This window comes from Macrosteles quadrilineatus, unplaced genomic scaffold, assembly GCF_028750875.1.
Source record: "Macrosteles quadrilineatus isolate MER2022 unplaced genomic scaffold, UCM_ALF_1.0 Scaffold_2__2_contigs__length_208266976, whole genome shotgun sequence".
NCBI classification, from domain to species: Eukaryota; Metazoa; Arthropoda; class Insecta; order Hemiptera; family Cicadellidae; genus Macrosteles; species Macrosteles quadrilineatus.
In genome coordinates this window covers 126715811-126859989 of record NW_026542595.1, presented here as the reverse complement: position 1 = coordinate 126859989, position 144179 = coordinate 126715811, and the positions used below count along the sequence as shown (strand labels likewise).

General features: G+C 36.2%; 6 protein-coding genes across 7 annotated transcripts in view; 3 read left to right on the top strand and 3 right to left on the bottom strand.

Annotated features, from left to right (window-relative positions):
* LOC128987051 (paternally-expressed gene 3 protein-like) overlaps window positions 1-13912 on the top strand; it is a 24339-nt gene extending 10427 nt beyond the window's left edge. The window contains exons 2-3 of the mRNA XM_054407719.1: window positions 9409-11037; window positions 12007-13912. Of these exons, the coding sequence (XP_054263694.1) occupies window positions 9409-11037; window positions 12007-12240 (1863 nt within the window). The 3' untranslated portion in view covers window positions 12241-13912. The remainder of the gene's footprint in view (window positions 1-9408; window positions 11038-12006) is intronic.
* Window positions 13913-26188: 12276 nt separating this feature from the next.
* Window positions 26189-50680, bottom strand: LOC128987298 (hormone-sensitive lipase). Its single transcript, XM_054408069.1, has 13 exons — window positions 50017-50680; window positions 48872-49058; window positions 43404-43521; window positions 42761-42868; window positions 42064-42254; window positions 41053-41229; window positions 40200-40302; window positions 39534-39722; window positions 38768-38941; window positions 36068-36239; window positions 34350-34497; window positions 30372-30497; window positions 26189-27709 (listed from the first exon to the last, which is right to left on the bottom strand). The coding sequence occupies exons 1-13, from the start codon at window positions 50376-50378 to the stop codon at window positions 27626-27628; spliced, it is 2139 nt and encodes a 712-aa protein (XP_054264044.1). The 5' UTR covers window positions 50379-50680; the 3' UTR covers window positions 26189-27625.
* Window positions 50681-76853: 26173 nt separating this feature from the next.
* Window positions 76854-105914, bottom strand: LOC128986832 (eukaryotic translation initiation factor 5). 2 transcript variants are annotated; one of them, XM_054407386.1, is made up of 11 exons: window positions 105815-105914; window positions 105540-105676; window positions 87153-87270; window positions 85352-85645; window positions 83980-84264; window positions 83453-83610; window positions 81945-82028; window positions 81581-81790; window positions 80791-80928; window positions 79929-80114; window positions 76854-77689 (listed from the first exon to the last, which is right to left on the bottom strand). In XM_054407386.1, exons 4-11 carry the CDS (start codon window positions 85506-85508, stop codon window positions 77570-77572), a joined length of 1338 nt encoding a protein of 445 aa, XP_054263361.1. In that variant the 5' UTR covers window positions 85509-85645; window positions 87153-87270; window positions 105540-105676; window positions 105815-105914; the 3' UTR covers window positions 76854-77569. The 2 variants fall into 2 exon arrangements, with proteins under 2 accessions (XP_054263361.1, XP_054263362.1); XM_054407387.1 differs by lacking the exons at window positions 105540-105676; window positions 105815-105914 and adding an exon at window positions 89560-89668.
* Window positions 105915-108992: 3078 nt separating this feature from the next.
* Window positions 108993-109601, top strand: LOC128984869 (ribosome-recycling factor-like). Its single transcript, XM_054404240.1, has one exon. It carries the CDS (start codon window positions 109020-109022, stop codon window positions 109599-109601), a length of 582 nt encoding a protein of 193 aa, XP_054260215.1. The 5' UTR covers window positions 108993-109019.
* A 2644-nt stretch (window positions 109602-112245) lies between these two features.
* Window positions 112246-120063, bottom strand: LOC128987553 (terminal uridylyltransferase Tailor-like). Its single transcript, XM_054408457.1, has 8 exons — window positions 119976-120063; window positions 119478-119519; window positions 119025-119157; window positions 118655-118725; window positions 117387-117650; window positions 116539-116749; window positions 113527-113747; window positions 112246-112782 (listed from the first exon to the last, which is right to left on the bottom strand). The coding sequence occupies exons 1-8, from the start codon at window positions 119986-119988 to the stop codon at window positions 112364-112366; spliced, it is 1374 nt and encodes a 457-aa protein (XP_054264432.1). The 5' UTR covers window positions 119989-120063; the 3' UTR covers window positions 112246-112363.
* A 2223-nt stretch (window positions 120064-122286) lies between these two features.
* On the top strand, window positions 122287-140946 carry LOC128986797 (adhesive plaque matrix protein-like). Its single transcript, XM_054407319.1, has 6 exons — window positions 122287-122361; window positions 137243-137395; window positions 137743-137985; window positions 138484-138611; window positions 139199-140054; window positions 140825-140946. Exons 1-5 carry the CDS (start codon window positions 122292-122294, stop codon window positions 140048-140050), a joined length of 1446 nt encoding a protein of 481 aa, XP_054263294.1. The 5' UTR covers window positions 122287-122291; the 3' UTR covers window positions 140051-140054; window positions 140825-140946.
* Window positions 140947-144179: the final 3233 nt, after the last annotated feature.

Below are 144179 nucleotides of genomic sequence, written 5' to 3'. Positions count from 1 at the left end.
GAAATTTAAAAGGTGTTGACCGAAAGATGGTTTTTGTCAGTTTACAGTACGTATAATTAGTTATTTTAAAATTTACTTGTTGACCTTGACCTGGTCTGCTTTAACATAAGTCAGAGTATATTTTCTAAACCTGTTATAATCAGTTCATAAACGAAAACATAACCCTATGCGACCCTGAATATAAAATATAAATATAGTACAGTTATTATAAAAAAGATTAACCGTTGAAAAACCTTTTTTGTATGTTTTCTGGATTTTAGGTTCTAGGTCAAATTCCCAAACACATATTTATAATTTTAAATGAGACAAGTGATATCTTACAGTTGCAACATTATCGGTCCATGATACATACTTGTCTAATATCAAATACGATTTCAAACATTTTAATGTATATTGGTTCAGATAATAAACGTGAACAAAGAAATACAACTTTAAACATCCCTTCACATAAAAAAAGTGTCAATTTCCAATAGAATGCACACTACAAAGAGTCCCCGCGAAATTCCTTCAACAAGTGGCTGTGACTTTGATTCGCGTAGTTCAAGGAAGCTATGTGAAAGCATCTCTCGTGGCGGAGGAGTCTGAGTACCTCAGTCTGTGTTCTTGGCCGTGACCGTGGACTTGGTCAATGGCGCATCCTGTCTGCCTTCACAGCCGGATTACGTCAAAGATTACGAGACTCACGTGACGACCTGAGTCACGTTCTGGTCGAAGGCTTTTGGTCTTGGCCGTCGTAGTCAGTGGAGCATGCTGTCTTCGTCGCTAGGATCTCGTCCATTCAGTATAGCGACTTGATATCCGTATCATATTATCGTTCAGTGTATTGGTCCTAACCAAAAAGCATCCTTGACTTAATGAAGATTCATATAGCATTTTCGGTTTCGTTCGTTCCGCTCAAAAGAGGAAAATTAAATTTAGGTAAGCGATGTCTTCTTTGACAGTTTTTAAGGCAAAATAGAGTTCCATATCTCACAAATGTAATTAATAAACCTCATGTTATTCTCCAACATCAGAGATTTAGTGCCTCGGTCAAAATCAACAAATTTGTCCTAGCTATTAGCGCATAGTTCAAATATTTCCCAATTGTGTTTTCCCTTGTTCAACCCCTTAGCGTATGGCCTGTGGGAACCGGAGTTTTGCCAACGGGTGTCAGGTAGATGGGGGGGATGCCTTCGGCCACCTCTTGGTGCGGAGATTTGCCAACGGTGGAAGTGGGAGAAAGAGTGTGACGTCCGGAAGGAGAGCGATTGTCAGGGTTGTCTACGCTTGGCAGTTATGCGCTTGTCGCAGTGGGTTAGGTTAGGTTAGGTTAGGTTAAAAATTCAATACATTTCCTTTCACAGTCAGAGGTGCATAACTGCATTACATACTTTGAACACAGTCAGCATCCTGCCTGGTTTGTCCACCCCTAGCGGAAGCCACCCTCACGGTCACGTGTAATCTCTCTCCCCCTCCCCCTCTCGCGCAACCCACAACCGTTGGCAAAACTCCGCAGTATGTGGAATTCATGGATGGGGACCCTTTCTACCTGATACCCGTTGGCAAAACTCCTACACTCATGGCCATGGCCTGTATGATGTAGCCTGTCTCCTGACCATCGGTTTACCATGGACTGGCCCATGTCTTAAACCAGTGTCCAGTGTATGCGGAGAGTCATGAGACAGGTCCCGGCATCCAGAGTATAGCCCTAGCCTATATTAGAATCAATAACCATCTCAGCCTTGTCCAGCTGGTTTTTATGTTCTTATCCCTTAAAATGACCTGAACCACTAGTGTGCGAGTGACCTCAGAATCAACAGTTGTGATGTAACCTAACTTCAACTCGTGTATATTCCAAGCCCAGTTTTATAGTCTAGTTATTGTGTCAGTGACTACGAAGTAGGTCAGATAGGTAACCATTCTTTTGCTATATTTTATTAGTGTTTTGCATCACCATTGTCTATCGTGAGGGATTATCTCAATTACGATGTTTATCTTGCTCTCATCTCAGGAAAAATCTTAAACCTGCAAAGTGTTCTTTACTTCCACTACTGTGTTAGCCGGCTTCCCCTCCTTATGAACAATAAATTTTGTCATTACTAGCCAAAAAGATAAAAAATCGAAGACTCGTATTCCGTGAAGTGCATCGGTGCATCACTAGTTTAAAGACCACTACAGCCCCGGCTTCTGTAGTACAACCAACAGCTTTTAGTCAATGTTTAACTGTATGACCATTATTACCTATGGAAATGGGGACATCCCCTTATATTACAACAAAAATATAGCTGTAAAAAAAATAGTGTAGCTTAGTTTCTGACTGCGGTCAGCTGTTTCACTATCCAGGATCATTTATTAAAAGTCCATTGATCAAGGACAGTTTTGACAAAATTAAAAAGCTACTCACTTTTACTAGCGATGACTATTATTGGATTAGCGACTGGTACGGGTGGCGTCGTCCTGTAACCCAGCTACTAGGAGGTCACGAATTGTGGATATTTATAGGCATGCACTGTGGATGCGATACTCCCTGGAGTGGATTAACGTCCGCACGAGTGAGTACTACGACTATCCGCAGTACATCCTGATAATTAGACCAATTCGTATATAAGGCAAAAATGTGATTCGGATTCCACTATAAACTGTAAGTCACCTTAGTTTCCATTAGCTGTATGGGCTAATTAACAGCTGTGTCTAAGAAATATGTCGGCCTTAACTAACAAGACTACAAGATCGCGCCACTCATACACCCATCTCCATTCGTACTTTGGCTTAAAAGGTCACCATCGAAAAGTATAAAAGTAAGTTGGTTAACCTTATAGCTACCAAAGTACGTTCAGCTGTGTGTTCATACGGTTCTCAAACCCTCTACCATATTTTAGTGTCTGGACGGACACAAACTCGTAAACCAACAGATGTTTGGTCCGGTCTCTTAGCCTAGTGACACTCTAGACACCTGGGTCACCACATTTTCACAATCTACTAGCGACACTTCGGATCGGGTAATTAGACACCAGCTTGCCCGAGGCGACGACTGCTCTACATATTAACCGGATGATATAACAAGTTGCGCAACCTGCTAAGGTTTTGCAGATTGTGGGGAATGTTGGGCACTTTCGTAACTGTCTGTTAAAGAAACCACTGCGGGGAACTGGGCCCAGCTGTCCTTGATAGATTTTAATGCTTCTTACCCAAATAAACAGCTGATCTTAGCAAGGGAAGCTGCTAAGATGCTTGATGTCTTATCAGATTATTGATGTTTGATGTTACACAGATGCTTAGCAAAGGGCTGTAGTATGTTTGGTTCTAAAGTTGTCACTAGTTTTTTGTAATGGGTTTGCTGAATCAGTAATCACATTAGACCAATAGGATTCTTATTCACTATGGAACTCAGTTGCGTTTAATCAGTTGCGTCAATTACTGTGGCATTGCGTTGGGACTGATACACGTGGGGTAATATTAACCTGGAACTCTGTTTATTTTTGGATCAAGTGATCACGGGGTTGAATTTACTCATTGATAGATTGCGCTGATTTAAAATACTAATTACTGTCAAACATGAGAGATTAATCAAATCAAACTGATTAGACGACTTTTCAAATATCTCAGTAACATAAATATATTAGAAAATAGAATTTTAAACACTAAAGCCCTCTGTGTCCAACTCAATCAACTTTGTCTTTAACGAATAAAATATTGTGACAGTTATTATATAGGTGTAGGTATATAGGTGGGATCACAGCGTAGGGGGGGGGGGCACACACTAGGAGGATTTACCCTACAATTGTTAAAGCATTGTGTGAGGTTGGGTACTTCCATCCTACAAATGTCACTGTACAGTTAACACATGGAAAGCCATTGGCATGCAACATGCCCAAAAAAAGAAATATATGGATTTATTTGAATATTTAACATTAGAGTCTCGAATGTTAACTTCTAAAAGGGGCAAAAGTGAAAGCTAATATTTTTTAACCACCCAAACCTTATAGATATTTCTTCTCTTTCCTTTACAAACTTGACGACTCTAAAACATGATCGCCATTTTTGGTTGTTGGGATAGTCAAAAACCCTATAAATGAAAAAAAATATGTTGGACTATTTGGATGAAAATATATGCGAGTTTAACGGTTACTCTATCATAACAATTGATTCAAATCTTGATTATTATTTTGATATATATTTTTACATATAGAGATATATGGTGTAACTTGAAAATCCAAAAATGGTCCTGCAAGAAAACGATCAAATTGGCAATCAACTTGTTTTAATCAGTCGTTTTAATCAATCCAATCTTAAACCAAAAACCCGAATTAAGACTTGTCAACTAAGACGTTAATAGCTTATCCAAAAATGATAAGGCTATATTAAACATGAACTACTGTAAAATAAATACGAGGAACTAGTACATGACCATTATGATCATTTGGAAAACCTAATATAAAATTAATACTTTCAGTAAATTTTACGATAGCACACATCCATAAACAAGCATTCGGCGTACTAATATATTCTCTATAAGAATAACTTGGAGGATTTACATACTGCAAACAAATACAAGTATTTTACTAACCAATGCAGAATAGTAACTAATAAAACAGGCTTTGGGAAATAAATTGAATTATGTAGAAATATGTTTTCCAAATGCCAGAAACTTCATGCGACAGAAACCAGTCAATACACAAAACTCTCTAAACAGATCAGATATCAATGATTTAAACAGGTAATGAAATTACAACTTTAGCGGCTAAAATCTTCTTATTGGCCGTTTCTCAGTATTTATAACATTATTAATCATAAACTTCAAATACTAAACAAACAAGCTTAAACTAAATACACAAACGATAAATAGTTAAATGTTATCGTTTAAACAACAAAACTTGAAATAGCAAACACACAGAATCAACTAAATAACCGTCTGTGATTCGTCGCAGATAAACCTTCAAAATAGAGCAAGACAGAGAAACAACAATGCAACAAACAGCTGATTGCCATCTGATTCTGTGTTTACTTGCGTAATATTTCTTACTAATGTTTTAATTAATGACTTGTTGTAAGTGTAGCAAATTAGGTTAGACAATCAGCTATTTTTTCTTATCTTTTGAGGTTGAGAGTATTGATGCAGTTTTTAGATACACATATACTACTACCATTTTAACACCAGTGTTTTACAGAATCGAAAAAAGTGTTAGAATGCTTTAACATTTTAAAATTTCCTTAATCTGTCACGGGATGATATTTATATTTTCATTGAATAACATTAAAATACCCAAAACTATCGTGTTCTTAACCTATATGGATAAAATTGCTTTATATGACTATATGACCACTAAACAAATTTGCTTACGGATTATTCTACTTGTCATGTACAAACAACTATAGTCTGAAAACAATATTCAACCAATCTTAAATAACAAATCAGTATGAATATTTGGTATGAGAATTATTCTTAGACGAATAAATAAGTTTGGTAATTTAATAAAGAGGTATTTGCTGTAAAATTATGCTGGCCATAGTATAAAGGTGTTACATTTTAACGTATTAGTATGGCATTAAAACAAGATTATTTACCTTTTCCAATTATTGCACCATCCTTCATATTGCCTTTAGTTTCCACCACAAATACTTTACTTGACACAAGTCATTGTAACACTTATCACGATCACTACACGATATAAACACTAAAAACAACACGAAAGTTTCATGTACTTACACGAAAATACGCCGCACTGTTCAACTACACTGAATAGACAATAATGAACGAAACCAATACAAGTACAGTCATGCGAGTAGATCTACTGATCAGCTGTTTATCTTCGTAATAATAAGAACGCTTTAGGTTGACAACGGAAGCCAGCATATACAAATGTACTGTAACAAATGATTATAGTGTTATATTAATAACATCCTGGAAAGACTTATTACAAAAATAAACTTCCATAGCACTATATAGCCTGATTGAGGAGTTATTGATAATTACCTTATTATTTTTACTGTTTTAGCGAATTTCCCTATAGGGAAGTAGCTATTACCGTAGGTCTCATGGTAAGACTTAGGCCCGGGACCGATTTACTTTTTCATTTTGATGTCCCCAGAGGCCAAAAACACCACTCGTTCAAATTTTTATATATGTATATATATATATATAATGTTTATATATATATATATGTTTTTATAATGTTTTAATATATATATATATATATATATATATATATATATATATATATATATATATATATATGTGTGTGTGTGTCCGTGAACACGATAACTTGAGTAATTTTTATCCGATTTTGATGAAATTTGGTTTGAAGGTGTAAGGCGGGATAAACTTGAATGAGTTCGCGATCCAGCATGATCGGACCATGGGAACAGGGTTTTATGGGGTAAAAATTGGTTTTTCTCACTTTTGACCCTCAAAACACAAAATTTCCCAATTTTTCTCTAACCCTTCATAAAGAGCTTAAAAAAACAAACAATTCAGTATATCAAAGTGTTTTTGTACGGTTATTGGTTACGGAGGAAACTAAATTTAAAATTCCCATGTTATTCTTATGGAGAATATTGTAAAATGTTGTAGTTTGCTTGTTTATGGATATCTTTTGATCAAACTTGGCAAATATATTCATTTTATACTAAGCAATAATTATTTTACTTAAAACACACACTTTATTAGTTTCCTTGTAGCAGCAAACCTAGGTACTCGTTAAACCTAATGTTATTTAAATAGATCAATTGAAAATCAATTCAGCCAAATGGAAATTCGCTTAGGCGTCAGGTTTGCTGCGGCGGGGGTATTTTCTTGTAGTGTTGTAGGCTTTGATCAGCATCGTATCCCAAATGTTTTAGGATCAATTTCTTAAGTACTATTTTAGTTACTTTCCCCATATTTACAACCTATGCAATTTATCCTAATTCGTTGTAGACATTATTACCTCAGTTGAGAAAATGGCACAAAACTTGAAATAAAACAATTCCTATTTGTTAAGTTATTAAAGTTTCACCTTATTTTCAAATGGTTTAGTCTAAATCCAATTGAAACTGTACATTTTACGTCGGAAGGGAAATTGAAAAAAAACAATCGAACGTATCAAATGGATTTATTTATCGAATTTATAAGATGGCTGGTAAGCTATTAATTCGGTTTTGTCTCTGCAATTTAAATTTTCAGACGCCACGAAACAATATTCATGGCAAGATTTATAATGTATTGCTTTTTGAAGAATATACATTTTAGAAGTACTCTATTTTGACATAGTGAATTTACTTATTAGTTTACCAAAACATTATCTAATATATAGCTGCGAAGATTTCACTGCTATTGTACTAATCAATAGAAATAATAAATCTTAACAAACGTCACTTTGGCATCATAATTTAAAACCAATTAATCGAAGTTGTCTCACTGTAAATTACAGATAGTCGTTCATTGTACGGTGCATTACTAGAGTAAATAAACGGTATCAGCATTCTGACACATACTTTCTCCCATAAGTTTGTCAACAACCTTTATCATGTGTAAGCGGTGAGAGTAAATATACGGAAATGGGATTTGTACAATTTTCTTCAGAATTTAAAGGACTATAACATACTAAATTGTTATCAAAATCGTTCGGGCCAATTTTGGGGAAATCTGATTTTCCGTTATTTTATGGGGTTTTTATGGGAAAATAACATAATTTACAATAACTTTTGAATCGTAATTTTTACAGAAATGGGATTTGTACCATTTTGTTCAGAATATAAAGGACTATAACATACTAAATTTTTATCAAAATCGTTCGGGCCATTTTTGGGAAAATCCTATTTTTCCGTTATTTTATGGGGTTTTATGGGAAAATCCCCATCAAAATAAAAATTTCTAAAAAGTGAAAAAAAAAACTATCAAAATTGTAAGGACCATAACATACTATGTTAAATCAAAACCGGATCTTTGTCTAAAACCCTATTTTTCGTTATTTTATGGGTTTTTATGGGAAAATAACATAATTTACCATAACTTTTGAACCGTAATTTTTACAGAAATGGGATTTGTACCATTTTGTTCAGAATTTAAAGGGCTACAACATACTAAATTTTTATCAAAATCGTTCGGGCCATTTTTGAGAAAATCCGATTTTTCCTGTTTTTATGGGTTTTTATGGGAAAATCCCCATTAAAAATCAAAATTTCAAAAAAATGAAAAAAACGCCTGGAGATACCATGGATTAGAACCTACATACCAAATTTCATCGAAATCGGACCACAGGTGTAGTCTCTAGCTCTGTACACATCCAGACACACAGACACACACACACACACACACACACACACACACACACAGACATCACTTCGAAAACCACTTTTTTGGGTCCAGGGGGACCCAAAACGAATATATCCACTCAAAACTCAAACTCGAAAATTTTGACGAAAACAATACTTTCTCCATATACTATGGTATAGGGGGAGAAAGTAAAAATGGAAACTTGTTCTGCGCATGCGTGTTGGTGCGTGTGTGAGAGAACCTGCAGACAAATGACTCAATTACCTCGTGCTACGGCTAATTACCTCGAGATTCATTACCTCCAGACGGTTGAGGTGGGAGCGGTTGGCGGGAGATCGAGATAACTGGAGGGAAAACTGTATATGTGTTTGGGTCAGGAAAACAGAGAAATTTTAAGATCGCTAACATTTACATAAATAGTGTATTTCACTCAGGTGATAAGTGACTCGTTTCGGGGCGAGATAGTGGTTTACCGGTAAATCCAAGCATGGACAACAAATAAGTTATTTTTGCATATTTTCGAAATGCATATAAAAGTCAGTTGTTAGAAAAATATTGTTCGTAACACTAGAACACGTGAATAAGCACTTATGTTGAGCTAGAACGAGAAATTAGTGTGTTGGGACAGGGAAAACTTTGTTTAGGACAGACAAAGTATTGTTTGGGGCAAAAAAGTAATATTTAAGGCAGAAAAGTAATGATTAGGACATGCAAAATCAAAAGTATTGATGAGTTGGAAATCGACGATTTTCAAACAGCTAAGCTGTACCATAAATAACTACTTTTGTACAGAGTGACGAAACAAATTATTTGGTTGTCCTCACGGATAATGGACCATAAACATAAACAAATAACGTCACTGGCCCAAAAGTAATAATGCGGGTGGTAATATTTAAAATGAACTATAAAAAATTATCGTACCTGAATTTTGCGGTAATAAATATCGAATTTGGGCCAAAGAGTGACCTAATTATGTCTATGATCCACACCACTTCTGTTCTAATGTCCTATGTTGACTTCTCAATATAGATTCACAATACATTTATGGTTCTTAGGGTTCCCAGGGCTACAGTAGGGTACCACTGATCTTACTGTACCCTGATGTTGTGAAGTTTGATATTTTAAAGTGTTGTTTTTTTAGATTGTTCATGTTTAAAGTGTTGTTGTTGTTGCAGGTGCTGTCGGTGACTGTTCTGCTGCTGCTAGGCTCCGTGAGAGCCTACTACGACCCTGACTACCCCCAGTACAACAGGCCGCAGTCAGCGCCCTCACCTCACCCACAACATGCACCTGCACCTGCTCCTGCCCTGCCTCCCTGCGTCCACGGCTACGCAGCCGCCGCCGCCGCCGCCTACTCAGCAGGTCCGGCCTACCACAGTCTCTCAGTGTCCCCGGGGTACGAGAGCTACTCAGCAACTCCCGGTGTCAAATACTCATCAGTGACTCCAGGTTACTCCAGTGTGGCCGTCGCTCCTCCTACCCTGGGAGTCGCCTACTCCACTCCTCAGTACTCCGCCCCCAAAGTAGCGTCATACTCTGTTAGTCCCGCACACTCCTCGTATTCTGCGTCTGCTGGCTACAAGTATGAAGCTGCCGCTCCTGCTGTGTCTGCTTACGCTGTTAAGCCCTCTACCAAGTACGTTGCCGCCGCTGCTGTACCGACAGTGAAGTTCCCCACACCCACCTACGCTCCTGCTCCAGCATACGCACCAGCTCCGGCTTACGCTCCGGCTCCGACATACAGTGCTCCCGCTAAGGCTTCTTACTCTGCAGGAAGCTCTTACTCAGCTGGAAGCTCCTACTCCGCTGGAGGTTACTCGTCCGGTGGCTACTCTTACCCTGCTCCTGCAGCGTCTTACTCCGCCGGTCCTTCTGTGAAGTACACCGCCTCTGCTCCTTCTTACTCATCTTACTCCGCTGGACCTGCTGTCAAATACTCTTCATCAGCTCCGTCATACTCTAGCTACTCCTCTGGATCTCAATCCGCCTACGTGGCGAAGCCCGCCGTCGCTTCTTACTCCGCTGGACCTGCTGTCAAATACTCCGCAGCAGCTCCCGCTTACTCTTCCTACTCCGCTGGACCCGCTGTCAAATACTCCGCAGCAGCTCCCTCTTACTCCTCCTACTCCGCTGGACCTGCTGTCAAATACTCCGCAGCAGCTCCCTCTTACTCTTCCTACTCCGCTGGACCTTCTGTCAAATACTCCGCAGCAGCCCCCGCTTACTCTTCCTACTCTGCTGGACCCGCTGTCAAATACTCCGCGGCTGCCCCAGCTTATGCTTCATACTCAGCCGGACCAGCAGTGAAGTACTCATCTGCTGCTCCTTCCTACTCGAGTTACTCCGCTGGACCCGCCGTCGCTAGCTACTCTTCTGGCGCTTCCTCGTCGTACAGCTCTGGAGCCTCTCACTCAGCTTACTCTGCTGGAGGCTCTTACTCTGGCTACAGTGCAGCTCCCGCTGTGGCTACCTACAGCGCAGGTCCCGCTGTTGCTTCCTACAGCGCAGGTCCCGCTGTTGCTTCCTACAGCTCAGGTCCCGCGGTTTCTTCTTACAGCGCCGGCCCAGCTGTCGCTTCTTACAGCGCAGGTCCCGCTGTAGCTTCATACAGCGCCGCCCCCGCTAAGGCTGCTTACTCTTCAGGAGCTTCTTACTCCAGCTCGTCCTACGCCGCTCCAGCCCCCGCTCCGGCCAGGTACGCGCCTGCCGCACCCGCCTACCCTGCCCCAGCTTACACCCCCGCTGTTAAGGCCGGTCCTGCCTACGCTGCCAAGCCCATCGCCGACAAGCATCACGAATACTATGTGAGTATCATTAAGAAATTGTCTTTAGAACTAGACATGAAACACAATTAGTTATCATTGTAGGAAAAAAGTTGGGACGATCTCGCCTAATGATATAGTGCAGGACTTCAATCCCCGAGATCCCGGTTCAAAACCCACCAATCACCAATGGATTTGATCTAAGTTAAATTCCACAGCCCTCTACGTCTGAAAAATGTGTAAAACGATTCTGGGCTATATCCCACATGAAAGCTTTAGTTCAGATCTGACCAGGTTTGAACCAGATCAAGGCAAGCCTTCGTCCTAAGATGCGGGAGAAAAGGAACTAAAACCCATAAGATGATGGATAAAAACTTTCTTTTATGTTTTAGCAGAATTGAATAATCTTTTGTCATAACTTCAGATGCTAACGATGGTTCAAAGATGATTAAAATCAGTTGAGTTGTATTTTACGGACAATCAACGGTCTCCAACAGGTTGGGAAACGGTAGCCGGTGATTAGTGAAGATACCAAGTAAGATATCCAAGAAATCCGACCTGGTCCTAACATTAGCATAACATCTCGATGCTTGTAGCGCGGCGTGTTAGCTGTCCGACTCGATCACATAAACTTTTAGAAATATTTTCTTCAATAACATTTTCATTCTACAGCATCAAATTTGCAATAGTGTTACGAAACCAAGCTGTGGAAATCATTTCAGTTTTTTTTCATGAATTTGAAAATTTTGAATGTGTTACTGGAAACGGAGTAAAATATTTAGGAGACCAGCTAGATAATAAATTATAGACCAATCAAATTCATCACAACAATTCCAATTCTAGTTTTTGGCAATAAACGCTTAAATTTCCAACTCTAGATAGTAAAGAAAAGACTAAAGGGGGCCACCATTGCTGTTGATTGCTCTTGATTTAGCTCTATCTTAACACCATCTAAACTATTTAAAAATTTAATATTCTCATGTACGTTACTCTAATACCACCTGTTTCTAGGATGACCACCCAAGATACGCTTTCGAGTACGGCGTAGATGACCCCCACACCGGTGACAAGAAGCACCAGTACGAAGAGAGAGACGGTGAAGTAGTCAAGGGACAGTACTCTCTGGTGGAGCCGGACGGCAGTGTGCGAGTTGTTGACTACACAGCTGATTGGGACAATGGCTTCCACGCCGTCGTCACCAAAACAACCGACACCAAGAGTCTGCAGCCTGTGCTCAAGTCTTAGACATCTCAGTCTTTACTTGATGCCGGGTAGGAGTCGCCGTGCGCCTTCAGTCAAACTAAGCGTTCAAGTTCAAGTCTCCGTTCACCTAGTGGGAATTCGCAGTGAATTCTTTTCCTAAGCCAATTTTTTATGTTACCATTTTTTGAAACTAAGTTGAACCATCCGTTTATCTTGTGCGAATACGTAACTAATTCGTTTCCCAAGTTAATGTTTGATGTTACCATTTTTTTAGGTGGATCACCTGAGATCTTTTAGGATCATTAAGTAGCCAATTTGTTTCCAAAGTCAACTTTTGTTATTTTTTTCATGGAATATAAATGAGTTACACGGGTTAACCCTTTTTTGTAAGGTGTATTATTTTATATTGTTTTATCTTCGCCTTCAGTAAGACCTATCGTTTAAGTCTCCGTACATCTTTTGGGAAAACGCTCTACACAACTCAATGTTTTCTTATAGTCAATTTTGAAACCAATTTTCTAACGTGGAATACTATATACGGGTTAAAGCATTTGCACGATGTACAAAATATTATTTAATCTTTGTTTGCATCTCCAATTTTATTATTTACTCTTTGTTTTCTATCTCCCATTGTTTTCTGTAATTTTGTGTATCCTATTTTCATTGTATAAAACCTTGGTCCTTACTTCCTCTTCGTTTCATCTTGCTATATTCTCTTCCCTTCAACCAATTTTACTTCTCAATACTATGTAATTCTTCTCATTTTCCTTTCCGCGTATCATTTCTAATTTCCCAACTGCAAACCTTGGAATTTATGACCCGTTACCAAATTTGAACCTGTACGATTTGGAAATGTAAATTGTCGGATTTATTCACAAACAAGAGCAAGTGACCGCATAGCCCCGGTCTCGTTATCTAACTGACCAAGAAGGAGAAGGAACGGGTTCGCACTCACTTCCTGCCCCATAAACAAATGCCACCCTCTGACCACTTCATAAATTCCGCTGTATCAAATGTCCACTCTCCTATTACCTCTCGCTATTACCTCGTTTATCTCGAGTCGTTAAAAGGTCAATGTAGAACATTCTGTTAAATTACCTCTTGAATATTAATTATAAAGTAAAATTGAAGGTCGGATTGGTGAAATTATACCTTATGAAGTTAAAGCACCTCTCTTAAAATGATTCTCTTTGTAGCTTTATTTTTGCAAAACATTACCCAACTCTCGGGTTTGACGATTTTCGCGTACTGCAATTCCCACGAATGTGTCAATTATTTAATCCATTATCATTCTCATTCATTCATGTTTTCACCCCTTTGAGCCCTGACGACTCTAACCTGGCATCGACAATTCTTGTACAGAACACAATGTTTCTCTTGTGTTTTTCTATCTCTCCTTGTAAAAACTTTTTTAACAAGTGTAAATACTCGGAAGGATCGCGTCCCGCTACCTTTTAGTTTTAGGGTTTAGTTTTCCATTTAGAGGTGTCATCTAATTACTATTTCCATACTTGAATCTTACCAAGTGCCATTACGATCGCAATTTACCATTCGAAATCAAGTTACCAAGTGTTACCGTAGATTAAGGCACTTTTCTATAGAACTAGTACAAGTTTGTATATAATGTAACCAAATGTGATATACATTTACCTTTTCATTTGGGAGTTTGTACAACGTCATTTAGTATTTTTATAATAAAATGTAATTATTATTATCCTGTATATTGTTTTACCCGACCTTCTTTTGTTGCACTTGGTTATTTATTTGTGCACATATGTTTATCATAAATAATCATGAATATATTAACAGACTAGTTATACTAGCAGTTTGCATTGAAAAAATATAAAAAATCTCCTAAGATTCTTTTAGGCTACACTATATTTCAACATATCTTAGATATGAGTTCCAAGGTCTAGCCATGCCTTAAGGACTCGGTCCATATTTTATCTGCCTCTTATAGAAGAGAGCCTTATCATTATTGTAATTGGTAATTTTTACCAATGGCAAGGAATATTTGCATTATCATACACCCAAAAAGGGTTTCTTATATGATATAGAATTTTCGTCATCAAATTCTAAATGATCCACCTTTTAACTCAATCTTCACTCTGATCATGGAGCTTATAAATAACTCTGGTCGAAAAACTGATTTTGGTGGACAGCTAAAGGCATTTCACTCCATACATACTTGGCTCATATTGCAGCATTATGGCCTTGCCTCAATGTAATGATTACAACGAAAGTCGTACTTTTAATATCCAGTAGCGTAGAAGAAGAATTTAGATACTCCAGCGATTTAAGACTGGGTTGACACATTAACCGATTGTAGCTGTCACTAATGTATGAGGATGAAAGTTTCGATCTGAGTTTTTCGTGTACATCTTTCATGGCACTGCCAGACTTTGCACGACAGGACGTGGTACGACACGACACAATGTCGTACGACACGAGCGATCCAGAATAACCAACCACCCGGGATCTGATTACCAGAACCATATTTCAAAAATGAAAAATTGGCAGCCGCTCGCCCATTGGCCATCATTGTATAAGAGATTATTGGCCGGTATAGTTGCGTAACGCTAATCACCATAGGAAAGCGTACAGGTTGTATAACTGGAGTGGTCCCAATTAGTCGTGGCTTGCACAACACACTGACCACTGACCACTTTGGTAATTAAATTTGTAATTTCAGGCCCGGAATTTTAATGGCTTTATGCGACAGGTGACCCGGTTTTGGTCTGCAAGTTTGGCAAACGAGATTGAAGTGGATTTTCGTGTTTAAATCTAGTGCATTAACTCGGGTAGTCTGTTTTTCTGCAGTTATAGTCTGCATGATGGAACTTGTCTCCCGGTAACTAGGACTGGCTCGGGTCTTATAATTTTTGGCATGTACCCAGGTAGCTACAGGTTGAATTATACAGAGTATAGTTAGTTTCCTATGATGCTGGGTACTTGCGTTGTCACAGTGACCTAGTTAGGTCAGTAGGTGTCCTAACTGTCACGGTGTCAGTTGTCACGGTGTGTTTCGGTGTCAGTAGGTCACCGGTTCGATCCTTAGAAAATCTGGTTTTTATGGTCCAAACTGGACCCAGTTGACCATACGGACTTTATCATGATCATTGAACTTGTCATAATCATTGGACTTATTAATCAGCTTATCTTAGTCAGAAACAAAGCTACACTAGTCACATCACTACATTCTACACTAAGGATGTATTCATATCCAGGTTTATGCGCTCCCAAGCATTAATTTCTTAATTGATAGTTATGGGGAAAATACTGTAGTACTCCTCCGATTTAATTACGGTGGATAGTGATGTTTGACAAATGCATTCGATCAATAAATTTAATTATTGTGACACAAGTATCAGCTCAGGAGCTCAAGAGATTTGAATGTTAAATATGTTAAGTATTGTAAAGAAATGAGGTTAATGGGCTTTTAGCTAAGAAATTTAGTATCAAAGTCAACTAATAAACTTGACAGGATTGCATTGATGCCTGAATACAGAAAAAATAAACAGGACAGTCATATAAAAGATAAGATGAAGGTGGCTTCGAGACGTTTTCCCCTATAGTGATGAAGGTATTGCTGTGTGGAATTGTAAGACTTAAACCCGGGGACCGATTTACTTTTTTACGTTTTCATTAAAAAAATACATACATTATTTAAATTAAATAACTACTGTTTCGCCAAACCTGTTCCGAAAGTTTAAATGTGGAGGTAGCTATCGGTCTATTACCCTAACATTATAATACCTAGTAAATTAAACGTGCTAAAAAAATCTGCTGCATAAAAGCATTCAATTAATTTGTCTAAATATAAAAACAAAATATCACCCACCGCAAACGACTCTCACTCCCATTATTGTTCCAAATTACTGATATCATTGATCACTTAAAGCTGGTTTTGTCATAGTCGAAACCAGAAACAGCAACCCCCTAAAGAAAACAAAAAACGGTGCTAAAATATATAACGTACTAGCACGGTACATTAAACTGTTATGAATACTATAACTTTTAAGGCTCCAATACGAACCTACCATCAATACACTTCTTATCGATAGTTTTCAGTACAAATTCTACACAAACATTTGAAGACTTGACTCAGTCTGCTGCACCATATGGTGTTTGTTTTCCCGCCAGAAGTAGGTGAAAGTCCCGCGTGAACTGGGACATCCGAGCCGACAATGCCAAGTTTATGGGGCTTGTTAGATTACGTCACATCTTTGTAGTAACACGCTGGTGAAGTGGATGACAATGTTACTCTTTTGTTCTAAAGACTTGGTTTTGAAGTTCTTCTTAAAACTTCCAATGTTCTTCCTTCTTGCCTGCAAAATAGTCTTTCATGGACGACAACAAAGACTACAGGTCTGTATGGTTTGACTTCAGGTCAGATGTATGATATGACTCGGACAGGTGCGGTGGTTCCAGTAGTAAAGATGGTCTAGTCTCGAACTTGCGTCTTTTTGGTCAGTTTAAGATCGGTGCCTCTCGAGCTACTGTCTGTGTTCGTTCCAAATGATAGGTTTTTAATTTTCAACACAGGTTTTTCTGGTATTGATTTTGCATAGTGCCTTTGAATGGTTCCAATGGATCTACTCAACTTACGAGGATTACCAGATGTTTTGCCACATCTTATGCACTTGGTCTCTAACAGTCTGCAACTATGTGTATCAACGGATCATTTGAAGGTTAGTTACACCTTATGTTAACCTTTGACATTAATTGCGCCAAAGTTCCATAGTTGCGCCAAGCCCAGGCCAGGTAGGGGTGAGTTGCCAGCAGAAGAAATAACATTGTTTACATGTCGTCCTAACCTATCCTAACCTAACTTAACCAAACCTAACCTAACTTAACTAACCTACTCAATTATACAGTCAAATGGAGCCGCCACTTGCGACCCAGTTAATAAACTTATCGGGTGGCTCCCTGAAATAGTTGGCGCAATTCAGGAACACCCTGAGGGCAAGTGACTCAGGTTAGCTGGCGCAATTAATGCCCGCCCCACTTGAAGGAGCAAGGGAGGTTTTTGTTTAAACAATTTAAACAAATATATTTCAAACATTAGGTGACTGTTGGTAAAATGGTCGCAATCTAAAAACTTATTTAAAAACTAGTACAGTAACAACAATTAATTGAGGAATGGGCATGGAAATTAATGGCTCAATGAACTTACAGTATAATTTATACACAGTGCTATTACGATTGAGTCATCAAAGAGTTCCGCAAGCTGACGAGTGACGAGAGGGTCAGAGTTGAAGAAGGGCAATGCGGGGGCAGAGGTCAAGGTCAAGGCCACTGGAGGTTACGCTCTGATAGCGGTGCGCCGGCGCTGTGGAACCATGCCTTCTCACGACGTAGTGCAGTCTGCAGTCACTGTCACTGCAGCAAGAGATATGCCATACTAGGTTAATCCGAGGAACAGTTCCAATATAGACTGTTCCAGAACGAAACCTGTTCCAAGTGACATTACTTTACACACATCTTTACCAGAACTAAGTCCTGCATCTTTACAGCAGCCACTCTATAACTGGCGGTGTCATCATGAGTGCCACGATAGTCATGGCCCCACCAACTCTTGTTGCACTATTTAAAGTTGTTACAATTAACATTTCAAGTACCTCATTATCGTACATATTAAGTAGTAACATTTCAAAAAAGTAACATCTCAGAATCAACGTCATAATGAATTTCAAAAACTCTGTCTATTTAAAGTGGATGCTATTACTCGTACTTTAAAATTACAACAAAAACCATTAAAGATATTTTTTATGAAAATACTTGCCGAAATTCCGGATGCGTAAAGTAATACATCTTCGATGATTTTTTTAAAATCACGGACAATGGTAACCCCTACAGCACTCATCAGGACTATACCTGACGGTTTTGACAGTTTATGACCCCCATAACAAAACATAGGACGACACTCGCTCCGCTTCCCCTTCCAATGTACCTGCAAAATAATCCATCACCGTATTTCATCGCCCAATTAACCATCCAGGTGTAGGGTCAGGCATTATCGGAGATGAATCATTAGTTAAGTAGGACAGTCGGGGTCAAAATGTCCAGAAAATGTGTTTAATGAGGCTGCAAACAGAAGCCTAATGGGGATTACTGTCCTTGGCCCAGGAACTGGCCTTGGATACTGTTCACTGTTACTGGACAATCTGTTACTCCTCCTATTAGACCAGTAGTTGCTTGTGTTGGTCATTGTAGTTATCGCTGAAGATAATGTCAGTGTGGAGCGGTAATGGTCTAGTGGTACAACGCAGGACTTTGGTTCCCAAGTTCTCTGGTTTAAATCCTGCCAATCACTAATAATTTTAACTAAATTCTGGGCTAGAGTTATAAAAAAATGACAGTGTGGAAATTATCAGCTCTAAACTACTGTACCTTTTTGCAGTACTGTAGTATGTTTTCTGTGACAACATAGAGCAATAAGGAATCATAGTTAGAGTCTAGAACCATTAGCCATAAATTTAATCCCTTTTTCTGTTACAAAGGGATAAATTTAGACATTTAGCTCCAGCATTATGATTTATATTTTACCAACTTAAACTAGACAAAAGGTCATTCCTCCTCAGTTTAACAAAATACATTTACAAACAGCTGATTTATACTAACATAGCAATAGCTTAACTTTCCTAACTAAACAATTTAAGTTAACAGCTGTTCTTGCGTTGCTCTTATGGAATGCTTTACTTTAAAATGGAAGTTTCCGCAACTGATTAAACAAGTACATCTTCTATATACAGGGTGACAAAAAAGTCTGGAAACGGTTTAATTTCTTTTTAACTAAATTTGTTAGAAAATTCAAACCTTTCACATCAACTTACATGTATGAAACCTACTTTTTTCAATCATTGCCATTATTTGACCTCCCCCAGGGGACGGCCCACGAGGAGTAGGTACATAATCTTTAATGTAAGCATAGGTTGATATGCACATCATTTTAAAGGTCTGGTCAAGTGGAGTTCATTGCCGGAAACCACGTCAAAAAAGGTTCATCCGTTACAAAATGGCGGCAGTTCAAAGTTCTTGCGGAATATACCTGCAGAGGCCTTAGTATTGGTAAATACTCCTAGTCAACATTAGCAGGGAAATCTGAAACCGGGTTAAATTTGTTTTGAAGATTGAATACTATTAGTCTATGAGCTAGTTGACTTTAAAATACAGTTTAAGCTCTCAAGCTAATGTTTATTACGAGTATTTGCCCATACTAAGGCCTGTGCAGGTATATTTCACAAGAACTTTGGACAGCTGCCATTTTGTAACGGATGAACCTTTTTTGACGCGGTTTCCGGTAATGAACTCCACTTGACCAGACCTTTAAAATGATGTGCATATCAACCTATGCTTACATTAAAGATTATGTACCTACTCCTCGTGGGTCGTCCCCTGGTAGAGGTAAAAAAATGACAATGCTTCGAAAAAGTAGTTTTCATACATGTAAGTTGATGTGAAAGGTTTGAATTTTCTAACGGATTTAGTTAAAAAGATATTAAACCGTTTCCAGACTTTTTTGTCACCCTGTATATAATACGCTAAGCCGATTTTTGTAAACAGAACTCCTCCCTCATTTTTGGACCGATTTTGATGATTAAAGTGTCAAATGAATGGCCCTGATCTGTAGTTTTGCAAAGTCTTTTTCGTTTTTTGAAATCTTTATTAGTTTGGGCAGGATCCTCCACCAAAGTTGGATTTTCTCCCATAAGATTAACATGGAAGAATCCAAATATTTAATTGGAAACTTTGTCTCCATGAATTTGAGAGAACGACTGGACGTAGAAACTTGGTAGAGGTGTCCAAAGAAAGGTCTTGGTCCCTAGATGAGTTACCAAAAGAAAAACTAAGTGAATCCCGTTAGGGCTCTGCCCCAGAAGCCCTTAAAGATCCCGCCACAGATTTGTTTACTTTTTGTTCATGTGGATAATACTTTTAAATGAAACAGCTGTTAATTTAAAATTGTATTTTAAACAACACACATTTGTTGTGAGTTACTGAATTGTCCAAAAGAAGTATTTGCAATGTTATTTTCTGATTTTAAAATTGATTTTCTTCTGTATCATGTCATATTTTGCAATATAACGTTCCATTATGAAATCAGTGGAAAATCCTTTTATCACAGTAACTGTTATTTAACAATTATTTCTTATTGAACTATCTTATATCTATTGTACGGGTTGGTGTCTGTCTTTTTCACCACTTTTGGCTATATTTTATCATACTATGAGATTATTGCCATACATGTTTTAAATCATTGGAAAAATCTTCGATTGTGTAATAAAATGCAAAATAATACAAGTGCAGAAGTGTCTTATAAGCTTCAACATCCCCCCAACCGATTTCCCAAAACTATGCTTGATGGTTATTTATTGGCACAGAAGTACGATATGAACTGACGTGACATGACGAAGGAAAAATCAAACTTGCACTGCAACGGATGGACCTCCCTTTTAAAGTTAGAACGTGTCTTTTCAATAAACAGATATTTTTCTCAAATAAAATCATAGATTAATCTTTATTAGACAGATGAAATCGCGGAAGTTTTAACTACAAAAGATCCACCAATATGATTTTAATACTATCTAAAGGTTCTTCTAAAAGAAGATGTACCAGTTAACATACTAATAATAACTCCGATGATGTACAGTATGGGAAATATTTTATTCATTGAATGATCAACCATATTTGGCAACTAACGCAATTAATATCATTATTGTTTTTACACTTATTACTCTTTAAACTATGCTAAATGCTCAAAATATGTATAATTTCACTCAATTTGTCGCAGTTATATCAGTTGCAAGCCTTGAAAGTAACCGTCGATTTCGACGGGTTTCACCTAGTTTTTCTAAAATGCATTATGTAACATTTTGCAACTATGGATGACTGGCCAAGGAGGTTTATGCAAATTTTTGTAGAATAGGTTTTTGTGTTAGTTAAATTCATGATCTACCAAATATGTAAAATTTCAGTACATAATTAGGTAGTAACTGTGTTCTTTTACAAACAGATTAACAAAGGACAGCATTTCTATTCAAAAATATTATTACATATAGATTAATTTGAATTCACATAAATAAGAATAATTACTATAACAATGTTGAGTGTTAACCTATTCAAGCCTGTAATTATTAGTAATTGATGATCCAATTGTAAAGGTAAGTTCCAGAGTATTGTATTCTAATGGTATTCTAAGTGTGACAATTGTAGTTAATGTATTTTAACGACTTCAAGAGAACACATTTAATAGCAAATTTGTCATATAGGGAATAAGCTATTACCATAGGTCTCATTGTAGGTTACCTAGACCCGGGATCGATTTACTTTTCCGTTTTGATGTGTAAAAAAGATAGTTAAAATTCGTGTAGAATACCACAAATTTATTCTGTCACAGAATGCACTAGTCTTCACAATTTTATTTTCTACTTATTTTTTGTTTTCAAGGTACCTAGTTGTTGTACATTAAATATGCTGTAGCTTACAAAGCCATCCTATCAGTTTAGAAAGTCACTTATGCAACAGAAAATTAGTCATTTACATCAGTAGGTACAAACTGTCAGTGATTACCTCAACTATAGTCCATTTTTATTTAAATCTGATGACAGCATGAACATGAAATGAAATGTTTAGTTCTATTAATAGTCAAATAGCTCTCACTTTTTTATGGTAAACTAGTTGTAAAATATCACCTTACTTAGTTTTTGGGCATTTCATCATTTTATCTTATTTTTGTTACCCACGGCAGTTGACTTCATAAGTATTAATAAAACTATTGATTGGTTAAGTTAAGCTGAAATAAACAGAATACATACAGTATACAAAAAAATATTCACACCTGATTTTAATAAGGTAATAAATTGAAAGGATAACAAACAAATAAGTACATCTGAGATATTTTTAACATTAAATTATGGAAAGTTCGCTTTAGAAAGTATTTACGACCTTAATTTATGAAATAATGGATAGTTTTGCGCAAGGTTTCTCGTCATGACGAACATTTTAAGTATATGGTTTATGGGGGTGTGACTTGTAGTTTTCTCAAAAGTTCATGGGTACTTTGGGATTTATATTTAAATGAAAACCATAAACGGCTGTTTTAAAAGATAGTACATTGAAATAAAAACACAACTAGCATGTTTTTTTTTTAAACGACATAAATGTGGTACCATATTGTTACTGTTCCATATCCCAAGAAAAATTTCCCTCAAAGAATTTTTGAAGTCCAAAAGAATTTCAAAAGACATAGAACTAGGACCAAAAGCAAAACACTTTTAAACAACATTGTCACCATCTAGAAATCAAAACATCTAAGCATATGAGCATTACCATTGCAATATAAACATGTAAATAGTTCTACAAGTCTATTGCAATCTAATCTCCATACTCATAGTCAAGCCGTGTTGTCCTACAACCTGTATATGTGTGCACAAGCATTGTACATTTTATACGCCAATAATGTAAATCCGACACAGGCAAATAGGCAGAATTTAAGACTATTCTAACCTCTCGAACATTCAAACCATTGTGTTTACCTAAGTTACGGCTGCATACATTTGTGTGAAGTGTCTTGTTAAAGAAACAGGTCAATAGTTTGTGTAACAGGTTTCGTTCAGTTATCTTTGTCCTTTCACTCGATTGTGTATTTTGACAGGGGTGCCCACAAGGGGGGGCCGTGACGCAGACTGCGTCATTGAAATTCTTGGGGGGGGCTCAAAAAATTCAAATGGGGGGGGGGGCTAAAGTTAATTGCAACAGTGTTCAACGTGACGACAATCCAAAATACATTACGAAATCGCCAGATAGAAAGTGGATAATTAATGACAATAGTTATATTTTTGAATTAAATTAGTTCAAATAGGATTTTAGAATAGTTTAGGATTCGTGTATAAAGTTATGATTAGCAACACGTGAGATCTAAGAGAGGGAGCGCACGGGATGGCTCAACTGCTGTGATAGATAACAGATAACGCGTGGTACAGACACATCCAGCTACACCGCGACTTAAGCACAGCAGAACGCTTTGTTGACATAAAGCTCGTTAAAATACAATCAAGTAGCAAGTAGCATAGGCTACAATACTTTACACTATTGTGTATACTCGATTACTTGAGTTAATAGGGAGAGGGGGGGGAATGAAAAATACGGTTAATCCAATCTATATATATAATCCAATGTATGTTTGTCCTTTATGGACTCCGAAACCGCTCGACAGATTGTAATGAAACTTTCAGGCATTATTAAGCATTATTCAAGGATGGTTTGTGTGAAGTTTGGTGCAGATCCGTCAAAAGGACTCTGCCCCAGTGGCTCTGGAGTTTTCCATGTTAACCTTATGAGTACTCATATTTAAATGGAATTAAAGAATCTTAACAGCTGGTTCAACTAAGCAATTTGATTCTGTGATGTTCAATAGCATTAAAAAGTTAATAGGTTTACCAACAGGGTGCAGCACTATTTTTTTTTATTTGTGACGACAGCTAATTTGCAACCAAAAGGTGAGTGAGCGTAGCGAACGAACTTCAACCAGGACATGATTGAGCCATGCGAACGAGCTCATCTTGAAAATGAACGAGCATTGACATAAAACCACATTAGGACAGGACGACGTCTGTCGGGCCAGCTAGTATAGTATAAAAACAGATGAAAAACTCTTTAACACGCTGTAAACAGCCATTAAGTCACGATTTACATTTTTATAAACGAAATTCAATATTGCACAATCATTATTATTGTAAATTTCAAATCATTTATCTTGGTTCAGTTGTACAAACGGCAACGATTAAAATTCTAGCTAACTCAAACTCAACTAATCACGAGCCAAACATTACATTGCTATAAATAACGTAAATATTAAAGGAACCTTTAGAAAGTGTTATAAGGTACTGCTCATGATAGACTGATAGGCTACCGATAGGTGCTGTATCACAGCATAGGAATTGATAGATAAGTAATGAAAAAGTGTAAAATTATATTTAGAGATAATTAAAACACTCTTAAAAAAGAATGTAACGAGAACAATCTTGTTATTCTCTTTCTTTGTTCTTCTGTTCATTAATAGGTTTCTCTTCAATTCATACACAAATTCAACAAGTCGAAGTCGCCATATTTAGGCCTACTCATTGACCAATCACAGCCTTACTAAAGTTACCATGGTTATCACTCAATCACAGTGTACTAAGCATTATATCGTCATCATTCCCCAGCTGTTGTATCTGAAATCTGTTGTAACATAGCGCACAGCAGACAGAAGTGTATAACGGAGCAGACGATTGTTGGCGCAAGCGTTGTTTCAATTTCATTTTCATCAAAGGAGCTATGATGTTTCTAAAGGGAGGGAGAGGGGATCGTTATATCGAGAAAGACGCTGACAATTCGTTATGGATATTCTGGCAATAAAAAATTGCTTAAATTGAGGTGACTTATAAAACTCTAATTTTATTTATATAGAAAGATAAGTTTTCCAGTCCTGTACAACACTGATTCACGGTCTTTTCCCTGTAATCAAAATTCAAGTACAACTTGATACACGCAGAATCTCCGGTTCCCGACCTGGATGATGGCTAGTTATTTAATTTAATTTACAGTTACATATTAGTACTCGTGATAAATCAAACCCGTTATGTAAGCCAAAGCCACGCGGTTATTAATCTCACTTGGTTTTGGATTTGCTTACAAACGTGATCGGAAATGGTTAGGGTTAGGGCCTACACAGTATTCTTAAAGAACATTTATGTAAACATATCAGTGACAGCTAGGAAAAGGAATCTTTATCAAAACAGCTGTTCGTAATTTCATATATGACGTGTTTTCTTAACAGATTATTAGTATTTCATAAATTAATGATGTATGTAGTAAACATGGAGAAAATAAACTAGAAAAAATCACACAAAATTGTATTTTTGATCGTCCGTTATTTTATTTCCAAAATAGTGAGGCCATATTTTAATGGCTATAAGGACTCTCTCGCCAATCCTGTGGATACAATTAAACCATTAGAATCATATGCGGTACTCTAGTTTTCTTCAGAGTAGACCATGAGTAGGCTGCATAAAATGCCTTCTGGGCCGTGACAGACGGACATAAATGGAGATAAGACATGTTTCAACTTCTTCAATGTATAAAACATAAATAACCCAAAATATGTATAATTCTGAGCAATGTACAGACAAAACTATAACTTTATTGATATAGATTAACTGGGTTTGAATTTTAAATATCTAAAAAAATTTTAAAACTTCTTTTATACAAATAGTGCTGGGCGGGGGAATAATGTTTCTCATTTGTTGTGTACATCATTTATAGGGGGGGGGGCTGTTGCTCAATTGGGGGGGGGGGTGCGTCACGAGTCTAGGGGGGGATGGGCACCCCTGATTTTGAGAACAGGTTTTAGATACCACACCTCTGCCAATACCACCCACACGGTTGAAACAGAAATTTAATTAGTATTGTGTGACATATCTTTTGAATTAATCTATAGGTTCATGAGGAACGCAATCTTTTGAAATAACCGATTTACATTTGTTAACTGTAGACCTAATAAAAGGTGTTATGATGGTAAATTTGTACAAAAATATATTTTGTTTTGATAAACGCTCTCCTAAGGGCATGGACATTGGTTAAAGAGTTGTATTTCATCACACTTAAAATATTGAATTTGTATCAGCTGTTAAATTTTTTTCAATCCATCTTGTTCCATCACTATCATGGTAGGTAATATTTCTAGGAAGAATGATTTGCACACTGATTTTCAAGTGTTCTTGTTCCTTGTGAGGGTTTCAATTTATGCAGACAACTGGTGTGGGTTCGAAAAGCTTCTAATCAAACTCTATATCTGTTTCTAAAGCTTACGAGTTTCTTATCCTACGCACTTCAGGTGCACCCACGGATTGATTTCCTTTTTAATATTATGACCACATAGACAAACTATCCAACTTAACATTCAATTAATTTTAGTCCATAATATATCGGTATAAAAATTTAACACTTGTTTAATGATTCAACATGCTTTATTTATTTAAACAAATTTACATTGTAATAACTGATTTCACTACGGTTAACTATGCATATTTTGATTATCATCTTGAAAATTAAATACTTCATCTTTAACATAGGAATACGTTTACTAGCAAAAGATGTATTAAAAACTAGCAAAATACTTCGCACCCTTCTACTATCACTACTCAAAATAAAATCACATCAAGTTTACAAATCACAATAATCGTAGATCTTTTTCTTGAAAGACAAATTATCATAGGATATTAGCATGAGTGGAAAATCATTATTGTTCACCTTTCAAATAACGTAAATAACTCTTAACATAATACCTGCCAAGACTTGGATAACTATCTTATACAATGAAATTGGCCACATGTTATTTATCCAGTTTAATTCCAGATAAATATTATTATTACTATTTTTGATTCAGAAGTAAATTAAGAAGTTATTAAATCTACATTCTTGAGTACCACAAAAAATTGGGTAGTTTATTATTAGTTATGATATTTGTATATTTTACAATCATTATGGTTTGTTTCTATATGGTTGTAGTTTTGGATATCCCAAATTATGTTAAGTACAAAATAATTTAATTACAGTGAGAACTAATATCTAGCTCTACTAAACAAAACAAAATGTATTTGCTGCTTCAAAAAAAAAAAAGGTTTGAGAATATAATATAATTATTAAAGGCACTGTTTTTCATGTTAAATTACGAAGAGAAGTAGATGCTTAATGTCAAAATATAAAAATCTACCTAAAAATTCTGTAAAAAATTAAGCTGATTAAAAAAAAAGTTTTATTTTATATTTTGATTCAACAAGTTTATTAATCCTATTTTTAATTAAACAAAACAAACTCTTATCTTTTTTTCTATCAAAAAGAAGAAACACTTTCAAATCTTATTTAAAAAATACAACAGTAAAACTAAATTAAAACACGCGTGTTTGATTTTTGTAATAAAGGAACATTTCAACACTTGTGAAACAAATTGTTAAACTTGTCAATATTATTTTAAAATTGTATCCGTAGAAAATCTATCACTTAACTAAACCTTACTCTAATACTGACACAAGAGTTAAATACTTAGTAATGATAATGAACTACAAATATTTTTGTAATGTTTTGACTTCAGTAAGGAACTGTTACATGCCAAAAGCGATTTACTAACAATACTATTCAAGCTTTGATTTTATTGATAAGTTAATACATAAATGTGTGATATTTATAAAATTGAAAGCCGTACGAGGATTATACACAATTATGGCAATCAAGTATACTCATAATAAAGTCTAACATTAGTAAATTCTTGAATAAATTACTCAAACTAACTTGCTGGTAACTATATGCTGATATAGAAAAATACAATTGAACATCATACAAAACAGTACAAAACAATAAGGTAAACCAATTTCCGATGTTGGTTTTACGTGTTGGGTTTTGGTAGGTCGAGTAGCTCTGTTAGTCTTTGGATACATTTCTTTGATGCTTCATATGCTTCTTTGCTCAGCTGAACACAGAACAATATAATCAAACCCACACAGTTAGTAAACACATTAAAATAGTTCTTAACTGTTATAATCTATCGATACACTTAATGCAATAAGAGTTTTCTCTGTAACAGCCTGTTTCTGCTCATCCTACTCAACCGATTTTTACACAAATTTTAAAGCTTGAAATGTTGCGTAGTGATGAATGATACTTAAACAGCTTATTTATTTAAGGGCACCCCCCTTGCCTTTGATTTCTTTCTAGAGGATCCAGAGCTGCTGACCAACTTCCTCAATACCGATTTTCAATGTGAATTGTAATTTAACAGCTGATTACCTTCAGATGAATTTTTCACCACAGTTTTTTTACAACATTTATTTCTGGTTCAATGTAACAGGACATTATTCACAGAAATTTGAACAAAAATGTGAACAAAATAACTATAGTAACATTGCCGCTCAGACCTGAGGCACCCTGTAACATCATAAATTTAGATACGGTTAAACATGTTCAATTATCTTCAAGCTTCATTCAGCAGGTCTTCGGAAAGCCTTCGATGTAGCCTCCTGTTCTTAGTTGCTTCACCAAGATTAAATGCCAGTGCTCCACGAACATCATTTAGAGTATTCTTAAATTTGAATGTGGATGGTGAAGGTTCAGATAGACTCTACTCCAAGCTCTTCATGTATGTTTGTTTTTAATGAACCAGGGAGCATTTACCGCTATTCTTAGAATTTAGTTTTGGATCCATTGAATTTTGAATAGCTTATTTTTTGATATAGCCAATCCCCAGATAAGAGATGCATATGTTATCAAAGGCCGAATTATTGATTTGTAGATTAAAACTGCACAAGCCGGTTTTAGAGTTCGACTTTCTATTGATTAAAGGGAAAAGCTTTGCAAGGCTTTACAATTACAATTTTATCACCACAGTGAAATTTTAAACAAAAGACATATATGAAAATTAATTTCAAATGGACTACTTTAGTTCATGGCCTCTAATTGTGTGTGGCCTCTAATTGAAGTTGTGGGCTCTAATTGAGGTACATTGATCTTTTTATGGTATATCTACAAAAACACACTTTAAATATTGTAAATTAGGCGTTTTATAGTCTAATAAATGTTCTTAAAAAAATCATTCATATTATTTTCATTTTAACATCAAGATGTTTTTTAATATTACATTTTGTTTTAACCACAAGCAATAGGCAATCGTACAAGGTGTTCTTTGAAAGCTAAAGGGTGATTACAGTTTTGTTCATTATACCTTGGAGAGGAGTTCGGAACCCTATTAGAATGCTCATCCGGGAATCCTCATTAGTCATTAATTTAAGGCAGCTACGCACACTTAGGTGCGTATTCTAAAGCTGAAATTTAATGCAAGGTGAGTGTAGAATGGGGGGAGATGATCTGTGTAGCTTTGTTATTGACTAAAATCAGCTGTTTCATTAGCCATTACCATTTATTTAACACGTTCGCTACTGCAATAGTACGAAATTTTCCATTCACATGGACCAGCGACGCACATATGCGACGGCCGGTTTCCACCCATAGACTGCCGTCTATTATGCAACAAACACATTGCATTAGACAACATTTTTTGGATTTACAATTCTCTAAGAGATGTGGTCCAAGACAATTAAAGCACAACTGATTTGATTGTTAATTATTTACAATTATTTACAAACACTATTGTAGCGTATTACAATGTAAATGATCACTGTTTTACAGGTTTTCGCCTGTGGTCTGTGTGTACTGTTATCCAAGTGACAGCCCGTCTATGTGTAAGATTCTAAGGTATACCTCGGTCTGTGGCAATGACCGCGGCGTCGCATATATGCGACGCTCAGTAGCGAACGTGTTAAAGCTTAATAATCAATCAGGGAGAGCTGGGTCCAGTTTCGAACCATCAAAAAGCTACTGACTTGTCTCAGGATCGAACCTACAACCTTTTGAGTGCTACCAGTATTATTTCTCTTTTTTATCACTTAATATGTCTATGTGTGTGTTCTATTTATTATTGTCAATGTTGATCTTACAGGGGCAGGCTGAAGCCATAAGCACTTCATCCAAAATTGTCGAATTATAAGTTGTTTTCCTGATACACCTTAAAAATGGAAGCATCTGATATTACTAACCTGATGACCTGATGACCCTGATGTGAGATGAAACTAGTTGTCCTACTGCTATGTTCTAGATTGTACGAATGCAAAAGTATTTACACAAATCTATTCTAAGTGAAAGGTTGATTACTTCAGTTGTGTTCAATATATCTGCTGTTGTAGCCCAAGATAAGAAATTAAATAAAGTAACATTGAGGAGAACTTGACTATCACAATACAATATTGTAGATGAAGAGTTCAAACTGGGAAAAGACACACGATACTACACTATATACACACTAGATACACTATAAACAAAATATTAAAATTTTTCTCTGTCACTGACAGCATTTTCAAAGGAAGGTATGATTTTTCTCTTCAAATCATACCTTTCTTAGCAGATAATGCTGTCAGCGATGGTGAAACATGATGTTTTGTTTTTAGTAGTTTTGTGTTTCTTGTGCCAATCTGGATTCTTTACCAAACAGCTAATCCTGCTATCCTCAAACAAAATCTTAAAAACATTGTGCTCAATGTCACATCTTCAAAACTGTTAAGAAATTGAAAGTTGTTACTAACCATGACAAAGTTGAGAAAACCATGAGGTAGACCATCGATGATTTCTAGAGTGACTGGATTACCGAGTCTTTTGAGTTTCTTGGCAAACTCTACACAATCATCCAGGCATGGGTCCATTTGTAGAGTCTGAAAATAAACATCAATCACAACATAGTATTCGTCAGTAATCAATTTTGTTTATATATTAAACACTTACTTACTTCACTTACTAAAGCTAGGGTTTCCAAGAACACACCAGCGTGATCTGTCCGGCGTGATACCCGTTGGCACCAATTTTTGACGCATGTCCTATCAAGCTCGGCGTGAGAGTGGTTTGCAAGAAAGCGGACATTCGCAGTTATTTCTCTTGGGAAATGAACTATATAGTTGTCAGTTTTTAACCAACATGGACGTTGTAACTGTTGCTATGTTGCTGGAAGAAGAGGAGGAGGAAGAGTCCATGTTATTGGAAGGGTTTGTTCATCATGGAACCATACCCGATGTATGAAAAAAGGAAAGATGAGGGCTGCTTCCATATTGTCCATATTGTTCTTGTAGTTCTTCCTACTCATGTCATATAGCACCGGAAAACTGCAAACTAAATCAATAAGTTTCTCATATTTTACCAATGAAAATACTTTCGACTCCATACTGACAATTAACACTCTCTAGGCACAAATTTAAACACGCCCTAGGCACAATTTAAAAAAGAATAGTTCAAAATAACTTGTCCGCTCGACGTGCACGCCAGAAATTACTTGGGTCATTTCCAGCGTGCCACGCTCTGGACTCACGCCGGACAGATGGCTGGAAAACTCATGTCCGGTGTGATCGCTCACGCTTGGAAACAGCACCCACATAAAAACATGGCTTCAATTTAAACTTGAATACGTAATCACGCTTACCCACTCATGCTGTCCGCCCGGCGTGATCTTGGAAACCCTAGCTTAAGACGGACGTTTTTACACTTACTCACTTCACTTACTAAGACGGACGTTTTTACACTTACTCACTTCACTTACTAAGACGGACGTTTTTACACTTACTCACTTCACTTACCAAGACGGACGTTTTTCGTATAGTTTGTAACATTTAGTGGAGAAAGGGATGCCCAAATTGTGCAGGCGCACAAGAACCAACCCCCTTGATTTTGTTATTTTGTACAGTCATGACAATTAACAGACTAATTTTAATACCAATAACGTCTTTTGCGACTCTAAATGTGTTTAGCTTTTCCCTCATTCCTAACTACCCGCCATTCTAATTGAATGACATCGTCTTTACTTATATTAAGCTTAATAAAAGTCAGGAGTAAACAATGGAGGGGGATGATCTGTGTAGCTTTATTACTGACTAATATTAGATGTTTCTTTAGCCAGGATCATTTATTGAAAGCCCAATGATAAAAAACAACTATAGTTTGGCCACTTAGAAAGCGACCTCCTGTAGCATTGGTTAGCATTAGCGTGCAGGTCGTTTTCTAAGCGGCTGAACTATAGTCAAGAAACAAGCCTGTGCACAGTTTCCGTATGATTTAGTTGAGGTTTAATCATGTTTTAATGTTATTCACATTTTTGTTTCAATAGAATTTGGTTACTAAGGGGGACCTAAATTTAAACTATTAATATGAAATTGGTATCCATGGACACAACTCATTTTCCTACCAGCCGCCAACAACTTCAGATCAAACCAATTTTTTTCTCTTGAGATTCTTCAGATTTTGTAAGTTTTTTTTTGTTTTTTAGCAATGTTGTTTGAATTGGGTATGTTAGTCTTAGGTACGATATTGAGGGAAGTATACAGAGTGCCAATTCCGCCAATTCCACCTCGGCGAAGGGATGTTCCGACACCCCTGCCTCTGGTACTTCAACCAATAGCGTTCCGACGGCTGCCTACCCAATCTGCAACATTTGCCAGAGGCGGCTTCTGGTAGAGGTAAGGAACGTGCTGCAGGAAAAGGAAAACTTACAATCAAAACAAGACATGCAGCATGCAGCACAAAAATGGAAGTACTGAAACTGGAATAAGAAAAATACTGAAACTTTAATACTGAAAATACTGAAAATGGAAATACCAAGAAACTAACAGAATGGAGGTTACTTTTGGAATTTCCCAAATAGAGACAAAAACAGAAGCTCAAACAAAAAATACGCAACCAAACATGCGTGTGTACTATGATGAATGTGACAATGTTTTACCCATATGAACACAAGACATTGAGGAAGAAGGTGTAAATCTGTACTCTGAACATGAAAAAATCAGGAAAATACTGAAACTGGAATACGGAAAATACTGAAACTGGAATAATGGAGGTTACTTTTGGAATTTCCCAAATAGATACAAAAACAAAAGCTCAAACAAAAAATACGCTACCAAACATGTGTGTGTACTATGATGAATGTGACAATGTTTTACCCATATGAACACAAGACATTGAGGAAGAAGGTGTAAATCTGTACTCTGAACATGAAAAAATCAGGAATTGTACAAGAGAATTTACTTGAATGGGACCACTAGGCACGATCACTGTTAAGCTTGCTACTGAAATAAACGTTTTTGGATTTTGAAGAGTTGATTGTGAAATTGTTTAATTTATAATAGTATTTCAGTATTAGTGACTGGCTAGGTTCTTGGCCATTTGATAACAAGTAGTCATTGTCTCTCTACCATTCTTAACAAGCTGCGTTTTTCTAGTGATTAAATTACAAGGATGGTTTAGCAGGGATGTAATGAATCGTGCAAACCTGACCCCTGTAATAATTAAAATCTTGACGAATCACTTTATTCTCTCAACTGTTGTAGGCGTTCATTTGCCTACTGATGTGGAACAGTTTTACATAACAAGGGTAACGGACCAATGAGGTTCAAGGATTGAGAGAAGAAGTAAAATTGTGATGCTTCAAACTTCAACTTATCAGCTTTTTACCAATTTATTTTTTTTACGATTGGTGCAATTAGTGGTACTATGAGTTGTTGCATCAGTCTGAGGTAATGAGAGGTTATAAACGAAAACATAACCTCTCTTAGAAGTTTTGAGTAGTGACTGATTATTAGTAGCCTAATTTTAAACCAGTTGTAGGTAAAGTAGTGTTAGTGTAGTACGCAACTCGCGTAAATAGTGTTAACGACACTTTTAGAACTTTTTAAGGCACTCGCCAAGGCTCGTACCTTGAATTTTCTACTTGTGTCGTTAACATTTTATCCACGCGATCGTTGCGTAAACTACCATAATTTGTTAATTTTATTCATGTTTTTGATAAGCCTTTTGTCATTGGAATTGTGAATAATCTCCAGGTAATTTTACGACTTTATTCTGCATTTTTAACCTTTCTTCAGACCAAAACCTTTTATCTAAACTATTTTTATCTTGAATCATCACTTGGTTCAATTTAGTGAATGAATGTTAATGTAAGTGAGATTTTCCATATTTCACCCATAGCTAGAATAAAAATACTTTTCTTGCTAAAGGTTTGTTTTTCTAGCTGCTGATTTTGGCCGCCAAAAACACCAGTAGGATAGCCTAGTAGATTTTGTGCAAGTATTTAAAACATTGAATTTTCCTTGTCGATTTTGGCAGCTACGAAAACTTGCCTTTAAGTTTAATTTTGAATATAACAAATTTATTTCCCATGATACAATCGAATTTTATTTCCTTGCATATTTTCTTGTGTATTAAATTACCTGTACAACTTTCTTGCAACATTGATTGCATTTCGAATTTCTTAAAATTGTGATTGTGACCTGAATCAACCTCATTCCCAATCACTGACTCTTTCATAACTAGCCACAGTCTGGGTAGCCAAGTCATTTAGCCTTCAAATCTAAATGTTGCTGGTTCAATTCCAAGCAATTCCCAGTTGCCATTTGTCATTTGGGCTATCAACTAATGACACAAAAAGATCAACAAGACCTGGGTTGGACCGTTTCCCTCACAAAAAATTTTTTTAATGCACGGCGTAAATACATACAAATAAATAAACAGATTGAATTAGCACTCACCACTAAATGTGTGGGTGGGAACTGGCTCAACACGACATCACTAGCCCAGTACGGTGAGAGGTACGGATCTTTGGGGACATCAAACTTGAGCATGTCCATAGGACACGGCAGCAACATCGTCTCTAACAGAGGGTCGTTGTCTATGTTGCTGAAACATCCACAGTTAGAATCAGAATGTTATAGCCAAAATTAAAATTGCAGGGCAAACGTCACTAAGACTAAACGTAACTTATCTTCCTGGATAGGCATCCGCTTCCACGGTACCTAACTTTAGAATTCTGGTGACAACCACTTACTTACTTACGGGGCGTCACAAATATCAGTCGATTTTTTGCCTCGTAGATTAGCCGCCTGCAATATTCTCTATCCTCTGCCATCCAGATTTCTCCTCTGCATTGGATCACATCCTTTTTTAATCTGTCATACCATCATAATTTAGGCCTACCCAACGGACGTCTTCCTGTAGGTACGGCCTCACACCTCCTTCAGTCTTGTGCCATCCTGTCTCTGAAGTACATGTAAATATGGTGATGACCACTGGGGTGTCAAAATCAACAAATCACTAACCGGCGTTTTCAGCTTTGACGTAAAGTGCCTCCTATATTCCTGGGACGTACAACCCGCACCCTTCCAGATATAACCTAACCTCACTCTGTAAGCTCCATTTGATTTGTCATCTGTGCAAGTCAAGTCGCCCTGAAGATGGCACTCTACATCAGGCCAAATGTCAGTTGATGAGAGTGATAAGTCGATTTTGAAGACCATGATTCTATAAACGTTAACTAAAATAAAACCCAATTAAAAGACTTTCCTTCCTAAGACTAAGTGCTATTTGAATTATTAATAACTATTTGATTATTAATTTGATTATTAATAACTAGTACCCTGTAAAATTTGTGGCCAGTTTTTAAAATCATAATTGGGTGTAGTTGAATTGGGCGACTGACAGAGTGCTAATATAAATTACTGATTTTTTACAAATACACTAACTTTTTAACCAAGTAAATTGATTTGACTTTTGTAAGATTAAGATAGCATGTTTAATGTCACATCAACTGTTTCAGTGACAAACCCTGAGAGAAAGTATGATTTTAGACTGTAGCATAGTCTGTAACGGCTAATTCAACTAAGTTCTTTTTTATAATAAATTGGCAACAGCTGAACCACATATTTTGAGGTGGATTATTGCGGACATTTACCATCATGATGAGTAAAAAAACAAAAAACAAGTTTTCACAATGTTTAGGAATCTGGAATCTGACCCCGTCCTTAGGTGTGAAAGTCCCTAAAACATAACAAGATTAGTAAACAAACCCAGGTAAAGCTGGATAGTACTTACTTGTAATACTTGTCGTCTTCGTCGTTGACCAATGAAAATTGGATAGACTGCGTCAGGAGTTTCTATATTCTCTATCATATAGAATGGCCAAACAGATAGCCAGAAACAATACAATAGGTAAAAAATATGGTCAGGAACTGAGAACAGCATCAGATTACAGGTCTTAAAAATTGTGAAAACTTTTTTCTTACAAATTGTGAAAGAAAATTTCAGGAATAATCCCACAAACACCGTAAACCCATAATTATCAAAAAGCAAAAAGGAACTTCCAACGAAAAATTAATCCATATAGGGTGAAGTTAATTGGTTAAGCCTCATCAACCTATTACAGCTCTTTCACTAAACACCCTGTATTATATACAGTCCTCGTTGAAGATACCTTTCATTAAGATCCATGCTAGGGGACCGAGAGCGAGACGCTAATGAAGACAAAGTTCCTGTGATGGCTGTAGCTATGTTCCCGGCAGTCCTGGATATCCTCTTGGACAATCCTGGACTGACTGTATCCTGAACATCCAATACCTCATCATGTATCCTGCTGCCTTCTTGTTCTGTAAGCACACAACATAGCTTACAGGGTGTCCCCGAACTCTACCAACCTTTCAAGGTAAGATTCCGGGACTAAAGACAAAATAAAATATGTTGAAAATATCCAAAACTCAACAGTTACCTGTATAGGCGACATTTTGCTCTAACAAAACTATTTATTTATTTGATAATAGCTAGCCTATTTGTAGTAAATTTAATATTTATACATAGAAAAGTTACTGAAAGACCTATTTTAAGAAGAAACTGTATTTTTTCAGTATAGTTAGTTCAAAAATTGCGGCTGTATAACAGTTTAAACTTAAAATAAAAACTACATGGATAGACCTAAACAAAATTATAGTAGTTTTTCTTATTTAGATAATTTTTTTGCAATTCTAACACCAATTATCATAAAAAAATTAATTGAGATATAGACTATACTAAATTTAAATTTGCATAATCAACAATTTTGGCTAATTGGATTTGTACCAAAATTTGGGGTATTTATACAATAGGCAAGTCGATTAAAGCTTAAGGGTGCGCTCAACCTCAGCTCGGGCTTCAGTAGCTATGTTGCACCATTGGACAGCACCGCAAGAAGCGCTTGCAGAGATTTCCAAGATTCCTGTTTTCGAATTAAACAATAATGATAGCTACGCATTCTAATTGGCTTATAGTAGTGCAAATAAAGACCAATCTATAGTTCTTTTTTTTTCAAATGTTCAAATAACTTGTTTTTAATAAGTTAGGGCTAGTTAAAAAGATCTTATTTCTTGTCCTACAACTCAAGTTCATAAGGTGTGAATTAAAAATAATTGAAATAATGAAACAACAAACTGTAGAAAATTTCATCCTCTTTAATATAAAACCTTAACTTTGATTCTACCTTCAATTGATATCGTCACTATACTGTACGTGATTCAATTCCTTTGATATCACGGACAATTAATATCAAACATTAGAAATGACAAAATAAATTTTAACAAAAACTAGGTATCTTCTTTATTGTATTCAACAAAAAAACATACTAAACTATTTTCTGTTTACAAAACAATTGAAAAACATATGACTGTTTATATATTAATTATTAAACAGTCTTTTGGCAAACTTATATGAAATATATTGAGGGGTTTTCTTTATCAATGATTAATCATCGTACGTCAATCATCCCCCCCAAAACCCTCAATATATATTTCAAATCTTCCTCTTTCTAGACCTTAAGTTATACCCAGGTGAAGCATCGTTATGGTCTTCTGCTTCTTGCTCTTCGAACTCTCTTCGGCTTGTCGATTCATGAGTATTTTTAACTCCGACATTAAAACTTTAACATTAACCTTAATTGGTGGATCAGACCTCAAGAGGTACACTCCCTTCCCTAGCTTGTGTTCCACCTCAAAGTATTCACACGACGTAACATTGAACGCAGGTAGTATCTCGGTGTCCGTTGCGGTTGACGTGACCACAGGAGAATCGGTCCGATGCAGGATCCCATCCTCGTCTCCTGAGATGGCTGATGAGTCCTCGACCATCACTGTCCGTCGCAAGATCTCTTCTGCACCTCCTGTGATGACCGTTGAGTCCTCGACCCTGTCTGTTGGCCGCAGGATCTCTTGTCTATCTCCCGAGATGGCTAATGAGTCCTCGACTATCACTGTCCGTCGCAAGATCTCTTCTGCACCTCCTGTGATGACCGTTGAGTGTCCTCGACCCTCTCTGTTGGCCGCAGGATCTCTTGTCTATCTCCCGAGATGGCTGATGAAAGTCCTGTCACGGTCGCCAATTGATATCGTCACTATACTGTACGTGATTCAATTCCTTTGATATCACGGACGATTAATATCAAACATTAGAAATGACAAAATAAATTTTAACAAAAACTAGGTATCTTCTTTATTGTATTCAACAAAAAAACATACTAAACTATTTTCTGTTTACAAAACAATTGAAAAACATATGACTGTTTATATATTAATTATTAAACAGTCTTTTGGCAAACTTATATGAAATATATTGAGGGGTTTTCTTTATCAATGATTAATCATCGTACGTCACAATGTAGCAGGTGAAAACAGATATCTTGCAAACCCTTGCATTCGGTGGCGCGTCAGGGGTAGAGGGTACCCTTAAAGCTATTATGACAGCGATCGGAGAACGTATCTGCAAAGACTTTGAGATAAAAAAAATAATCTTTTGCATCAATTACGGAGGATGATGATAATTGTCAGTAACCGCGGGAGACGAAGATGAAGTCTACTAGACTGAACAAGATCTTCAAGGTTTTACCACGATTGTTGCTTCTGCCTTCGCCGGTTTATTTATTACTGTAGTTACTAGTTATTGTAAGGTTTTTAAAGTTTTTCTGTAAGTGATTTGGGTAATTGGTGATTCAAATAGTTGGAGTTGAGATCGTAGGAGTTCTAATGTAGTGTATTTCTTAATTTCATTTTAAAATAAAGCTTGTTCTTGAGAAAAGAATCAATAACCGTAAAGTAGGATACAATTTAGTCAGCTGATACCAAATAGGCCTACTAATGTTTGGGAAGAAACCAACCTAAAATCTTGTCCAGTTCCAAGACTTCAGAGGGAGAAATCTCCTCAAAACTCTCCTCACTGGAAGAACGAGACTTGTTCAGTTTATCTTTGCGTTCATCGGGTTTCTTGCTTCTCCGCAACTTGTGTTCGTGCGCAATTCCCGCTTCACTTACATCGGGTGGACACGCGTACGCTGAAACATTACAAACACCAACTCAATACATTGTGTATGTTTTTCTAGATCCTAGCCCGGAATTGTTTTCCACATTACTTTAGGTTAGGCCTAGAGGGTCTCGGCATTATGACTTATAAAATACATTGGTGATTGGCAAGATTTGAACTCAGGACTTTGAAGACTAAAGTTCCACGCTCTACCACTAGACCAGTACACTCCCCATAATGTATGGTAATGGTACCTGTCAGTCATTAATGTTTCATTTTGTGCCTAGGTGTTGACAGAGAGACTCTCCAAATTTTAAAAACTCCCCCTAGGGAAGAAAATATTGTGTTTTACCTATACTTATTGTAAGGTAAGCTAGCTGCTATCAGTGATGAAGAGGAAGAAGAACGTGTGGGAACACTTTCCAAACCTGTTATTTTTTAAATCTTCTATATTATTAATAGAGTTTGTGTTTTTCCCAAGACAGTGATAAACGTTCCTACAACAAAATATACAACTAAACCACTTGGTTAATAGATATCGCTTCATTCTACAGATTAAAATCATATCCTTTCCTTGAACAAGACTGTTCTTAAAGCTAACTACGAGACAACACAACACTTACCTTTCAAACATCCCATGAGAAAGCCGAAGGGTAACAAAGGATCCACGAGACACAAGAGTCGAGCAGGCGAAGGATTGAAAGACACCACAACTGGGACATAGGCCAGAAACAGCCCATCTGGTGGCCTGAGGCCTAGCTCAATACACTTCATAGTCAGACCTATTACTAGGTTGGCTCCAGCTGAGTCCCCTGCAAATCAAATCAAATCATTATTTGGCCATTAAGTACTTTCTCACTTCTGACGGTAAAACAATTATAATGGGTAAGCGGAGGGAGTAACTATGAGGTCATAGAAAAATTACAATAATTGCAATATCTTTAACAGTTAGTTTTAGAGCATTGTGGGTTTATCATTTTCGTTTAGAGTTAAAAGGACTATAACATACAAAATGTCAATAAAAATCGTGAGAGCTGTGCCGTAGTGAAAATCAGATTTTTTGGTTATTTTATGATTTTCATGAGGGAATCACTCTTAAAAATCATGATAAAAAAAATGGGAAAACAGACCATTTCCACAAACCGAATTTTACCAAAATTGGACCACAACTGTACTCTGTAGTCTGTACACATCCAACACAAACACACACAAGACACAGAAATTACTTAAAATATCTTCTTGATCACTAAAGTATTCGACAGTATTTAATATCTAGCATGCATAACTACCTGCAAAAACTATGCGTTCGGCTGTAGTTCCCAGTAAGCTAGTGTTATTGAGAGCCCAGCAATAGGCATACAAAACATCTTCCAATGCCCTTGGGAACGGAGCCTGGAACAAATATAATTTTTTGGGTAAGTATTTTTTAGTTAGGTTATTTGTTTTAGATGCTTTTGATTTAATTTGAAAGATGGTAGATTACACAAAGCAATTATTGTAACGTTTTTTTTATCTTTGAGACATGAATTATGTCATTCAAGCACACCTAGCCCTAACTGAACTTAAAATAGTAACATCAATAATGTTAAATAAATGAGTAAAATGTCAGATTTGACTGAAACTGTACATTAAGCTATCCATGTGTTGAAGAATATAGCTTCTTAATCAGCGGACGGACACTCCAATCATCATCAGACCCAATAGGCTAATGAGGGTCATTCAGTCATAAACGGGCATCTTTACAGACGCTTTCTGCGATCCCCAAAAAAAGCTCTGCACATTCATGGCAAAATCAAAAAAATATTCCGATGTCTCGGCCAAATCATGAACATCTTGCACAGTTGCAGAGATATCATCATCTCCCACGCACAGCAAAACCTTGAACATCATCAGCGGTGATGATAAATTATTTATTACGTTATTCGCTTATTATTCTGAATTCCCGCTAATCCGAAAGAGGACTCAAGGCTCAATCATCTCAAGGCTCAATCATTAGTTCTGAATACCAAGACTCTACTGTGTATTAAAACTCTGTTTAAACTTGTTGCGCTTTTTCCCGATTACTCAGCGTTGCTGAAATTTAGTAACCTCTCGGTCTATATAACACTGCGTTTCTGGTACTGTACTGCATAAAGTTCTTACCTCAGGAGACAGACTGTAGTCCACAGACAGTATAGGAGCTGGTAAAGCCTGAGCCCATTGTCTGAGGTAGGCCTCGTGTGACCGTGAGCTCTGGGCTACGAACCCTCCTCCGTGACAGTGGAAGATAAGTCCCGTCGACGGAGGCACCAAGCTCTCCTTGGTACCTGCTTCTCCTACCTACCACATCACAGGTGTTGAATTGAAAGTGATGTACATAAATCAATTGTGTGATAAATAATAAAATACAATGAAGATTTTAAACACCATAACTGTAACATTAATTGCAGGACTGTAAAATATAATACTTTTTAAGGATGGACATTTATGTCTTATAATTTACAGCAAAACCAAATCAAACAAAACACTCTTTATTCAAACAGTACCGGTACATGAATTACATGAACATACATTTGACATAATTACAGCACTAATTCAATGATGGTACAGCTACTCTTTTTTTCAACTCATATACTCCTTAATGCTGTCGGTGACAGTGAAATATTCCAACGTTCTGTGTACATGTGTCTACTATACAATTTCTCATTCAGTTAAGCGGTGGTGGTTCTAGGACTTTGTTAGGAGAAGGGGGGGCTGCCGGAGGGTTTGTCAAATGAGTACCCCTAAAGATAGGAGGGGGCTCCTCCCTACAAAATTTGGTATTTTTTAAACCCGTTTGGTGACTTTACAAAGCCATTTATAGCGTTTAGAATTGATTGTGCCAAAAACATACCGTTTCACCTGTTAATTGCCATATCAAGTAGATTCATAAAAAAATTACATTTTAACAACTAAACGATGAAATGAATGTTTCAATTTATTTTTTCAGGGTCCAATGGGGAGGAGCTTAAACCCCTGTAGCCCATCTCCTTGGAATCAACACTGTAGGTAACCCTATCCTCCTAAATATGCCCTAACTTATTTCTGAAATCATTTGTGCACAATAGGACACTTTTACTCCTGATCCTACATCATCTATCAAATACCAGCTGTCAAGACTATTTCCATAGTTACCATGTTTTGTCTCCTGACGGCACTCAGTAACCGCACAGACAATGCTCCGGGGCCGGTGTGTGAGGAAGGTATAGGGATGTCTATAACACTTCCGTCGGCCCGGAGTGACGTAAGAGGCTCCGGGGGGAGGGAGATCATCCTGTTCACCTCCACGGAAGGGTGAACAAAGTTGGGCAGACGGTTCATCAACTCTAACAAATGAGAAGAGCAAGATTAAATAGGAGACAATGGTCTTTTTACTTTACTTTCACAACGTAGGATGCTAAGCTTTAGCCCGGAACTGTTTCACACATTACTTAAAACTAATTCTTGAGAGATGTGCCATATTACTTGGAATCGAATACATTTGGTGATTGGTAGGAATTGACATTGGGACCTCGGGCTCCAAAGCCACACCCCTCTAGAAGAATTTAGACATTTTAATATTTTTTTCTCATAATTACTGCGTGTCTACCTACCAAAATGTTGTTCTGAAATAATTTGGATCTTTAAATGCTATTAAAAGATTCACTACCAGGTTATACAAGGCACTTCATACAGAGGAGTGTGACTTCTGATAGAAAACGTGTTAAGACAATGCAAAAAACATAACCTGGTAAACATAAAATTCAAATTTAATTACTGAATAAGCCACAAAGTTCAATGGGTTAAAACTTAATAATTGGTCAACATTTACCAGCTTGGACAGAATATTTACCATTTTCTCCTAAGAACCAGAACTGTTTGCAGAAGTCAACCGAAGCATATTGTGATATGTGAACAATACGTCTCGCCCTCAGTTCTGGATTCAGTACGTATTTGCTACCTGCAAAATAAGTCGATTACAAAATTTACTGTACAGACCCCAAATTTGTATTAAACTACCAATATTGTTTAACTCTTTTTACAAAAATTATACAGTTTGAGGGGAAGTTCCCCCCTATTTTTTCACCTAATATATATTGTACAGCTGATTTATGTTTTGGCAAAACTAAGCCGTTTAGCTATTATTCAATGGTAGTTCAAGTGGAGGGGATGGATTTCTTCCCTTAAAACCGCCTAAATTTTGTGAACGGAGTGTAGTTTGGTAGACAGACAGTTAGGTTTGATCTTTGGCGGAGCAGTTTGAGGCGTATCTTCGGCCAGGAGATCGGCACCGTAGAGTGAGGGTTCAACTGACCAACGATTTTTAACGCTCTAAGCTCTAAATTCAGGGCTATTTCCACTAGGTAACGGCCAAGAGTCCTGAACGTCACAGATCATCAAATGTCTCCTGTTTATTGAGCCGCATGTCAGTGCGTAGGGAGTGGCATCTACCTGCTAGCCTGTATAGTAGATGGAGAGCACTGTAAAATACTCACTGTGCCACAAGTAGTTGGTCGCTCTCTCCAGCACCCCTCCATCACTATAGTAAACCTCGCTGAAGGATACCATCAGTATAGACAACCCCTTCAATATCACTTGCATCGACTCGCAAAACTAGAAAAAACAACAGAATTACAGCCAGGGCCTCTTTTTAAATGGAAGTGGTTTGAGGTTGATCTGAGTTGTAATTAAGAGAAAAATCTTCCTGCACAGAAGGTCAGAGGGGACACAATCTCTAGGCCCCATAGCATGTCACATGCAAACCGCCGGCCTGAATACCAGGGTTGCCACCTTAGGCCAGGGAAAAATCGGGACATTTCCCCCCTCCCCCTAAATTAACATAGGCTTATATACGGGCATTAGGAACCAAAATCGGGACGGGTGGCAACCCTGCTGAATACAGATGAAACTTACAAGAACACAAGAGTATTGGATTACCAACAAATCTGGATAAATTATAAAAGTAAACCTATGATGTTATTCTCGTGTTTGGTATTAGGTGTTATATAGTATGGACAGTAGAGTCCCACAGTCAAAATTGAGCCCAGAACCATTTTGAATTAGCGATAAAGCAGTAATTTTTTATAAAAATCAAACAATGTAACTAAATGGTTGTTGTTCCCTAGACGTACAACACTATGATCACTTCTACAGTACAGTCTTGGAAATAAACGTGAGTATCTTCTGTTATCGCGGAAAACCTGTATTGATCTTTGGGAATCACATTCTTCTTATACAGACAGAGATACAATAAAATGCCGTTAATAAATTAACACTTTTAGACACAAGTTTTAGTGATCATTCTAAATTTCTTAGTTCCATACAAAATTTTTGTACGATTCCCAAATTCCTGGTTTCCAGTCGCCTAAACCCCTTGGTTGGTACTTCCAACGCTTTGTTTTAAGTTTTAAGTATAGGCCTACAGGATGAATAAAAAGTCAAGACTCCCCCCCGCTCTAATAATTTTCCAAGTAAATATACAGAGATATACTTTTAATGGTCGTGCAATCTTAGCAGGAAATTTCATTTTATGGTTTTGAAATTTTTGAGTGTCCCCCCAAAAGGGGGGATTTGGGGGGTATTTAAAATATTTTAAATGTAAACCCCCTTCAAGTTATACCTCATTTTGAAGGGTTTACAAAAACTTAAAGAATGGTGAAAACTAGAGGTCGCTATCTCTCCTCTATCCAAAATGGTAGCACGTCAAATGTTGTGGAAAATCAATGGTAAAATTGGTTCGTAGTGGTAATATTGGCTACCATTTTGGATAGAGAAAAGATAGTGAACTCTGGTTTTTACCATTCATTAAGTTTTGATAAACACCTCAAAATGAGGTGTCACTTGATGGGGGTTTACATTGAAACATTTTTAATTGCCCCACAAACCACCCCCCTTTTGGGGGGAATCTCGAAATTTTAAAATGTAAACCCCCATTTAGGGACACTTCGTTTTGAAGTGTTTACAAAAGCTTAAAGAATGGTGAAAACCAGAGTTCGATATCTCTTATATCTCAGTAGGTTTTTGCGAGCCGGATTAAATCTAGGATAAAATGTGTAGGTTGGAGACCCCTGGTTTAGCAGAAAATTGTGAACACACTTGTAAAATACATAATTTCTCATAATAGTTCGGTTTTTATAAACTTTACTTTGAATAATTAGTAGTCTAAACACTCATCCAATGACAATCATATCAATTGCTAACAAACCGTCTCATTAAGTTTCAAATACTTGTGCTGTAATAGCCGTGGTATTAAATATTAACAACGCTTCAAATTACTGTCAATAGCAACTAGATAACTGTCTTAATTGACATGACTACGTTGACGAAGCTTACACTTCCTTAGCCTATGCATTTTTAAATATTTGTAACAACTAGTACAATCTATTAAAAAATTTAAAATATATTAAAAAACTAAACAAACAACTATTAACAAATAAAAAAGTGTCCATTAGATTTCTCTTTGATATTAACCTAACATCTGAAGTAAAATCTAAATTAAAAATAAATACTTAGTAGAATTAAGACAAGCTACAAAAAATGAAGTCAAAATAAAATATTTAATGAAAAAGATAATTGTGTGCAACATTTAAAAAATAATAATTTGTTCACGTAATTTGACATAGGTAACAACTTGAGGGGAAATTTAACTCAAATATATAGAAATCTATGGAAATATTTATATTTTCATAGTTTAGGGGCTACACTTAAACAATCAAGGCAAGCCAAAAATCTGGGGAAAACCTAAACCAGAATAGGCGTATATATTAATTTTTACACATTTTTCAGAACGTTGGTTATGCTAAAGGGATAAGTTTAGGCACTGTCATTAATTACTCATAAAAAGTGACTATCCTGAATATTGTCAAATTATTTTATGAGTTAACAATTTGTAAACTCCTTTACAATTTAACTTGTGTTTAGACAAGCCTGAACAAATTTACCATGAACCCGTTATGTTGATAAGAAAGTTAAAGATATTGTTGAAGGGTAGATCAATATTTGTGTCACCAGATATGTGTGAATGACCTTGTACAGAACTGAGAAATGATGACACAAACTACACAGATAATGATGAGTTGACAAGCATTCTACGCTGTCTTGACAAACATGAGTTAAGGTCAATAACTGTCAGGAACAACTCACGTCATAGATAAAACCATAGACTTCTCATCAAATTGTAAATTTTGAAGCTCGTTTTTCGTGTCTAGTGACAATGATCACCAGTATCAATGAAATTTTGTTTCTATTAACGATTTTTGTTTTACTGTTTCGTTATATAACTAGGAGACGCTTATTTTTTACAAGCAGAGTACCTGTCCTTCCTATGGGGTTGGCGTAAAAGAATAAAATGCAGTTATATTAATAAATGCAGTTATGTGATTTGCAATTGCAATTGGAGAGGACACGGTTTCAGAAAATGTTGTTCTTTTAATTTAGGGTATACTATAGCACATCTACTATAGCTATATAATGTTCTACCACTTCACCTAAACAATAGAAAAAAGTAAAGTTCTCATTGTGTATCACAGCTTTTTGTTGCTGCTTGGTTCAAATTAGCTGTTGTCATAAATTTAAAAAATAAATAGTGCTACACCCTGTTGGTAAACTTTGTAACTTTATAATGCTATTGAATATCATAGAACCAATTTGTGTAGTTGAAACAGCTTACTAAATTCTTTAATTCCTTTTAAGTATGAATAGGTACTCATAGGTTAACATGGGAAACTTCGGAGCCACTGGGGCAGAGCCCGAAAGGATTTTTTATAAACAAATATGTCCATATGTTAATTGGGAACGAGAATCATCATACCAAATTTCAGCCCAATCTTACCAGTATTTAATGTGTGATTTAACTTCAAACAATCAAACAAACAAACAAATAAACACACAAAAAAACTTTTACATTTATAATATTAGTAAGATGATTATATTGTTTTATTTGGTTAAACAAGGTTTTATATTACTGATAATACAAGAAACAAATTGTAAACAAACAAAAATTGCTTCAGCTGTTCCATAAGGATGAGAAATCCACTAAGAGAGTATGTTTTATCCATGATAAAACATAAACCCTTTAGATTTCTCATCCTTATGGATCAGCTGAAGACAATTTTACTGTTGGATGCGGTGCTGCTAGGATCGTGCTTACAATTTGTTTCTTGTTATTTTAGTTATACACAACTTCGTTAACACAACCAAAGAAAACGATAAAATCATAAACAATAAGCGTCTCTCAGTAATATAACCAAACAGTAGCACAAATCATTAAATTAATTCCTGTTACTGTGTATTTATATATACTAGTAAACACGTTGCTCGAAATCGAGCAAAAGCAAAGAAGTAAAGTATCTATTTTAAAACAAATAAAAGTCATCATAACTTCCGATGAGTTTAAAAGACTTTGAATCGATACATAAATAACAGCAATTAAATTATACAGCTGATCAAAATGTAAACAATTATGTTCTTCATAAGAATAACATGGGAACTTTAACAGCCACTGGGGCAGAGCCCAGAGACTTTAAAAAAATTAAAGGTCAGTTTGCAAATCTAGGCGACACGCTCTTTCCAATGAGATGTCAATGGATAAAACCGGTTAAGAAATGGCGGAGGAGTTCAACCGACAAAGTTTCATGTAGCGCATTAATTATATAGATTTTTTAGTTCAATATATGTAAATATTGTTCATCCTTGATATTGAAATCTCCATCAATTAGTGTATTGCTTTAAATTATTTATGTCTTGTAAACAATTTCTAAATTGTATGAAAAATATATCGAAGTTGCTGATTGGAGGTCTAAACACTAATTATTGTTAAGGTCTGCTGTGCATTTAGTATTTTAATTGCTGTTTCAATCAGTTTTAAAACTATTTTAACTAAAGAAAACAATTTAGTTAAAATAAATCACTTGACCTCTAATAAATGAGTTAGGTACTTAAAAATGTAAATTCTAACTTGAGAAAGAAAGAAACATTTAGTCAACATTAAAGTCACATTGAAATGTCACCCGCAGGAAATACATTAAAACATGCTTCCGATTTTACAATGGGGTCTACATTAACATAGGCCTATTTCAAATTAGAAAATTCTACAACACTGAGAAGTTTAAGAATTAATGATTGGTTAGAAAAAGAGGTTTATTATAAATCAACTATCGGTACATAATTCAAATTTTGTATAAATGATTTAGAGAAATATTTATCAAACTTCATTGCTGTGCATCAAGTAACTGCGTAGATAAACATTGTTAAGTACACAGCATCAATTTATAACCCTTATCAATATGATCTAGGTTAGTTTAAATGTTACTTTTTCTGCTATCTTGTTCCAGTGAAAGCCTTGTTGCTAGAAGTTTTACAATGTTGTTATTGACAAGTTATGTTCGTAAATGGAAACAGAAATCGAGGACTGAACATAAAATTAGTTGAAATTAACATTCAGTTAAAAAATTAAATTTAAGAAAATGCATTTCTTTCAGGTTTGACTCATGATAACTTCTTGTGTTTCCATTTGAACCAAAACCCTTATCCCTTGTATAATTAGTGGTGAAGACCAGTTTGGTGGTTTCAGGTTTTGTTTTACAGAACTGGTCGTGGAAAATCTGCCGATAGAAACTCCTGGGTGGAAAATAAGGTGGGAATTGTTGTATTCACGGTATGGATTGTAAACCCTGATATGAGGTTTTGGAACCTAAACACTTCCTATCAAATTTAATATATAGGTAGGCTACATTATAATGTGTATCTTTTCCATGTTTATTGATCCGAAATTACCGCAAAAGCAACGTTACAGTTTACCCTATGAGTTAGGCCTATATCTCCTGGCGTTACTTAAAAGCTAAGCTACACAATCTCAAGTGTTTACAATTGCTACCTACCCAACAAGGAATAAATCTAACAAGTTGTCGTCTAAGTATCAGCAATATGAACTCTGAATATGAGGATACGAGTAATATCAGCTTACCTGGAATCCCAAACAACTTCCGTAGAAGCAGACCTGATTGAAACCAGGCGAGTCGGAGAGAAGTTCTTGCGGAGATCTGTCTTCCCGAGGAAACAAACATCCAGCTTCTCCCCACGACACCAGTGTTTTGAGATGAGTGAGAATTACTGTCAACGAAGCTAAAGCCTGATTCACTGTCTCAACTTCCCTGCAAGTACAACGGAAACTTCAATATCAAGTCAGCGTACACACATCTAAACTAAGATACGATATCAGCAGGGTCTTAAAACTTTTTTAAGTGGTTCGATTGGCGGCCTCTTTAAACCTTGCATTTGCCCGTCCACTTAGGCTATGGACCTGTGCGTGGAACGTAACCAGCAAAGCAAGGGATGAGCCGTTATAGTACTAGGGTGAACTTTACTGATAAAAAATAGTGGCAGTGACCAAGATCCGAGCCCACAATATCACTGCCTTGGGCGTGAAGTCCATGACGCTACCAACTCACCAAAAATCACCAACTTCCATCAGCAATCATTAGTGCTGCTTGATATAATTCTTCGATTCATTGAAGATAGCAGTAGGCTATAATATAATGGTTAAAAAACACAGTTGGCTTAAGTGCCTTCTTTACATAATAAAATAAAATTTTTAATTCCAGCCTAGGCCTACATATTGGAAAGCGTGCAAAATGCTAAATTTATAATAGCCTTATTTTGTATTGACTATGTTGCACTCCCAATAAAGCTAATCAGCACCTTGTTGGGCTACAGTTCTACAGAGAACCTGCGATAAATTATCAAATTATATATTGATTTCATTTTTCAATATGGATAGCCTCCGGATTAGAGATGGGCGTTATTTAACATAACAGGATGAATAACAGTGTTGCGGCTGCGGCAACGTTATCGCGGCAACACGTTGCGGAGAACTCCCTGTTATTATAATAATGTATCGGCTATCTGCACCATGTTGCAGGAAAGCCGTGCAGATAACAAAAACAAAAACATGCATTGCCGTTAGTGCCATTGCCGCAACGCTACCAGAAACATGCCTTAGCGGCATCATCTTGGTTAGGTACTGAGTAATTTAGGTAAACCAGCTTGGGTACAAGTGGCCATGGCAGTAAGAATAGAACAAATAACTAGGCCTATTTACTTAAAACTTACCTAAGGTAGGTGTTTTTCCTGAAAAAGTAAGAGCTTCGATTCTTCAAAATTTGCTGACATACTTTCTCACCATATAATATGAACGCGTCGACAATTGTGACAAAACTTCTATAGCCATTCCCAGGTGTGTTTTGGTCAAAATCATAAAGTGGTGCAACTTTCCTCAGTTCATCTACGACTGGGTAAATAGCGACAACATTACTGTGAAGAGATGTGAAATTGTCACACAACTTTTTCCCAAGTGGACTCTCATCAGGCTTAAAATAGTCAGCATTATTAAGGCATAAATCTTTTAATATATCATACATAGCATAAACAGACTTTGGATCTTCACTTTCTTCGAAACTTTGGCTAGTCATCATACTGTTGTTTACACTGCCTAATAATGTTATCAAATAGGTTTCAGTAGGTAGGCCTACCTAACATGAAGTCAGTCCTGAAACCCAAACACTACTAAGTTAGGCACTAGGCTTAGATTTTCAAATGAAACACAGAGACAGTATAAAAACCGCACGACATTCACTCAATATTTAAATGCAACACCAATAACCATGGAAGGGTGAAAGTCATTTGAAGTAAATTAAAATTTTAGCTGTCATTACACCACTGCTATAACTAAACTACACAGTAGTACAAAAGACAGGTGATGACAGTTTAATTTTGACAGTTGTTAAGTTGTGAGTTGTGCCTTTTTTCTGCACTTCAGTGAGTCGGAAGGTTCAGTCAGTCAGCTGTTTTAGGCACATCGCCAAAAAGGAAATACTTATCAGTATGGCCACTACCACGGAAAGAGTTAGCTGTAGTAAGGGGGACAGCTCACTTACTCTACAGATCATAGACTATACGAGCTTTTTAAATAATATTGAAGGTTCACTTGCACTACAGGCTCGTATACTATACGAGCCTATCGAAAATAAAAAGTAAATGAAGAGGGTTCACTTACTCTACAAATCATTGTGCCTATGAGCCTCGTGTATTATATTTAAAAATACAGTAGGAAGGTTCGCTTACTCTACAGATCATAATGACTATGAGCCAAGCTTACGAATTATTTGATAATTCAGGAATCGGCTCGTATAGTATACGAGCCAAAATAATGAATAATATAAATTATAGGAATAGGCTCGTATACTATACGAGCCTGCAGAAAAATATTAGATGGCTCACTTACACTACAGATCATTGGCACAATGATCCGTAGAGTAAGTGAACCCTCTTCAAAATATTAGATGGCTCACTTACTCTACGGCTCATTTAGCTACTCGTTGCGCGGTTTGCGTTCGTGAAACTCTAGGCGCTATGCCCGGCTTCGACTGCTGCGACTGCCTACATAAGTGTATTGCATCACCTCAATTATTTATTAAAACGAAATAAATATGTATGCACAAGTAAATTTATTACATTTTTGGACTGAATACTTTAAAAATGGAGGGAGCATGACTTTTATGTTTAATTAAATTAAAAGTTATAGAATAAAACATATTTTGACTATGTGATTTGATCATGTTATATAATACACACTTGTATGATCCAGATACAGAGCTACAAAACCTGTGGTCCGATTTAGATTAAATTTTGTATCTGGATTCATCCACGAGTCACTAATTTTTTAAGCACGGGTTGAGAAATAATGGCAAAAATTTATAAAAACAGTTCACCAGTTTAGAATATTTCTCAGTTACTGTGAGTTGCAAAAAAGTGTATACAGAAGCATTTGTGTTCACAGAAAATATAGAGGACTAGATGTATACAGAAGATATATTAAAATACAATACGCATACAACTATCAACGTTTACATATGTAAAATTAATGAATTTGTTGTGGTATTGAGTATTTTTAACATTATGACGAAGCCTTAACAAAATATATTTTTTTAAGGAGTTCTAGGGTGTTAAACTATATTGTATTTATCTTTTGTGGAAGATTCTGTCCACGATTTATGATTGCTAACAATTTAATACAAAGATTTAAGTCTCTGTACGTGAAGACTAAAAACACGAAACAAACTTTAAAGGGATAGAAAAGATTTGATCAGGAGCTGGCGTTTGATACCTTTTGGGAATAAATATAGCCTCTACTTCAAAGGTATACATGGTGAGGTAGCCTCTGGAAGTCCATCTTCAGGTTAACAAAAATGTCAATAGGTCATCTAACCAATTTGGTTAGAAGTCCGAAACTATAGTAGTGTAATACTGAAGAAGGATCACTTGACTAAGCCAGGTAACTTAAACCATTTAGCTTAAAGTTATACAAGTTGGTTTCACACCAACATTTCATGCACATATGAAATCTATATAATTAATACGCGAACACGAAGTTTGTCGGTTGAATCCTCCACCATTTCTAAACCGATTTTATCCACTGACGTCTCATTGGAAAGAGCGTGTTGCGTAGATTTGCAAACTGGCCTAAAATTTTTGAAACAGTCCCTTGGCCTCTGCCACAGTGGCTTTTTATTAAGTTCCCATGTTATCCTTACGAAGAACATAATATTGTTTACATCAGCTGTTTAATTTCATTGTGTTCTTTGTTTTTCAATTCAACGAAACGCATTGGTTACATTAATTAACTGATTTTGTGGAAATTAAATATCTATCTATATATTAATTACGAAAGCCGATTCTTTGCGTCAAAATTGTGGGCGACTGGGTAGTCGTAGAACGACGGGAGAGGGTTCAAATTAAAGGTCTCGATCCCGGAAAAATAGTGAAATTCCCCAAATTTTAACACAAAATTAGACATAACCTTTGACTTAGTCAATGATATAACGTAAAATGTTCTCCATAAGAATAGCATTAGAAGCCATTTGTCTGTTGATTTTTGTTTACCTCAATACAGCTGATCGTGATTTATCATTAAGCCAGTAAGCAATATTACATTTGGATTTAACTAGTTTGCCAGTAAATTCTGCAATGTACTGTATACTATATAAAACCAGGGATGACGTTACATACAATTGAGACTTTTGTCGTTATGTCTTAGAATGTTGAAATTAATTTTACTGTGCAATTTGCAAATTTGTGTATTTGTATGTAAATTAGCCAAGCGCATGAAATTTAGTAGAATCGTGGGAGATGGTTAAAATCAAAGTAAATGGAAGTAGAATGGCTGAAATATTTAAGCTTTGGTTTTTTTTAAACATATGTTCACGAAGTTTACAAAATTATTTTACTTTAATTACATTTCTTCACATTAGTAGGTTATTGTTGTGCTGAAGGAATGTTTAACATGAAATAGCCCCATTGACTAAATAATCAACGATGATTAGCTTTTTTAACTGTAGGCTAAATAAATAATATAAACGGTAAAATGTTTTCAAACAAAATTTACATCCATTGAATGAAAAATAATATACTATTAACATGACTATAGCTGATATGGCTTAGCTGTCGGCTATCTGTACATTGCGTCATAACAGCAGACAGCGCTATGTTATTAACTTAAAAATTATAACGGATTAGCAAATAAATACTTTACTATGGTCTTAACAAACTATGAACCCACTGAACGTTTAAATTGGCCAATTTTAAAGAGAGTATAAAGTCAACCACAGCTTTAGGAGGAATACCACCACATAAGCTGACACAGAGAGTAGTTTATATTTTATGTTGATCAGAAACGAAACTAGGGCAGCCTTTACACTAATTCAGTTGTGTCTTTACAAAAGGAGTAGAGCTATAATAGGTATTAGAAATAATAACTTGGCCAGGGTACTAATATGAGTACATGTATTATTGTAGCACTGTATCGATTCTGACACATAGATAATTTTATTCTTAGTTTGTTTAAATATTACAATAGTTTGTTTTACATTTGAGCTTTTTAGGGACTTATGTCCCTACAAGCCACTAGTTGATCAATATAAAGCCCAAAGTACACATGAACTTTTGTGAAAACTACAAGTCATAACCCCATAAACCATATACTTAAAATGTTCGTCATGGCGAGAAAACTAGCGCAAAACTATCCATTATTTCATAAACTGCCCTTAAAGGTCGTAATTGCTTTCCAAGGAAACATAGGAAAGTCATAGAACGCCACCAAGTAGCAGAAATCGAGATTTTTTTAAAAATATTATCGTTATCATCCTATATAAAAGAAGAACACCTACAATATGAAGATTCCCACAAACAATGAACAAGGATGTTATCGAAAGTGCTACTATTTTGTAGGAAAAACGGACTTAACTTTAGGATGATTTGCAAAGGAAACCCCTCTAATGCCGAATTAAACCGGTACGGCAAGGACATTATATATGTTTTCATAAAAGTCAAGTGATATTAAAATAACATGACTACATCCAAGAAACCTTAACAAAACTTGCATTGAAAGATTCGCATTATTCACATTCAAGGGAAACAAAACCCATCTGAACAACATTAGGGCCTTACAATTCTGCATATTTTCAGGTAAATATAACTTACGTTATAACAGTAACTAGCCAAATTAATGCCAATATATCTATCAAATATTACAATATGTATAATTTTACACTAATTTTTAATGAAACAGTATGTATTTCTTGTAATTTCAAGCAATACATAATGGTAATTTGTAGGAAATTTTATTCTCTTTCAGAATATCACGCTCCACTTTGGTCGATTTCCTCGCCATTTCAAAGTTATTTGCAAAAACGTTAAGCAACCTCCAAATGTATAGTAGTGAGAAAATACTGAATTAAAGATGTTGTTTAAAAGCTTTGTACAATTAAATCTACATTTCTACTGAACCGATTTTATTAATTAATAGGTCATTGGATAGCATAATTTGTGAATACTGTATTTGCAAATAATTATGAAAGTACTGTTGAGGTTGCAAGCAAGATCGTTTGGATATAAATCGATGATAAAGAACTCAATTTTTTGAACAATTTGTGTTGGTCGTGATTTAGCTGTGTGCTTTAATGAAATGGGAGTGGTATTTCAATGAAGGTTCTTAGGTCAAAACAAATAGAATAACGTAGTTAGAATTAAGTAAATATATTTAAAACTACATTCCATATCCAAGATATAATACAAGTTTATACTTTATGACTGAGCGATACAGTATCTTGAACTTAACTGATGAAAACTATCAATATCTCAAGTTAAAGCTTTTGAAGTATTTTAAGACCAAGACATATAAAATAACTTAAATAAATATAGAGTTACGTATCATTGATTGCAGATAGGTAATTATCGTTGATTCGTGATTCAGCAGTGTGCTTTAGGTAGTCCGATCTCAATAAACAATAGCTCAAATAAATCTGCGGTACGTCCTTAGTTGGCCAAAATTATGAAAATCGGTCGGGTAGAAGAGCTAACCCGACTCGGAAAAGAAAAACCAACTATTTTTATAGATGGTAATAATTGGTTTACCAGTATGTATAATCTAATCATACGAAACATCTTACTAATATTATAAATGTGAAAGTTTGTGTGTTTGTTTGTTTGTTTGAAGTTCGATCACGCTTAAACCACTGGACGGATTGGGCTGAAATTTGGCATGATGATAGCTTACATTCCCGATTAACATATAGGCATATTCTTATCTCAAAATTCTTTCGGGCTCCGCCCCAGTGGCTCTGTGATTTGCCATGTTTACCTTATGAGTATCTATAATATTAAAACGAAACAGTGTTTTTTTATTTCACGATTCTGAATCAACCACTCGACGGATTTTCATGATTTTTGTGTTGAAAGAAAGATAATTTCGAGAACTAGGGAATGTCGAAGCCATAATTTTAGTTTAGGGTCTCAGTTTTTTAGAAATTAATTTTTAATTTTTAAAAAGTCTAGCAGCCGACGCTAAGATTCTAAACTAGCTTTTGGCATAAAATAATTTGCTTAACATAACAGCTGTAAACATTCAGCTTTTGTGTCACAAATTCAGCATTTGGATAAAAATGTAAAGACATACTTAGGGTTGACTTATTTATACTATGTGTAATGCTAATCATTGATACGTTCAATTCTTCTGTAAGAGGATGACAGATAAATTAAATATACATAGTAAAATACTAGGATGTTCAAATTATTTTTTAAAGCAATCTTTGTAATCTTCGATTTGTTTTAGAGCAATATAGTTTGTTTTAACTAACGGCTGGTTATATATAAACTATGGAACTATGAGGTTATTTTATTTACTCTTATTTTGTCATTGATTATAGGAAAGAAGTATGATTAGTAGAGATAATTAGACCACAGTTTAAACCACAGTTTTAACCTAAATTAATTAAACCACAGTACAAATCGAGACTCTATACACGAGTCTTAATAAAAAAGGATAAATGCAAATTATTTTACTGCAACACTTTTCAAGGAAAGATTAGAAAAATAACAATGTTTACATGTTTTAATTCTTCGTGGTAGCTTTTTGTTTACAATTAATGTTTGTCTGCTTTAACTTTGCTTGGATTATGCCCGGAAATATTGATGTCATAAAAAGATGAATCAGGAATCACGATTTTAAATTACCACCACAACCTCAGCCGGGTTTTATACAAAGATAAACAGATGGATGACATAGATTGAACACAACGTCAACATTGACCTAGGATACTGCAATTAGACAAACCATCCTTTTATGAAATCGTGTTCAGTTGTGGTTACGTACAAACGTGAAAATATCACTTTTATTTCAATTATGAATATATTGTAGTTTAAATTAACTAATATGGGAAATTACAATGTATATTTATTCAATGAGGGTGGGTAATTATCAAGGATAGAACTGATAACAGTACAATTACAGTACGGATAACAAACATTGACAATTACGTCATTAGCTTTACTAGCGTGTTTACTTTTTATATTCCTGCTACATGAGACCAGTTCTTTTTTTCAAATGAATGTTATTTGAACCAAACAACTGTTTCAAAACAAACTTTTATTGTTTTTACTTTTCTTTGTTTACGCTTATTTATTTAGCAATTAATGCAGTGAAATTGATATAAAGGATAGGTGTGACGATTAGTTTTGATGTTAGGACACCAAAGTTAAATTATGTGTACTGTGAATTTTATTGGATATTATCGTTTTATTTTAGGTCGTTTCTATTCAGACCTACTGGACATTGTGTATAGTAGTTGTATTGTGGTGATAATAATTATGGAAGAGGCAAGGTATGCTATGGAAGGTGGTATCGTTGACTAGGTCTATACACTTCTAAATTGACTATTACTCTCTCTACTGTAGGCTACTTATAATCAGTGTGCGTCTGTGCGAATCAGCTGCAAATCTCACTTCAACGCTTTTCACATCGTAAAAATTACAGAATTGCTGTTTTATTGTAAAATTATCGAATTTAAAATGCATATCGTATAGGCCTATGATGGAATAAAAACATATTTGGTCACACAACATTTGTTTACAATATGATTTTTCACATTAAAACTGCAAGAAACCATGTCTTTATATGTGTAAACTAGCTGATCTGAATTGTACACGGTTTTAGCTGACTACTGAATTCCCGTACGTAGGACGGACTAACACCTCGTTCATATTTAAAGGGAATTAAAGAATTTAGTCAGCTGTTTCAATTAAAAAAGTTGGTTCTATGATACGGGAAAGCATTAAAAAGTTATAAGATTTACCAACAGGGTGCAGCACTATATTTTTCTTTGCATTTATGAAAACAGCTAATTTTAACTAAGCAGCAAAAAAACTGTGATTCGCAATGATAACTGTCAAAGTAGGATCGTTTACAGTTATGTTTATGTTTTTCATTTCATGAATAATTTGTGATATTTTGCGAATTGTTGATAATTTATTTTTCTCTATTGTTTAGGTGAAGTGGTAGAACATTATGGCTATGGTAGATGTGTAATACTATATAATACTGTAAATTTAAAAAAGCAAATTTTATCAAACTGTGTCCTCCCTTATTGCAAACGCAAAGCTTGAGTATAACTGCAATAAGCATTTTATACTTATATTCCAACCCCGTACGAAGGACGGGTACTCTGCTAGTGTGTTAATAATTCAACAGCTTATTGTTATCTAATTAATTTTTCTTTATAAATGTTGTTGTTAACAATTTGCATTTGTAATTAAAGTGTGTTCATTAGGTTTAGTATGTGATTCTAATGTTATGTGCTTAAACTGTACCATTAATATTAGTGAGTAAAGTGGTGTATGGATTTCATAACCATTATTTTACTAGAGACCGTTGTGTTTAACCACAACGGGTACTGTTGCTAGTTAGTATATAAATGAGTTCTTTACTCTTTATTTGTAATATAAATTACATCATTATATTATGTAATGACATTTTTAAGAGGGTTGACCCAATTCCAACTGTAAATTGTATGTGTTGTTTAAATAACTGGGGTTCTGTCATTAACTTGTACAAAACTACAGGGTCTATATTTAAACAACTTAATAATCACTTCTACATCACAAACACAACACACAACATTGGATTGAGAACAGACTGTTGCTAGTATATCTATAAAGCAATTCCTTTGCTTCCTTCATTAGATATAAAATATGGACTAACAAGATTGGGCAACATTCGTTTTGCCCGAATTCGAATTGCGAAGCATTCGTTTTGGCTTGAAACTGTCAGATATTGTATTTGCGAAGGTTATTATGTATTCCTATACAGTAATAGTTTTTCCAGTATATCTGGAAAAGTGCACACTAAATATGGAAACCAACTCCTGTTCTGAATTTAAGAAATTTCTACTTACTCACAAGATTCCCGTACGTAGAACGGGCACCAGCTAGTAGTTAAATATACTTACTTTAATAAAACCACTCGGTCATTATAGAATATCTACTGTGAAATAGGGATGTGATTCCTAATTCCAAATCAACTAATTATTATTTATTATCTAATTATCGTCTTCAAATTAAGTGATGGTTGCTTTTAAAATAATAAATTTAACATAAGCAAATCCATATCTATCTGCAGCAAACCTTCAGACTAAGCGAATTTCCATTTACCTGGCTTAATTAATACAAAGATTAAATATTCCCTTAAAATGGTCATTTTTCCTATTAAAATAACATTAAGTTAATTTTAATATGAGTACTTAGGTTTGCTGCTACAGGGAAGATAGGTGTGTTTTTGTTGAAATGTTGATAGCTAAGTATGATTGTTATTGGTCTGCCAATCCTGTAATACTTTACAATTGCTCAATACGCAAGCAGGACTTTTGTGACGATTACTCCTCCGAAACTACTGAACCGATTGACATGTTTTTGGTCTCATTGGAAAGAGCGTAACGTGAAGTTGTGCAGGAGACTTTCATTTTAGGGAATTAATTAGAGAGTGAGGCCCTGGGGCCCTTTAAAGTTTCGTATTTCTCCATAGATTAACATGGGAAACAAAAATTGTTATGAGCCTCCAGCTGTGCTGTTGTCAGAAATTAAAAGTGAGAAGAAGAACATAATGTTAATTGTAAACAGTCAATAAGTTTGCTAATTTAACAGTTTGCTACAAACATTTACTGACTTGGTTGAAATGAAATGTTTACTATTTGAATTTGGGTTGGCGTCAATATTACAATAGAAAAAAGCGAGAGAGCCTGGATAAATTGATGTCTTCAAAAGAAAACTGAATTAACACTGTGCTGCATTTCTTAGTAAGCATTGAAAGAGCTGATTTAAACTATGGAAATATAGGAAAGTCATTTATAACACCACCAAGGAGAAAAAATAGAATTTTTTTTAGAATTTATAATTGTTATTATGGCAATCTAATGAGGCTATGAGTAAGGCTATTTGTAGAAAACACTAAAAAAAGATTAGGTTTTGACAAATGATAAGATATTTACAGAGATTATATCGATATGTTATGTAGCTACATCATGAGTATTTCCAAAATCTTTGAGTCGAATCTTTTTTACATTCGTCAGAAATTATGACTGTTATTCGTTTTAAAATAACGCCTTTAATACTTAGCATTTGCTCGAATTCGAGCAACAGGGACACTAGTTTAAAATATTGAGTCTTCTTGCAAAATTAATGTCGACATTATCTAGGGGTTGTTCGGCAAAAACTTTATTTTTAATGATCCCCCAAACAGAAAAATATAACGGTGTAAGATCGCAGGACCTTGAGGGCCAATCAATTTGCAAGAGAATTTGAAGTTTGAAACAACAATTAAAATCTATGCAAATATATAGTTACAATTGTAAAAAACCGCTTTGAAAAATGCATTGAAGTTAGTAAAATAGCATATTTTGAAAAATTCCTTTAAGTTTACAACCTATGTGTAGTGTAAATTCAGTTTCAATATAATTATTATATAAGAGTCATCTGCAAAAATCGTCCCACTAGCATTAAAAGGCATCATGCGTGGGAACGCATATAGCTTCCGTTTCCCAGGAAATTTATAGACTTTTGAGCACTAACTTCTGTCACAGTATTATTCTTATTTCCTATCCAAAATATAAAATTTGTTTAGTCGAATTTGACGCTTTGGTAAACTAGTCAGTCAGTCTACCACTTGGGTTTGACCGTGTAAGTTGGTGTCCGCTATTGCGATTTATGTTTTTGGAATAAAGTGAATAATAAAGGCAATAAGGATTGATGGTATTAATGAGGTAAAAAAAGTTAGTTTACGATTGGTCGAAAACTTAGATATGTGAGACATGTCAAATGCCTGAAACTTCAAAGGGAGTTTTCCTTCGTCACAACGCGTCAGTTCTTATCGTACTTCTGTTCAACAAATAACCCTCCAGCATAGTTTTGAAAAATTGGTTGTGGGGTTACTGTTAAAGCTGGAATTGCGTGACATGGGGGATGGCAGTTAGCTGTCTCAGCCTTATCATTTTCATAAAGTTGTCAATATAATCTCTCTACAGAATGTTAGGTGTAGTGGAATGTACTTGAAGTGGAGATGGCATTTATTCTTGAACTTTTAGGGACCTCCTTGTTTAAATGGTTGCGCAGCTTCATTGGCAAGAAATAATGCAAATAACATAGCAATTTAACATTTCCAAAAATAAAAATAAGTACTGTAAATTGGCTGTTACGTTAATATCGACGTTTACATGCATTGTTAATCAACGTATCTTATAAAGGATGATGTGATCTAAATTAAAAGGAATATGGCCTTTACGTCACGACAGTAGCTGCTTAAATAGTACTTACTCTTTATGCTATTGTTTACAGCCAAAATGTCGTGTTATTTTCAATTTTGTTACCAACCCAGTGGGCCACGGTCCGTAATATAGGCCACTGCAAATAATTCAAGATAGGTATACCATTTTAGGCAAGGTTTCTGTGTTGAATGAATAAATCAAAGTAACCTCTCTGAAAAGTCTGCAGTAAATTGAAGTTTTCCAGCTTAATGACTTTCTAAATCATACACATATTTCTACATAAATATTGTAAAATGTTTTATCCAGTTGCTCTAAACTATTATTAATTTAACAAAATATGGACACGGCTCATATGGGCAACGTGTCCTTTTGCACTTGTATTATTGTGTATTGTATAACACAATCGAAGATTTGTCCAACGTTTGAAAACATGTATGACAATAATTTCATGAACCTATGATGATCTGTCTAGAATAATATCATTGATAGTCAAAGATAATATGATAAAATATAGACAAAAGTGGTGAAAAAGGCAGACAGCAACCCGTACAATAGATATAAGATAGTTCAATAAGAAATGATTGAAAGAGTTACTGTGATAAAAGGATTTTTAACTGATTTCGTAATGAAACGTTATATTGAAAAACATGACATGATACAGAAGAAAATTAATTTTACCTAACCCGCCATGTTAAACTTCCCTATCCCAAGCGTGATGTATACAACTTCCTTACTTCTCGAGTGATGTAAAGTATCAAAAACTCACTCGGTGATGTAATGAAACCCATTTAAATAACATTTAGTGATTAACTTAAAAAATATACATCTATGGAGCCAACGACGTTCAACGCTAGAAATCAGCTGTGCTCTTGAATTTTATTGTTATGTTTTGAAGAATTTTCCTAACCTAGCTTTTGTTTGTAAATGAACGTTACTGTTAGAAGATGAGTGAAATGGATAATGATTAATATTGTTCGTAACCTCCTGTATATTGTCGGGTCAGGTAAAATCTTGTACGTTAGCGTGTTTATACATCACTTAGGTAAATTATGCAACTCGCTTCCGCTCGTTGCACAACCTTCACCTGCGTGATGTAAAAACGCTCTTACTACTCTTGTAAAGTAAATAGCTACAAGCTGCTATACCCGTGCTTTGCAACGGGAAGAAAATGTGACCTAGAGAGCTATTAAAGTGGTGCTGATGTGTGTTTTAAAATACAGCAACTCTATGATTTAGTTTGAAAATATAAACTGATTTAAAAGCGCAAACAGCGTAAACCTACTTACTTTCAAACCCCTACTTTTAGCGAATTTCCCATATAGGGAATAAGCTATTACCGTAGTACTCATGGTAAGACCTGGACGCGGGAATGATTTTTTTTTTCATTTTGAGGTCCCTAGAGGCCAAAAACACCATCCGTTCAAATTCATATATATATATATATTTATATATATATTTATATATATATATATGTGTGTCCGTTAGCGCGATAACTCGAGCAAAAATGATCCGATTTTGATTAAATTTGGTACAAACGTGTAAACCTACGTTTATTCGAACGAGTTCGCGATCCAGCATAATCGGACCATGGGAACAGGGGTTTATGGGGGGTTTTATGGGGTAAAAATGTGTTTTTCCCATTTTTTACCCTAAAAACAAAAAAATTGCAATTTCTTTCTAAACCGTTTTGTAGAGCTTAAAAAAAGAAATAATTTAGTATATTGAAGCGCTGTTGTATGCCTAACGGTCACGGAGAAAATTCAAAAATAGTTTAATTTAAAATTCCCATGTTATTCTTATGGAGAAAATAAAAATTGTTGTAGTTTACTTGTTTATGGATATATATTGATAAAATTTGGCAAATTTATTTATTTCATCCCATACTATTCACGTATGGTCAAAAAACACTTTTTACCTTCCCCTTAGCAGCAAACCTAAGCGCTTGTTAAACCTAATGTTATTTAAAAAGGGAATAAATATGTCTTATTTATGGAAATATTTGAGTAAAAATGTAATCAGACAAGTTGAAATTCGCTTAGTCTGCAGGTTTGCTGCGGCGGGGGTATTGATGTTAATAGATCCCTAAGAATATGGCAACATACCTTAGCATACTTTAGCAATACCCTTCATGAATAACATGTTTAACCATAATCCTTCAATTTTAGTCAAGCCTCTTGACATGTAGCTTACTCTTAAATTAAAAAATGAAACTTTGAGCAATACTTTACAAAACGTATAGCCTACAACCTCACTAACCATCCTCAATCTACATTCACAACACCAACGTCTTTTTCGAGTAAATAAACAAACACCAGTTCATTGTACAGACCAGCTGTTTCATTAACTAAATTAAATCTAACAAAAAACCACTAAGTGGTAACACTTCCCCCGCCAAGTCAGCAACCCAAAAAAGACAATAAATCACCACTTTTCCGCCAAGTAAAACAATGTAATGTATGTAAGTTTGGCAACTTGGCGGCAGACTTTTGCTTGTTACGTTGGTGGATAATTTCACAAATCAACTTCTCTAATTAATTAGTCCAACTAAGTATAATAATTTCGAGGTAATCAGTAAATATAAAACCATCACTATTATGATTTTATGAAATGTGACACAAATAAGGTCAAATTTTGTAAAATAAGCTCTCATCTAGCAATGTACTATTGGGAGAGATACTTGCTCAATGAAACTAATTTTATGGTATTTTTTAAAGTGATCAAGCAAAAGTCTGCCGCCAAGTGGCCAAACTTACATACATTACATTGTTTTATTTGGCGGAAAAGTGGTGATTTATTGTCTTTATTGGGTTGCTGACTTGGCGGGGGAAGTGTTACCACTTAGTGGTTTTTTGTTAGATTGTATTTATTTTTGTAGAAAATTAACAGTTAAAATAAAAATCCTCTTTTCTCTTATATATAGACCAGGGCACAACTACACATAAAATGCATTGGTGTTACATAAGTGTTCCGATAATTAAACCCGTATATCTAAAGACTAGTGTAAATTGAGCCCTTATTAGAGAAGTAAAAATGTAATCAAACAGATTAGGTTTGTTAGAAATAGCATAAGGCAAAACAAATATTGAAAAACTCATTTTTATCCTAAATTTACATATCACTTTTTACATTCACTTTTTTGCTTGTTTAACATACGCAGACGGATTTTCCCGATTGTTTTATTTGTTTTAGTGTATCAAAACATAAAACAAACCTTAGTACTAGTACTAAGTTTCAAGTTCCTAGGTTTCATATGTTTTGATAAGTAGTATTAAACTGTTAAAAATGACGAGCTGCTGTACCAGTGTACCATCGGTACACTGCATTTTTCAATGGAAAGTATCGGGGAATATCACTGCTCTAAGTAATTTTATATAGTAAGTAGCTCAAATCATTCGGTATACCTGAAAAAAATACTTTATAAAAGTTTTAAAATAATTTTTCAGCTGATCCTATGAATTTCTCTAACATTTTAAATTAATTGAGATTTAATCGCAGCTGATCCTTCTTTTGTTTTGATTTTAATCCCATGTTATTTAAATGGGCCAAAATCGTACTTTGAGGGCTTGCCAAGGGTTTATGGGTCAACGCACCGACTTGTGACCCTCAAAAGGCACATCTACACGCTAAGGGCTTTCAAACAACATAAAAAACATTAAAATTGAGCCAGTGGTTTGGGCTGTAGGTCCGTCAACATTTAAGGAGAAGGAGAACACGGAAAATTTGTGAATTTTCAAACTAGTTTTTCTTGGCTCAAACACAACCTTTTTTTAAATTCTTTTTTTTATTTAGCCAAGAATGATTGCCCCTATCCAGTGGATGAACAATTATTTTAATAGCTTTTGTTTCTTCAGAGCTATAGACGAGTAAAAAAGCCACTTTGTCACGTCATGTATATATACACTGCAGCAGCTGTGTACCGCTGGGGGACTTGGCGGGGCGGAACGCTGCCGCGTTCCTTAATTAAATCATTTAAACATTGAAAGCATGCCAGGCGTAGCCCTTTGGAAATCAGCCTGTGGGGCAGCGCCCTCAGGGAATTCGTTCATTTCAATACTTTTCGGCAAATCTACACACTCTAAGCTTCATTTTGATGTGCCATATGCCTATATTTTCATTTGGTAAATGACCTTAACCGTTTACATAAAATTTGATTGTATCACTTTAATAATATAATAGATTACAAACAGAAAATAACATTGCAAATACTTCTTTTGGACAGTTCAGTAACTCCTAATAAATGTGTGTTGTTTAAAATACAGTTTAAAAATTAACAGCTGTTTCATTAAAAAGTATTATCCACATGACCAAAATGTAAACAAATCTGTGGAGGGATCTTTAACGGCTTCTGGGGCAGAGCCCTAAGGGAATTTACTTAGTTTTTCTTTTGATAACTCATCTACAGACCAAAACCTTTATTTGGACACCTCTACCAAGTTTCTACGCCCAGCCGTTCTCTCGAATTAGTGGACACAAAGTTTCCAATTAAATATTTAGATTCCTCCATGTTAATCTTATGGGAGAAAACCTAACTTTGATGAATAATCCTGCCCAAACTAATAAAGATTTCAAAAATTTAGAAACACTATGCAAAACTACAGATCAGGCCATTTTTTTTACACTTTATTCATTAAAATCGAAATTCAATCTATGCCTGGCTTGTTCTCAGCCAGGTCTTTGCCCATGAGAACGTGACTTGAACTTGAGATCTTGCGATCATCTTTACTTTTCATTTCTATGAGGGGTCAGCGAACGTTTTGTATTGTTCATGAGTTTGTAAAGAAAATGATTTAATAATTTAAATTTTTAATTTTCATATGTTTATAAGGGCATTTAACAACTGCGCAATTAATAAGTACTGTAAACCATATTACTGTAAAAGGCCGGTCTTTATAAATTATATAGTTCTAAAAGAAATTTCTATTTGACCTCTTTGTCACAAAAACATACTTCTTTGTATAATGATTGTTATGTAAATGCAGTTGTCATCGTAATTTACAATTATTGATCTGTCTAAGTGTTATTTTTTCAATAAATGTAAATATCTTGTTTGGTAAACAAAGGATGTAATTGAATCTGTAAGTTAAGACAAGTATGCGAAAACTACAGTTTTCGATTAGCTCAAGCCTAAATTATATTGTATGTAATCTAGCTTGTTATATTTCGTTATTTTGTCACGTAAAAACATTTAAATTATGTATGATGTATAAATATAAAAAAATTTAACAACAAATCCATTTGAAAGTAAAGTTTAGACATTGGTACGGTCGACATTGGTACATTATCATTGGCGAAAATGCTCATGCACATTAACATTATTGCGGCTATGTGTTTAAGTTGTAACATGGTTTAGTTTCATATAGAAATTTGAGAAAATAATTTTTATTTTATTTTTGTTGTTGTAATGATTTGAAATTAAAGTTTTACATTTACAATAGTCAAGAGTAGCCTGCAGTAGCAAGACTTCTTGATAAGAAAGCTCTGGAAGCTTCCTTATCACCTGGTCCAGTGCATGTGCTGGCCAGAGTAGGGGTAGAAGGTTCCAGAACTGAGATATCTTATATAAGGGAGCTGCTTCCATGTGGGGTTGTTAGTTCAAGAGTGTAGATGTACAGTGTCCAGACCTGGGGTGAATTTTCTGCAGCCTACTCAATGAGTAGTAAGTTTATTTTATTTTTTATGTTATTTTAATTCATTCACTTTTATCCCTCCCTCTCTGCTAATTATTGTAATAACAAGAAAGACCATAGATGTTTTCTTATTAGATATTTAACTTTTCTTTCAATTAGTAAAAGATGTAAATATAAAATGCACCTTTTTTATTCTTTTAGAACTTATTTAATAGAGTTAAATTTGGATCTAAAAATAATAAATGCTAATTAAAGTAAAGTTTTTAAAGTTTCTAGAAAAGTTTAGCAATTGTAAATTTTATTTCATTCAGGAAGAAATTAATGTAACCTAATTTAATTTCGAAGGATTTTAATTCAATTGTTTAGCTTTTCAATTTAAAGAAGTTTGAAACATTAAAGAAATATGTATTTGTATTGTAGACAGATAAGCTAGGAACGGGTTTGTTTGTTCACAGGGCTCAAGTGTGTACCAGTGATTAATGGTTTTAAAATGTCCCATAAAAAATATTAGCCGAATGTTTTAAATTTGTTGATTTTTTTATATTTAAAGAAAACTAATGGAAGTAAATAAATTTCAGTTTGATTTTGGGTTTGGTTTTGAAAGTGTTTAGAAGAAACTGTTTTATTTTAAATAAACCATGACTTTTGTAACAATGATGAATTTTTATTTTGGGTCTCCTCTTAAGGCCAATTCCACTAATATAAATAGAAGATAATTGATCTTGGAAATAACGTTACAAAGTTGAGACACGTTTGTAGAAAACACTAAAAAGGCAATCTTCTAAACAATTTTAAAATATTTACAACTTTAATTATATAGAAATGTTCATAACACAGTAAGTAATTCCATTAGTTGCATAAGCTTTTACGTGAGTCTTTTTAATTAATTGAAAATTAAGTCTGTAATAACTCCTAAAATAGCTCCTGTAATACCGGTACTTGATAATTGCTTGATTTCTAGCAACGAGTACACAAGTTAAAAATTCAACAATGCATTAACATAACAAGCTCTCTTTCACGCCGGCAGAACTGCGGTATTGGTTTACCATACACGCCTGCAACGATGCGCTGCAAACCGCGCGACGAGTAGCTAAATGAACCGTAGAGTAAGTGAGCCTTCTAATATTTGTAGAGGGTTCACTTACTCTACAGATCATTGTGCCAATGAACTGTAGAGTAAGTGAGCCGTCTTCTATTTGTGTAATAGTTATCATGAAATAGGCTCGTATAGTATACGAGCCTACTCCTGTAATTTATTTAAATTCAGTATTTTGGCTCGTATACTATACGAGCTTATTCCTGAATTATTCAAGAATTCATACGCTTGGCTCATAGGCACTATGATCTGTAGAGTAAGTGAACCCTCTTCATTTATTTGATATTTTTGATCGGCTCGTATAGTATACGAGCCTGTAGTGCAAGTGAACCTTCAATATTATTTACGAAGCTCGTATAGACTATGATTTGTAGAGTAAGTGAGCCATGTGTTTTAAGAATTACATATTTGGAGGCTCATTGTGTCAATGATTCGTAGAGTAAGTGAACCCTAACCGTAGTAAGTAATCAACAAAGTATGTATGGCAAAGCAAATTTAAATACCCCCGCCACAGCAAACCTGCAGACTAAGCGAATTTCCATTTACCTGATTGGATTTGCACCAAAATGTCTCCTTTAAAATATCACATTTATCCCCTATTTAAATAACATTAGTTAAACGAGTACTTAGGTTTGCTGCAACAGGGAGGGTAAAAATGTTTTTTTTGCAAAATGTTAATAGTTTAGAATAAAATGAATGAAATTTCCAAATTTTATCAAAATATGATCATAAACACGCAAACTACAACAGTTTACTTATTTTCCATAAGAATAACATGGACATTTTTAATTAACGGTTTTTTTTTATTTTCTCCGTAACCATTAGGCGCATAATAAGGCTTCAATATGCTAAATTATTTGTTTTTTTAAGCTCTACACAAAGGAAATGCTAAATTTTATGTTTTTAGGGTCAAAAATAGGAAAACCCAATTTTTGCCCCATAAGCCCCTGTTCCCATAGTCACGGCCGCCTTTAACTCCAGGCCGCGGCCTTCGAAGTGGCAACGTCACAAGTGGTGTTGCAACAGCTGTTTTGTTCAGAAGCAGCTAATGGTATTTGTGTATTTACGAAAGATTGGTTACTACACTATGACAATTACTTACTTTCCGTGTCCGGAAATCAGGCTTCGCTTTTCTAGAAATTAGCTACCGATATGGCTTTGTCATTCGCATGTAAAAGATCATCTATCTTATCTTATCTTATCTGACAGGGGCAGGTCGAGACCTTAAAGCACTTCATCCGAAATCGAATTATTGCGCACCCCAGATACTTAATTGCTTTCTTGTTGACCTACAAGTTGAGGCGCCCAATGAATGCCTGTAGCTTCCCAATTAGTTCATCCTCAGGAAGAAATCTACCTCTAGCCATATTTCCAAGAGTTATCGATCTAGCGTCAGAGAGCTCGATACAATCAAAGAGTAAGTGATCAGCAGTCTCTTCTGACCTATCACAGTACCTACAGATCGGTTCACCATCATATAAGCCCATCCGTTGTAGATGTTTCCTGAATCTTCCATGACCAGTTATCAGTTCAACAATTAATTTAATTCTTCGTCTGTCTAGTCTCAAGAGGTCACAGGCAACCTTTTTGGAAGGCCTAAACAGAGTAAGCTTGCTGACCCTAAGAAGGGGAACATCGACCCAGCGTTTGCGATGCTTTTCCTTGGCCCATGACGCAATCGCAGAACAAACACTGTTTCGTGAGATGCCACAGAAGGGTTGCGGGCCTAACAATGATGTCGCAGAGGCAGTATTTGCCAATCTGTCTGCAGCTTCATTTCCTTCAATGCCTGAGTGTCCTGGTACCCAGCAAATCGTAAGGTCATTTCTCCTACCCAACTCAGACACAGAAGCAAGACAATCCCACACGAGCCTGGAGTTGAATTCGTAAGAGTTTAATGCTTTTAAGGTCGCTTGACTATCAGTAAAGATATTGATTGTTTTGTCTCTGATATCTTTGTTAAGATGTTCTTGAGCACAAACTAGAATGGCAGTGACCTCCGCTTGAAAGACAGTTGGGTACACCCCCATTGGAAGACAAATACCAGTGCCTCCATTCATCCAATGCACACCTGCTCCAGTGCCCCCATTTTTGATCTTAGAACCATCAGTATAGCATTCTAAGTCACCTGTGGGTATGGGTCCTTTTCCGCCAGACCAATCCTTCCTATCTGGTATTAGTACTTTGAAAGGCTTTCCAAAGGAGTATTTTTTGGACATGTGATCTGAAGGTAAGTCCAATTCATCATTATGTACCACCTGAACAATTTTAGAGTGCCCTTTATTGTTCCCTGAGGCTATCCATAAGTTTTCGCATCTAAGGCGTTGGGCTGTTTTACTTGCTACCACCTTAATATAAATGTCAATAGGTAGCATGTCAAGCAGACAGTCAAGTGCCGCTCCAGGACAGCTACTTACTGCCCCAGTTATCATAATAAGAGCAAGCCTCTGAACTCCTGCTAAAGCTTTGACAGCTATAGTTGATTCCATCTTTGGCCACCACACAAGCGAACCATATGTAAGGGCGGGTCGAACAACAGATACATACAGCCAGTGCATAAGTTTAGGCTGTAACCCCCATGTGCCACTTACCATCCGCCTGCATGCCATAAGGGACCATTTGCCACGCTCAATGACTTTTTGAAGGTGTGGTCCCCAGTGAAGTGATCTGTCCAAAATTACACCAAGATACTTCACCTGATTCTGCAGCTCTATTACAGTACCCTGCAGTCTTAGTGGGCCGATCCCGTCCAGTTTCCTCCTTCTTGTGAAGGGTACCATTACAACTTTCCTGGGATTTATAGAGAGCCCAACATCCTGGCACCAACGGTCCACTACCCTTAAAGCTCTATTCATAAGGTCAGTTATGGTTCCGTGGAACTTTCCAACCACAAGGATTGCAACATCATCAGCATAACCTAAGGCGAAAACCCCACTTTCGTTGAGGGTCCTTATAAGGTCGTCTGCTACCAAATTCCAAAGTAGAGGAGAAAGAACCCCCCCTGAGGACATCCTCGAGTAGTTCTTGCCTCGATCGTATCATTGTGGAGTGAGAGCCTAACCTTCCTACTGAGAAGCAAGGATTCAATCCATCTACATATTATACCGTGAAAACCTCTTGCTCTCACCGCATTAAGAATCGCTGGAGTACCAGTATTGTCAAAAGCACCTTGAATATCGAGAAAGGCACCCAGGGCCACTTCACTGCTCTCTAGAGCTTTCTCAATCTTGCTTACAAGTTGGTGCAACGCAGTCTCGCATGATCTTCCTGAGACATACGCATGCTGATTAATATGTAAAGGATGTGTCCTAAGAGCTGTATCCATCATATATCTTGAGACCAACTTCTCTAGGATCTTAAGAAAGAAAGAAGATAGAGAAATGGGTCTGAATGACTTAGGGTCAGTGTAACTATCCCTTCCTGGTTTAGGAATAAATGCGATACGCGAATTACACCACCCTAAGGGAATGTGTCCTAACGCTAAGCTGGCTCTGAAAAGTTTACAGAGTGGGTGTATAATTGTATCAAGACCCTCCTGCAAACAAACAGGTCTTACCTCATCAGGACCCGGCGATTTGAAGGGTCGTAATAAGCCAACAGCCCATCTTACCTTGCTGAAGGTGACTATGCGGCAAGCAGTGCTCCACATAGAATGAGTGGCACGACGGCCCAGGTTAGGCCGCTCTGGACTCACCTCCTCCTGCTGCACTTCAGAAACAATACAACCAGGGAAATGAGTTTTTACCATAACCTTTAGTATTTCGGTAGGTTCAAAAGCCATTACACCATCCGGTCCCTCAACGGCACCCAAAGTAACATGCCTGTCTCTAACAAGTACCTTATGTATTCTAGAAGTATCCTTGATACTCTCTAAATTTCCACAAAAATTTTTCCATGAGAGCCTTTTGGCCTTACGTACTGCATGGTTATATTCTGTGAGAGTTGTATGGTATGTATCCCAATTATTGGTTATCTTTGCTCGCCTAAATTGGGCCCTTACTCTCTTCCTAAGAGAGGCAAGTTCAGGACCCCACCAACTAGCCCTGTTGCTCTTTCCCTTGCTCAAAGGACAATTATCCTCAAAGGATGTAACTATGCACCTAGCTAGACGATCTGCCGCCTCGTCAAGCGCATCAACTGTGTTAATAGGAGATGTGTTCAGGTTCGAGGCAATTCTGCCCCGAAGATCAGCTCTGAAGGATGCCCAGTCGGTTTTAACTGGGCTCCTGAATAAGCGAACCTCGCCGCAGAAATTCCCCAACCCGAAGACAATGTGCCTATGATCAGACAGGGATGGCTCAAGGGACACTGACCAGTCAATAATCCTGTCAGCCATACCCGCCGAACACAGGGTAAGATCAATTACTGATTGGCCTATCCTGCTTAAAAAAGTTGGTTCTGAGCCTACATTTGCAACAAGTAGGCCGCAAGAAGCTATGTATTCTAGAAGTGACCTACCTCGGTTGTTAGTGTCCCTGCATCCCCAGGCCGTATTATGGGCATTGGAGTCGCAGCCTATCACGAGTTCAGATCCAGACTCGTGTGCGAGGTCGACCAATCTTCTGACCTCGGCCGATGGGAGCAGTCCATCGTCGCCCTGTGGCATGTAAACAGAGGCCAGCAGCAGATTTATGTTGGATTTAGTACATACAGTCTTAATTACTGTTACGTCCCTCGAACAAAGCTCTAGAACTGGATTACATTTTAGCCCCTCTTTAACCCAAATGCAAGTTCTAGGATGTGGTACAGATGCAGAGAAGATGCTACCCTTTATAGTTCCCATCCCCGCAATTCTAAAATTATTGATCCAGGGTTCCTGAATCAAGGCATAATCTAAGGACTGCTTAACCGTGCTCAGACAGAACACAGCCGTGGCAGCCTTACTGTGTTGCAGGTTCGCTTGAAGGACCTGAGTCATCAGAGGGAGCACCAGAGATAACTCTGAGCTGTATTTTCCCCAGACCCAGATAGATAATCCAGCCACGATCTTTCAGAACCTGCGCATTCATTTCATCAATAGCAAGAACAAGAATCTGATGATCATCCTTCCTCTTCCCACCAATGACGCGCCAGTCCTTTGTCGTGACACCAGGATTTTGTCGCTCAATCTGAACAAACACTTTAGAGGCTTCGACCTTGGCCAAGCGCCTGTCAGTGCGTAGGAGCACTTTGGTCGTGCGCAACAGATCCTTATAGTCTGCTACAATGACCTCCATACTCCCCTCACTTCCCAGCGCCAGCTTCGGTGCCACCCTCTTTAGCCAGTCAGTTGTTTCAGAATTACCACAAGTTACGACAAGAGCACCCTTCTCATGGTAAATTTTTTCAAACTGATGAGGAATGTTGGCGCCGTCATCACCAAACACCAACTCCATCAGTTTGTCCTGCAACAAATCACATTCCTCAACAGAGAATCTCGCATCGGGATAGGCCGCTGGAGCTACTGCCAACTTGTGACCCACAAGCTGATCTCTGTAGCTGGCCTTTCCTGCAACGAGTCCATCTGCTGATTGATTAGAGTTTTTATTTCTCTTAGAAGGAGGATTTTGAGACGACCCAGGGTTACTATCGGATCCGGTTCTACGCATAGGTGATACGCCTGAACCTTCCCCAGGAGAACTCAAGGACTCTCGCTTCCTCTTTCTCCACTGTCTGTTAGGGATCCACGTGCCCTCAGCCTTTTTCTTTTCTCTAACAGACATATTGTACTCAGTTTTGGTCATAACTGTAAAAGTGATCTCAGAGTCGGACGAAACATCCGCCAGAGATGGAGAGTCGCCAGCACTGCTGGTGTTTAGTGGCTTATTCAGGTCTGCATCTAACCTGTGGCAAAGCTCAAGCACATCAGTAGATGAATTGGGTGGAGTTCTTACTGTTAAGGAACTTCTCGAGAAGACCTCTGGCGAGTCCAGGATCTCCCCAGGTTCCGTCTCCATAGCGGTGTTCTGCACAGTAACATTATCATTGTTAAAGGAAAGCTGATCGTTGCCCTCCCCAGAATCCATGGGCTTGTCCTCCAAAAAGGAGGAGTGGGATTCCCCGCTTGAGCAGGTACCCACCTGGGGTAATGATTCCGTTCGTTTACTTTCAGCCATTACTAAAACAAGAAAAGCAAAAAAAAGTTAGCAGTTTAGCAGCCGAACCGTGACCCACTCACTACGCCTGCTAATATCCAAGACTGGACCCTTTCGGGGTAGGACCCCTCATCGTCTCCAGCTCAGTCCTGTCACAGCTGCACACATACCTGTAACAGTTGGCGGTAACATTAGCTATCTGGGCCTTGGCCGGATTGGTGATTGTCACCTCCGCCCAAGGCCAGTACTAGAGCAGCCGCTCCCTACCCTAGGGCTGTCTAGTCACGACACAGCCAGCGCTAGATCCGCTGCCTTCAGCGAGTGCAGAGGCACCCCTTGCAGGCTGTGCATAGCACAGTACGACTTTGCTGAACAAAGTCGACTCACAGCGGTCTTGGAGGAGGAGCTGTCATAGACAGCTCCCCCTCCCTGAGGAGCTTACGCTTCCCTCTCACCTCCCAGATGAGATCATCTAATGTCACGACTGGTCTAGGCGTGGGCAGATCAGCAGATGGCCAGGATCCTGAACAGCACAGCACCACACGCGCACAAGATGTTTTCATCGTCTGGTAGGAGACCCCATTTTTGCATGTTTGTCTTGCATTTTGGTACCTCGACCCTAATTCGATTTAGGGTCTTCCACACCGTGTAATGAAGGCCTCCACCAGGAGCCAGTTCCTCCCTGGCTGGTATGGGAGGGTTAGTCAACGTGGCCTCCCACCTTGCCACCCGATTGCTTGAGAGTGATCCATCCAGGACTCGTGTCCGTGATAAAAAGCTCTTTCTGGACCAACTATGACAATTGACTCCGCTTAAAATGTACAGATATAGATTTTTAATTCATATTTTTTCGGTTTTCAATTCTGAATGTTTTATTTCCAATATTTTAATAAATTTATGTTCATAAATCAAACATTTAAATTAATAAAGTGCGAATTAATGAGCTGATGCACCTGTCTCACCATGTGTCTGCCATGTTATCTTATGGGACGTCTGTCACTAAACAACACCACTTGCGACGTTGCCAATTCTACCAGGCCGCGGCCTGTAGTTAAAGGCAGCCGTGCCGGTGCCATAGTCCGACCAAACTTCAGTGTCAAGAAGGATGTTGAAGAAGTAGCTGCTGTGGTGCATTTTTATCGTAGGTACGTTAGTTAGAAGAAACGATCGATACTGGGTACATCCAATGTTAACTGTCAGGTATACAAAAGGGCAGTTTGCAACATTTTATGAAGAGCTAACGTCAATATGAAGACAGGGTTTTTTTTTATTAGGTACACAAAAATGTATATTAAAAGCTTTGATGACATAGAAAAGTAGCTGGTGAAATCTGTGGACAAGACACTTCATTGAGACAGAGTATAGGAAGTGAAGAAAAACAGTGTATATGAGTGGTGTATTGGTCGGGTCGAAGGCAAAGTCGGGGGTAGTGCGTCGTCCTATTACATTGTGTGCTATTTTTGGCTGCAACGACCAGCGGGTCGGGTCTGACCAAACTGGAAAACTTTGGTGCGCGCTGTTCCATTTATTCCTATTGTAAAACTGGTCGTGCCCGACCAGTCGGAGTCGTGGTCAAGGTCGGGATAGTGCGCGCCGGCCCTTATCTCCGAAACCGCGGAGCAATCATAAACATGTCATATGTTAACGGTGGAATAGTGAACATCTTTCGCGGTAGCAAGGATGTATTCTACATGCCGAAATCGTTAAAATCTCCCGCGAACGTGCGAACATTATCCTCCCCGGATAACTAATTGTCTTAGTATCCAGAAACATAGACCGTGGTTTGCACAAGCGCTCTCTATCCAGAATAGTCTGACAGGCTGGCATGGCATATCAACACTGTAAACACCTTGGAAAAGTAAAATTTGGGGAGGGCTATCAACGTTGTAATATTTTGCCACTACACTCTTCGAACAATTTCTCACCTGGTCAACAAGTGTGTATGTTTTAGCCAGTTAAAATTTTTGTTTGTTTGAACGACTTTCCCCTAGGGAAGAAGCTATTACCATAGACAAATTTTGTCTATGCTATTACAGAAGGCAGCATGGAAACACCTAGACCCGTGACTGATTTATTTCTTAATTTAGTTGTCCCCAGATGCCAATTAAAACCAGCCAGAGTGTGGTCCAATTTTGACGAAATTTATTGTGAATGTGTAGAGCTGAATAAACCGGACCAGCAAGAGCAAGTCAAGTGAACTTAGTTTCATAATTCTTTTATTGTCCGATCCATAATTTTTATATTGTGTGATTAGGACACCTATGTTCAAGGTGTATGTTTCCCCATAGATTAAAAGGTTTCCCTTACAACATGAAACTGTTTCTAAGGGAAAAGCATTTATTTCTATAACCTCAGAGTAATATTATTGCTCTGAGCTATAACAAACTTGTAGTCCCTTGGACAAATAATTACATCTTTTACTTCAGAGCAATTTTTATATTTATTTTAAGATATAACCTCGTACAAACTATGTCATAACATAATTCTGGATTTGACGTTTTAATAGAACCTGGCAAAACTGGGCAAGAAACTTTGTAAGTTGCAGAGTAGAGTACTATTCTATTCTCTAAGCCAGGTGTCCGAAGGATTTTGTGATGTATATGAAAATGCACAAATAAGTACATACCGGTAATCAAATATAATGTTCAGAGCTACTAGCTCCTTATTCAGAAGTAGATATTTTCTGTTCTTGTCAGAGAACGTAAATAAAAATTATTTTACCTGTATTTTACTAAAATTCAAATACCTATATTATTCTATATTATTTTGATGGTTTGATACTGGACCTAGCTGTCATTTATCATTTTAATAAATGGTCTTGACTAATAAAACATTGTCTTAGTCAGTAACAAAGCTGTGTTATCATCTCACTCCATTATAATGAATTCATCCTTCACTCATATTTGTGTTAAGATACACACCTAGTTAGCTTCCCCAACTCAATAATTGATGTAATAAAAGCGGACAGTACAGGAATCGAGGGTAACATGAAATGAAAATCAACAAATCCTCCATAAGCATCAGTTGTATTGACAATATCGACATATAAGAAAAGAAGCATGAACAGAGCTATTCACTGGTAAAGTAGTAATTTATACCTTTCACTGCGTAAACGATGTTGACTTTGTAAAATCTACAAGAATAAACAAACTGGCTCACCCTTTCATTGATAAAAATATACCAGCTTCACCAGTTAAGGCAATCTCATTCTACTAACATACACTTATGTAGTGGTTAAAGAACCAATCACAGCGAAATACATCTCGTAGGAAGGTACGGTTCAGTGGTGGGCCCCCAATAATACAAAATAAAGTGAAACACATCTTTGATTATTTATTATCAACACAAATAAATACAAAACCATAACGTAATCAAATCGGTTATTATATAATGATTTTCATCGAAAAACAAAAACACTAAAAACACCACCGTTACAACAGTCTTTTCGCAACATCGTTATCAAATTTTACACATCTATACATCAAAAGACTGTTTGGAAGTTTACACACTTCTACACGCAGTAAACACAAAACAAACGGTTGGACGCACTAATGTGTCTATCGTAAATCCCCTTTCAAAATTAAACAAATGCACTGTCGTAAAATCTGGAGTATAAATCTTATTGTTAACAAATATAATCCGATACGTAACTATTATAATGATTCTATCTTTTAACTATTAACAAAATTATAATATTAGCGTTGAGATGGGTGTAGGACAAGTTTAAATGGCATCAATGTCCACGTCAACCTCGTTGTCGTCGTCTGCTGGTTGAGGCTTCTTTTCAACCACAACTTTGGTCTCCTTTAGAGGTGTTGCCTTGGCTCGGTCATCATATTCAATCTAGAACAGACATCATATTCATCAAAACTTATACAAGAAGTTTCTTATCTGGTGAAAAGACTAGTTTTGGTAAACTACTTAGTATCTGACATTTAACCATCAAATTATTTATCTCACAACTAATACAATTTGAAGATGGCATTACAGGAAAAATTAACTCAATGTAACATTATACAGGGTGAGTTTTAATTGTCCCCCCCCCCAACTTTTTTCTACATTTTTTCAAATATCAATCCCAGACCACTTCCAAACATTGTTGGGTAGTAAGTACTTCATTTTGACAAGGTGGTCATTTCCGGTCGCCATCTTGGATCCGCCATATTGGATACAAATTTTTTTTTCAAATGTAAAGGTGGGGTTGTGACCCATTATTTCAAACTAGATTTTTACCCTGATTACAATGCCGCAAACTGTTTTAAAAAATCTTGATTCATTCTAAAGTTATGAGGGCTTTTTAAAACTTTATTTTTAGCCCATTTTAACATTGCGCATTTACAAACTAAGACCATAATCTCAAAATAGTGCCAGATAAAGATAAGTATACACTTCCAGTGATTGTCAACCTTTTTTCACTTGGTTATTACTGATGTATTTTTTTCGGCCGCCATCTTGGATCCGCCATTTTGAAATGTGATAAATTATTTTAAATATGAAGGGGGCGTTGTGACCCATCATTTCTAACTACTTTTTTAAGCTGAACTTAATTCCATCATCCGTTTTTCATTTTCATTTTTTGATTTTTAAATTTTGACATTTTTTACAAAAAAATTGCAATATTTCATAAATAAAACTTGATAACAAAAAACGGATTGCGGCATTGAGTTTAGCTTAAAAAAGTAGTTCGATATGATGGGTCACAACACCCCCTTCATATTTAAAATAATTTATCACATTTCAAAATGGCGGATCCAAGATGGCGGCCGAAAAAAATACATCAGTAATAACCAAGTGAAAAAAGGTTGACAATTACTGGTAGTGTATACTTATCTTTATCTGGCACTATTTTGAGATTATGGTCTTAGTTTGTAAATGCGCAATGTTAAAATGGGCTAAAAATAAAGTTTTAAAAAGCCCTCATAACTTTAGAATGAATCAAGATTTTTAAAAACAGTTTGCGGCATTGTAATCAGGGTAAAAATTTAGTTTGAAATAATGGGTCACAACTCCACCTTTACTTTTGAAAAAAAAATTTTGCATCCAATATGGCGGATCCAAGATGGCGGCCGGAAATGACCACCTTGTCAAAATGAAGTACTTACTACCCAACAATGTTTGGAAGTGGTCTGGGATTGATATTTGAAAAAATGTAGAAAAATGTTGGGGGGGGGACAATTAAAACTCACCCTGTACATTTTATGTTAAATCCCAGTTTCAATAACTTAAAAATTTGTTGTTTTCTCTATTATTTCACTAGAACTTAGTATTCAGCCTATGATTTTCACCAGCTTGTGTGGCATCTTCAGAGGAATTCTATATTCAGCTCACTAACACTAAAAATACTGTCAATTATTTACAATATATTTGCACATGTTCCTGGTATGTTACTGGTTAGACCTCACATGCTAACATGACTTTTTGTGACTGTTGTCATGTCCCTATTCGGTCCAACACATGGAGGATTTATATAATTTTTATTTTGAGAACTCTTAAAACGCAACACACAAATAAATTGATAATTTGTGTTGATACCTCATACAAAAAACGTAATTAAAGCAATCATATGTTCAAAATCAAGAGCAATTCTTACAACTTTGATCTTCAATAGTAAATAATAGTTTGCTGAATAAAATTACACCATCCAAAAAGAAATTTAATTTACTTTAAGAATGATCAGTGAACACAGGTGTTTTAGTAAGAGCGCACGTAACGTTTATATCCCTATCCCTCTCATGTTATAGCGACGGCTTTTGCCACTCTACGGCTCCGTGTTCCACTCTAGTGCTCTGCTGGCTTTACCGCAACATGTGTATTCCTTTTAGTGTGCCCTCTTCTTGATATAAATCCTCCTAGGTCAAACTGTAATACTAGTGACATATGTAATTTTGTGATGCAACTGGTTGATACTCCACTAAAAAATCATACATAAACCAACCCCGCAATTGAATATCCCAGTTCTAGGAAAGTAGCAGGCCCTAGAAACAGAAAACGTGTTCAATATTCACAACCACACAGCCTTATTTGGCAGCCAGGAAAACCTACATTAAACCATTAGTTTTCACAATTGTGTACGATGTTTTACCTCCAGGTCATCCTCATCCTCTTCGCTGCTCTCTTCCTCTTCCTCAGCCTCCTTCAGCCAGGTGAGGAAGGGCTCTGCCTTGTTGTGTATCTCTTGGGACAACTCTTTGGTCACATACTTCTTGCTCACCTTACCTCCCCACTCCAGCACCACCTTCTCCTCCAGGATGTCCATGTCATACAGCATCTGTCAACACAACCACCATCAACATACTGTGGATACTAGGATGAACGGACAAAGCCATTCAAAGACAAACCCACAGTTAACTATGGCCACCCAAAACAAAAAAGTGTTCAACAGCTAATTCACTGATAAAAGCCCTTCCCAACTTGCAGTTTCTAAAAAATTAGAAGATTGGAATATTTCCACCAGATAACCAAATTCAGAGAACGCCCCGAACCTATACCTCGAATAATAATCCTACTTCAACGCAGCAGGTTTGCGAAAATATAGAATACTAAGTTATAGACTGGACAGCATATATTTATTCCGCCTTCCAAAACCAGAATGTCCTAAAACAACAAAAAATCTACTACTAAAGGAGCTAACAGCTCTGAAAATTCAGCGATTTTGAGTTTATTTGTGCATTTTCATTTATTTTTGTCAGTAAGGTAAACCTGGTGTTAAACCTCTCCATAGCCCAGACCTGAAGCCGTCTTTACCAAAACATCATTACCTTCAACTTCCTCTGGAAAAATATGTGTAAAGCCCTTGTATGATTGTTCTCTTTTTTCAGCTTCTTTTAGTTTTGGCTTAAGGAAATTACTGAATTTTTTTTAAAAGACTCATTGATCTTCCTTAATTTGCTCTTGTGACTTACTAATAATCCTATTGTTAAAAAGGTTCATCCCAATTAGGCTACCTTAAATATGATGGGAGACTTTGGCAAGAGAACGTCTTTGTGCAGTCCAATAACTTGTTCAACACCACCAATCAAATACTTCTGGGCCTTCATGTCGTCATGGGTGAAACGGAGCAGCAGCACACGGTTTTTCTTGATCTGCAACACAATTGCAGTATATGAACATTGTTGTCAGATTTAGATAAGATAGGCTATAATTATTGTATTGGCTAGGTAGATGTATTTGTTTAATGATACACAAACTATTGTTTGTTATATTGTCTGCTTATAGACAATAAATGATGAAAAACTATGAAACTTAAGCCATTCCGAGCTGGTGGAAAGAAGGTGAGCCAACAGTTGACCCGAAGGTTCGGTCCGGGCTGAAAATAATTTTTGGGTCAAACTCTGCTCAGGTCAAAGGTGTGCGATGGGTTTTGTTTTTGAATCCAGCCGACCTTTTACTTTTGCGATTGACTGAAAGCATCCTGTAAAAATGTATGAACAAACAATTTAATTGTGTGCGATGTACACGTTTTTGCTGCGATTGAGGAAGATGTTCCCGACTTTTCTGTGACCATGACCTGATTACAGCCTCAGACCCGAATGCCAAAATTTTTGACCAGACAAAGTAATACATCATAATTGTTGTCAAGCTGCTATGCAGAGGAAGGCGTCCAATTGTACTGTCTACTCGAGTACAAAAGACAGCTTATATGTGACAATTTCAAACTCTTTACCTCAATGTAATCAATACGCCAAGCACAAACAGATAACCTGACAACTGTCTCATTGTTGACAACTGGCTCACCTCCATCAGTATCTTGTCAGTGAAGAGCAGCTCGGCCAACACCAGAGGAGCCTTGGCCTTGATCTCCAATCTCTCTGCCTCCGCCACTAGTTCCTTGGCTGTAGCCGGCTGTTCCAGCAGTCCTGCGTCCTTGCGCTGCTTCACACTGTTGTAGAACAAGTCCATCCTCTCCTTCTCGGTCTTCTCCAGGTCATCTGTGATGGTCAGACCCTGTACACACGAATGACGTTTTTGAAATAGAAAATAAAAAGAGGAAATAGTTATTTAACAGCTAGTGAGTGAAGGACGCTTTTTCAAAGGAGATGAAAATGTCAAGTTTACTTTTATGTTTATGTTAATTTCAGTGTGAACTGATGTACTTTACCTTAGCTCCGTCTGTGAGATCTTGTAGTCTGGCTCGGACAGCTTCCTCTGACACGTCTACAGCCCAGTCTGTCTCATCTTCATCCTGCATACAACCAGATAATTACACTATAGCAAACATTAACATAATCTCATGGGCCTATAGGTTTGTTAGGCCAGGATTTTTATTTGTAGACTGAGAAGATAGCTTCTAGCTTACCTAAGAAGAAGTACAGGTAGGCTATTGAATACTCAGAACACACATAAAACACACAGTATATCATCCCTTGAGGGACTTAGGGGCTAAGTGTAGACGAATAAAGTCCACAAAATGGTTGCTGTAACCAACCTATAAATGACAAAGTCTTCCAGGGACAGAATATTTTGTTTTATGTGTCTTCTCTGCTTTTTGTGGCTTACCTGTACTTTTTCTAAGGTAAGCTAGCTAATATCCCTCAGTTATTGAAATCAATAACATAAACAGATAGATTAGGCTCTAGGTAGGTTAATTAGGTAGCTTAACGTAGGGATGGGAGACAAGAGTCACTTAAAAACTGTAGTAGTTTCCTTACTTACTTCCTGAAATGTAGTGTAGTTCAAAACACTAGCTAACTTCAAGGAAAAGACCAACTATTTTACCTCAAAATAAAACTCCCACTACACAGTAGACTCCCTCTTATCCGGACTCCTCGGGACCGAGGCCAGTCCGGATAACGGGTTTTCCAGTTAAACCGACGTCCCCAAAGACTCGTTAAAACAGACCGTTTAAAAACATACTGTATAAAGTATTTGACTTAAATTTACGAGAACATTGTATTTAAGACACGTGATTACTGGTCTCAAATCTTTCCCACAAGAACGGTCATTTCAGTACTGTCCACTTCCTGCTGATCAACTCCGGTTAAACTGATGTGCTGATAAAAATTTTCTGGTTAAAGAGATGTCATTTCTGCCGAGTGTAGTCTAGTTAAACCGATGTCCGGTTAAAAGGTGCCCAGATAAAATGGAGTCTACTGAATTGTCAAATTTAACAGGTGGTTAAATTAAAAGCTAGGAATCTTAAGAAACAGTCACCAGGACTATTTAACATGGAAATACAAAAATCTCATTGACACAACAATATTGTGACAACACATTTCTTAAGAGCCCTTGCTAAAGCAACCTCAAATGGCTGGAAGGAATTTTATGGAAAGGAAAAAAGTTAAACCAGCATATCTGAGAAAATTAGGAGTCCTTGAGTTTAAAGATGCACAAAACAACACTGAATTCTTTTCAATCTACTCTATAAAGACATCCTGTATTACAATCTACCCTCAAGGCCTCTTAAATTTCTGTACCCTAAGTCCCACGGTAAGCAAGCTGAACTATATTATAACTATAATTTCCGAAGAATGACCTTCAGTCCTCTTTCAGAACATTTTTACTAGCTACTCAATAAAATTTTAAAAACAACAAACAACCAAAACATTTCATTAAAATAAAACATATTCTGCAAACTAAACTATGTATGACATTTTGTTGACTTGTCACCTTGTGCACAGCTTTCTCAGGAGTAATCAGTTCTCCCTCCTCTTCAGACTTTGGTGATCCACTTCGCGGTTCTCCGTTCTCTCCATTGACTCTCTTGGACGAACGTTTGGCTCTCTTGCCTTCAGTCAAAGAGGCGCCTTGGGCGGCTGGGTTCAGATCTACAACACATACAGGATGAACATTTCCACAACAACTTGTAACTTTACCTGACTAAAACTTAAGAGAAAAGTTGTATTTTCTACAATAATTAAATATATGATAATGAGGAGTCAAAAAGCAGGTAAAAGAATGTTAGCTTTAAATGTCCATATTTTCGTGCTAAGTTAATTAAAATTAATATATGTCGGGGTTGGAACGAATATTTTGGCTAAAAATACCACTTTAAATGTAGATGATGCAAAAACCTTTCTCGGATTTGTGGTGGAAACGGCTTAGCGCTTCTAGTGCTAAAATGGGCTCCAAAACAAACATATAGGCTAAAATATTAAATAATCCATGGCAGACCTACAAACGTGTTTAATACTCACTGGGAGGATTTTTGAGGATGTAGGTGTTAAGCTTGTGGTTGAACTCGAGAGGTCCATGGAAGCCGCAAGCCTTACACCCCTGACTGATCGTTCCCTTCTTGGTGCTGACTATGAGATCAGTCTCAGGATTATCACAACCAGGACACAACACAAACTTGCGGATGAATCCGTCCAACAAGTCCTGCAGCTTGGCGGCCTCGTGGGAGCCGTTCACGATGAATCGGTCGTTCTTGAAGTCAAACTGAGTCTGAGCTCCCAGCTCACATCCAAAGTATTTGGTTGGGTCTGTAGAAAAAAGTTTTGTTAAGTACTTAATACAAGAGTTAAGAATAATCCAGTGTAACAAATACAAAGGTTGTCTTCAAATTAAGATATCTAATACAGCCAAGCAACAAGCAAGCAACCAATGTTGAGTTCATTTCAATTCAAAGATACTTTATTCACAGATATACAAAAGTGTACACATGAATGACATTCAGAACAATAAATAATACAAAATTATAATAACTAGTTCCCAACTTGATCCACTACTATTCTAGGTCATCACTTTTGTACGATTATTCTTGTCATAGTACTCAAAAACGTGATGAAAGAGAAACTGGCCCTCCTGCCATGAGTAAAATGCGTTCTTTGATCACGTTGCTGTATGAAGAGGGTAAATCCCTATTAATTAATGTTGCCCAGTAGATGTGTAGGCCTATGCAGAAGTTTTTCAACATTGGTGGTTTAGGGAATTTGTAAAAGCCTGCACATATTTGCACAACGGATGATTATCAATTTCCTACAAGACAGACAAAGCGTTTCGTCAAACTTTGCGCTGATTGGCATGTTTTAGAATTCCAGAGCTGACTGTAGTAGTGACCCTTGATATTATTACAAAGACGTCCCCTATTAGTGTGACAATCTCTTACTATAAGTCAAACCGTGATCTGCGTACAAAATTGGCAGCAAATAGCAAACACCAAGAAAAATATTGTTCAAATGTTTACTACCACTCTCTTTACCCCTTGTGCACATTTTCCACGCCCAAAGACCTTCATTTACTTCCTTTACACAACTGGCGAGTGGCGATGGGACTTCAAAAGCAGTGAACGACTGAGACTACAAAAATCTAATCTCAGAACATAATTTATAACTGGCTGGCGGCCTGTGGGAGCTTAAAATTTCTTTCACAACCTTTTTGAAAGCTATGATTAGACTGATCGCCCTATAGGGGTGGGAACCGACTGGCTACAATAGTAGTGGATGAAGTGAGGAAAACTACATTGGACATAGACTTGAACTAGCTTGCTTGGTTACGACGGGTTCTTGGAGGAGACCTAAATTTAGCATAGTTTATATTACATAACTTACGACACTGTAGTTTACTCACAGGTGGGTGGTCGGCCGATAGACTTGGCCACGTCGGTCATGTTGACGATGACAGTTTTGATGCCGTTTCCCTTGCCCTCGACCTTGGCCATGATGCGAGGCATCTTGTAGCGGTAGAAAGCATCACTGACGCTGCGGTTGACATTGACTGAGCCCATGATGGTGTTGTTGTTGTTGTTGGTGGAAGGGGGAAGCGATGGTTGGCTCTAACACTCCTCTCCACGACTGCGCTGACAATCACGTTTCTCTGAACGGCTGCGACTTCCTGTGCCGATTACTTGAAAATTTTGATGTCCTGCAAAAGAGCAGAAATAAAGGAATAAGAAACAAGAACGATATTTAATAAAGGACACACAGATGAATGAACACCAATGAAACAAGTAAATTTTATTCTGAACTGCAATAGGTAGGCCTATCATAACTATTTCGGCTATTATTCCTGGACCAACATACCATAATATCAGGACAAGGAATCATTGTATCTCGGTTTTTATTGAATAATAAACATTTTAATGTTAGCCTACCTTCTATCTTGTTTGCAAACTTGGCCAGGCAACTTAACAGGTTTAACATGTGTATTTTGAGATTGGGGATTAGATTTTTAAAGACCTTTGGTTTCGGTTTTGAGATTCATAATTTCTGGTTTTGACAATCGAATCAAATAGTAGGCGTACTCTTCATTTATTCCTTCAGGTAACCAATAAGGGAATATGAACTATCATCAATACTATCATTATCTTTTAAAAACTATTACATCTTAAAAGTATGTTTTTTACTAAACAACAAGGTTATTATTTTTTACTTTCTACTTTCTATACATAGTGTCTCAGAGCCTATATAGGGAAAGTAATATTTCTGTAAAAATGTTAGAGTTTGAGTTGTTGGTGGATATGTCTGAACTCAAAAAAGTGGTTTTTAAAGTGATCTCTATAAATGTGAAGAGCTAAAGACCATGGTCTAATTTTGATCAAATTTGGTATGTGGGTACTAGTCCTACTAGTTTTTTAAGAATTTTTTATTTTTTTAGTGGTAATTTTCCCATAAAGACGGAAAATATAATTTTCACAAAAATAACTCAAACAATATTGCTTAGTATTTAGTCTTTTATAGTCCTTTCAATTCCAAACAAAATGGTACAACTCCCTTCACTACAAAACTTACAGTTCAAAATGGTTTAATTTAACTTTAATTATATGATATTAAATAAAAGTCAATTAAATTTTGATTAAACTATTGTTTATGCATACTGTGATATTGAAATATACATTGCTATTATGACATGGATTGTATGACGTAAACTACGCAACAGTTTATAGCCCTACACAGACCCACTATTGAAGAGTAAAAATACCCAGTACAGTAAACTCTATGAATTTAGAATAGGTATGTCTAAAGTAATCCAGGGCTAAGTTGCGCAGATAATTGAAATAAACTAATTAGAATAGATGTAGCCTACTCTGGAACTTTGTCAGGGTTAAGCAAATTTTGTATTATAGGGGTATAGATTTATAAGGGTTTACTGTAGTCTATACTGTATATTAAAACCTAGAACAAAACCTCTAATTCTGGCAAAAAATAAACTAAATAAAGATGGACGGAACAGCCTATCACTGAAGTCGAGGAATCGGCAAACATTTCCATCATAAAGATATAACATTTTTGACTCTATAAGACTCCTTGATCTTGAAGTCCCAAGGATTTTAAACAGGCATATTTTGAATGTGTTTGACAACTTAATTACTGTGGGCCTAGTGCCTGAAAGAGGTACATAAAAAAAATTTAATGAAATTATTCACACTTACCTATAACTGATGGGCCACTGGCGCTTCGATGAACTCATACACCTAGTGACAAGGCCACGAATTGGCTCTACCGCTATGTGTAAACTCCCTGGCCCTCTTCTGGACAATGATAATGTTTCTGTAACAAAAACATAACTTGTCAGCCAATCATTATACTTACACCTTAACTGCTAGACTGACAAAAATCTTTGTGTTTGGGGGTTACAAAATCAGTCAGCTTCATTGGTGTAATCTTTATACAGCAAAACTTTAGTTGAACCGTAGCTTGTCTTGAAGGATTGCTTACACATCAAGCCTCGACACACATGGCGATTTGTCTGCGGAAACATTGTCTGCCGACAGTCTCAAGAGTGTTGCTATTTTGTCTCCAGTAAGTCGGCCGACTGATGGCCAACAAATTTTGGTGTTTCTGGAGACAAAATACAGTGTTTTCTGTTTCCCGTTCGAATGGGAAACACGGAGACAAGAAACAAAACTTTTGTCTCAAGTCTGCATGTGTGGACGTGTTTGGAGACAGGAGACTGGATACAAGTTGAAAGTGTTCAACACTCAGCCCATTTAGTTAAGACTGCAAAGTGGTAATATTACAATTTTTGGGCAGTATTAAAAATTTGGATTGAGTTTCTTGAAAGTTTTGAAATTAGTTTTCAATGATTTAAATCATTATATGATATTTTATTGAATTATTCATCTCTTCAAGTTTGAAATCTTAAGACCAAAAAGCCCAGCAAAATTTCAAAATCTTTAGAAGTCAACCTTGTTAAGTCCCTAAATCCTCCACCTGGAAAGGTCTGATAGAAGATTGTGACCATAGTTCGAACCTTGCTTGAGAAAATTTTGGGTCCGTCATCGTCTCTTCCTAGATTCATTAGGCCCATGGTCCAGAAAAATGAAGCCAGCACAGGACATAATTACGTCCTCCTCGGTCACCATACCAACAAACATGGAAACACTGGCTGGCTAGTGTGGACACAAAACACATCGGAAACTTATATCCGAAACTGTGTTGACAGACTGTCTGCCCAGTCCGCAGACAGTCGGCCAACTCAGTCTCCATGTGTGAACTAGGCTTCAGGGACATTGGTATGTTAACTAGCTCAGTTACATTGTCAAAACTGCCAAGGATCAACATTTGACAACACACAACTAACTACAAAACTATCTTCCATCTACTTTAGCTAGTTTGTATTAGGCTAACATTTAAGATGTTTGATTTCATCTAGTGAGCTACGGCTAGATTACAAATATTAAAAAAAAATCATAAACCTACACACTCCATCCAAACCTGGTATTTGATGTTCCTTAAAATTTAAGCAATTAGTAAATTTACATCAGATTGATCTTTAAGAAAATATTTAATTTTGTAAGAAGAAATTGTTTGAGTAATTTATTTGGCCGGGACTCTACTCCATGGGCCTCCACGTTATAAGATTCCGTTATTCTTATGGACCAATCTAACCTGTGTCACTTTAGAGTCCTTAGTAGGCATTTTTTATATTTTTATAATATTAATTGTAAAAAATGTTTAAAAAAGTTTATTTCAGATTTTATTCAATAATTAACCTTGTCAAATAATGGAATTCAATCTTTAAAAAATCTAATTTATATTAGGCGAAATGTACAAAATCGAGAACATAAACTAACAAGACTTTAGCCATAAAGAGTTTGCAACAACACACACGTTTGGAATTTATCAGTTAAGATAAATGAAGATACAAAATACCAGTACCCAAGAGACAACAGACACCCATTTTCAAAGAGGAAACAAAATCGGTAGAATTTGATTCCAATGATTTTTGAACATTCTCAAGCAACCAGATCGTGAACAGTTAGCTATAAATCCAAACCCATTTGATAAGAAAACTGGCAACAAAAATGCCTCCATCACTCAAAAGTATAGGCCAAGTTAGGGCAATGTTAACCAAACCAAATAAAAGAAAACAATATACATAAGGCAGCAACAAAACTGGGGAGAGTTTGATTTCACTGTTGGAATATTCTCGACGCTTCCAAAAACGGACATTTCTGGAAAACCCAAATCATTATCTGCTACAAAGCAAACTCTTGACAGACAAAATGACCAAAACCAGGTGAGAAAACACAGAAACACCCCGTTTTCTATGAAGAAAAAAAAACTTGGAAGAATTTCGATCCCAATTGAAACATTCACAAATCATCCAAAACGTGAGCAGAACCAAAATAACAATCCAAAAGACAAAACGACGATATATCACATTTCACAACGAAATTCACCAAAACCGAAACCTACTGCGGGGAAACATAGGGATCGATCCCACGGTAATCACACAAAACGTCCCCTTATAACTTGAAACGGCAACTCTTTCGTCCGCACTTTTCGCACATCCCGACGTCGTGGTAAGTGGTAAGTTAGATAGTTGTAAGTTACCTGGACCGGATAGCACCATATGTTTGATAAGGCGGGTTGATAAGCTGCTTGCGTGAGTACTGGTTACTGCTGACTGCCAATGCTGCAGCCCGGCCTGGATTGATTTGGCCGTCGCAGAAAGTGTGATCGATAGTGGTAGCGTCGGCGCGATACGACGTCGGGGCGCTGCGGCACCTACACCTACACCTACACTGTGTGGGTGGACGTTATTTTTTAATATAATAGTTTACCAAGTGTCACCTATTACTTAGGTAATAGGTTATTGAAAATAACGTATTATTTTGTGGAACGATGATCGTACGAAATGACAGAACTGAGATGAGAATACTAATATGTTTCTGATCGTTTCCCAGCGAACATCGCGAAATAATAGTACCTTGGTAAAAGATTACTGAGAATACCATGTTAATTTGTTACGTCGTATGAACTGTTTGTACGAACGAGCGAGTGAATGTTACTCGTGTCTTTCTTATTAACTGCGAAATAATAGTAGGTAAAGTAACAATTTGTGCACGACGAGAAATAATTGAATTGATTAATTATTTGTTAGGACGATAGGCTGAAACATTACTGGTAGAGCAATCAATAAGTGACGAAAATAATTAAAATATAATTTCACTTTTAACTTATTGCCGAGAAGCTCAGGAACTTTCCTGGCTATTATTGCTAAGTAACGCGGTACGCTACACCTACACACCTAGACTACAACGATCGGTTAACAAATCGTAAATTAATCACTTAAACTTGACGGAAAGAAATTTGCTAAGAGGCTACTAGGTATTAAATTTATTAGGCCTTAAATAGAGTTTTCACGGTCGTATTTGCTTACTAATTGTGACGTCGATACACCAAGTAAAATTTCGTGCGAGTAAAGTAAATTTTGGAAATTTACGTTATTTAGGACATTGAAATAGTTCCGGCACTTTTTGGGTATTGAAGAGATTTGTTTTGATCACGAACGTGGCAGATAATCACGATTTCGCCACGATGACGGAAGATTCTCGAACCGCTATTAAGAAGTATCGAGAATCGACGATCCCTTGATAAAATTGGTATCGTCGGAATCGGAATCGTCCCATCCCTAGGTTATTTTTTAATTGATTACAAGTTTTTTGTAGGCCCTAATTACAGTTTTCGTGACAGTAGAACATTGAGACAAGTCAAAGTAGCGTCCAAACCAAAATGTCTCAATTTATACATGGTAAACAAGGAAAAATTACCATATAGCACTTTTGTTTCAGTCAACTTTTGTTAAGAACCCAAGAAATTTATTGAGCCTTTTTTTCAACATAGACAATGTGTACTCTGATTGATTAACACATGTTTCTAAAGCACAAACCCGTGCCGCTACTGAAACATTGCACAACCTTTTAAGAGAATTTATCATTTAAAAAACGTTAAAAGTGAACAAATTTGGACGAGAACAAATGTCTATCAGTTTTCTAAGTAAACTACGAGGAAAAAGATACGTTTAAGGAATCATTACTGTCAAAATTGAACAAAATGCGTAAAAAACAGCTGACTTTAAGAATGACAAACCTGTCTCTAATACAAAAATTAACATTGAATTTGTTCGAATAATGTTACATTTAGGCCTACAGCACATTTTGTTACGGACAAATTCTTAGATTTACTACCGAGGCACAGCCCGTCGCAAAAAGCCACCTCATTTCATATTTAAATGAATTCACCTGAGGTTTGAACGAGTTGATAGATCAATACAACTTACAACAAACTAACTGGAGTGTGACGGGATGTACGAAGATAGCCGAACATGTTCATAATGAACGTTCGAACATGTGTTACTGTTAAATTGTTCAATCTAACACAAATAATGATTTCATCATTGTATTCATAACAAAAAAATGTAGCCACTATAATTTCGCTATTCTAAGTTATGTTCTCAATTAGACTCACTGCTTTCGAATAGCAGTTGTTTAGCATTAAACATGACGTAAAATGTGTACGCAAATAAAATTGTCTGTAGTATGTATTTTGTAAATTACGATATTGTTGTTAAACTACAGCATAAGGAGGGTACAAATCTTCACATTCGGAAATTTGATTTAATTTTGAAATATTATTGTTCTAAATGTCAAACGACATTTACGACATCCCCTCACGACCCCTAAACGACAACCCTTCATAAGTAAACCCAAGTTAATTTTCGTAAAAATTATTTCTTGTAAAGGGTAAACTCATATTTAAAATGCACGTGTTATTTTAACACCGAACAAACAACCGACTTTGTTTTATTTTATTTATTTCTATTATTACAATGCTGCAAAACAGGATAAACCCAGTTACATTGTAGCATAGTAGCATTGTCTGCATTTTGCGGATGGCTACATGACGTGTGCGATTTACCGTCAGTTTGTTCCTAGGCGTATATAATAACAAAACCAAATTTACTTATTTCTTTGTGGGTTTGTAAGTGCCTGTGCGTGGAACCATAGAGTATAGGAGTAGACAGTAGAGTAGAATAGTGTCTAGGCCTACTTCTTTAATCTTTTAGTGGAACGTACCGAGGTGAAAGCATACGATACAAGAATGAAACGTACTAGCGATAGCGCGCCGAAAATGTCCTCGAACATCGATGGATAAAAAATACACTTTTTTAAGGGAGGACCAAACGTATCAATTTCGTTACATGGTTTACAATACAATTTTATTCACATACGCTACTAAACCATGTTTTCATTACCATATCTGAAGCCTTTTCCACAATTGGTTGAGTTTTAAATCGTACATTTTGTTGCAACTAATTGGCCATACATACAATTAAGACACGTTACATAACAAACCAATAACTCCACAATAGATATTGAGACGTTATATAACCTGAGATCGATGCGATAACGTCGAACGAATCAATTGCGTAAAAGCCCGTAAAACATGGCTAAATATACACCAGTGATGGTTATCAATGTCAAACAATAACTTAAGAATGCACAGCACCAAAATAAACGCAATGTGATCGACAACATACAGCGGTCGATTAACTTAATTGTAACATCAAATCGGTATCGATTCCTGCAATTCGTGTGTTTCTTTAAGAAGATCAACTATTTTTACCCAAATCAAAGACATTGCCGTGATGTTTAAACCGTCTCCAAAGTATCCCAAAGTCAATATATACTAGTACAGTATTCCAATACTAAGTACTAAATTAAAATGAGATAACATTGAAAAGTGCATTACCTTGTATCATATAACTTTATAAAACTTCGAGACTATATAAGTAAACTAAATATACAGGGTGTCCCTAAGGCCTTAACACCAAACTCTAAGAAATGGTTCCCTGGGTAAAAATAAAGATAGTCCAAGAAATATATATTTCCAAAATCACAACATGGTTACAGCAAAAATAATAATTTACAAAAATTAAAGTCGTAGGTTTTGACGTTTAGCACTTTCATAATGCATTTCTGGGCGAGTCGAGTTTCGATTTATTTACAGTAAAACGTGATAAAACTCAATAAAATTTGTTTTAAAACCAATTCTGTTCAAGCACAATTTAAAATAAATCACGAAACATTTAACTCACCAATTGTATTCATAATATAACGGAACCGCCATTTAAACCATCAACAAAACTCAAACTAGGTACAAACAAAAACTGCATAAGCAATGAAAATTTATCGAACAAAACTTAAAAGATTCATTATTCTTGGTTAAAGACCATTTCATTAGTTTACGGAGCATAAATCAAAACGCAAAGCAAGTTCAAGGCGACGAGGCAACGCGACGATGCAGTTGCAGATACAGTGAAGGTATCAAGAAATCAAGGTTTGTCGGTCTGTGACAAACAGCTGTTAGTGCTGCTACCTGTCGGCGTCACGACGAATGACGTACACAGGGGGATTACGTCATTCAATTACGTCCGTGTAATGTACAAACAGCTGATCACACTGATATGAAACAAGGCACAGTTTATTACCATAGATTAAACATCCACATTCCTCCTCATAGATCCATCTTTGTGGTTCAGCTGAAGACAATATATTTATCTATACAATAGCGTTCTACGTAACATTCTTTTTTTGCCAGTCCTACTTGACATATTTTACAGTTGATGTGCCATTGCTATTAGCGCAAGGACGAATGACACTAAAATATTATTTCCTTTCGAGCTTCCCCCATGGAGTTTATTTCTATAGTTCAGTGATGAGGAACAACTTTCTTTATGGGGGTTGAAATAGGATTTTCAACAGCCGATCCTTAAGTTGGATGTTTAACCACGGTCAGATTGTAAACAAGATACGAAACAGTAGTTTATGAAAACGGATTTTAAATAACATGTAAATCACTTTTAATGGTAAAAAACTACCGATTAAAAAATATTTTTTTAAACAATAATGTGACCATAAAATAAAATAATAAGTAAAAGTATCATACCGCGAAAGCTCACACAATTTTTTTTTTTTTAATTATAAATTCTGATATATAAATTCTGACCAAATTCCTTTTGTATATGGTGTAGACCTTTAGTGTGGGCACACTATTTAGTTTCTTTTAGGTCAGTCTCAAACAACATGAAATCACAAATGATGAACGACTTTTATGACACCCAACACGTCCGCCCCCTGCCCGCCACTATCATAAACCCTTCAAATTTATGACAAAAAAACGACAATCAATGTAGGCCTTCATAAAAACCTCATAAAAAGCGCTTCGACTCTTGTGGCGTTTAACCCATTATTGACAAGGAGCGTTATTCAAGGATAGTACGGTAAAGCTAGCACATGATATATGTAATTGTTAATTCACATGTTGCAACAGATGGAAGAACAACATTGCCTCATCCGCAACATTCCCCACTCAAAGATTTGCATGAGTTTCGCCCACTGTTAGTGAGTCTAGGAAACACTGCCTCATGCAATTAGGAGCCTCAATGCCAAGAATGTGATTTGTATCTTAAACCACTACGACATGAGCGTATTTGTAAGGGCAAAAACCTGGGAAAGAATACAACTAACACATTCAACAACTACGTAGTTTAGATATAAAACTGGTGGTGACAGTTTGATTCTTCCATTTTTAAGGGGGTCATGCCCATTAACATCATAATACAAAATACTGTAATTTACTTCTCACTGCCTTTTTGTGAAGGGTATAAAATTATCAATTGAGATGGGGACACCACCTAGGCTTGTATTTCCCAAATATGAGTGATGGATGAGAGTAGAGTTGAGATTATCTGTGTAGCCTTGTTACTGAATAAGATCAGCTGTTTCAGCTAGGATCATTTAATTAGAGCCCAATGATCAGGAACAGCTGGGTGTGAGAAATATGGCAGTTAGTCTTTGTTTAAAGCCTACCAATGTGCCTAGATAATGTACAATGAAAGAATAAAATAAACACAGTTGCTCTTTTCCCACAAATTGATGAGTAAAAGGTCAAGGGAATTAAAAAAAAGAGTTATTTTTCATTCAATGTTTAAAGGAGGGATAAGTTTACAAACTGGGTACCGTAGTTTTTCATCGTCAGCTTGTTTATAAGATTGAGGAAATATAGGTAAGGTATTTCTCTATCTCTGTCTACATCTTTACCTTTCTCAAGTTTAAAATGTAAGGGGTGTCTCTGTAAAATATTGATGAGTGTAAATGAATTTAAAACTCTTTTTTCATCGAATAACTATACAAAAACACAGTACCGGTATAGACTTTTCAAGCAACGCTAAGTAGCCTATTAACAATGTTATGCAAAATTACAGTCGATCCCTCACATAAAAGGTTAATGTATAATCAATGTTGACCTTGAAATATACTGAAATACCAGCATGAGAGGTACAGATGGTAAGATAAGCATGCAACTGTTTGATTGTCATTTGCAAGTGTTCAATTCCGGTGTTGAAACAGAATGGCTTATCAAGAACACTTCACAACTTAATCTATAAGTATAAAAGAGGATGTTTGTATATATATATATATATATATATATATGTTTGGCAGTGATAAACTCAGACACCGCTGAACCGATTGCCACGAAACTTGGTACATACGTGTAGAATTTCATGGAATAGGTTTATACACCATCAATTTCGTGATCCGCCCAATCGGCTCCGCCCCAAAGGCTCTGGAGTTTCCCATGTTAACCTTATGAGAAATGGAATTAATTAATCTTAACAGCTGTTTCAATTAAACAAGTTGGTTCTGTTCTATGATGTTCAATAGCATTAAAGTTACAAGGATTACCAACAGGGTGCAGCACTATTATTTCTTTTACATTTATGACAACAACAGCTAATTGGCAACCAAAAGGTGAGTGAGTATAGCGAACGAACTTAAATCTGGAGGCGAGTTAGCGTAGTGAACGAGCTAACCTGATGGCAAGCAAGTGAGCGTAGCGAACGAGCTAACCTGAAGGCAAGTGAGCGCAGCGAACGAGCTCCAACCTAAAGGTGAGTGAGCGTAGCGAACAAGCTCCAACCTAAAGGTGAGTGAGCGTAGCGAACGAACTTCAACCAGGACATGATTGAGCCGAATAGAAAGACCAAAAATATTGTCTACCCTACCCACTAGCATTAATATAAGAGCAATAATAAAGAATCGGTTATCCTTTGTACTATATGTGTTTCATTAGTTGTCGTACGTATTTTAATTTAGCTATAAGCACTTCATATACAATAAGACAATTAAACGTTACGGTACTTAAATTATAAATAGTCAAAGGCATGACAACGTCTGCCGGGTTCAGCTAGTCCCACATAAAAAGTGAACACTTCCAGCACCATTTTCAAAAATTGTAAGCTACAGTATTTCTAATGGTTTTAATAACAAACTGACATAAGAGCCAAATAATTTTTTAAAGAAATAGTAATAAGGAAACTTTGACATTTTACCGTGAATATAGCGTAATAACTGATAGCGAACTTTACTTGCGTGTTTCAATCTTACAGGGCTGACCGAAGGACTAGACAACCTGTTGTAACCTATGCGGCTGGAACATAGACACTGCTCAGCTTCGATGCTGAGAGTTTTTGAAAGAAGGATATTAAGACGAATCTTTAGTCCGGTAAAAGAAGGGGAGCAATGTAGAATAAGAAATAACAAGGAGCTGGATGAAATCCATGGAGAGGATATAGGGTGATAAAATCACTGAGGATAAGATGAATCTGTCACGTATTGAGAATGAGGAATGAAAGAACCTCTAAATTTACTAGATGGTCAAATGCACAAAAGAGAGGCCAAGGAGAATATGGTTGCAAGATGTTGAAGAGGATTTGAGACTTTTGAGAACTGGGAATTGGAGACAGAGAGCAATAAATAGAGAAGTCTGGAGACAAATTGTGATGGAGGCCAAGGCTCGTTGTGAAGTGTAGCGCCAGAGTGCAAGTAAGGTCTGACCAAAGAACTTGATAGTTTTCTGGAGCCTTCCTTTAGCTAGAGAATGTCCCTTTTTCAGTCACATTGTAATTAAAATTTGAAATTCCCTTAACTCACTGCTAAGACAAAACTAACGAGACAAAAGAATGACAAGAAAATGTATACTAGATAATAACAAAGTTGTGATAAAACTTTAATTGAATACTAGTTGAAACAACACATAATAATTATTATACAATGTATTATGCATTCCAATTCAAATAGACTCAGATCCTTCGTCCCACAATGCAATGTAATCACGTTGGTTACGTGTTGTTTTGCAAGAGGCTTGGAAACATTAATGCATAAAACAGCCATAAATTACGAGTGTCTCGCTGGTAGTTTTAAGAAAATGTCTTTCTGCTCACATAACATCTTTACAAGATATATAAAAGGGGAAAAGCGTTTAGACAGATGTCCCCTTGATGAAAAGTGATACTTAAACACCACTGTTTAAAGATAACTAAACAAATGATTACAATAAACCTTTTTTTACAACATTTGAGGAATTTTAAACAAATTAAATTTCTTTGCCACTTAAACATTTTCTTCCCTACAGTCTTCTATTTAAAACTTCATAAAGCGTGAATTATTCTAATGGATGAGATTTTATGGATTTACGATTCTGTTGGAGCAATATTTAACCCTTCAAGATGGTTTGACGAGAGGATTTTCCTTTTAAAAAATTTACTTTGGCTGAAATAAGAAAATATCATCTCGAGATACATAGGCCTATGACATAGCTTGAATCAAACTAAAAATTACAAATGTAAACCGCCATAAAAACCTCCCATGTCAAAGATTTGAAAAAAGCAAGCAAGTCATTCCTTTTACTAGTATTGGAAAAACCATCGTGCAGAGGCTGTATAACATGTCTACAGTAAAATAGTGCCAAAACCAAGAAGCTGTTCCTGGAGTGCAACGTCCCGTCTTTTGCAAGGTCAACTTGCTGCCTCTGCAGCTATATTTAACCCAAACTGATTTCCATGTCCGACCATCCATGAAGTCAAGGATGGCTAAGTAATATTCACTGGTTTGCTCAAGCCTACATGACTGTACAATTGGGGATAGTAATTTCAACCAACTATAAACATGATTACCAATTAGGCTAGCTATTTATAATAACTTTGGTTATTTGATGTAGGTTTAGCAAAACCTTACAATAAGAAAACCACCTCATGATTGGGATGCACACGTTTCTTTTATTTTGATTTTATTTACATGCTTCAATACAGTGTTTAAAAGCACTTAGTGCACTTAAAGTTTTACTTGAGTTGCTACATTTTTTTCCCCCGTTTGCTTAGTAAGGGAGGATTGTATTGAGAATAGTACTGGTTTTAAGGTAATCTAACAGGGTGTCCACAGAAATTTTGTCATCAATTTCCCTGACTTTCCATGACTATCCATGACCATTACCCATTGATTTCCATGACTCATGAACTTAACTCAAAAATTATAATATACCGTACACACATGAATAATACTGCCTAGACAAGTTATTTCACAGAAAATATTGAAATATATTGTATTAACAGATAACAATGTAGTAAAATAGGTAGAGGTCGTGCAGAACAAGGTGAAGCCTGAGATTTTCGGCGGGAACGGTCTAAAGCGGGGAAATCCATGGTGGGGGTAGGAGACGAGCCGATCGTCACCTCGCATAGCGACACTTCCCCCGCCACACCACTATTCCCCTCCAAGCTTCACCTCTTTTTCAATGGAAAGTCATTGAAAAAAATTATGGTCATTGAAAGTCATGGAAAAATGCTAAAATAGTCGCGGTTACGGCCGACTAAAGCATTGAAAGGTCCCCCCTGAAATCCATCCATCATTGGGGATTTCCATGACTTTCCATGACCATAATTTTTTTCAATGACTTTCCATGACTATCCCTGACTTTCCATAATGTGGACACGCTGTCTAAGGTTAGGCTACATTTCTGTTCAATTGCTGGCATTAAATTGTTTATGAATTATTTCACTTTTAATGCAAAAAGTGGTATTAATGCTTGGTTAGTATTAGACTAGTTTGAAAGTGTAAGCATGACCTTGATCACACATTATTCATATTCATGTCAATCAGCCTTAATTTCTAGTTTTTCATTGTAAATCAAAAAAGATATTTACTATTAATTCAAGCATTAAAAAACCAATATTTTTAAATTTGTCGTAGATGCAGTTGTTAGGTAAACTGTTATGATTCATATAACAGGTAACAAATGGATCTACGACAAATTTAGATATACGGTAATATTTTAGATATACGCTATTTTCCAAATAAGGTACATTTTTTCAGTAGGCCCTACCTTCAGTAGGTTTTCAGTAGGTTTTTACTATTTGGCTGGAGATTGGTTCCGAGACAACTATTTTAAAGGTAGTAGTCTAAAAAATACTTTGACAGATCACAGCACACTCTCAAGCATCAAAGCCCTGATTATTCGAGCGCTCAAATTGTTTTAGGCCTCTATCTTAAGAAAGATAGAAAAAGATAGGGGGGGAACTCATTTAAAACTCACACTGTGTATATATTAGAGGCATAAATATATAAAATGTCATTTTAAGTTGGAAAGAATAGCCTAATTATATACGTAATTAAATAACATATACTTCTGTGTAAAGTAAATTGAAAATAATGGGTCGCCGGAATTTGACCTCCCAATGATCGTCGACGTCACACCTGGAGGGGGTATAATTCCACCCCATATAGGGGCCTACACTGTGATTTTAACTAAATCTAATCGATTTAATTTGGGTAAGTCAGTGAACCGGATAGTTATTAGAAATAAAAAAGAGCAGGAGATGTACGGCCCGGAATTGTACCTCCTGCCAAAATCAAATTATTTATGTCTGGAGTGAAATTTTACCCCCCCCCCCACCCGGCTTTGACAGGTAGCTTGGCTTGTGTACAGGGTGGAATCCCCCCCCCTGTAGGCTAAGTAACATCTTCAATAGTCTTTCGATAAACTTAAGTTGTATGATTAAAATGAAATAGTAGTGAATGCTTTCTAAAGTGACATATGTTAGAGTGATCTAAGATCTTTAAGCTTGTACAAAAAATAGTGATTGTTCTAAGGAAATAATTAGTTGTGAAAGGTTCAAATATATTGCTTCACTATTTTACATCTCCTCAGACGATATGGATACTTTAGTAAATTCTTTTTAACCTTGAACAACCTGATTACATGATTGCTTGGTTTGTTTTAAAACTAGTGTTATTTAATAAAACTGTTTACAAAATTCACCTCATAGGCACATTGAAAATTCATAGGATTAAAGCCCTAAGTCAATATTTTTCTAAACCTTACAAGTAGGCCCACACTATAGAATATAGAATTTCTGATTATAAACTTTGCCCGTGACAACCTCCCCAATCGACAAGTTTTATGGCAATCTGATGAACAATATCGTAACGCACAAGGGACTAACAGACACAATAGATGACATAGGCCTATATTGGATTAATTTTATTTCAGTTTGAAATAAAAATCACATAACCCTGGAACAGCCTGAGTTAATCAGGAGTGTACTGTACTACACATCATAGAAAAAATATACATAGATTTACGTCTAGCCTACTTATAGCTTATTGTTTAAGTACCTTAAAACTTCTAACTTCTCTGAAAAAATCTACTGCAAGATTAAGAAATACTTTTATCTACAGCTACAAAGTCTCTCTACAGGCAAGAAGTTAGTCATTACTTTTAAGCAACAATACTAACAAAATTGATTTGCAGGATTATTATTTTATTTCCTTTAAAATACTATTTACTATTTTAAAATCAAGTATAAAATTCAAAATATGTAGCCTACTGGAGCGTGAAAATAAATACACCAAATGACAGCCTTTAAAATCGAAAACTTACTTTTCTAGCCTGGTGTACTAGATTTTTTCTTTAGTTTGCACAAAAAAATCAAATCTTGAACCATACGTCAATAAGTTCAACGATGTCTGAATAAATTGGCCAAAGACGGAAATCTATAAAAAGGGGTTTTAGTTTTTAAAACTATAGGCTAGTAGAAAAGCTACTATGGAAACTAGTAAATACGGGCTATTCAGAAAGTAAATTATGTTTTTGTCGATACCCCTCCCATTTCATACTGGCCCTTTCTTTACCCCCCCCCCCCCACCAAAAAAATAAAACGTAGCCACATGCCACTGCAAGACGTAACAGAATCTTGGTGTCTGGACATTAGGCCTAAGTTGCTCAATCAGAATCAAGTTAATACTGTTCTAATGAAATGGGGACCATACAATGTAAGCCTAGGTATTTTAAGCCAAGTATGAATGGAGGTAAGTGTAGGATGAGTGGCGCGATCTTGTAGTTTTGATAGTGACTAAGGCCGACATTCCTTAGACACAGCTGTTAATTAATAGCCCATACAGCTAATGGCAACTAAGGGACCTACAGTTTATTGTGGAATCCGAACCACATTTTTGCCTTGGTATTTACGAATTGGTCTAATTATCAGGATAGTAGGCCTACTGCGGATAGTCGTAGTACTCACCCGTGCGGACTTATGTGAGAAAGTCTAGTTACAATGGCTGTTTGAAATGTTTGCCTTAATTAAAATCTGGCAAACTATGTAAGTGTGTACAGTAACTTAATAATGTTTTAAAGGAAAAAAATGGACTGATTGAAATTTATGAAGTGTATAGGACATTATCATCACTGAAGATTGAATGCGTCACTGAATAAAAAATGGATGAATAAATGTTCACGATGAAGAGCAAAGATGAATACCCAGCATAGTGACCGCAGAACAAGTTTAAATGCAAAAGTCAGAGATAACTGATGATTCAAAATAACAGAACCCTCAATTTGCTTCACACCTAATTGTAAGGCTACGATTATACTAGGACGCTGGTGTTCGAGAGGCTAGCGTCCCACTTCGAGCAAAAAACGACGTGATTTGTGTTGGGATGCTAGCCTCTCGGTCTACCATTTTATTTCAATGTTTTGTCACTTTTTGTTTATATATCTATTTAAATATCATTAGGTTTAACGAGTAGGCTACCCAGGTTTGCTGCTTCAGGGAGGCTAATAAAGTGTGTTTTTAGTAAAATACAGTATTAATAGCTTAGTATAAACCAAATTGGCCAAGTTTCATCAAAATATATCCATAGACAAGCAAATTCCAAAAGTTAACAATATTTTCTATAAGAATAAAATGGGAATTTTTAATTTACACTTTTTTGAAATTAACCGTAGCCTAACTAATAACCGTACAAAAACACTTTATTATACTAAATTATTTGTTTTTAAAAGCTCATTTTAATTGTCTAGAGAGAAATTGGGATTTTTTTTGTTTTAGGTACCGGTACTGTCGGTAAAAAATTACAAAACCCTTTTTTAGTTTTTACCCCATAAAACCCCGTTTAAAAGGTCTGTTGTTCATCCTGGTTCCCGAAGTTTATCCTACCCTCACCTTTAAGCCACAAATTACTCAAGTTATGGTGTTTGCGGCCATATATATTATACCGTATTTAAATCTATACGAACAGATGGTGTTTTTGGCCTCTGGGGACATAAAATCGAAAAAGTAAATCGGCCCCGGGTCCAGGTCTTACCATGCGACCTATGGTAATAGTGTATTCCCTATCTTTGCGCGTGTGTCGAAAGAGAGCGTCTCGGATGCTAGCCACCTAGTATAATTTGCCACATTTGAACCAATGCCCCACAACCGATTTTGTGCATCCCAAGAGGTTTTTACAGGCTATAGCTTAAAAATTTTGCTAAAAAAAATTGAAGATGTACCTTTGAACTTAACTTACCAGTAATGTTCAAACCTGTAATTTATTTAAGTTAGGCTAACTGGTAGGCCTAATTTTTTTTAGGCCAATATTTTTGCTACAGTTACAACTGAGAGTTCATTAAGTAGGGGAGAGTGGGGCACATTTGAATGGTTTAAATTTGCCAACATTTTTATACTGTCTGTAAACCAGTGTGGACCAGTCTGTAAAATGTAGCCCTCAAATAAGACAACAGGTTGCATTCATCTCCCTCCATTTCTGATCAGTTCTTAGTTTGTTGTTGGGAAAAGAAGTTTTAGAGCACCACAAGAAAAATTTTTAGCTGTAGGGATTTGTAAATTTTCCATAGAAAAACTACATTACCGGTACAGATAAGCTTGATCCATTTACCTTATGGCTTGTACATATTTAGATACAATTATGCATTTTACATTGATAAATTACAATTCAAGAAAACATAATTTAACTTTTTGCAAAATGGTGCCTAGTGGGGTAGATTTGAACAGGAGTCTGAGGGCCATTTGAAGGCTATTTGAAGACCATGTTTCCCTCTGGTAAGCATGTTGTTCAAATGTACCCCAACTGATTATTGCTGTTTCCTATATAAGACAGTAATGAATAATAATACCGGTAATTTAAGACTATAAGCTTCCTCAACCAAAAATGAGTGTGAGAACTGCACGTGCAGCGAACAAATATTTAATGTTGCTATTAACTTTGCAACATTTAGCGCTACAAATAATATGAATCTATAACATTAAATGAAGAATTAGTTCCAAATAGAAATAACTCACATGAATTTAACAATTTCTGTAAAATAAAAATTTTTATTTCACTTAGTGTGTTAAATTTTACCCCACCAGTGGGGTATAAACTCTACACTTTAAACCTTCCTAGTCTAACCTAACTTCAAAAAAACGCAATAGTCACGAATCCCCATAAACCGCCCCTCCCATATGCCTAAATAAAATCTGATAACTTAGGTACAGTATCTGCAAAAATCAGTGGTAAGCTGTGGTGTTTTATTTGATCTTTTGTAACATTTGTTTAAGTTAGTAACTTTGTTAGGTAGTATACTGTGGTACTTATTATCTGGAGGCCACCCTGACACAGCACGCTCGGGCGGTTATGTTAGGTTGTGATATAAAAAATATGTTTGTAGAGCTTTCCTCGCTTCATAATGAATCAACCAATACCAGAGTATACTTTCGCTCGCCCAATCCCTTCCAAGTAGGCCAACGTGAGGTCATTGACCGGAGCGCATGCATCACCTGTCACCACCCGTATCTAGTGTGGCAGCCAGAGGTGGCGACACATTCAACTCAATTCTCGCCAACATTGAGAGGACGCTCCTCACCGGACGCTTCAATTTCAGCTGGGAGGCACAAAATCGAGCGTCCGGTGGCTTTTTTAGCATCCGACGCTGGCATCCCTAGTATAATCGCCCCCATTTGATTTAATGCCCTTCTAGCGCCCCAGCGTCCTAGTATAATCGTAGCTTTAGATTTAGGCCCTACACAGTAAACAAAACTTTTAACTGACGTGAGTTAGTTTTCATAATATTTGTGAGCGCTTAAATTATCTTTTTGAAGGTGGTTAAGTTAGCCCTATTTTTATGGTCACGTTAATTGAAATAGATACCAGTAGGTAAGTTAACTTAAAAGTAGACTAAATAAGTAACATACCTAATTCATAAGTTAATGTTGAACTAATATTTCATCCGATTAAGTAAGTTACCCACTTAAGTTAACTGCCTAGGCCTACTTAACTTCACTTTAAGTTAACTTAGGTTATTTAAGTACCACCATTAACTTAACAGGTTATTTGTTTATGGTGGTTGGATTAAATAGCCTTACTGTAACTTTTAAAAGTTAATTATGAAAGAGCAGTGTCTTCTTAAAAGTAGGCCTAGGGGACAGGGGTAGACTTTCATAAGTGAGGCTAAAAACAACCGTATGGGTAATTCTGAGCAATTACTTGGTTAACCAACCCGAAACTTTTTCATATTTTACTAAGTTACGGTCATAAGGATGTTCTCAGAAAACAAGAAACATAATATAATCCAAGGCCCGCAAGGCCATTGTACAGGTTGCCGAGCGATAAGAAGGTTCAAAGTCCACACGATAACAGTGGCTTGCGGGAGACGCGCGGAAGGCCAGTTGTGACAGTACCGTTATGTCAGGTTGTAACATTACCTAGCCTAACCTAACCTTGAATTATCCGTATGTTTCTGAGAACATACTTATGACCGTAGTAAACTTAAAATAGCCTATGGAAAAGTTTGGGGTTGACCAAGTAATTGCTCAGAATTAAGTTACCACTGTATGAAAATATCGTACTTAAGTTATCAATTAAACTTAAGTTATTTGATATACTGTATATCGATTATCTCATTCGGTTGGTTAGGTTAGGTTAACCTAACTTACCAAAATTGATGTAGGGCCTATTTAAGTTAGGGAGTATCAAATGGATCGATAGGTCATTCGGTTGTTTATGGCCCCTCTACTGAAAGTCTACCCAGGTCTAACCTAGTCAGCACGGTCTAGAAAATCTAACCCACCCTCTAAGCAAAGTAGGCCAAGACCAAGTTCCGCCTCATAAAAATTCCTTGAAAACTTCTTTAGCCTTTAAATTAAATACCAAGCCTGCTTTCCATCGCTTGAATATAAAATAACAGTAGGCTACATTTAACTTATTGCAGCTTAAAATGGAGTAGACAATGAATGATGTAACATGCAATATCACTGTCTTCAACCATTATTGCCTACAGTACCCTATTAGTAGAGAAATAGGTTAAGCTCACAACTAAGTAGACCTAACTTACTTAAAATAACAGTCCTTGAAATGACATTGAGTTCTTACCTTTGTGGCTAAGAAAATTCATATAAAATGGTAACGCCCTTCGGGACGGTAGCAGAATACCAGGACAAAATATGTGAGTTGCAGATCACGTAAAAATTTATCGGAACTGGTGGGACACTGGCAGGCCCACCAAAAATCTGGAACAAAACAAGACCATATTTTAGACCACAAACAATTTTGCTGAGAACACAATGGTTGGGAAGGTTACTAAAACGTTTAAGTATTATTATAATTTTAACCAATTTTAGGAGTTAACAATATTGTACCTAACTTACCGTATTTTCAGCAACAATCAGATAACCGATAATATGGCAAAAGATCACGTAACTATTATTAGTAACGGATGCGTCTGTTAGACTACGACTACAATTTCACATAGAGGATATTGGAATTTCCGGAGAACACCTTTGGACAAAAGAGGATGATGATACTGTAAGAAATGTGCAGTACACCACAGCCACCTTTGGCGGCCGTGAATATACACAAAAAACGCATTTAATATATTTATTCCATTTTAAAAAGTAATTTCTCATATAGGATAGTAGCATTAGTAGCTTTGCACAGTACACGAATTGCATCGTGACTGTCAGTAGTGACAGTGTTCAATTCGGAGTCCACCCTGTAAAAAGTCGGAAGCTTTTTGTAAATTATAACCTAGCTGTAAAAAAATGGCCCTGACTAACAAACTAGCTAATCTTAGCATAGATAAAACATACTCTCTTAGTAGATTTCTCATCCTTATATAAAAAGCTGTTCCAGCTGAAGACAATTTTATTGTTAGTTCGTGTACGGTTTATGTAGAGGTCGTGTTTTGTTTACAATTTGTTTCCCGTTATTACAGCCATTTAAAACCTCGATTAACCTAATAATACGATCTAATCATAAAAAATAACTTGTACCCTAGTTATATAACCAAACAGTAAAGCACAAATCAAGAAATTAACCCTAAAATAATGGAAACAAAGTTTCATCGACACTAGCGCCTTTGTGTCACGTACATGAACTAGACACGAAAAACGTGCTTCAAAATTTACAATGGGATGAGAAGTCTATAGTCAGTTTCATTCAAAGCCGGCGTCATTAAGAAGAGCGTAATCTCATCCTTCACTTCTTGAATCTTGATTCATGATTTTGACATAACAATTGAATAAAAATATGAAGAGGATATCCTTCAGTTACTGTAGAATGTCAGTTGATTCCCTTAACGAAACTCCTTAGTTCTTACAGGAGGAGGAAATGTTTCAATTAATTGTATAAATACATTTGTTGTGTATCAAACTTGATGATCACTCCAAAAAGGTCTTCCAGTAGGTTTTTTTTTGTAGTCGGGTGGCAAATGCATCCCGCTGACGCTAGCGCTCCATGACAAATCCCCCCGTCACTAGCGCCGCGCTGCGTCGCTGACGCGACCGTCCGCGTTAAACAGTGCTCAGCGTCCGGCTAACGCGGATTCGTCGACGGCATCCGCGTCCGTATGACTAGGTCCATAAGAACCATTGCCGGGTTGGAGGGGAATCAACATGACGACATCAACGACGTGGCGGCAATAGCGCTCGTATGATATGGGCCTAAGTATGTAAGTTTACCTCTTTGTTTGCATTGCCAGGTTCTTGACGCATGTTATTGAATTTTCAGCTTGATACAATTCAGCACACTTATGTTGCATTATCATCACCATTAGCACAGTGTTATTATTTGTTGAAAATTCAAAAACGATGAACCTGGACAACGCTACCAAAAGGTAAACTTACATTTATAAATTGTTCTTTGAAACTGGGAATACTTAAACAAAAATCTGTAAGAGTACCTAAAAAGTTAAACCTGTATTTTCCTGTCCGAAAATGTAGTGTATTATTATAGCTCAATTCCATAGCACATAGTAACAAAGCAGGTAACAGCGTACTAGCATGTACTATGTAGGAAGACATTCCATCCCCATTTGTAGCCAGCTTTTTTGATCAAAATCGTCGTAGTTGATGTGACTTAAACTTGACAACTCAAACTTAGGGAATGACTTATGATGAGTTATAGCAACTGATATGACCCATTAACCTGGTCAGCAACAAAAAATAAGGTATAAAATAGAATTTTAGACACTAGCGCATTCTGTGACTAGCTCACACAACTACATTCTTTTTTAATAAAAAATTGACTGCAGCTGGTCCATATAGATGGGAAGTCTGGTACCGGTACTAGGTAAAGCCAGAGTGTTATCCCATAGCCAGCTAGCGTGATAGCTTCTCTAACAGTGAACGCTCTAGTTCTAGGACCCTGTCAAGGTGGGGGGGGTGCCATCGGGAGGTTTTTGGAATGTGTGGAACACTCCCAAAAAAGGAGGGGGTCCTAGGTAAAAAGATTTGGTATTTAAAGAGCTGTTCAGCTTTAAGAGGGTCCAAAGGTGGAGGGCTTCTTTAGCCCCTGTAGCCTCCTCTTTGGAACCACCACTGCTCGTTGACTTACTTTTGTAATGCTTTGGCTAACTGCTAAAGTAGGCTTACTTCTATAACTAATCCATTCACATGACACCTTCACCTAGATAAGCCAAGAGGGAATGGAGATGATTAGGTCGTCGGTTTGATCCTGAGAAAAGTCAGTACCGTACAGTAAGTTTTTGATAGTTCAAAAATCAAAACTGGACCCAGCCGTTGCTGATCATTTTGATTTTAGGCTTAAAATAAATTATACTGACTGATGAAACAGCTGATATCTTATAGTCAGTAACCAAGCTACACAGATGATCTCACGGCATTCCCACACTCATCCTTCACTAGCTGATATTTGGGTTACACACCTAGGTGGCGTCCCCATAATGATAATGATAATGACATTATATTTTATTATGTCCTACCATAAGTTTGAAAGCCCCCCTCCCCCTAATTCCGACCAGTAATAACTTAATTATAGGCAAATTAACTATACAGTGTTGCACTACGTAGAAATAGACATCCCAACTACTCTTTATGATCCTAAACTCATTCTAAAAAGTTGTATCCTCGATGTAAATGTTAAGACTCATAGGAGAGGTTAATGTCATGACTATAACATCTAACATTGAATTCCTTTTATTTTCCAAGGCGTCAATTTCATATGCTATGACATTTTCAAACAAAAGACTCTGTTCTTCAAATTACTGAATTGGTGAGCTTAATATATATTGCAGACAAGTGTTTGCCAAGTCACTACGTATTTTTGAACAATGTCCCCAAAAACTATAGTGAAATACGTTCGATTTTTTATTTAAAAGTTTGCACCGGAAATCAAAGTTATATAACTACATAAGTACCTAAATTTCACTATCACATTAAATATGATGTGTGATTTTCTGGTAGTTAACAATTCTTTTAATAATTTAGTAACGGAAATGTCTTAGAATGGTGATAGCGCCAACATAATGAGCCATTAACGCAACACAATTAAGAATAATATTTTTAAGATTACAATCAGAATCTGTTTTGTTGTGTCTCCATAAGAGAAAAAAGAATGGCCTCCGAGGAGGATCCACGTGAAGCTGTTTTGGAAGAAGCCGAAAAGAAAATGAAAAGTGCTTTGGAAGTTTTTGATTCAAATTTAAAGAGCATCAGGACAGGAAGAGCTCATCCGGATATTTTGGATCCAATTAGTGTCAAGGTTTACGACGGTAAGAAGATGGGAATCAAAGAATTGGCAACAATCACAGCTCCGGAAACCAGATTATTGACATTGACGGTTTGGGACGAGCAAAACGTTGACGCCATCGTGAAAGCTCTGAGAGAATGCAACTTCCATTTCAATCCTCAAGTGGATGGAAATTTGATTCGCATAAGTCTCCCACACCTAACAGAAGAAACTCGGAAAACGCTGAGTAAACAAGCAAAAGAGTACACAGAAGATTGCAAGGTGGCGTTAAGAAACATTCGTAAAAAGTGCAGTGACGATTTAAAGGGTTTACAAAAGCAAAAGAAAATTTCAGAGGATGACGCGAAACATTTCATGAACAAACAAGTGCACAAGCTGTTAGAAAGAATGATTGTGGAGGCTGAAAGAAAGCTTGACGAGAAAAATAAAGATCTTTTAACGGTGTGATTAATTTTGTTTTGATTTTAAGAATAGGTAACATCTTTGGTAAGATACAACTTCTGATAAAAGTATTTTTAAGTGTGTGGTAAGCTAAGTTTTAGTTTACAGCATTTATTCTTATCTGGAACTTAGGTAGTAATCGTCTCAGGAAAACCTTTGTAAGCGATTAGATAACTTTTTTATTTAGAGTTAGAAGAATGTCAATAAGTCATTTGAAAAGGTGAAAAGGTTGAAAAGGCGAGGTTGTTGGATAGCACTGAAAAATTGATGAAAATTGTTTCCATGAGCTGGTTTTAGGTAGTTTTTAGTGCACGGCTTGACATATATAGAATCTATATCTCTATATATTTAATATATAGAACCCTCATCCAACATAAAAACTGTTATTGGTCTGTTTTCAAACATTCTTTTTTAATTTAGTACATCAGCATACTTTTTCTCAACTCCTTACAGTTGACTGTTTTTACAAAAAGGTTTCCTCTTTTTTTACCAATCTTAGGATAGTGTAAAATAAATAAAAAAAATCTCCAATAAATTAAAAAAAACTTCTTTAAATAGATCTTTTGGTTAGACTCTATAAACAGAATTACGAATTAGGTTCATAATTATCGGTGTTTTATCAGTCTTTATTCACTAAAAGTACTCGGCTAATCCTACTATTTTATCAATTGAAATGGTGCTGTTGAACTTAGTTTCTAAAACCAATATGGTGCATGTAAAATTATTTTTTACATAACTGAATCAAATTTGTTCTCTTCCGCATCCTCTCCCCTATATGAAGAAAGGGTACAGCAGCTGGTACTCTTATAAAGGCTTTGGTGGATAAACACAAATACAGTAGAATGTTATGTAAGGTGTAGAAAATTTCTATTTCTTGATATGAAGTGACAATCACTAAAATAATCCCACCCATTCTGTCAACTTCTACCCGAACCATCCACGATTTATTTTACGTTGACCTCTCCTTCCAAGATGTGCCAGCCAGACAGGAGAACTCTTCATGGTTTGTTCACCAGACCTGCATGAAACGGACTTAAAATCCTCACTGTAATTTTAACCATGGAAAACAACTACCACCGGATTAACCACTCAGTGACTCAGAAGTTAATGAAATTATTCTATTTTTATTTGTATTCTTTGTTGTCGTAGGACGCTAGAACCCATCAGGATTGTTTTTCACATTACTTCAAGCTAGACCTAGGAGTTGTGGCATTATCATTTAGATAAATCCATTAGTGATTTGTTGGGATTTGAACCCGGGTCATCAGGGACTGAAGTCCCGTGCTCTACCACTAGACCAGCTCGCTCCCCATAATTCCTTTGAATTTATTGGAAAGAAATTGTAGCAAAACTAAAATACTTTTAACACCAAGCAGATTTATTTTTCAAAATTGAAAGGATTTATTTTGGGTTCAAAAAGGGCAAGATGGTTGAAAATAGCTATTATTATATAAAGGATAACTGTAAGAAAAATAAATTGAGATTGTTTTTTATTAAGAGGTTTTGATTTAACTTTATCCAATACACAGATCTTAGTTTTTAGGTTTGTTAATTATTGGTAAAAGCTATTGGCTTTAGTAAAACTTATTGTTAATTCAACCTATTCTGTTATATGGTAGTGAAACATGGGTATTGTCCAAGAAAAATGAAAAATGACTCATTGTGTTTGAAAATAAAGTCCTAAGAACAATATTTGGACCAGTGCAGGAGGGAGAAATGTGGAGGATAAGAAAAAATAGAGAGCTAAGATACACAGACCAAGATATTGTTGCAATAGTTGAAGAAAGAAGATTAAGTTGGATAGGGCATATGCTAAGAAGAGAGAAAGGAACAAGACTGTATGAAGTTTGGAGAGCCACACCTGGAAGTAAATGTGCTTTGCCGAAATTGAGATGGACTGACCAAGTATTGAACGACATCAGGACAATGGGTCAAAATGAAAACTTTGCAGAAGACAGGGGTTGGTGGAGGAGGCTGGTACACCAGGCAAAGAATCAACTGAGATTTGTGGAGCCACGGCAGTAAAGCAAGTAAGTAAAACTCACCATACATAGTGTCATTTTGGATTAAGCAGTTCGACTTGCCTATACTCAGGTGGTGTATAGGGAAGGTGGATACTATTGGTCTTGTTGTCATTGAATACTGATGCTATACTACTCATCATAATGGATTGACAGCATTAAGGATATAATCTGTTAGAGTGTGCATATTTCCAAAAGAACAAGTCATTTTGATTGTGATAACTTCTTGATCAGCATTGTAGGTGTTATTAAATTTACGGAAAAGTAAATAAAAAAAAGCGTCTTAAAGTGAGAACTTAAAAACTGAGTTTTTAGTGTTTAATAAGACGTTTCTTTTATTTACTTTCCGTTTGATTGTGATGCAAAGAGATTTTTGCTGGCATAGTTTTTTGTTCTTTCCAACGACATAAGAAAACACTGACCCTAGTGTGAACACAAAATAGGACGATTGTCGGTTAAAATGTTGTAAGAATGAAAGTACAATGAATCACTTTAATGAAAGAAACAAAGCAACAGAGGTCAGTGAGAACAACGCTAAATGTTTAATCGATTAGAACAATTTTCTCATACCAAAGTTGTTGAAAATAAAAATCCAAAAGTAGATATTAAGGGACTTACAATCTGGGTTCTGCTCATAAACAAACATAGACAACTGGAAGAAAGGACCATGTTAACCACAATAAATAAGTATTGTCATTCATACACAACACAATTATACACTTCTCGAGTGTTTTCCAATATTTCGTATCATTTACGGGTTTCTCTAATGTATTTTAGCTCCTTTGTCATTCCAGTCTCCATTAGTTCAGCTGTTGTTTTGCACAATCTACAAAATCTATCTATCACCCAACCTTCCACTGCCTTGGCTATATTGTGGTTCTGTTCAACAGGGTCTTGTACGAACATGAACGAATCACAGTACATTTGATAAAACTTGTGTTTAGCTGCTTGCTTCTTGTAGTTGTTGAATTCGTTTGGTAAGGATTCTGTTTTGACGAAGTCCCTTACTGGAATTTCCGATCCAAAGTAGGGACAGAGTACATTTTGTCTTACGTCTTTGATTGTCATGCTACCGTAAAAGTTGAAGAAGAAATGTAACAGTTCAATTTCACTTTTGTTGTTTTTGCTTTTCGGATGGGTCAGTTCACAGTGACTGCAGTCCCAACCTGTAACATCGAAGACTAAGATTAGTGTAAGGAATTAAGTACCATACTTTACATAATACTTTTTTATGAAATATGAATTATATGGTGACCATACATAGTAGGTATTTTAAGCCAAGTATAAATGGAGATGAGGGTAGGATGAGTGGCGCGATCTTGTAGTCTTGTTAGTGACTACGGCCGACATTCCTTAGACCATTGACTAAGTTAGACACAGCTGTTAATTAATAGCCCATACAGCAATGGCAACTAAGGGACCTACAGTTTATAGTGGAATCTGATCCACATTTTTTTGCCTTGGTATATACGAATTGGTCTAATTATCAGGATAGCACTGCGGGTAGTCGTAGTACTCACTCGTGCGGAAGTTAATCCACACCAGGGAGTATCGCATCCACAGTGCATGCCTATAAATATCCACAATTACATATTTTAAAGTCAGTTGAATAAGAGATTTGGTAATAAGGTTGTTTTGGTTCAAGAGCATATTTTATGAAGTGATCATAAGTGAATAAGTAACGAGGATGTTTATGTTATGTACTGTAGCTATCTCCTGTTTGCTCTTGTTGCACAATGAGACTTAACTCATTTGCGCAGAGAAGTAAGGTATAGAGGAAACTTGCTTATGGGACGACCGTAAAGCTTTTTCTTTATATCAGTACGAAAATAATTATGGACCTGAAGGTTTAAAAATGTGATGTAAGCCTGTAGGTAGCTATACTGTATAGTAAATTTTATACATCCTACCATCAATGTACAGTTTAGGTCCACGATGTAGCTGTCTAAGTTGGCAAACAGGGAGTACGACGGCCGGGTCATCCCTCATGAGACTATACAGTAGTAACCAAACAAGGCAATAGCTCGTGATGGACCCGGTTCCCTGACCTGCCTGGGTTAGACCCATCTGTAGTGCCCATGTTTTTACAGCTGTAGCGGCAAACCTCACTCTTCGATCAGCCAAGTAGTTCCTGTACATAATAGATATGAGCTGAGAAAAAAATCTCCTCTTGAACAGTCTCGTCCATCCCTTAAAGAAAAGCAATTAAATTTAAAACAAGTTTAAAATGTGTAACCTTTAAAACAAACCCGCCTTACATGAGAGTAAGAGGAATTTCACTTCTAGTTATTTACTGTACCACTACATGACTGTAAGCCGACTCCCCATAGCAGCAAACCTACTTTATGGTTCAACTTTATGTGCTTCTCAGTGTCACAGTGTCATTATATTTTCGTTCTGCTCTGATAAGTTTGTCTTGAGAATAACATGCCACCAAGAAAGACACTGAACAAAAGGCAAGTTTTTTTAGTTTTATTTTGATTAACTATTAAGTAATAAATTGTCTTGGGACTCTTAGAACTATCAAGTTAGTTGGAATAGTACAACTTATAGTTACAATTTATTGTAATTTAACATATTGTATTATTAAAGTTCTTTCGACAATTATTTGCTACTCTAATATTTATTTTTCATCCCTATCTTTACTTTCTTCCTCTATACATCCTACTAATATTATAAATGAGAAAGATTGGATGTATGGATGTATGTTTGTGACGAGTGAACGCGAAAAATACTGGTCGGATTGGGCTGAAATTTGGCATGATGATAGCTCACATTCCCGATTAACATATAGGCATATTCTTATTTCAAAAATCCTTTCGGGCTCCGCCCCAGTGGCTCTGGACTTTCCCATGTTAACCTTATGAGAAATTATTGAATCTTAACAGCTGTTTCAATTAAACACGTTGGTTCTGTTCTATGATGTTCAATAGCATTAAAGTTACAAGGATTACCAACAGGGTGCAGCACTATTATTTCTTTTACATTTATGACAACAGCTAATTTGCAACCAAAAGGTGAGTGAGCGTAGCGAACGAGCTCCAACCTAAAGATGAGTGAGCATAGCGAACAAACTTCAACCAGGACGTGATTGAGCCATGCGAACGAGATAATCTTGAAAATTAAGAAGTTAAACGGGGCAAAGCCCGCGGGTTACAGCTAGTAGTATATAAAGAAAGTATTTTTTCATCAAGATTTTTAAGTTTGAGTTTTAGTTGGATATCAGTTTTGGGTCAAAATGGTTATGGTGTGTGTGTGCATGTGCATATCAGACTACACCTGTGGTCTGATGTTGAAGAGCTGTGTCTAAGGAATGTCGGCCGTAGTCACTAACAAGACTACAATATCGCGCCACTCATCCTACACTCATCTCCATTCATACTTGTCTTAAAATACCTACCTTTGTATGGTCGCCATTTAATAAGAAAGTATTAAAGTATTAAAGAAATTTGGTATGTACATATTGCTGAAAAAATTAGGGTTGGAAAGTCATTGCAGCTTTTGATAATGTGATATTCCCCATAAAATATTATAGTTATTCCCATGATAAGGGTTGTTGACGAGCTAACATGAGTAAGTATGCGTCATATTTCTGACGTTGTTTATTTTCACTCACAATGGTATATGTCCACAGTTAACCGCTAGAATATAATAAAAAATTCTCAATCATCTTTGAAATATCAATAAATGAATAAGGTAAACCTACCTATAACACAAACATTATACAACCAAAGATATTCTAACGACAACAAATTATAATTAGTTTGAAAGTAAACGTCAAATAAAATAGTTTTTTGTAAATCAGCTGATGACCGTTGAATCAGCTGACAATGTAATGGACACAAGGAGAGCAAGGTAGCCCATTCACCTGGGCAGATGTGGGCAGTAGAGCAGTGCAGAGCCAAGGTTTGCACTTTCTTGCAAACACGCAAAGGAATTGTAATTACTTGTTAAAGAATATTTTGACTAAATGTCTCTTTTTATAAAAGGCACCTTCCAAGACTAATTAAAATTCTTGATGTTTAGCTTTGATCGAATACAAGGCTGAAACCACTATCATTGGTTACAAATTGTGTTATCATTACTTTTTAGACAGCAATCTAATTTTTTTAGCAAGTGTATTTTAAGCTAATGAATACACGTTTGGTGTAGAATAGAGACATGTGATCTGTATAGCTTTGTTACTGAATATGAGCGTTTTCCTTTAAACCACGATCGTTTAACAAAAGCCCAATCAAGAACAGCTGTGCCCTGTTTTGTACCAAAAAGTTACTGAGCGAAAAAACTTATCTCAGGTGGATGCTACCACCTTTTGGATACTGAAGTGGACTCCCATTATATGGACCAGCTGTACCGAACGTTTTATTAAAATAAAGCACGTAGTTAAATGTGCCACTCAAAAAGTGTAATACCTCAAGGATGCGGTTTGCATGAAATAGTCCAGAGTGATAATTGCGCTCCCTCTCCTTTTCATAAGGGGAGATTTTGCCCTTCCTTACTCCCCAAAACCTCCTAAATCATCCTGCCCCCCTGGGACCATGCACAAAAGCAACCCTGGTTGACATATAAGTTTGACTAGGAAAGTTTGTACATCAGCATCTTAATTAAAGCCTGTTTTGATTCTAAAACTGACAAAATTTTTTGGAAATTGAATGTATAGTTCTATCAATGTCAAAGATAAAACCAGTGACGTTAGGATTGCCTGGCGAGCACACTATAGTCTGTATGATGTAACCTGTCTCCTGACTCTCGGTTTACCTGAGGACTTGCCAATGGTTTAAGACCCAGGCCAGTTCCAGGTAGACAGACGGTTGGGAAGACAGGTTCCATTATACAGACTATAACCAACAAAACACTTAGCTATTCAGCAACATGTAGGGTAAAATCAGTGTTTCCACAAGCAGACTAAAAACATTATTTACCTCAACAGTTTAGAGTTCTCCACTCCCAGCCCGTTGGTGACGGAGATGTCACAATGTATTTGGGTTTCCTTGTGTTTAACTTTCAACACAGGAACTCTAGCTCTGGGTATCAGAATGAAGTCTGTGAACTTCTTAGATTTCCTCAGAAGGTGATGGATCCGTTCAACCGAGTTTTCCCTGTTGGTTTCACCTCCTCCTCTGTAATAGTTTTCTGTTAAAACCAACCGGATTCGAATTTAAATTATTGTGTACGGCTTTTACTTGTTTTAACTTTATTAACTTTTTTAATAATAATTTTACATGTGATTTTTTAGTCAGCTGGTTAATTACTCTCAGTTGGTTGTTGAATAACAGGCTGATTGTAAATAAGGGACAAGACAGTTTATGAATGTGAATATTAAAAAGGCTACTTCCTAATTCCTTATTGGAACATGTTTGAGGTAGGCATCTCTTTGTAGTAGAGATCTACAATAGGAATAGGTGTATTCTAAATATTGTAAATTAGTACTATTATTTATATAATTGACTTAATTTAAGAAGCTGCATATAACATAACCTATTACTATAAAACCAAAAAAAATATTTGTATAAATATTTTTTTAAACAATAAAAAGTGTGCAAAATAAATATTTTACGAAAAAACAATCAAATGAAATTATTTATTGTAGTTTTTATTTTATCCCTCTAAGACATTTCACATTTCAATTTTTGGCATTAAATTCAAATTTCCAAAAATTAACTCAACGGCAATGAAACCACCATAAAACAGAAAAATCATAAAAGCTCTATAAAATTGTTATTTTGCATACGACCTCAACATTTAAATGTAGTTGTATAATGTAACTCACCCATGTCAATGTAGACGTCGTAGTCACTGGTTCTGAAGCCCAAACCCACGGTCCTCGACCCAAATGCGTATATCTGGTGATGCTGAGCAGTTGCTGTCTGCAAGTCGTACTTTATGTCTCCTCGTTTCCCTTCAAACAAATCGTTGTTTTCCACTTCCATCATTTCTCTCATATTTTTTTCAACGGTTGCTCTAAGATTTTCCGCCGATTTGAACATCTCCGCCGTTGTGGAGTTTAACATCAACTCGTACTCGACTTCTTCAACTGAAATTATGGTATAGAGTTTAAATTAAAATTGTTTGCGATTGTCGTTTTATTTAGTAGATTAAACTGCATTGAATCATAAATATTAGTCGTACTCAATGTAGATTATACATCCAAATCTATTTAACAAATATAAAGAAGAAAATACATTTTCATAAGGACATCTTTGTATCGGTAGTTTTATTAACTTAATGCTTTAACTATACATGCTGGACAAATAGTTTATTTCTCTTTATAGTGGAGATGCTGATAATAAAATAATATACAAAATATAATGAATATTGCTATAAAATTAAACTATACAAAATCAATGTTTTTTTCTTATTTTAGTTTAATTTATTTTACAATTTTATGTTTAAGTGCACAGTCTTATAACAACCAATATTTGATAAATATTAATTATTTGATAAAATATTATAACAAACCAATCAGTCAAAATTATAAAATAAATTAATTATTAACTAAAAAACGTTACGCTCCCTCAGTGACAGCATTTGATGTATGCTAATTCTCATAAGGGGTAAAAAATTCTGACACCACCATAAATTTAAAAAAATTTAAAAAAGAAAAACAAATCCTTTACCTGTTTTTTTATTTGCTACTAAAAGGGTTAAGTGTCTTCTTTGACTATTAATACAACAACTTCTGTATCCAATAGTCAATAGTGTCTTCGAATTTCTTAATAGAACGATAAGCCTACTAGATATATTTTAAGGTAATGATTAAATTTAGTTGTTAACCGAGAAGGATTTTATAATATAAATAATCTTTAGCAGTTTCTATTGTTTCTTGTAAATTAAGCAGGAAAGAATAAAATTCAGTAAAGAATTTGTAAAAGCCGCAAAGTCACACACATTTTCAAGAATCGTAAATTGTGAAAAAATCTATTTCTTTTTCATCAGTAAACTATACAAGTAATTTCAACACAGCACTATGAGTAACCGTTTATTACTGATTGTATTTTGTTAAACCAAGTACCTGTTTTTTGCATACATTTTACACACCTTCAGATAATTTCACGGCTTGTATTGGGCGGCCTTTTATTGTGGTGAAGAAATCGGCATTTTTAGATTTCCTGAAATAGAAACAACACAAGGAGTACGTTAGTTAAGTTATTTTAGAGAGATGAATTAAATAATTGCAAATGTAAACAGGTATAAAATATATCCTCTTCGAAGGCTGATTGAAAATCGTCAGATAAACAACACGATTAAATACCTTACACAACAAAATACTTCCATAATTAATATGGTATTCCTGTAAGCTTTATTTAAACGCTCAGAGTTTTCTATAACCATTGTAAGAAATTGGTATACCCGTTTTATATATAACAAAATATGATTACCTAATGTGTAATAAAAACAGCATGCTTACTTCGGCACCCTGACTGCAACCAATGCTGTTGTGGAGTCCAAGAAGTTTAACATGACCCACAAAGTTGAGTACTTCTTTTGCTTCAAAACCATCCTTAAGATATTCTCAGTCACTGGAACGTCTTGGGGTAAATCTAGCAAAGGTAACACTATCTTACTAAGGAAGTGTAATACGGTTTTCGTTCTTTTACTTGTTTTTTTATAATTAAAATTGCAAGAGAACTTATTGTAAGCTATACCAACTTAATTGGCTCCATATAACTACCAAGATGTCAAAAACTTAAAAAATGTTATTTGGACAGCTTACTCATTGAGAGACACATTCAATAATGTTTTATGTCAATCTAAAGAATTCGCATATTCTACTCCATATAGATGCAATGACGAAACTGCATTAATACAGAAAAAGATTAAAGTATTGGTATTGCTAAAGATGCTGACTTAAAATACGTACCTTTAAGAAGAAACTTTACGGAAACGAAACCTGAGTCTTCTTCTGCAAATATGAAAAATAAATCAGACAACTAGACCATACTCATTAAACACCTAATAAAAAATCCCTATATGTGTTAGACGACTACTTAAACGGCCAAGGCTGATAGAATAATAATAGGGCCGATATTTTAATTGTTTGACATTTTAATCAAAATTAAATGATGAACATAGGAATGAACATACAGTATTGAAGTGGCTATCACTAAAGAATTTGAACATTAGCTGAAATATTTTGATAATGAAGGCCCCTACTGAAATATATATTTACCTACTGTAGACCGAGTAGACAAATACTAGGTAAGTACTTAGGATTTAGAATTGTCTTAGAATAACCAGATACACTATGATAATACGTAAAGCTATTAGGTTATCAACAATAGGTGTCAAAATTGACAAAATTCTTGGCTGCACTTTTATTGTTGGCATACAAAATTTGAATAAATCTAAAAATATCTACCTTGGTTAATCATGGTGTTCCCTTGAAACAAAAACTGTTATTTAAGAACACATTAAAAATAAATTTAAGATCGAAGAACACATTAAGCACTTCCGAGTTTGCAATGGATGTAATTACTATTCTACTGTTATCAGTTCAAATCATTATGATTCTCTTATCTCTTGTTTTAATCTGAAACGTGTTTTGTTCCGCACGAGTGAGAGAACGTTTGGTGGGAATTTAAATGTCAACGAAAGGTTGGGGTTTGTTCACTCCAGATGTTACTCTATTCTCCTCAATACCACAAAGAAGGAAGGCATCATTGCAGACGTAATGGAATAACGAACAATAGTATATTTCGTACCTAGGGCCGAAAATGAGGTTTTGCCGGCTCGAGATAGTTTTTTTTTTTTTTTATCGATCGAGAGCTGCAAAACCATTTCGGTCCGTGGTACGAACGCTATTTTTCACCACACTATACCTATTACCACTATTCACCACTATAATAATGCACACTGATCGTCAACACAACTATAACTTTAAGGTTAAGAAATAATTTGAGGAATCAACAAAAATATAAATAAATAGTTGCTAGGCAACGGTGACAATAACACAATTCTATATTGCAATGCTATGGATTTTGATTGTGTATTTAAAACGCATTCATGTTCTAAGTAAGTAAGCGGACAGCTGATTTTGCGGCCCCGGCCTGTAAAACCCTGCTCGGTCCCCAAATTGGCGACAGCTGGCATGGCCAGCAAAACGTAACTTTCAGCCACCAATTAACGTATGTAATAGAGCCAAAAACATCATAGTGTGGTGTAATTGCTATTTACCTTACAAGTGTAGTAAGAGCGTTTTTACATCACGCAGGTGAATGTTGTGCAACGAGCGGAAGCGAGTTGCATAATTTACCGAAGTGATGTAAACACGCTCTTGCGTAACGTGTAACGTACAAGATTTTACCTGACCCGACAATATACAGGAGGTTACGAACAATATTTTTCATTATCCATTTCACTCATATTCTAACAGTAACGTTCATTTACAAACAAAAGCTAGGTTAAGAAAATTGGGATAGGGAAGTTTAACATGGCGGGATAGGTAAAAGTTTATTAAACTAGTTGTATTCCCGTGGTTTACGAAGAGGATATAGGCCTATGATGTATATGAAGATACACGAAATAATATTGTGGTTCTTCAAATCGACTGTAAACAGCCAGTTATACACCCAGCAAAATACACCAAATTATAGGCAAAACTAAATGGTATTGCTTAGTGAAAATCTCTCTGGCTCATATAATTGCTATCTGTTACGTGTTTTATTTAAAATTGATTACTTTATTGAAATGCAAAAATAAAAAATATAACTTATGGCAAGGATTGAAAGGTTACCTAAAAAAATAGAAAAAACAAATAAAAATTATAAACAGATAACGCATATTCAATATTTGTTTACTTGTGTGATTTATTGCAATCCTTTAGTTAGAGTTGGTGGTCTTAGGAAAGTGCATATAGAAATAATAATACCACTTATAGAAATAAAGAAATATCAAACTGATGAGTTTCTATTTCCGCTTCAAAATTGACCTAGTAGGCTAGTACTCCTCCCCATGGGCTTTCTAGAAGTAAATATTGATTGGTCTCCATGGCAACAACGAATAAACTCACAATGCCTCTCTTCTTGAAATGACTTAAGAAATTTAATTTAGTCAGTTAGTAGGGAATATTCTAGACACAACCATTCCATACACTCCTTCTAGTTAGTAGAGAGCAAGACTTTGGTCTACGAGGTCTCGGGTTAAAATCCCGCTCAACAATGGATTGTATTTCCTTGTGTAGATTACTATTATTAACACGTTTTGCCCTGGTGCCACTTCCTCCGAGTGTCAAAGTACAGGACTTAACCCCCAAGGTCCTGGGTTCAAATCTTGGCAATCACCAATGATTCGTCCCCTTCAACCTACTATTGTTGACGTGTCCGAAGTCAGAGCGCAGGACCTCAACCCCCGAGGTCCCGGGATCAAACCCTACCAATCAACAATGGATTTCACCCTTAATCAGAGACAATCAGCACTCGTATGAGCCTAGTGTCACCATCCCCGTGTGGCAAAGCGCAGGACTTAACACCCCGAGGTCCCGGGTTCAAATCCCACAAATAAATTTTTTCCTTCTATCAGAGACAAACTACCGACATGTTTGACCCTAGAGCCCGCTCCCTGCAGTATTCCCTTCCACTTCCTCGCTGCCCCGTGGACGTCCGATGGTCAGGTCGTCTCCTGTCCCCTGGCCTTGTCGACCGGTCTCTTGCGACACTGCCCCAGTTCCCGACATAAAATGCACACATACAGTTTTGGAATCGGCGGAGAACGGTGCAGCAGCCGCACCATGTACACACTTAAGGTAGGTACTCGTTTGTCTTTGAAGTACGAAAATAATAAGTCTTATACTGAATAGTAACAAAATATGTTGGTGTCAAAAAGAAATGAGTTTGTAAATTAATGTAGATGAAAAAATTATTTTTCTTTGGGTTTATTTTGTTATTTTGAAAATGTTGACTTTATTACCGTAAATCAACAATCTTCTGAAAGGCTATTTTTTTATTGAACCAAGAATTTTTAATTTCATCACGAACTTTAGTTATATTTATGATGAAATTATTTGTCTTTTAATTGCCATTCAATCTAATTGCAATATATTGTGCCAACAAAATTTAAGTGGAATTGTTTTTTTTTGTAGACCAAAATACTAGTTAACATCCATAAATCTTTGTTATGAATCAGGTATTTGTCTGTTCATTATTGAAAATTAAACCCACGATGATCAAATGAAAGCGTTAACTTTGGTACAAATGTTGACTAAGCTGTACTTTGATAGATAAATTAATTTTAAATGGATAAATGTCATTGAAAAATAATTGCATAACAATTTTATGGAAATTCTATTTTCAGATTAATAAGGTTTATTTACTCTGTAGGAGGCTATGAAAGCTTTTATCATCAAAGTAATTTATTACAATATTTTTTTGAAATTTCATCAAATTACAATATTACAATTAATTTAAGTTAAGGATGAGTTCATTGGTTTTTTTCATTCAACCTAATATTCTACAGCCAAGATCTTGAATAATTCTGTAATCCCTTATATTATATCTTTTTTAGGTACATAATAGTTAAAAGTAGTTCATACACGCAACAAACTATGAAACATATCTAACTGTAATTTGTTTCATAACAGCAATTCCCTAGATTTACATTTGATAATTGATCAATTCTGTCTCATATGGACAATCAGGAATCTGTTATAGCCAAGTAGTGTAACAACTTCATAATAGAATTGAACTATGATTGCAGCAATAAAGAATGACAGAAAAAAACGTAATTGTTATTTTTGTCAGATGTAATAACTTAATTACGGAATCGTACTATAATCATACGAATAATGGAAAATTATCCTACTTTTGTCATGTACAACAAATTCTTTATGGAATTGTGAACTTCTATAATCATAGGATAACAGAAAATGGCAAAAACCGCAATTTTACAATTCATTAACGTTTTACGAATACACATAAATTGCACATTAAAAATATGCATCTATAAAATGTTTCTGTGTTAATGTGTTTATTTTTGTTTGCAATTTAAAAGTGACAAATAGTACGGAATGTGTACACAAAATTATCGTCTTGAATTAAACCTGATGATGGAGACTTGTGTCTCCAGAAACTGTTGTTATCATTGAATCCCTACTAAGAGACCGCAAACATAAAGTTGTTCAAAGTTATAATACGTTGGGTTGGTTTTGTCTACATTTCCATTTTATATTTTTCTGTCCATCTATGGCAGTGGCTTTTAACATTTATTTGAACAGAACGGTCCAAACATTATCGGAAATAACATACATCATAGACAGACTCATCGAGCAGTAAAAACTATTTCAATTAGACCACCGACCTAAATTTTCAAAGTTATAACTTTACAAATTGATTTAGTTTATAGCTTTGTGTTATGTTTGTCAAAATAGCACACAGAGACTTCTAGAAAAACACAAATTATCAGCCTTAAACACAAAAATGAAAACCTCAACGGATTACCTCCAACTTAAAATCCAAGCAAAATAAATGTTATTCATTCCAAAAGACGACAAACATTACCTAGAACTACTTCTCAATCTGAGTAGTGATTTGATATCGTTAACCCCACAACAATGACTAACAGCTGTTTGTTTACTAGCAACACTTCCGTCGTCTGCTATTTACACATGACAGTTCACCAGACAGAATGGCGTAACAAAACAAAGTACGGCGTGCTTACACTTTCCCTTTACTATCGTACACAGTACTTTGATTGGGTTAATTGCCAAGACAAATGCGGTTAAATGACCCTACCTTGTGGGATTACAAAGAGTACTTTATTCTTAATAGTTTTCAGCTGCGTTTATAACGTCATTACTGAGATGACGTCATTGAAAAATTGCAACAAAAAGATTTAGAATGTTAAAATATATATTTTATCGTGATATTGTCACATATACGACGGTTTAAGCTATTAAAACATAATAGAGTTACAAAAAAAATAACAAATTTTATACTGAAAAAAAAATCTAATTTTAAGACAGTGATGTCTACAGATTTGCAGATCTTCTCAAAAGACTATTTTGAAATTCAAACTGCTACTGAATGTTGGAAACAAATTAAAAACTTGAGCAAGAAAATGAACAATTTGCATTGAAATACTTCTTACTGAAATTAGATTTAATTCCCTACAAGAAAAATATTCTACTTTGTTACAACGTGTTAAAACGGATAAAGGAAAATAAATGAAGAACTTTTCTCACATTGTTTTCTTACGGTTGTATACCTACTTAATTATTTAATGTTGAACAAATCCACATATCATAACCTTGTGTACTACAAATCTACTTTGGATAATTTCAAATGAATGGGTCTTAAAGGAGTTATCTCAACTATGCTTACAAGTTTTTCATGAGTTATACATAATTAATTTATTATAAATACTATCCTAGTTAATTAGCTTATGTAGTTTGACTCCATAAAATACACAACACTATTTTTAACAGTTTTTTTTACATCCAATACGACTTACTGAAAGATACTCTAATGCTTACTAAGAGTTCTCCCATTGCTAGAATTTCCACAATAATTGCCAAAAATTCCTAAAATTTAATAGTTTCTTGAAAGATCCACTGCTTATTGAAAGACCGTCCTGCTCTAACTGAAAGTTCCTCAATGCCTACTGAAAGTTCCTGTAAGGCCAAACAACGACCTAGTAAACCAACAATTCCTGGTTGGGCTTGCAGTCAAATCAAAATAAACTTGACCCAATTATGTTCAAGTCCAGTCAAAGCCAAGGTCGCCATGGGTCCGAGACAATAATTATATCATATAGAACCTTGCTGACCAGTTAGGCAATGCCCTTGTGTCAAAGACCTTGCGAGGATATGCGGCTAGGAGTGCCTTAAACCAATACTTCCTGTGTGTAACCTGCTATGCAATTTACGATAACATGATGTACTGTTTAGTAAATCTTCCTTATGATTCCTAGGGAGTATTGCATCTATTCAACAATTTTGGGTTGGTGTTATTGGTCTGTTCAGTATGAGGGCTGTAGTTGGGCGAGCAGGAGAGGATGGCAGCATAGAGCAACACAAGTAGACCCCTCATCCCATTTGAAACTTTAAAACTTGTTTTTCATACGTGGTTTACGTTAGTGACGTGAGCGCTAGTGTCAACGTAATTCCGTTTATCTTATTTTAGGGTTGATTTAATGATTTATGCTTTGCTGTTTGGTTTCTAAAACTAGAGTAAGAGCTATTGTTCAAATTAGATAGTTGTTGCAAACTGCTTTTGAAATAATAAGAAATAAATTACAGTAATAACAAAAACAACACCTTTACATGAACTGGATTAAAATTGGCTACAGCTGATCCTTAAGGACGACAAATCTGTAGTAGAGAGGGTACAGAGAGATAGGATTTTCTCATAACTTTCGGACATATTCACGTTGCGCATAGGCCTACTTCAGATCACTTTTAAAAAACTCTGGTGTTGAATGCGTTGGTTTAATGTGTCAACAGCCCCAGCGTTCAAACACACTTGGACTTGGACTTGTGGAGTCCCGGGGTACGAAATTACAAAAATGGAATTGGATCCAAGAGATAAGAGAAGCTATAGAGTTTTAGCCAAACTAGCATAGATAGTTGAGAGTAGAAAAATACTTTTATAACTTGTGAAAAGGTGGTATACAGAAATTATTTACGAGACTGGCCGGCATATTAAACTTATACAACTTACACATGTAAAATGGTATACAAGCAAACTTTCATCAAAAATGATCACTGTGCGACAAAGTTAAATATTAGATAATTTATTTTTGTAAAAAAGTACAACCGACTTCAAACGCTCTAAAAAGAATGAAATAATTTCTTTAAAGTAACCTTTTAACCTTCGTTTTCAATAGCAAAGTTACTGTCCATGTTGATTCTTCTTTGAATATAGTTGGGATTTGAGAATCCTTCTCTTTGTTAGTTAATAAATATCAGAATCTGAACTTCAAGGGATTTTCTAGCTTATAGCCATGATCTGTGGATGCGATACTCCCTGGTGTGGATTAACGTCCGCACTAGTGAGTACTACGACTATCCGCAGTACTATCCTGTTTATTAGACCAATTCCTTATATACCAAGGCAAAAATGTGGTTCAAATTCCACTATAAACTGTAGGTCCCTTAGTTGCCATTAGCTGTATGGGCTATTAATTAACAGTGGTGTCTAAGGGACATGTCGGCCTTATTCACTAACAAGACTACAAGATCGCGCCACTAATCCTACACTCATCTCCATTTCTCTATACTGTACTTGGCTTAAAACACTATCTTCGTACTGTCACAATTTCAATTAAAGTATTACAGTTGAAATTATAATTAAAGGTAACTCTCTGAAATCCCCTGTTCTTAAAGATATGCGTAAAATAATTCTTTTATAAAAATATATGCAATGCCGTATTTTACGCATTCTCTACACACTCGTCGCTAACAACGTCACGTGGTTGATATTTCGCACTTTACGTCCATAAACATAAATCTCACACGCTTTTCACCCTCGTTAAATCACTGGACAAAGGACGGCATTGAGCCATATGGCGCACACTCTCCTGCTGCCTTAACTAGAGTGAAAGTGATACGGTAGCCATCGTCCACGCCTTCGTTGGGTCTCCCACACGGTAGGGTAAATGTTCCATGTTTTTTTATTTTATATATACGCCATTGCCATTTTCAAATGGTTTTCTGTAAGGGAACGGTCCAAACCCTGGCCTGGTTACTTTCTAACGTCTCTTTGTTATCATAATTAACCGATAGCTCAATGAAAAATGGTAACTGAATCCGGTAACGATCTCGCATGGAATCGAACCACTGAGCTTCTGATTTGAAGGTGAGCACTATACTCTACTTACTCCACATTTGGCTCCCCGGAAAAGTCTCACTTGTCCCAATCGTTAGCCAATTACACAGCCTATACCTCTACAATGTATTCTTTTTTTCTAATAAATAAAAAAAACTCTTTGGCTTACGGAGTTTTAGACTAAATTCTACTATTATGCTATAGTTTCTGCAGCTCAAAAGAGTTTTTCCATACTAATGTGCTCTTCAAAACGTAAATACGAGGTTAGAATTTTATCCTATGCTGAGATTACGTTGGAAATACTAGGAAATAATCGGTATACTAAAGCAAAGCTGCATCCACGACCTAAACCTATACAATGTAATCTAAGTATAAAAAGTACCCTCTCTATCCCATGACACTATAGAAAATCCACTGTGTTTCTCAAGTTCATGATAGCAAAGGATAACTATTTGAATTTTAGTTAATTTACTTTTTCTACGATACTTGTTTTAACTACACTATGTTTTGAAAGGGAACCCCTCCCTTTTTCGAGTTATTTAAATCAAATTCAGCTACCCACCCCTCTAATCCTCTGAGTCTGCGATGTCAAAACAACTAACGTAGGAAAGACCATTTAACCTGAAATTCAATTTCCACTCTAATGCTAAAATTGAATTTTAAATTTCAAGAGTAATCTTTTCTAACTAAACCACTGTGAAAAATAAACACGATACTATTCATCCCATGCTAGGATAACATTTCCTCGGATGAAAACGCTAGCAAACCAAGTAAACGGGTCAAGGATCTCGGCAACTTGGGGCGAGGCAGCCTCGCTTCACTGTCAAAAAACCGAAGACTCGCAGTTGCACGAAAGCGGTTCACATTTATGTCGAGGCTATTGACATTTCTAGCAAATTTGGACTAATTCGTGTTCAGTCGCAATTGCTTCAGTTGTCGCAAGAATTAGTTGTTTTGCAAACTGTCTCCATGTCATACTGTTTCACATAAATGCAAACTTGGAAATTAGATAGTACATTTAGAAACTACTGAAAACCAGGTTGAAACATTGTTTAGAATAATCTTGAAACGTATTTAAATATTTCTCAAGCTATTTACGAGTTTGGGACTGGTAAGTGTAATTTTTCGAAGGAACCTTTGTTATGTTATCAAAGTAAACTATGTAATCTTTGTTCTTTTTTTAGCGTTTACATTTGAGAAATCGTTATCACAAAACAGGTAGGAATGAACAACACTGAATCCATCCATATGTTGAGGAGACAAACACCACTAAATTTGTATATCTAATATATAAAATTCTCGTGTCACAGTGTTTGTCTGCAAACTCCTCCGGAACGACTTCACCGATCGTTATGAAATTTGGTGTGTAAATTCTGTAGGTATGCGAATAGGAAGTAAACTATTTCCCGTTTCGAAATTCTTAAAAGGGCTCCGCCCCAGTGGCTCTGGAGTTTCCCATGTTAACCTTATGAGAAATGGAATTAATGAATCTTAACAGCTGTTTCAATTAAACAAGTTGGTTCTGTTCTATGATGTTCAATAGCATTAAAGTTACAAGGATTACCAACAGGGTGCAGCACTATTATTTCTTTTACATTTATGACAACAGCTAATTTGCAACCAAAAGGTGAGTGAGCGTAGCGAACGAACTTCTACCAGGACGTGATTGAGCGAGAGGCGAGTGAGCGTAGCGAACGAGCTAACCTGGAGGCGAGTTAGCGCAGCGAACGAGCTCCAACCCAAAGGTGAGTGAGCGTAGCGAACGAACTTCAACCAGGACGTGATTGAGCGAGAGGCGAGTGAGCGTAGCGAACGAGCTAACCTGGAGGCGAGTTAGCGTAGCGAACGAGCTCCAACCTAAAGGCAAGTGAGCGCAGCGAACGAGCTCCAACCCAAAGGTGAGTGAGCGTAGCGAACGAGCTAACCTGGAGGCGAGTTAGCGTAGCGAACGAGCTCCAACCCAAAGGTGAGTGAGCGGAGCGAACGAACTTCAACCAGGACGTGATTGAGCGAGAGGCGAGTGAGCGTAGCGAACGAGCTAACCTGGAGGCGAGTTAGCGTAGCGAACGAGCTCCAACCTAAAGGCAAGTGAGCGCAGCGAACGAGCTCCAACCCAAAGGTGAGTGAGCGTAGCGAACGAACTTCAACCAGGACATGATTGAGCGAGAGGCGAGTGAGCGTAGCGATCGAGCTAACCTGGAGGCGAGTTAGCGTAGCGAACGAGCTCCAACCTAAAGGCAAGTGAGCACAGCGAACGAGCTCCAACCCAAAGGTGAGTGAGCGTAGCGAACGAACTTCAACCAGGACGTGATTGAGCGATGCGAACGAGATCATCTTGAAAATTAAACGTAACGGTACTTTCTTTCCATCGGTCTGTCTTAGGGGAAACCTATAACTTAGGCGATACGAAGTTCGCCGGGTCAGCTAGTAATAGTATAGATATCATTATTTGTTTAGTTCAAAAGTAATGGTACCAATACTAATAAAATAATATTACAGTTTATTTTTTCATAAAATTAAAAAAGATGGATTAACAGTGTTACTGGTACAGTCCAACCTCAGTATAACGAATCTAAAGGGACCGAACTGAATATTCGTTATATCAAGGATTTCGTTAAAATGAGGTTCGTTATATAGAGGTTAGGTTTGCAGGAATTTCGCTAAGTCGAGGTTCAGAACCAGCGTCGGTCAATATAGGCCGGGATTTGACCTCATTAAAACACAATTAAAGGGTACTCACGTATTATACGGAGGCCACTTATTTTAAAGCGCGCTGCGGCGGTTGGGTTAAGTTGGGTTATCATAAATATGTTTGTAGAACTTTCCTAGTTTCGTTATGAATCGAACTATACGAGGTGAGTCATAAAAACTTATGATAACCCAACCTAACCTAACCGCCGGAGCGCGCTGTAAAATAAGTGGCCTCCGTATAATACGTAAGTACCATAGGGGTAAGTAGCATAGGCTTCAATACTTAACAGTACAGTGTTCATTGTACAGTAGAACCTTCTGTATCCAATAGTCAATGGTAGAACCTAAATTATCCGGCATAATAAAGGGGAGGGATCTTGAATATTGCGCAATCATGACGATGGCATTGACCTTGGTACAGGTTAAAAACTAAGTTTAAAATCACAGCTTGTTCTAACCCTCCTAAAACCTAGCCAAACACTACATTGCGTAGTCATAAACCATGTAAAAAACAAAACAAAACAGTAGAAAGTTTTGTAAGCTACTGACTGCTCCGTGATAGGCCGGTAGGCTGTTTAGCCTTCTTTCACACCAGCGCGGTGCGGGACCGTCCCGCACCGGACGAAGCTGTTTAGACTATTGAATCATATGGGAGCTTTCACACCAGTGCGGGTTGACCCGGACAGACCTAAACCTCTGTCCGGGTTGAAAAATCACCAAATTTCACAGTGTGATGATGCAAAAAACCAAGTTGTGAATCTGTCTTCTAAAGTTCTAAACCCAGTTGAGATTTCTGTTTTGAGCAGAGGGCTAAATTTTTCCGTTGTGCCTAAATCAGTTAAAACGCTGGATTTTGTGACAGGGATTGAGTCTGCTGTTTCTCAGTTACCTGAGTCTCAGGGGGATCAGTTCCGTTGTGAAGCTAGTATTTTACTAAAGAAAATTCCTACTCCTAAACCTAATCTTAGTAAAGAGGAAACCAAAGCAGTATCAGTCCTTGGGAAAGACGGTACTGTAAAGATTTTGCCCGCGGATAAAGGGAATGCCACGGTAGTTCTTGATACTGTGACATACGAAGAAAAAATGTTAGAAACTTTGCAATCTGGCCAATACACCCAATTGAAAAAAGACCCCACAGAAACTTTCGAGCGTAAAATCGCTAGTACTCTAAGAAAACACAAAAAGTTTTTTAGCGACAAACAAAGGACTCGGTTGACACCACACCATTCCAAAATTCCACACATGTACGGGTTACCTAAGATCCACAAACCTAACGTTCCTCTGAGACCAATAGTTAGCTCCCGTGATTCTGCTTGTAGGGAATTGTCTAAAGTCCTTCTGGACATTTTAAAGCCTTTAGTAGGAAACACTGATTCGTTTATCAAAAACTCCAAAGATTTTGTAGAAAAGTCTAAATCTATCGTACTGGCTGATACTGACAAGCTGGTCAGCTTCGATGTTGAAAGTCTGTTTACGAATGTCCCCGTTTCGGAAACCCTAAAAATAATTGAGACCCGTCTCACAAACGACGATACTTTAGCAAACAGAACTAAACTCCCTGTTAACGTCATAATGGAACTTTTGGAGTTGTGTACTCAATGTAACTATTTCCAATTAGAGGGTAAATTATACCGTCAAGATGAGGGTATGGCCATGGGGTCACCATTGTCACCTATCTTTGCCAACATATTTATGGAGGAGTTTGAGCAAAAAGCTTTGGCTTCAGCTCGGCTCAAACCGAGGATATGGTGGAGATATGTCGATTAAACTTTCGTGGTTTTCCCTCATGGAGATGATAAATTGAATGAGTTTTTAGAGCATCTTAATAGCGTTTCATCCTCCATAAAACTAACCATGGAGGTGGAATCACAAAACAAACTCCCCTTTTTGGACGTGTGCGTAGAAAAGCATTTGAACAGTCTTAGAACATCTGTTTATAGAAAAAAGACACACACAGGGCAGTATCTAAACTTTCAATCAAACCACCAAATTTCTGTCAAGGAGGGGGTTGCTTACTCTCTGTTTGACAGGGCTAAGAGCATTTGCTCCAATCAGGATGAGTTAAAGGATGAAATTAAGAAAGTAGAACAGGATTTGGCTAGTAACGGATACCCTCGATCCATTATAAACAAATGCAAGAAAGATAGGGCTACGCGTGAACCTTTACAAAATCGCAAGGAAAAACTCGTCCACATGTCAATCCCGTATGTGTCAGGACTGTCGGAAAAAATCAGAAGGGTTGCTAGGAAATTTAATGTGCAAACAGCATTTAGGACACAAAACACACTTAGGCAGAGTCTCGTCAAAACAAAACCCAAAAATGACACTCAGGATACTAAAAACTGTGTTTACAGAATAAATTGCAATGATTGTTCCAGGCCTTACTATGGCGAGACAAAAAGACCGTTGAACATTAGAATCAAAGAACACAGAGAAAACACCAAAAAAGGTTTAGTGGAAAAATCTAAGATCGCTCATCATTGCTGGTCCGAAAATCATCGTATGAATTTTGAAGAGGCAAAAATTGTCCATAAGGAACCTCATTTTTTCAAACGTAAACTCATTGAAGCCTCATACATTAAATTAGCAGACCAACCAATCAGTCAGTCATCGGTTGAAATAAGGCCACTTTGGCTACCCATTTTGAACAAGGAACTAAAGGATAGGGAACTTAATTGTTCAATAAATAGGGAAATAACGAGTTCTCCTCAAAATTCGCACGTTATGTTAACTCGTAGTAAAACTCGTGATATGAATAAACATAATTAACACCCATCTTGCGGCATCGTACATCGCTCCGCCATTTTGTTGGTTTTACTTTTCCAGGGACCGGAAGCCATTTTTGTTGTCTCCGTGTTTCCGATTGGTCAGCCATGTTGGTTCAGTCTCATTGGTGGAGTCATAGCGTACGGTGTTGTTAGTGTTCCATTGTGTGAGTTTTTTGTACGTAAACCTTTTATAGATTATAGTGTTTTGTGATTTGTTATTAATTGCATGTTGTATCATGACTTGACTGCTATACAGTGCATATTTTTTGACTACTACCCTCGGTAGTGTATTCCAACTTAGGTTGGGCGTTTGTGTATTGTTAGTTGTAATGTGTTAGTTAAGTTTTTTCACCTGAAGACGGGATCAGATTCCAGATCCCGAAACGTTGTGTATTGTTTTTTTACATTCGTGATGGAAAATGTCCGCAATAAACCTTTGAACAACATTAACTCACCATCACCAACAATGAACTTCAAACAAAGAATTTGAGATCATGTTTGAAGTCTGAGATTCATCCCACAGCTGTCACCATAACTTAAAAAAAAAAAAAAAAACACAAGGAATTGACATTTTTACACACACGGCATCAATCCAATTTAGGTTATTTAGCAAGGGGGCACTGTATTTTATTTTCGGATACAACAAGTAGCATAACCACCTTACTTTTATTTATTTGAATGAAATGGATCCAAAAATCACAAAGTTTCAGCCTGGAAACGCCCGGATCCGGGCAGCTAGTGTGAAAGGGCCTTGCGGGTCGCCCCGCATCGACGGTGCGGGACGGTGCCGCACCGCGCTGGTGTGAAAGAAGGCTACATTACAGTACTGATTTATTACAACAGAGGAATGTCAATAATAATCATTAACTATAGCATTGGTGTCGCTAGTTGAAACAAATCGTATTGAAAACAATAAATTATTAGATAAGTCATTATAAACCTGTACCTGTATTTCCTTACTAAATATTTAGAGCTTTACTGTTCAATTGGAGGATTTTTATGTTATGGAGAAATTATACCAAGTAATATTCAAATGTCAAATTCATTTACCTGTATAAAATTCCTGTAATTTTATTAATAAGTCAGTTTAGTAGTCTACGATCGGTTTCGCGTAAACATCGACAACGTACTGTGATCGACGACTACGCTAGCGCTCCTAACATGTTTCACCCTAACTAAGGCGCGCATCAGTTCGTCTAGTCACCACTAGGTGTCACTGAGCCTAAATCTAGAGAGGTGTATTTATTAATCTATAATCTCAAGTTATCAAGGTACAAAAAACAAATTTAGCTTTAGTTGAATTAATGTACCAATTATTAATGATAAACTAATGGAAAGTTTTGCGATTCAAAGCCCGGGTTGTTTACTATGAGTCGTCTGTATCCGTTGATACTCGCAGTGATTTTTGGGTAGCCACATGACTACACCTCTTTTCGTCACGGATATCATTAACAACAACTTTAAAATACAAAATACAAATAACTTATTATTTAAAAAGCCGAGAGTCGTGTCTCTTCTTACCTGAGACCGATGATTGGCTTATAAACAAATCGATACTAATATATAAAAATGAGAGGGTGTGTCGGTGTGTGTGTGCGTGTGTGTGTGTGGGTGTGTGTGTGTGGGTGTGTGTGTGTGTGTGTGTCTGTTACCTAATAACGCAAGAATCACTGAACCGATTGAAAAAAAATTTGAATAAAGGTAGCTTACCTACCTGTTTAACATATTCCTGTTATTATATTTCACTTGGGCTACGCCCCATGGGCTTCCAAAGTTTCAATGTTTACATTTTGGAATAATGTGAAAAGTATTAAAAAGTATTAATTGGAGTCAGCTGTAAATACTATAATTTGACAGTTCAAACAGCAGAGGTTAAGAGGTACAGCTCCTGCTCTCAAGATTTTTAAGTTTTTTTGATTATGAGAATAGTTTGATTAATATATTTATGAAAATATACTTATTTTCATGGAAACAGAAGGATCATTACAATTTATAATATTTTCGAATAATTTTGATATGGTAGCTTTATGTTTACAAATTTGGACTGATATACAAATGTTTGGATCGGATTTTAATAGATTTAAAAAAAACTAAGAAATATGTACTGGTGCAGTTTTAAAAATTTAACTGACTCAATGTTTACACTTTATTTGTATTTTAATTCAATTTACAAACTAAATTTCAACTATACCTACTTTTATTCTGTCCAGAGGTTCTGCATAGCTACTAATTATATTTTCTTCTATCATCTACTTCACATTCGCTTTTTTTAAATTTACAGAAATATTCTTAGTAGATGTATATTTACAACACTGCTTTAATTTGACTATGGAGAATATAACAATACCCCCGCCGCAGCAAACCTGCAGACTAAGCGAATTTCCATTTGATTGTTTGGATTTACACTGAAATGTCTACTTAAAAATATAACATTTATTCCCGATTTAAATAGAATTAGTTTAACAAGTCCTTAGGTTTGCTGGAGAGTAATTATCTCCCGGAGAAAAACTTTCAAATTTAAGGTGTGTGCCCTACTATAAACACATGTTAATTGTTCGAAAATGATTCAAATAAATGTAAACTTTCACAAAATCAATCAATTCAATTATTCATTAGCGAAATTTTAAATAATTAATTAGGGTTGGATACAGCAACAGATATACAATCTCACTTATTTCATAAAATCCACGAATACTAGAAAAGACCCGGTATATGGATCATAAACATAAACAAATGACGTTTTTGGTCTGAAAATAAATTATGTTTATGATCCATACGATCCATACCGGTACATTTTTCTAGTATCTAAATATATAAAAGGCAAAGCCCTCACTGACACACTCACTCACTCACTCACTCACTCATCACTAATTCTCCCACTTCCCATTTACCTAGGAGGCTGAAATTTGGTACATCGATTCTTTAGGCATTAAATAGGAAAACTAAGTTGTTTTTATTCTGATCGGACTCTCGGGCTCCACCCCAGTGGCTCTGGAGTTTCCCATGTTAACCTTATGATTTTTCATATTTAAAGGGAATTAAAGAATGTTATTAGCTGTTTCAATTAAACAAGTTGGTTCTGTTCTATGATGTTCAATAGCTTTAAAGTTACAAGGATGGCCAACAGGGTGCAGAACTATTATTATTTTTTTTAAATTTATAACAACAGCTAATTTGCAACCAAAAGGTGAGTGAGCGTAGCGAACGAACTTCAACCTGGAGGCGAGTTAGCGTAGCGAACGAGCTAACCTGAAGGCAAGTGAGTGCAGCGAACGAGCTCCAACCTAAAGGTGAGTGAGCGTAGCGAACGCACTTCAACCAGGACGTGATTGAGCCATGCGAACGAGCTCATCTTGAAAATTAAGAAGTTAAACGGGGCAAAGCCCGCGGGTACAGCTAGTTCGTGATAAAATAAAAATCAATGAACCATCATAAACATGTCATACGATTTTGGAGATTATGCCTATTTATAAACCAGCTGTGGAATTGTGAATTAATGTGGTTTGACAGTTCAGCTTGTTTACATTTGGGTGGCATAGCAAATTGCAAACATTGTATGTATTCTCATGGCAGCCATGGACACCAATCAATATTTTACTTTTAAAATCCTAACCTCAGAACTTTTAAAGCCAAAGGGTATCACAGTGTGAGTCCTATAAAGGTCCTTGGTATGGTAGCTATATTTTTAGTTGAGATAACGATTCTTCGAATGGGAATTGCTTAAACTGAAGGGGATAAAGATTCTTTGATATGGATTTAGGATAAAGCTATCAATTATCCAGAAAGATAATATAATGCCTTTTAACAAATAGCCAAAGTGCTAGCTCTTATTTTGTTTTCTTAAAAATCAGAGTTCTCTCCGGAACTACGAGAGATGGCATTTTACATTTGATTTTGATAGTTTTACTGCTGAAACAAGGATTTAAATCACTGACATGACTGTTGCATTTTGTACCCTGTTCCATCCTATTCACAAACTCATTTTAATTTTCTTTCAAATATCAACTTCCCGTTACCAAAGACTTGATGTCTGTCAGATTGAAAGGTAAAAAAGTACAGTTATGGTAAGTCAAATAAACAAACGATTGGTAAGATACAGAGGGTCAATCTTCAACCAGCAATATTTTTGGCTTTGTTCAACGTGCTCCCTCCGCGCTACCTTGTTTGGAAACATTTCTGTATATTTTTTTTGCCAAGTTCATGAAAGATGTTTGTTTTAATTTTCCACGTGGCGTTTCGGGAATTACGGAAACTCATCCTGTTTTCAAGTGACTATATCCTAGCCTGTTTAACTTTGGGAGTTTTTCTTACCTCCCAAAACACAGTGTCAATTTACCTTGAAATTAAAATATTAGTTTGCCTACAAACGTACCCATAAGGAACTAACAATAAATTCTCTCAACAGGTAGCAGTAGTTATTCTCGCCATCGTAGCTCTGTGCTCCGCGGACGCAGATCCCGACCCGAAGAAGTCGACCAAGAAATCAGAGAAGACATCGGTGAAAACCCCGAAACCAGCCACGAAAAATGACAAAGAAAATAGCTCCAAAACTCAAAAGAGAGGTAGGTACGCCTTCTTGTAATCAGGATGGTTTCGTTTCTATTAAACTATCTCACAGGACCTAGGCTTGGCCTGTGAGGTACTCGAGGTCGTGACGCAGTATAGCCCGGGAGAGCACCTATCTGTAGCCCATGACCTGGGGTTGTACGGTGGAGTGTAAACCTTCACTACATCACTAACTCTACTTTCTCACAGGACTGTATCCAGACCCACACCTAGGCTCAGCCTATGAGGTACCAGAGGTCGTGCCTCAGTACAGTCCGGGAGAGCACCTGGCTGTAGCCCATGACCTGGGGTTGTACGGTGGAGTGTAAACCTTCACTACATCACTAACTCTACTTTCTCACAGGACTGTATCCAGACCCACACCTAGGCTCGGCCTATGAGGTACCCGAGGTCGTACCTCAGTATAGTCCGGGAGAGCACTTGGCTGTAGCCCATGACCTGGGGTTGTATGGTGGTGTCTACGCTCAGCATCTGGAACCTCACGCCCCTGTTGTCGCCACGTACGCTCCTGCTTACGGTTTTGGCGGACATCACCATGGAGAATACACTTCATACGGCCACGGATACTTGGGTGGATTCCCCGGAGGTATGGCTAAATTTTATTTACTGAATTCTTTAGGTGGCGAATACATAATGATTCTCAAAAAAGTGAAAAGATTGATCAGCAAAGATAATCAACGGGGTTTCCCTAATTTCTTGATAATCTTTTTGTATTAGAACCTAATACAGCAAGGAAATAATTCATATCATAAAGATAAATACACGTTTGTCTTTCTGTAATTCTTCATTTAACACAACAAGAAAGTTACTTATTATATTAATCCATTTAATTTAGGATAAACATATGTCACTAAGGGCCTTTTACTTTTTTTTAAGTACTCAGTTACTTTTAAAGCTCTGAAGGATTCAACAAGTCTCTTTTGATGATACCTGAGTATACATAATCAACGCTTAATAAGCGATGATAATATTTTTAAATTAAAGTCAAAATATGAAGGCTAATTTTCTATATTTTTCCAATTTAAGACACCAAAAACGTGGGAACCATTGTGCTGATAAATGGTGACTAATCGTCTATTTATAGGTCTGAAGGGTCTTGAAGCTCTCCTGGGTGGAGTAAAGATTGAGGAAGGAATCATCAGAGTCAAGACCATCACTACCCATGTGCCTGTCCCAGTGCCTCACCCCGTGCCTGTAGAAGTCATCAAGAAGGTAAGAGAATTGTGGAGTAATAGCCTACAGCTGTGATAAAATTATCATTCCGGTCGTCTGGGATAAAGAAAAATGCTAGGTTTCGTAGGGTCGGATGGCAAAGCCAGTATGAAATATCAAAAGCATATTTCAGTTTTTTTTTGTTTCTGATTTTTTTACACAGATGTATTTAAAGTGTTCATCTGAAGAGAAATTCACTTTTAGTTTGAGGTAAAATAGTGTTTTCTTACGCAATTATCTCACTACACTCTACGTTTAAGGAGGCAAAGGAATTACTCACGTTTTCAAGAAACCTAAATCTACCTTTACCTAACTACCCTATCTAGTTTGGGTAAATGGGTAAATGTAAATTTAGTTTATTCGAAAACGGGAGGAGATCCTTCACATCCCAAAAGTAGTGAAGTCAAAAGACTTGAACGTCCCGGATTCAAATTCCACCAATCACAAATTTGATTTCAGTGATTATTCAGTGACCCTCTAGGTCTAGCCTAAAGTTAACTGTAAAACGGTTCTGTGCTAGAGCCAAGCGCCCTAGGATGTAAAGGAAAGACATAAACAATGTTCAATAACACAATGCATCATTCCAGATACCCGTGCCGATTCACCATCCAGTGCCCGTCGATGTTCCCAGAGCAGTTAAGGTGGAGGTTCCCCAGCCTTACCCCGTCGAGGTGCCCAAACCTTACCCTGTGGAAGTCCCTAAGCCAGTCCCCCACCCGGTACCACATCCCGTGGAGGTGCGCGTTGACAAACCTTACCCCGTCGAGGTCCCAGTCCCTTACAAGGTAGAGGTTCATAAGCCAGTGCCTGTGCCAGTCCCTCATCATGTGGAAGTTCACAAACCTGTATTCTACCAGGAGCCTAAGAAGACCTACGCACCTGCTCCTATCTATAAGTCTTACGCTCCTGCGTACACACCTGTAGCCTACAAATCCTACGCCCCTTCCTATGTTTCTCCTTCTTACGCTCCTAAAGCCTACGCACCTTCCTATGTTTCTCCTTCCTACGCTCCTCGTGTAGTTTCTATTCCCAAAAAATGTGACGACGTCACCTACGACCACTTGGTTGCTAAGGACATCTTTTCTGTTTCTTCCCCCTCCTATGGTAAGGGAGTTTATGCACCAACCGCACCAGCTTATCAACCCACAGTAGCTTACTCTAAGCCGTCCTATGACTACGGGTACTCCGCTCCTGTCCCTTCATACCCTAAGGTGCCCTCATACCCAAAGGTACCTTCTTACCATGAAGTACCCTCATACCCTAAGGTGCCCTCTTACTCTGAAGTACCCTCATACCCAAAGGTTTCCTACCCTAAGGTCTCCGCCCCCGCCTACGGTCCATCATACACCTCTGGTTACGGCAAGGTGGCTACATCCTATGTTGGAATTCACACCCATGGAGGATACCAGAGCTCTGTAGATCATCATACTCACTATTAAAAAGGTTAGTTTCGGAAGTTATTGATAATTTTATAATAGCACTTCAAATAAATTGAGACAGAATAGAATACTAATAAAGAGAATACAAATTTAATCTAATCCAAACACGTATAAATCATAGTAAAAATCGTCAGTATTTAAATCATACTTTGATTTTGTGGCTCGTTGGATTATCCAAACAATTTAGTTGTAAAACCAAAGATCAATAAGTAATAAAATTTGAGCATCATATTTTAAGTTTGCACAATTTAGTGAAAGTATAAGTTTAGGTTATTGAGCTAAACCACGCCATTACAATTAATATTGAAAATTATATTGGTGGATCAAAATCTCTGTATTCAATTAGCTTAAGATTAAATTGGGTGGTGAGTCTTTTAAAACGTATCCAGTTGTTTCGATAATTGTCTTCGTTATTTTACGTCATGAAAATAATTAATTTACAACATGTTACGTCTATGAAACATTTAGGAATATATACTCCTACAAGAAAAAGTTGTTTTATTTTGAATACTGAATATGATGAGTGGTGAAATAACTACTTCAACCCATGGTGGAAGGAAACTTCAACCTACCAGCCATAATGACATAGTAAATAGGAGTACTGGTAAGATAAAAATAAATAATTGAAGAAATGCAACTCAGCAAAGATAATTTGTTCTCCTCAGAAACATTTCCTATATAAGAGTAGATATACTGTTATATCTCATATTGTTTCATGCGTAATATTTGTTGTATATTTTGTACTTTATAGTTATTATTTTCTTTTGATTTCAGGACTGTATGAAACCAGCATTCCATAGTTACCATCATCACATTAAATATTTATATCATCAGTTGTACATAATTGTGTCTACAGTTGTTTTGTAAAATATTGTAATATTATAACATTCAAACTATTCCAATAGTAATCATTGTCCTGTGTTCATATTCTATAGGTTAAAGTTTTGGCTTGGTGTACTGTGCATTTCTTTGGAAATTGCCACAAAGTGGAATAAATATTTTTATTGAGTTTTACATAAAACTAAGACCTTTTTCGTTCATAGCAAATGTTCAAGTAAAAATCATCATTTGTAAACAGAATTTATTCATGAATAGTCTTGTTTTAGCTTAAATAACAATAGTGTATTTAATGGAAATTATACAATGAGTAAAAGATACCAGTTATACCTTTTGAATGTAACACAGTGATTTTAATTAGTTCGTTTTTCAGTGAATTTTATAATTATTTTTTGTAAAATCCTCTATTTATTCAATATTAATAAAAACTCTCTAATTAGGATCTAAAAGTGATAAAAAGTTAAATCCTCGTGCGGTAAATGTTTTAAACAACAACAACCAATATTTAGCACATTATATAACTTTGAAATATGTAGAACACCATGATTACAATTTCTGTCACCATAAAGCTATGCAAATATAAATATTATATTATTTAGCAAATAACGTTGATGAGGATTCTTAAAAATATTATTTGGATTTATGTTACGGTAGCTTAAGTCCACAAGATGTATGCGCTACTCTATTTCCTTCAAACCATACTTTTACCTTCATTTCCCGGTATAGTAGTTGTAATAATGTTGAGGCAGTTTAAAAAAATCCTCTAAGAATTCAAGTCCTTTATGATCACAATCTTCAACGTCTTGTTTCTTCTCCTTGGTTACTTCCTCTTCTGAATTGCTTTCAACATTTAAATTGTTTTCAAATTTTCCATCTTCTGTGCTAATTGAATCTCCAGGAAAGTCCTTTTGAAGTTTGTCATCACTTGAACTGTCACTGCTAAAGATTTCTATTCCTTCTTCTGAATCGCTATCAAGATTTAAATTTTTTTCAACTATTCCCTTTTCTGTGCCAATTGAATATCCGGAAAAGTCATTTTGAAGTTTGTTTCCTCTTGAATTGTCACTGATTTGGATTTCTATTCCTTCTTCTGAAGATCCATCCTGTTCAAAATTCGCAAAAGATTTTGTAGGGCTCCTGATGTTACTTTTTGCCTGTTGGGTCTTTTCTCCGACTTCTGATTCTTTCAGAACAGGTGATATTCTTAGGAACATTTCAGGTGCCTCACGAGGCTGAAACAGATAAAAATGGATTACTTGAAAGTCACGTAACTTTTTTTATTATATTTTGTACGGTACAGTACCAGGTGGTAAGGTTTTAATCTGGAATATACAAGTGGTATAGTCAAGTTTGTGGTAGTCGTTTAAGGTCATTATCGAAATAAGTAAATATACATGGCACAAAACATTAAGCTCAGAGCAGATTTGCCGACAGTTAATAATTAATTATTGGTATGAACAAATCTCTTGAGGGCTCTGCCCCAAAGGCAGATCTACAAAGGGCTGCGCCTTACATGCTTTCCATAGTTTGCATTATTTAATTGACAAAATGAACAACAGCTGGTCGACACAATTTGTTTTTTTTTTAATGGTGCTTCATTTATGTTTAGTTTATAAAGAAAGATGAAAAGGTTTTCTAGACTTTAGCTCAAAGTTTTAATTTAGTCTCGACTAATATTGATAAATTTTTAGGTAAACTTATTACTTTTTGTAGCTATCAATAATGTTCAGTAATTGATATTATTGGTGCGGTATGTTGATAGATTCTCATGGATCTAACGGCTTCAAATATGAGTAAATTTTTGAAAGGAAGTACCTAAGTGAGTAAGAATTGATTGATTTCCATCTCTACAAAAGGAATTTCACTCAAAAAATTCTCTGTTCATTTCGATAAAGTCATTAGTTTAATCTGCCACACTGTAAACCATACAAGGAGACAGAATTTAATTTCTATAATGATCACGATTGGGCTACTGTTTTATACAGTCTATCTAAAGAACCTAATTATTCTTTTTTTAGACTCCACATCTTTGCGAATCACAGGTAAGAGTTTCGAGATAAAACACATGGTTTATTTCTCAACTGATTGTTGAACTTACCAATGATACCACGAGATCTAATGTGACCAAACACAGGAAAAGTGGATACAGTTGACGCATCTGTAACATAATGCAGAAAAGAAATCAGAAATGTATAGATAATGTACACAGGTAGTTATAGAGCATGTGAATTGAAATAATCTCTTTTGAATGGATTACCTTCCAAAATGTTGGAAGATATTACAAAGAAAAACACTTGTAGTATGCAAAAATATTTGAGAGGGGAGTTTTGAATAAATGCATTTGAGTTGCATGACTTACTTATGTTGGATAAGAAACAGCTGATACATTGTTGTGGTAAACATTAAGTTTAGCAGTGAGTTAAGGTGATTTTAATGCATGTACAAGGAATTGGAAGAATAGAAGATTATCAGCTAGTTAATTGTATAATCATTTTAAAAATCTTATTTTCCATTGTAGTGTAGTGTATATAATTGTATTTTTATGAACAGTTGATTCAAATTTTTAAAGATTTATTTTGATATACGATACTGATTTCATTTTACACATACAGCTCATTATTATATTGTATTGTATAAAATTTCCTCTCCTTGCACCATTTTATTTTATGGAAACTTAGGCTATATTATAGGCTATGGCTGGTTAGGCTATATTTGAATAAAGTTATACTAAAACTCGTGTTTATATGTATTTACATTTGCAAGGAAGCGGGAAAAGGTATGAAGCTAGTAAATGGTATATACTACCAGTACTTGTATTAGTTTACAAAACAATGTTATTTTACAAGTGTAAAAATTTGTATATAAAATATCTCATTTTCCGGTTACTTCACAGTTCGACATTTTACGTTACTGTTTATATTTATTGCATTTTGTATTTTGTGCTGTTCCTACTTGAAACGAAAATAGCCTAATATAAACAATGAGCTGTGTATCCTTAAACTTATAAATTAATCATTGCATTATTAAAGCCTGCATACGTTACTCAATCATTCCAGTTTCAAATCATTTCCAAAATGCATTGTCATTGTTTTGGGAAATACAACAAAGGAAAGAATACGAGAATGTTAAAAAAGTGATTATATTAAATTTCTAAGAATGTTTTAGCATTGTATGAATATTTATTTTGCGTAGTATATTTTCAAAACACTACCTTTAACTACCCCCAAAGTTGTCGACAAAGGACAATATGCATATTTGCATAATTATTATTTATGCTACTTGCTCGCAAACA

Coding starts and splice junctions, on each gene's coding strand:
- LOC128986832 (XM_054407386.1), bottom strand. CDS start 85,508: ATGGGCTCAGTCAATGTCAACCGCAGCGTCAGTGATGCTTTCTACCGC. Junction 84,265..85,351: donor TATCGGCCGACCACCCACCT/GTGAGTAAACTA, acceptor TTTTTTCTACAG/ACCCAACCAAATACTTTGGA. Junction 77,690..79,928: donor AGGATGAGGATGACCTGGAG/GTAAAACATCGT, acceptor TGTCTGTTCTAG/ATTGAATATGATGACCGAGC.
- LOC128987553 (XM_054408457.1), bottom strand. Junction 116,750..117,386: donor CGACGTCTACATTGACATGG/GTGAGTTACATT, acceptor TGGTTTTAACAG/AAAACTATTACAGAGGAGGA. Junction 113,748..116,538: donor GAGAACTCTAAACTGTTGAG/GTAAATAATGTT, acceptor TATTATGTACAG/GAACTACTTGGCTGATCGAA.
- LOC128984869 (XM_054404240.1), top strand. CDS start 109,020: ATGGCCTCCGAGGAGGATCCACGTGAAGCTGTTTTGGAAGAAGCCGAA.
- LOC128986797 (XM_054407319.1), top strand. CDS start 122,292: ATGCACACATACAGTTTTGGAATCGGCGGAGAACGGTGCAGCAGCCGC. Junction 122,362..137,242: donor CATGTACACACTTAAGGTAG/GTACTCGTTTGT, acceptor CTCAACAGGTAG/CAGTAGTTATTCTCGCCATC. Junction 137,986..138,483: donor CTTGGGTGGATTCCCCGGAG/GTATGGCTAAAT, acceptor GTCTATTTATAG/GTCTGAAGGGTCTTGAAGCT.
- LOC128987298 (XM_054408069.1), bottom strand. CDS start 50,378: ATGATGACTAGCCAAAGTTTCGAAGAAAGTGAAGATCCAAAGTCTGTT. Junction 40,303..41,052: donor ACTACAGTCTGTCTCCTGAG/GTAAGAACTTTA, acceptor TATTTGTTCCAG/GCTCCGTTCCCAAGGGCATT. Junction 38,942..39,533: donor TCTCATGGGATGTTTGAAAG/GTAAGTGTTGTG, acceptor GTAATGTTTCAG/CGTACGCGTGTCCACCCGAT.